This window comes from Typopeltis vanoorti, chromosome 20 (genome assembly GCF_054136105.1).
Source record: "Typopeltis vanoorti isolate ZY-2024b chromosome 20, IOZ_Tvanoo_1.0, whole genome shotgun sequence".
NCBI lineage: Eukaryota > Metazoa > Arthropoda > Arachnida > Uropygi > Thelyphonidae > Typopeltis > Typopeltis vanoorti.
Genome location: NC_143568.1, coordinates 11,342,879 through 11,472,399, shown reverse-complemented (window position 1 = coordinate 11,472,399; position 129,521 = coordinate 11,342,879). Strand labels below are relative to the sequence as shown.

At 34.9% G+C, this 129,521-nt stretch overlaps 1 protein-coding gene across 1 annotated transcript; it reads left to right on the top strand.

Annotated features, from left to right (window-relative positions):
* The first annotated feature begins 58,692 nt into the window (after positions 1–58,692).
* RpS21 (ribosomal protein S21) lies at positions 58,693–106,172 on the top strand. Its single transcript, XM_090410509.1, has 5 exons — positions 58,693–58,769; positions 58,882–58,939; positions 73,886–73,949; positions 80,879–80,950; positions 106,112–106,172. The coding sequence occupies exons 2-5, from the start codon at positions 58,890–58,892 to the stop codon at positions 106,169–106,171; spliced, it is 246 nt and encodes an 81-aa protein (XP_090266635.1). The 5' UTR covers positions 58,693–58,769; positions 58,882–58,889; the 3' UTR covers position 106,172.
* The last annotated feature ends 23,349 nt before the right edge of the window (positions 106,173–129,521 follow it).

The window sequence follows — 129,521 nt, the reverse complement described above, 5'->3', positions numbered from 1 at the left end:
GAAAGAATAAGCCAGTTTTCATTATTAACTGGAAAAATTGTGAGAATTAATGAGAATTGGCTTAACAAGAACATTTTGATATCAAAGTGCATAGTGGCAATTATATCATCAGAGCAGACCCAGTAGGAAAAGAGTAGGAGAAGTATTGATGCTTATCAAGAAAATTTAGACTGTGAGATCCATAATAATACATTGAGTTTGCAATAGTGCATTGCAAATCTTATTTATCAGTTAATACTTGATAAATAGAATAATTCCATGTAATTTTCCACTTTAATCAATGGGGAATTATAGACTGGTGACTCATATAATGTTATTGACAGAGTGATAGAAATATTAATTAGCTGTCACATCCAGGATATTCTTGGAATCACCTAGTGAATAGGCATAGTATGAATTCATTTCAGGGAGATCTATTATTACAACACTTGCTTCTTTATGAGGAAAATAGACCAGATTTGTTTTTTCACTATTATTAAAGTTGAAAATGTGGTGCAGCCTTCAACAGCAGGTTATAAAAGAAGAATTTATGTAACTTTAAGGAATACAGTTGTGGCTGGAAGATTAATGATTGTCTAATTTATTATATTCAGCTATCATTCTTGTTATATTTGTAAATATGTAAAAAATATAAAAGCATAATAAACATTTACAAAAAAATAGGATGTAAAAGAATCAAGAGTTATGAGTGAATATACATGGTCTAACCTTTATGTGAGTGGTGCTTTTCATGAATGCATATGTTTAATCGCAGTGATGGTTACTTGTTATATGGTTCACTTGCTTTTTTTTCCCCAGCATTCAGTTATGTGGACTGTGTCTGTAGGATGTAGGTTTCTCCAGATGCTCTGGTTTTCACCTCATTAAAATAAACTTCAAAAGCATTGATAGTAGTTACATACACAGTTCAGGCATAAATATTAATTTAGGTATTTTGTAGAGCTCATTCCATTGCAATCCTATATGGACTTAAACCTCCTGGTGGAAAGCCAATAATAGTCATAATAATAATTAACTTTAGTGAAATACATAATAAATCAGCCATTTGTGTATAGCAAAACTGTTTGGCAAAGCAATAGTTTGATTGTTGCTGCATGAGATTTGTAATTATGCTGTTACTATACCATATTAGTCTTTGGGAGAAGATTAGATGGAAATCACAACAGGATTAATTACTACGGTGGTCTGAAAAGTTCTTGGCCTCGACCATAGATGGCAACACTATCGGCAAGATTTTTTTTTCTAAGTTGGTACATCTGTCATAAGCATCCATGTGAAATTGCAAGTCATTCTATCAATTCTTTTATACAGCTGTCTAAAGCAAAAGTGTTGTCTGTATCCCTTGAAATGGATAAAATTGAGTATCATGTGGTTATAAAATTCTTTGCAGAAGGTTTAACACCAAAAGAAATTTATTTTGAAGTTCTTTAAAGTTTATGGCACTCTTCTTTTTCGTTTTCGACTATTAAGAAATGGATTGCTGAATTTAAACGTGGATGATCCACGTGAAGGATGTCCAAAAAGTGTAACAACACCAGAAATCAATAATTAAGTGCACAATATGGTATTGGATGACCGGCAAGTCAAAGTGCGTGAAATTGCTAAGACGATAGGCATTTCAAAAGAACGTGTAGGATATCTTTTGCATGAAGAATTGCATATGAAAAAGCTTGGTGCAAGATGTATGCCTCTTGCTCGCAGCAGATAAAAAACACACTCACATGAAATCTCTGAACAGTGCTTAGAGTGTTTTAAAAAGAATAAAACTGATTTTGTGCATCGATTTATTACTGTGGATGAGACTTGGATTCACCATTACCCACTAGAATCCAAACATCAGTCAAAACAGTGGACAGAAGCCGGTTGTTCAGCACAATGTTGGTTCCATCAGCAGAAAAGGTCATGGCATCGGTGTTTTGGGATACTAAAGGCATTTTGTTTGTTAATCATCCTGAAAAGGGTAAAGCAATAACCAGGGAATATTATCCAATCTTTTAACCAGACAAAAAAATTCGTGAGAAAAGACCCATTTACAGAAGAAAAAAATAATCTTTCATCAGGACAATTCACCTACTGCAAAGGTGTTTTGGCAATGGGAAAATTAAGGGATCTGCACTATGAATTGTTGGAACATCCACCCTATTCCCCAGATATGGCTCTTTCTGACTTCTATCTCTTCCCAAAACTAAAACTCTTCCTCACTGGTCAGCATTTTTCTTTGAATCAAAGGGTGATTGCAGCTGTAGAGGGGTATTTTTCAGTTCTTACTGAGAACCGCTACAGCGACGGGATAATGGAGATTATGGTGAAAAATAAAAATAATTTTGAAATTATAATTTGTTTTTTCATTGTTAGGCCATGAACTTTTCAGACTACCATCGTAGATTTAAGACTATTTCAAGAACTTAATACATGAAAGAAATAAAGTCTCGCTGACTATGTTACAGCTGATAGCAATGCTTTTCCACTGGTTCAGGACACATGAGTATACGGAGGATTTGAAATAGAAAGTGATCACTGTTTAGTTTTGAGCAGGATAAAATTGAAAATCATATTGAAAAGAAGAGTGTATAAGAAAGTTTTAAAACTGATCAAGTTTCAGCAGCTTTCAGAGGTGAACTGTAGACTCAAATGCACAAACATCATTGAAGAAAAAATGAAAGAATTTGAAAGCAAGAATGAAACCTTGGAGATTCATTGGTAAATCATGAAGGAAACATTGATCAATTCAGCCAGAGAGGCATGTGGTGATAAGGATAGAAAAATCAGAATTCCATGATTGACTCAGTAGGTTAAAGATGTAATGAAGGAAAAGAAGAATGCATATTGAAAGTTCCTGGTAAAGTAAGTCAGCTTGTGCTCTTAGAGAATACAAAAAAAAAAAAAATGTAAGAAAGCAAAGCACTGTGTAAAGCTAGCTAAACAAAAGTAATCGAAAGAGTTTGGTAAGAACACAGGAAATAAACATCAGGAAGATGACAAAATATTTTGGAGGCTATTGAAAAAGCTTAGAAATGGAGGGAAAAGGACTAAAATGAATCAGAGATGATAAAGGTGACATGAAAATAAGATATTCTAGAGGTTTGGAGTAATTACTTTGAAAGACTGTAAATGAAACATGCTGTGTTAGCATGATTGTAGAAAATTCTCAACAGGAATACAGTCAGCAATACATATTCATACTTGAAGTAGAAAAGTCATGAAAACCTTGAAATGTGGAAAGGCAGCAGGAGTAGATGAAATTTGGGCAGAAATTCTCAAATGTGACAGTATAAAAGTTTTACAGTGCCTGCATTGCATAATTGAGAAGGCCTGGTCAGAGAGTTGAATTCTGGATGATTGGAGTAAAGCTCCCATAGAATTATCTATAAAAAGGGAAATAGAAATGAAAGACAAGTATTGCCCTACCGAGTATTCCTGGTAAGATTTATAAAAGTATACTTGAGAAATGGCTAAGAAAAATTGTGGAAGGGAAGCTTGGTGAAGAACACGCTGGATTCCGACCAAATAGAGGTTGTCGGGATCAGATTTTCACTTTAAGACAAATAGTTGGAAAGGCAGCTGGAGTAGATGATGTTTGACCAGAAATGCTAAGCATGGAGGTATAAAAGTCTTGCAGTGGCTGCCCTGCATAGTTGAAGGCCTAGCCAGAGGGACGAATTCCAGGTGATTGGAGTAGAGCTCTCATAGTACCCATACATAGAAAGAGAAATAAAACTAAATGTGAGAATTACAGATATTTCCCTACTGAGTGTTCCTTGTGAGATTTATGCAAGTATACTTGAGAAACAGTTTAGAAAGGATTGTGGAAGGGAAGCTTGGTTAAGAACAAACTGGATTCAGACCAAATAGAGGCTATCAGGATCAGATTTTAACTTCATGACAAATAGTTGAGAAATTGTGGGAATATGGCAAAGATGTGTGTATTTAAGTTTTGCAGACCTGCAAAAGGCATATGACAAGGTGCCAAGAGAAAAGCTATTCAAAATGCTACAATTATATGGTATCAATGGTGCATTATATCAAGCAATACGTAGTCTTTATTTGAGTTGTAAGTCAGCAGTTAGAATTGACATAAGTGCAGGAAGATGGTTTGATGTTAAATCTCGTGTCAGACAAGCATGTACATTATTCCTCTCTGTTATTCATCATCTACATCAGTAGTCGCCAAAGTGGTCGATATCGACCCCCAGGGGTCGATATAACATTGTTAGGGGTCGATAGAAAAATATAAGACATCATTGTATGGGTAATATTTAATTCGGTTAACTTGGATTTCCTCCATCCTGAATGACAATGCAATTAAGAGTGAATCGTGGGAACAGTGACATGAATAGGACTCGTAAGATGGAGCAAGGTCATGAAAATAATTACGGAGGCCAATCAAGTAGGCCAAATTGACATATTTACCAATAAACGGATGTCTGTGGTTCCCACCCAGCCAGTGCGTACATGGTTGAAGCTGGTTTCAGTCATGTTAATTCCATTTTAACAAAACAAAGAAATAAGCTAGATATAGAATTTCGTGGCGATTTAAGGCTGAAACTTACTAATTTTGAACTCTAACATTTCTAATCTTGTCAAGAGTCACGAAGCACACCCTTCACATTGAAAACGTTAGTAAATTGTATACTAAGTTAATAAAAGTCTTATTTTCATTATTTAAATGAAGAGGATATTAAATCCCACATTAATTCAAAGCCGAATGAGAAACTCAAAGATCGGAATCAAAGAGTTTCATGCCGAATCTGGGATTTAATATCCCCTTCATTTAAATAATGTTACATTGCCAAAGTGAAGCCCATTGACTCTTTCATTTAAGTCTTATTTTCATATATATAAGGAAGATTGTATTATTGTTATTTTGTTATCTAAATTAAATTTTATATTTTACGTATTATTTATCCCTCCTATCAAATATGCAATGTTAAGAAGGACGTCAAAAACGTATCCCTTTGACGTCAAGCCAATATAATAATATATACTATATTATACATACAATAAACACTGTAACTATAAAATAAACAATCTGAAAACTCGCATAAATAAGCGTATTTATTTGCTTGTCCTATTATAATTACGTAATAGTAAAATAAAGGTGGGTTGATGAAAAGTCGAGAAATTCTTGAAGGGGTCGATGGTCAAAGAAGTTTGGCGACCCCTGATCTATATTTGGACCACTGCTGTTTAATCTGTTCATTAACGATATAGGGAAGGATCTAAGTGGAACAGTTCATTTGTTCGCTGGTGATGCAAAGGTGGGTAGGGCGATAGTGAATACAGAAGATGTCAAAGTCTTGCAGGATGACTTAGATAGATTGGAGTTCTGGGCTAAGGAGAATGGATGTCAATTTAATGTGACAAAATGTAAGGTTATGCATTTTGGGGTGAAAAGATTGGCAGCAGTATACCACATTGGTGGAACTGTACTCCAAGAGATTGATGTTGCTAGGGACTTGGCAGTGTTGGTGGACAGGGAGATGAAGTTTAGGGGGTACATTGCAAAAGTAGCTAAATCAGCTCATCAACTCACTTGGTTGTTGAAAAATACCTTGATGAGCAGAGACAAGTTATTGTACCTCTGTACAAAGCCCTGATAAGACCTCATCTCGACTACTGTGCCCAGATTTGGTCACCTCGGTTCCTTCTTGATGGGGAGGAGGTGGAGAGGATCCAGAGGAGAGTGACTAAGATGATGACAGGTCTATGGAATGAACCATATGAGAACAGGTTGAAGATTTGTGGGTTGCAGAAACTAGTTGATAGGCGGAAAAGGGGAGATATGATTGAGACATTCAAATTGCTAAAAGAATTCTATAGGATTAATTCAGAGGATATTTTTGAGATCAGGACTGGTGGTAGGAAAACTAGGGGACACCTATGGAAGCTGGGCAAGAGTGTGGTTAGCAGTGGTGTTAGAGCTGGGTTCTTTACTGGTAAATGAATGGAATAAGCTGCCAAAGTCTGTTGTGGTTGCTATGACAGTGAGCGAGTTCAAGACAAGGTATGATAGATACTGTGAGAACGTCGAATAGTTGTGTGGACATGATTTTTAGAGGCTCCCTCGATGAGTCTTAGGACTCCCTGGAGTAGCCGGAAATAATAATAATATAGATCACATTGTGAAGGAAAGCAGTATTAAACCTGATATCAAAATTGGAGATGTTGATCTCTTCTCTTTACTTTATGCAGATGATGTTATGCTCTTAAATAAAGCCAGTACAAGCCTGCAAGATTCCCTGACTAAATTGAATAACTTTTGTAATAAATTTGGTATGAAAATCAGCAATAACAAGACAAAGACAATGAAAATAGGCAGAAACATTGAAAATATCAACTGCATCATGAATGGGAAACCTATAGAACAAGTAAACCATTTCAGCTACTTAGGCACAATTTTTAGTGAATCTTGACAGATAGATTAATTTGTAGGAAAATTGTTGATCAGAACTAAAAAAAAAAACGCACGTACTAACCATAGTGATAAGTTTTAATACATAAATATTTCATCCCAAGTATCTTAGGATATCCTCAGTACAGTAATTCAAACAATACTAGGAATAACTTAGAGTTAGGGCTTATGATTACAATGGAATCCCAATATGCGTGCTGTAGCATGTTACAGAATTTAATTTAAATATAACTGAAAAAAAAATAAATAACATATATAAAGAGATTATTTAACGCAATTTTGTATGACAATTTCCCATATTTTAGGAATAGCAAAAATGTCATTACGGTTTAAATTTGGTCTGTGTAGGGCAGGGGTCGGGAACCTTTTTGAACCATAATAAATTTAGTTTACTCCTTTATCCAAGTGTGAGCAAACAAAGTTTGCACCTGAAAATATCTTCAGGACTGGGGTAACAAGTATGTACATTATTCCCCTCTGTTATTCATTATCTATATGCCTCAGTCCTGAAGATATTTTCAGGCACAAACTTTGTTTGCTCACACTTGGATAAAGGATTAAACTAAATTTATTATAGTCTTCTTCTTATTGCGCTATCTTCTATCGAAGGTCAGCGACCATCTTGGCAAACAAACTGCACTCTTGTGCTAATCTGAGAAGTTGTGCACTGCTCTTTCCTTTCCACGTCTTGATGTTGTCAAACCATGATATTCTTTTTCTTCCTCTAGTTCCTTTGCCATCAATTCTTCCTACCAAAATAGTTTGTAGAAGTTGGCATTTGCTGTTTCTCATGATGTGGCCAAGATATGATGTTTTTCATTTCTTGATTATTTGTACAAGATGTTTAGCTTTGCCAATGGATTTTAAGACATCTACATTGGTAATTTTTTCTGTCCATGATATCTTTAGCATTCTTCTGTATAGCCACATCTCAAAGGCTTCGATTTTCTGGATGGTTGTCGCCTTCAACGTCCATGTTTCAACCCCATAGAGCAGAATAGACCACACGTAGCATTTCAGCATTCGGCATCTGACTTCCATGTTTAGATCTTTATTGCAGAATAGTGTTCTCATTTTCATGAAGGACTGCCGTGCAACTTCAATCCTTGTCTATATATCTATTTCTGGATCCCACCGTTCATTAAGCCAGCAACCAAGATATTTATATCTTGACACTTGATCGATATTTTTCCCATTGAGTGATTTCATTGATGAGGCTGATGATCATGTATTTTGTCTTGTTGATGTTTATATTTATTCCCATTCTTTGGCTTTCTATGTGTACTCTGTCAATGAGTTTTTGGAGATCCATAATATTATCTACAATTAGCACAGTGTCATCTGCATATCGTAGGTTGTTAACAATCTTTCCATTTATTGTAATTCCCTCTGGACATTCTTACAATGCTTTTTTAAAGATTACCTCTGCGTATATGTTGAACAGGAGTGGTGAGAGAGCACACATCCTTGTCTCACTCCTCTTTTGATGTTAATATCACTGGTGGTAATGTTGTCTAATTGAACGATTGAATAATTCGATTTTTCCTGGTGACTCAAAGTTGCAGTTAGTTCAGACTTATGTAAATTTGTTTTTAATTCAGTACTTCCCGATATCAAATACCACTTTTATGTTTACATATAAATTGTTTATATGTTCAATAAATAAAGCAACATTAAGTTTGATTAAGTTTTTAATCACAAAACATGTTTAAGTAAGTATAATATTGCAAAAAAGTCAGAATTTGTATTGCAAAAAGAATTAGTCCGAACAAAAATACAATATTATGTATTTTAATAGATATTTGATTGTTTTAATTTAAAATTCACTGATGAGATTTTTGATTTTGCATCTTCTCAGCCAATTTTCTTAAATCTGGATTGTATGTCGTGCACTTTAATAGTAATTCGGCTTTCAAACTTTCATCAGTCAATTTGTTCCTATACTTATTTTTAATGTAATTCATTGAAGAGAAAAATTGTTCGCAATTGTACATTGAACCAAAACCCCAAAAGCAAGTCGCCTGGCATTTGAATAATTAGTTGGGAAAGAATTCCAACATTTAAATGTAATTTCCTATGGTGTTTCTTCCAGAGTTTCCCAATTTCTTCAATTTGTGCTACCATTTCCTGAAGTTTTTGTAGCCAGATGCTTTTATTCTTTATTTCCAGAAGCTCCATTTGTAGTTCTGCAATGTCTATTAATTTTAAATTGCAATTTAACGGATGTAATATAAATTTCATCATCTCCTGATTTTTTTTTAAATCCTGAAATCTGCTTGTAAATGAATCTAAAATTATAGTAATCATTTCAGTGAATATGTTGCAATCAACTTTTTCTTGATTTAAATTTAATCTATAATTTTTTAGATTTTCAAAATATATAAATTTTTCTTCAGTAACATTTTCGAAAAACGCTCTTAGTTTCTGTTCAAAAGTAAGGACTTCCTCTAGTAATTATAAGGTGTATTTCCTTTCCCTTACAACTTCAAATTTAGCTTATTAAAATGTTCTGTCATATTAAGCAAAAAACAAAAATTTTGTGTCCATTCAGGATTACTGAGAAGTTCCAAATGATTTACGTTATAATTTTTAGTGATTAAGAAAACTGTTACTGCTTTTAAGCACCGAAAAAAAACATTTTAATGCTTTTCCTCTTGATAACCATCGTGCAGATGTAAATGTCACTAAATCTTTATGTTGACTACCTAGTTCCTCAAAAAATGTGTCAAAAAGTCTGTGATTCAACGCCTGAAATCGGATGAAATTGATCATTGGCACAGCATCCATCACTCTTTTTAGTTGTGGTAAAAATCCCAAAGAATTTGCAACTAAAGCTTCTTGATGCAAAATGCAATGAAATGAAATAACTCCATGTGGAATATGAGTGGAGAATAATTTAACAAACCCCTTATTTTTCGCAATCATAGAAGGCATGCCATCGGTCGCAATGTATACTATATTATTAATATTTATATTTTTATTCTGTAAATTTTTTAGGTTTTCTGAAATATCTTGACCATCAAGATATTTCAGAAAACTTAAAGGACACACTACAGGTCAAGACTTGACCTGTAGTGTGTCCTTTAAGTGTTAGCAGATCAATAAATTCTTCTCAAATACCAGAAGATGTGATATATTTAACCATCATGCAGCATTGTGCCATATCGGAAATATCATTTGATTCATCAACTGCAATAGATTTAAAATCGGCAGAATTAATATCCATAATTTGCATATTTGAAACTTCTGCAGAAATTGTTACAATCCGTTCCTTGACAGTTCTAGCCGAAAGAGGTAAATCTTTAATTTTTTTACGTATCTCGTCCTTATTTTTCATATCCTTAAATAGTATTTCAGAGACATTATACATGCAATTTTTTAGAAATTCACCATCGGTAAAAGGTTTTTCTGCTTTTGCTATTTCAAGGGATAACAAAAAACTTGCTTCAGTAGTATTCGACGAAGATTTCATCCAAGTTGACAAATTTCTTTGCTGAAGCAATGTTTTCTTTTGTAATTCTTCAATAGCTTTTTTCTGTTATCACCCTCAGGATATTTTTTATGAAGTCTAAATGTTTTCCTCGGAAGTGTCGTTCGCTATTACTATTTTGAATTTATTTATTACTATTTTGAACTATTTGTTATTTTGAAGTCGTAGATGGCAAAATAAGCATTGCAGATTTCCATTTACTTCTATAAATGCAAATTTCTCTATCCACATTTTATTGAATCCTCTGTTTTCTTCGATTATTTTCTTTTTCTTGACCTCATATTAGGAGAGTTATTATCACAAATTTACCTGCAAGTAGAAACACAAATTCAACATAATAACATAATAAAAATTAATTTGTGCAAAACATTAATTTGTGCATAATATTTTGGCAGTTAAAATCCGTACGTATCTAAAAGCTGTGGTGTTTGACAGGACAGCTGATCAATTAGTTCAAATTTTCGCCGTGCCGCTAGTTACCTTAGGCATGTGTAACACACGTCACATGCATAGTATCTAGCGCCACGAACAGGCCGTATCAAAAAACAATATTTAGTTGTTTGTATTATGTATCTTTTAATTCAATATAAAAGAGCCACACTTTGTTCAGCCAAGAGCCGCATGCGGCTCTGGAGCTGCCAGTTGCCGACCCCTGGTGTAGGGCTTCAGCACTTTCTTTATATAAATGTTCGTGTTTATATAAAGATCTATGTAAAAGTTTTGTCTTTTCCCAATGGATCCTATGGTTTGGGTTGAGCGAGGTCAGATTTCTGCAGTTTGAAAAGACGAATGTGGTCCTGATGTTCCGAAATGCATTTCTGAACAGATCTACCTGTCTGTCCATAGTAAGACAACTTGCATAAACATGGTATCTCATGCATGCCAGGTAACATCAGAGGTGAGAGTTTGTCATTAGGAAAAGGTAATAAGTTATAGATTCAGTTGATGGGTTTATAGGTAGTGGCAAGATTGTATTTCTTCATAATTTTTGAGAGATGTTCAGAGATGCCTTTCACATAAGGTATGGGAATCCTATGGGCTTCTTCTTGTCTAGGTTGATGTGTGGGGAAGTGACTGATGATTTTTTGAGTTGTTTTAAGATTGTACCCATTTAGTATGGCTGTATTTTTGATTATTTCTAATTCTTGGTTTAGAGATTCTTCAGAGGAGCAGAATCTGTGTGCTTTAGTAACTAATGACGAGATGGATGATGAGCGATAGAATTGTGAATGTAGCGTCCTGAAAATGTAGGCTTGCGGTAGACAGACGTGGCCATGGAACCATCTTCTTTTCTTTGAATGTGTAAATCCAGAAAGGAGATACCCTGTGGAGATTCTTTTTCTAGTAAATTTGATGCAAGGTTGAAGAATGTTTATTTTATCTAGAAACAGGTGTAATTCTTGTTCAGAATGATCCCAGACTGCAAAGGTGTCATCGGCATATCATAGCCAAACTTTTGGTTTGAGTTCAGATGTGAAAATTTTTTCTTCAAGGTATTCTAAAAATACAGGTTTGCTAAGTTTGGCAATAAGGGAGACACCATTGCTGTGCCTTCCTCTTGCTTGTAAATGTTTCCTTTCCAAGTGAAGTAACCGGACGTAATAACAAATTTGAATAATTCAACAATATGAGACAGAAATTTTTGAGTTAATAATTCTACTGTTTCTTTATGGGGAATGTTTGTGAAGAGGGAGACAATATCAACGCTAATTAAAATGTCAGTTTTTAACAGTTGAATGTCTTTTATTTTTGCATGAAACTGGAATTTTTAATTGATGAGGCTGAGTGGCCTGTGTGAGGACAGAGAATGTTAGATAAAAATCTTGATAACTTGTAAGTCGTGCTGCTAATGTAATCTACAACTGGTCTGAGTGGAATGTTATTCTTGTGGAGCTTAGGTAAGCCATATATTCTAGGAGGTTTAGCATGGTATGTCCTGAGTTTTTTAATTGTTTCTTCATCTAAGGAAGAGGTTTCATCAAGTAACTTATTTAGTTTCTTGTGTTGGCTTTTTGTAGGCTCATAATCTAGTTTGGCATAAGTATTTCGTTCTCGGAGTAGTAAATTCATTTTTTGATATTTATTTATGTGGAATATTTACGTATTAATTTAGATTTAATCAGAAAATTTGATCTCCAAATTTTCAAATATATAGCTTTCAGAGTTTCATATTTAATCATTGTACTTTTGTTTAAATTTGCTGATGTGTACTTTAAAATGTATAAAGTTTTTCCCCACCTACATTCACATATGGAAACAAATACAGTTGACTTTTGCTATAGCAAACTACAGAGACTTCCAGAATAATTTATTTAGCAGATAGTTTGCTTTAGTGAATTTCCTTTAGTATAGCATTTGTTTTTTTGTGAATTTGGTTGGGAATTATTCAGCAGTTAGTTATTTTGATCGAGTTTTTTTACTTATAACAGTATTCTGCCCGCTGATTATAACCAGAGCTTGATAAATATGTTCTCCCACTAAGTAGATTTTTTCTGCTAGTGAGTAGCTGCAGACTGTACATAATAGAATTTTTTTTAATTAAAAAAAAATAAACTTTCTAAACAGATTTTTTAACTTTAACAATAAACAGAAGAATACTCATCATATAAAAAACAGTAACAAAAATTAATATAATAATTACATTTTCCATAAAATTAACATTGTTTTTACTGTTCTACCTTTCTTATGTGTTTTCAGTTTTCCATCTTTGAATGATTCTCATAAGAAGGTAGAAATCTCCAGCCACAGTAGAATACCGCCAGTCACTTTATTAGTGCTGTAATCTCGTGTTTTTGCTATAATTAATGTTATAGTAATGTTTGCTATAGTTAAAATTGATTGTATAGCCTATCATTTTATCACAAGGAAAATATTCTAAATGGAGAAAAAAAAAGCTTGGTGGAATTTTTTTAAGTAGTCAAAAATTTATTATTACTTATATGCAATATCATATTTTATCACATTTGTTATTCAAGGTACTTCACAATAAATAGTTTCTTTATTAGTTTTAAACGATTACACTTAACTCAGTTTGAATACAGACACCTATAGTGAGAGCAGTTTTCTATAGAATAGCAGAGGCTTCTGTGCAAAATTTTTGGTACATGTAGTGTGTTATTGTCAGTGAGCACTATATTTTTAGTGATGTGTGATGTAACTTGTTACATCACACTATATTCTTGTGTGATGTAACACAAGAAACAGATGTGATCTAGAATTTGATTAGCTGTCTAATGTTAGTATTACATGAAGTTAATCTAATCATTTACTAAACAACTTGATTTTCAGTAAAATAGTCTAAAAACTGATCACATCACAAATTCTGGTTGCTGTTGCAATTCTCAGATAAATTTTGGTTAACAATCATTGTTTCAGAAGGTATGGAATCTTTCCTGTAGATTTGATTTTCGAAGGAAAAAAAAAATGGAGTACTTACATTTGTGTTTCAATACAGTTTATCAGGTGATAAACTGTATTGCAAAAAAAAATAGTATATGAACAAAAATTGTATATTGACTGATACAAATCTTCCATTTAGTTTGGTATAAAAATTTTAAAAATAACTTAAACAGCTTTTCCACTATCATTGTATTGAAATACAATACTCTGACATACATATTATTAATATTTGACTTCCATGGAATCAGACTCATTGTGGGATGAGTCATTCAAAAAGAAAAAAAAAAAAAAAAAAGGAAAGGCAGCATAATTTGTGTAGAAATTTTTTAAATAAGAACCATAGTGGCATGATGTTCAGTATTTCTCGGATTTTGAACTGTTTAAAATTACTATAATTTGGTGCTTCAGTTTTTATTTTAATTGTTATTTTTTATTGAAAATTAATAAGAAAACTAAAAGTATGTTCTGAATTATGTATCATAAGCAGACACTCTAGATTTAATGTTTAACTATAGGTATAGCTTTAGAATGCTTATAATTTTTGATTAATCAGAAATTAGAGTCCTATGGATGTCAAAAGGCTTGTTGTGGAAAATCCTGTTATTAAACAGTGTTGATGATATTGCACTTTAAATTCATTTTCTCTTTTCTTGTTAGTCTCGAGCAGAATGCATACTCTACTTTTGTGCCTCTGTAACACAGTTGCAAGGATGTTGCAATATTTGTGTATCGTGTCTGATATGAGGTATCTTTATAAAAACTTTTCCAACGAATGTAACCAGTTGTATACAGAGGTAGCAAGATTTTAACTCTTGGAAATTTGAAGTTTTCATTCTTCAAAACAGACAAAGTAGTTATAGAATGCACTGACATTATCAGTTGAGTCAGCCACAGGAGCATACAGAACAGGAGATCGTTTCATTATTATTACATGACACTTCCAGGGAGTTCAGAGACTCATTGAGGGAGGGCACCCAACTTCATGGCCCTTGTTCTGTAAGTTCTTATGAAATTATTGTGTACAAGAGGTGAAAAAAAATAATGTAATAGATTTAAGTGCACTTATGAACAAACAGTATGAAAATGACTATAGTAAAATTAAATTATTTTATTGAATTGAATCATTGTTTCTTGTCACCACACACACACACTGCATTTTGTCATAAGATTTCAACTAGGTTCAGAAGAAATGCAAATTATGTTAACAACTTTAATCTCAACAAAATCTTATCTCTACATCACTTTGTGTGTGTGTGTGTTTTGCCCACAGAAAAATCATTAGCCTGAGCCATATATTAGTATTTCAGCAGGCTAAAATTTGAACTGTAAACCTGTTGCAAGCCACTTCATGTTTCCATTATGCAGACTGGTGTCTTATCTTACACCAGTTTATTAAATTTATCTACCACCTGAATACTGATATTGGAGATACCTTACACATGTGTACATGAAAATACAACTTTTCTTGCTTTCATAGTTTCTAGCCCTCGTTGAGTATACAAATATGAATGAAGTCTTAGAACTGGAGAATGTATCCATTGATAGATATAACACAGTAATTCCTCATACCCATTAGTTCCCTAAGTAGTGATTCATTAATAACCAACCTGCTTGATTCAGGTAAGTTGCACTAACTGGAACATGTCAATGTTTCAGTAATAGGTACAGATGTGGTCAATTTTCCAGTGTTCCTGTTCTCTCAAAATATTAACAAGTACAAATGTGGTAATTTAAAAAAAAAAAGCATATTCCTTGATATCAGTGGAGGTATCAAGTTATCTGAGAATGCCAGGTTGTCCTAGATGTTGACAGAATCGCTACTACATTTCATTATGATCAAACATGATAGGTCCATGGTTTTTTTGGTGTTGCTATACTCTTGTTCTTTCATCTTCATGAAAAAATATGAAGCAGGATTTATTATTACGTGCAACTTTTAGGATGCTGCTAATATTTTGTCAAGTAAGTGTATATGCAAATGTTACTATCAGAAACCTCCAGGAAGTCAGTGACTCATCAAGGACGGCCATATATATTACCCACATCAGCTGTCATATGTTTTCTTGGATTCATTTACACTGCCTGCACTTGCAAGCAAAGTCATGAAAGTCATGTAAAGGGACTTCCTTAGCCTCACATGTCACTTAATTTCAGCATTATTACAATTATTATCTGAGTTGCATTTACAATCTTTTCTATATGTCCCTGAACTCTCTGTTTGCTAAACCTCCAAGATCCCTAGCCTGATAAGTTTATTTTAACACATAATCCCACCAATATAATATGACATTGAATAACTCATTACACCCAAGTATCTAACTTTACATTCAATATCATTGAACTGATTTCACATGCCCACAATTCCACCCTATTCAAATCATTCTATAAGAGGTGTATGTTATTTGTATTGCTGATTAGCCTACCTAATTTTATATCATCAGCAATATAAAATTTCTATTTCAATAAAAAAGCTGTATATTTCTTGGTTATGTACAGGGTGTTCGGGATAAATTTGACATATTTATAATTAATTATATTTTTCCGTAAGTCACATGTATTAACACACACTTCTCTTCATTTAAAAGTTTGGACCCTTCTTCATTCATATACAAGATGTCAGAAAGGATGGATAGCTGGAACCCACCTGAATCATGGAAGAGAATAACTTATATCATGATGATTCGTGCCCGCCATCAAAATAAGGATATTACGACTGCTGCCCAATGCTCCCTGAATACAGTATAAACAATCAGGCATGAACTAGAGACTTGCAATGGTGACTACGAGGATGTAGCAAGAAGAAAGATCCCTAGCAGACGATCTGATTGCGTTCGTACAGCAGAATTCCTCGCAAATCTGCAGGAACAGGTGTTGAAGAACCCTGGCATTGGAATTCGGGCTTTGTTCGTGGAGTTGCTAACTGTAGTCAAGCCCTGGATAACAAGGGTAGCCAATGGTAGGCCGTATGTATGGCAGCAGGATTCGGCCCCTTGCCACACCTCTGGGAAAAGTCAAAAATGGTTGTCTGAAAATTTCTACGACTTCACCAGTCCAAATGTTTGGCCTCCAAACTCCCCAGACCTTAACCCCATGGATTATTTTGTATGGGGTGCAGTTGAAAAAGACACCAATCGCACTTCCAGTAATACAAAAGCCCATTTAATGGATAAAATTAAAACAGTTTTTGCGGCCCTTCCCAGGGAGACTGTAGCATCAGCTTGTTCGAGGTTCCGAAGCAGAATTGAAGCTGTGATCGATGCTAATGGTGGTTATTTTGAGTAAATCTTGTTGATAGTATTGTAATTAACTCTGCCTGTAATGTTTTTTTGTCAATTCATTAAATTTAATAGATACAAAGAAGATTTTCTTTTTCCTTACGAAACTGTCAAATTTATCCCGAACACCCTGTATGTGGTTAGCATATTCGCTCTCCAGCCGAAAGGCTGCAGATTCAAATCCTGCCATGGGCATGGATGTTTGTGATTGTGAAAATACTAGTGGAGATGGACAGTTGTAGAGTAGGTGCCTTCCTTGGAATTGTCTTTGCACTCCTTGGAGGTGTCACCTAATAATATATTATTATTACTCTGGCATACATTATTATATATGCTAGCCTGGTGGCGGTTAGCATATCCAATCTCTAGCCAAAAGGCTGTGGGTTCGAATCCTGCCATGGGCAAGGATGTTTGTGGAAATACCAATGGTGATGTTCGGCAGTAGATGGTGGTGGGGTTGCGGTCAGTTGGTGGATTGAGCAGCAGAGACAGAGTTGTGGAGCAGGTGCCCTCCCTCGATGAGTCTTTAGACTCCCTGGAGGTGTCTAATAATAATATTTCCCATCATATCATTGATATAAAGATCGAATATCAATAGACCAAATACTGATCTTTGGGGTACACCACTGGTCACCTTAAATCTTTCAAATTCATGCTCCCTTTCACCATTTTTTTTGTGTCTGTCATTCAGGCTCTTATTCAAGCTATGTATTCCAACTAATAGAACAGCAGTCTTCCATATTTATACTCTAATCGCACATCCTTCCATTTGTGTAACAACCTTCTGTGCTATATCCTATCAAAAGTCCAAATTATCTTGGCATTGTCCATTCCACAAATCTAACATCACTGTGACTAACTCAAACAAGACCTTCTCATAACTGATACTGTTCATTGTATAGTATAATTTTTTGTCAATCCATTTCTGTAAGCAAGCTCTTCCCAATTTTTCTAAAATCTCTACCACCGCTATTAAGAGATATGACAGATATTTCAGGCAGTCTAGGTCTAAGAATATTATTATTATTGTACAGGCACCTCCATGGAGTCCAAAGATTCATTGCCCAACTATCCACACAGTCTGTCATACCTCTCCTTGAACCCATTAACAGACGAAGCTCTCACTACCGACCCTGGCAACCTGTTTCCAAGTAAGTCTGTCACAGCATTAACCTCCTTGGATAACATACACCTTTACAAAGTGGTCACCCAGTAACTCAACTATTTTATCTGCTGCTGTCACCATTAACACATTAAGGATATTCTTCCATAGTCATCTTCCTCATGCTTGTCATGTAACAAAGGACCTCTTCACGGTTTCCTTTGTCCAGCTCATCTAGTTATCTCTTGTAATGTGATTTTTCTTTCCTTACCATGCTGGTCTTTTTTCTTGCTGGCACCTAGTACTGTTCATGAATTTTCTGGTTACCTTTCTCCTTATATATATCCTCCACTGCATTTTCTTTTTCTCCAGCTCATGCTTAATAATATTATTCATCCATCTAACTTCTACCTGATTAACCCCTCCTTACTTTAGCTATACAAATTCAAGATGCCCCTTAACTATCTAAACTGCACTACTCATATTCTTTCCTTGCAGAGTTATATGCCATAGTACAGCTTGAAGCTATGGCATGGCATACAACATTCTTGACAGAATACCCCAAGTTTTACAATCTCTTAAGTCAAACTATGGTTAATTTTCCCAATTGGAGGCAGTCTGGCCACCTTGGTTATAGATAGCTCTTCTGATCTTATAACAAGGTCAAATACACAAATATAAACACTGTTTTCATATCTACAGAACAACCCAATTTTAATATTATTATGTAAATAAGCTCCTCCGTAGCGCCATTAGAAGAACAATGTAACATTTTACCCTCAATTGGAAAAGACCTACGTTCGATTCTTGAGATAAGAGATTAAACTGCTTGAAAAGAAGTCAATGGACATCCCCAAGGGCAAGATGCATTGTGCCATGTAACATGTCACGTGTTTGTAGCAGTCATAAATTGGAGGGATATGATGCTCCCAAGTCAGTGCAACTGCGTCCAGGTAAAATGGCTGCGAGAAGAGAAATGACGGACTTTGAAAGAGGTGTTGTGATAGAATACCATGGTGCAGGTCTATCCATTCAGCAAACTATGTACGAAATGGGCCAATCCAGGTCAACAATCAATGATACCATACCATCTCAGTATGGCATCAATGATACCATACTGAGATGGAAGCACAGGGAGTCAACTTCAAGTGCTATCTACAGTGGACGACCCACAATACTCGCCGAACGTGACCATAGGGTGATACGAAGGATAATATGTAAAAAAAAAAAAAAAAAAAAAAAAAAAAGCCATTCGTCAGCCGATACGTTGAATGCAGTGTTACGGGCATCGACTGGAACACGAATCTGCGCAAAAGCATTCAGAACTAAGGCTTAGAACATGGACTTCCATGGTAGGACCTCAATATACAAACCTCACATTACCTGAACCAACACAGTGCCATCTTCAGTGGTGCAAAGAGCATGTACAGTGGAAAGAGGAAGCTCGGAACGCTTATGGAGCAACAAATCGCTCTACACCATCTATAAACCAGGTGGAAGGGTGTGGCATGTGCCCATTGAACATCTCTTACCAGGTGGTGGTGTGATGGTATGGTCTTTTTTTTTCCTAGTTTGGCCTCGGACCTCTGTGTGCCACGACCATTGAACTCTGAGAGGTATCTGAATATTCTGGACGATGTAATGCTTCCTACTTTGTGGTGCTTCTACCAAACTGGCCATTGTCTCTTTCAGGAAGACAGTGCACCACGTCATAAGGTTGCTGCTGTAACTGCTTGGTTTGTGGACATGAACGTCACCATACTTGACTGCGCTACACAGAGCCCTGATCTCAACCCTATTGAACATCTGTAGAATAAACTGAAGCATCGGGTGAGATGAAGGGATGTAAGCCCCATAACAGTTTAGGATGTCCTTACATGCCTACAAGAAGAATCATCCAAAATTCCCATTGATTGCCATTGTACGCTAGGTGGAGAGTATGCCCCATAGGATTGCTGCAGTCGTCTCAGCGAAAAGCGGTTCTACATTTTATTAAGGTAGGTGCCATGGCTGTTTGTCTCTTTGCCTATGACTTATTTTCAAGCAGTGTATGTGTGCAAAATGCCCGATCTTATGGAGCTTGCAGGGATTATTCTTCCCGAAAGTGTAGTTTTTACCCCCCATACAGGCAAATCGGCCATGAGAACACATGGGATTGACAGAAAAAAATACTATTGTTGGTGGTCAGTAGTAGATGGCGTTGATGGTGGTAGTGTCGTCATGCAATTGAAGAATGAAGTGATAGGATAGACAGTGAGATTTATGTAAGAGGAATACAGTAGATTGCCCTTCAGTGAAAAGTCCTGGCAGTGCTATGTTGTAATTTTACTAATTACATAATGTACTCACTCTTGATTTAAAAAACAACTGTTCCAATAGTAATTAGTTATTAGTTAATTTGTTTATTGTTTTTGGAAAAACAATAAGCTAACTTTTGGAATTTGTTGGCCAACTAAGCTTCGCCTTTATTTATTGAATGTAGTTGAGTTCAATGCTACTGACAATTTTCAGACTCCGAAAGGAGAACATGGCAGGCAATCAATACTATCTCATATACCATCGCCAGCAAAGGTTGGTCGATTGGTAGGGCCTCTGCTACTAATGGCTCATGCAAAAAGTTAGCAAGTTTGAGCGTGGTTAGTAGTTGGAAGGGGATCAGTTGTTCGATGCTGTTGGCACACTCTCCCTCAATGAGTCTTTGGACTCCCTGGAAGTGTCGCAGAATAATAATAATTCTGAACCATAACACGTATTAAAGTACTATTATCGTCTTTTTGAGATGCAGAGTTAATGAAGTTTGTCATTTCATTTGCATAAGTTTTTTTTAAAAAAAAAAAAAAAACTGCTTGTCCAAAAGGTTGTCTAACAGGAACCAAGAAAGCTATGGACATGAAAGCTCTCTTCAATGATATATTCCATTAAAAGTGAGGCGGGAAAAGTTTCGATACCCAAGTTTTCTTAACATATATCATCGCGTAGACTGAAAGATATGAGATAAGAATAATATTTGAATTTATATTTATTATTAGATGCTATCCAACAGCTACAGAAATTATAAAATTAACATAACGGCTCTTATTTCCTGTAGACAGTAGGCCAGGCCTTTTTTGTCCTACTTATTTTTTCAGACACAGGGGAAAGTTTAAATTTTTTTTTAAAAATGAAATAAAATAAAAAATAAATTGAATGTTTACAAAATTAAATGAATGCTGTTTAATATAACTTGTAGTTTGGGCCAGTTATCTCTGGTTAGCTATTGGTGGAAGCTGAACTGTCCACTCAGTCCCCAAAATTTAGATAATGCTGAAAGAGCCTTGCCTACTCCCTATAAAGGAACAAAATGCATTAGCAGATTATTTTTTTCAGATTATTATTATTATTACTATAAGAGCATCCGTAATTCAGTCTGTATAGACAAAGCCTTTTGGTCGAAAAGACCAGTTCGATTCCCGTCCATGACATGAGGAACCTTTTTCTCCTCGACTAAAGGTGAATTATCCGATCTCATACAGGGGTGTGGGAATTTTCTACTGGAGTTTTTCGTCCATCAGAACAGGCAAACTGGCCACATGAACACACTTCTACACATAAAACACCTTTTCTCCCCAAAGTCAGGCTCCGCGCCACGTTGGTTGGGATCGCACGCGTAAAGGTTGCATCATGTAGAAAGGGCTGACTCTAAATAGATGGGATAAGGCACAAGAGGAGGAAAATTACTATTATTACTATAAATCTTCTGGTGCTTATTATTCCCAGATGGTGTAGACAGTAATGTGTTGTGGGAAAGGAGGATGTGGCGTAAGGAAATGAAGCTGAGACACTACTGTGTCTGCGATGTTGGTGTTAATTACTGATGAGGTATATGTATTAATGGGAGCCCTTATGTTGATATGGTCAATGCTGCTAGTGAATTCTTGAGTATTTCTGCTCTTGTTGGGGAGTTTATGGTAGGGTTTATGTTGTACTGACTTCGTATATCAAGGTATGTGTTAGTGGTTGAAGAAGCATGGTCTAGAGCAGTGGTGGCGAACCTTTTTATGGGAGCTTCCAGCTACCAACCGTGCTCAAACTTGCTTAACTTTTTGCGTGAGCCATTAGTAGCAGAGGCTTTATCAATTGACCAGCCTTTGCTGGCAAGCATCATACATGTATCATAATGCATAGCATCATTCATGTCTGCAAGGAGATGTGCTTTGCATTATGGGAGATACTAAGGAAAGGATTTACCACGAGTTGCCTCAGACCTGCAAATACTTCAGGTGCAAACTTTACTTACCTGCTTGTTTGCTTACTTGGGAAAGAGGATTAAAACCAAGTTTATAAAATTGCTTGGTATCTTTAACACACACACACACATTATATATATGTGTGTTAAATGCGTACTGCATTTACTCGAATATAACTTGCCCTCGCGTATAACTTGCACCACTGATTTTACTTTACGAAAAATTACATTAAAAAGTTTATTATTATTATTATAACGGTGCCTCCATGGAGTCCAAAGACTCATTGCAGGAGACCCAACATTGAAACACTAATCATTATTTACACAATACCTATCATACTTCTCCTTAAATTCATTCACAGACGAAGCACTGACAACTACCTCTGGCAACGCCTTACACCCATTTACAACCCTCCAAGCAAAAAATCTAGTCCTAACACTCTTGCATAATCTCCAGGGATGGCCCGTCATTCTCTACCTTCCTGCACTGGTCTTAAAAATGTCGTCAGTATCAATCCTATAAAATCCCTTTAATAATTTATGTGCCTCTATCATATCTCCTCTCTTACGTCTGTCAGCTAGATTTTCGAGCCCAGATCTTCAATTTATCCTCGTAGGGAAATTCCACAGACCTGTAACAATCTTTGTAACTCGCTTCTAAAATCCTCTCCACCATTTCTTCAACAAGAAGTCCAGGCGATCAGATCTGTGTGCAATAGTCCAAATGTGGTCTTATTAATGCCTTATAAAGTGGAACAATAACTTACTTATCCCTGCTTGTTTGTTCTTCAACAACCATGTAATTTGATGTGATGTTTTGGCAATCTTTGCAGTGCCCTTTAAAATTAAGTTCTCTGTCCACAGTAACTCTCAAGTTCTTTGCCTCGTCAACTTCTTGCAGTTCAGTTCCATCAATATAGTTAACAGCATGTGATCTCACCCTCCCGAAGTGCATCACCTTACACTTAGCCACGTTAAACTGACAAACCTTAGTCCATACCGTCAGCCTATTTAAGTCATCCCACAAGATATCTACATCATCTGAATTGAGTATCGCTCTTCCTAATTTTGCATAATCATCAAACAAGTGGATATTTCCTTTCAAAGTATTCCCAATATCATTGATGTACAAATTAAACAATAGAGAACAAGCACTGAGCCCTGAAGTACACCACTAGTCACCTGCCTTCTCGTGGGCTCAGCTCCTCCATAAACCACACTTTGATATCTATCCACCAGCTACCCTCTAATCCATACCTATTTGCTCTAATTTATGCAACAGAGTTCCGTGTGGAATCCTGTCAGATTCCTTTGCAAAGTCCAGCAGTATCACTGAGTAAGGATTTCCTTTATCCAACTTCACTGTTACTTTATTATAGAAAGTAAGCAATTTACTGAGGCAAGACCTACCCTTCACAAAACCATGTTGCCCCTTATAAAGTATCATATTGCTGTCCACCCAGTCCTGAATTCTAATTGTTACCAATTTCTCCAAAACCTTAACCACCACTCCAGATATATTGATTAGTCTATAATTTGCAATCTCTGTCTTGGAGCCTCTCTTGTGCAGTGGAATTATTTTCCCTTCTTTCCGCTCTATTGCTGCTTTCCCAGAACTGAGGCTTAACTTAAACAGCCTGGTTAGAGGAGGTGCTAATTCTCTTGTACATTCTCATAACACATGGGCCGATATTTCATCTAACCCAATGGCAGTGTTAGCATTAAGGTTCTGTAATATATTAAGCACCTCTATTGCGTCTATCTCTAGACTATCATCAGTCAATGACACATTCAACACTGCAATATCACAACCAAGATGGTACACTTTTGCAAAATGATCACTAAGCAACTCAGCTATTTGATTTGCTTCTGTAATTTCCCTACCATCAACACTTTTTAAAGTAATCTTTCCATGGTTATTCTAACTTTTACTTGTCATATAGTGGAAAAACTCCTCAGGGTTTCTTTTGGATTCATCAGATATATCTCCATCTCATAATTAGCTTTGGCTTTCCTTACCATACAGGTTACTCTCTTTGCCTGTACCTTGTACTGCTCGTGAGAACGCTCATCTCCTTTTTCTTTATACTTTCTCCACAAACTTTTCTTTATCTGCAACTCCTGCTTAATAATATTATTCATCCATCTTATCCTACTTGATTTCTCCTTCTGATACAGCTTTCTTTAAATACTCCTTGACAATCTCTCATGCCCCATCAACACCTCTCCCCTTCAAATTCTCATGCCATAGCACTGCTGAAAGCTGACTTCTCAGCTTGTCATAATCACCAGCCTTATAATTCCACATATACCCCTTTTTAACGAATATTCAGCACATCTTCCAGGTCAAGACCACGTGATCGCTTTCTCCAAGTGGAGACAGTGTAACTAAATTACTTATTGATATGTTCTCCGATGTTATAACCAGATCTAACACTTTCAAATCTCTTGTCCCTTCCATTACATGCTGTCTCAGGTAGTTATCTCTTAACAAATGTATAAACTCCATTTCCTTTGTTCCTTGTGACCATTTCTTCTCTCAATCTATGTCCCGAAAGTTAAAATCCCCTATAATGATTACTCGACCTTCACTCATCGTGCTAATTTGCCAATATATACTATCTACATTCTCCCTTATACCTCTTGGATTATAGCAAGGCTACCACTGCTCTGTAATTGCTTTAAAACCGAAGGTAAGTTAGCTGCTCTCGTACAAAGTTGGTATCGCGTTATCTCCTGGAAAAGGCAAATTTGCCTGAAGAATGCTTGCAATTTATACCATAATACACTACTTTCATAGTTTTAATTTCCTTTTGCGTAATCCCATATAACATTAGTAAGGTTTGTTTTAACAATTTACGATGCTCATCATATCACGATCAGTATAATTCTCTTCGTATGACCATGGAATTCTGCAACTTCTTATGGAAGAGATGAAAACTATTATTTCCTACAGTAGCTTTTCTTTAAACTTTTCATAGATGGGAACAGTTTTTTTTTTTTTAGTGTAGTTTTCTGCAATCTATCACATATTCATCCAAATATACCTGAAGCTTGTACCATTAAAAAATCAGAAATATTACTTTTTTTCTGAAATCGTTAGGCATTCCATTCAAAATAAGTTGATTTTGTGTGCGTGTGTGTGTGTCTGCGCGTTGTTGGAGAAGCTTGTGAGAACTAGGATCCAGACTTGGGTTGACAACAATGGTATTATCTTTGATGGACAGCATGGATTTGCTAAAGGGAGGTCATGTTTTAGTAATCTACTTACTTATTACAATAAAGTGACTGCTTCCTTGGACAGAGGAGAAGGATACACAGTAATATACTTGGATTTCGCAAAGGCTTTTGATAGAGTACCTCATGATAAGTTGACAGTCAAACTAGAGCAGATGGGGTTGGATATTAGATCAGTGCATTGGATCGGAGACTGGCTATCTTATGTTAAAAAATTATTTTCTGCAGAAAAATGATGGTATGAATGAACAAAAAATTGTGTTTGTTCATACCCTGATTTTTTTTCTCTTTTTGACTACTTAGTTGCCATAATGAAATTTTTATATTTTCTGATATCTGTTAATGTTTTAGGGAGTGGTAAGAGGCTGTAGACTATAATTTGGTATCACTGCCTTACAACTATCATGTCTTTATTAAATTTATGGAATACGAATGCATTTAGGCATCAATTTATTTAAAATGTTACACCTGATTAACTTCTGCTCTCTATGAAAAAAAAATCTCTTCTTTTTCTGTGTATCCTATAGGAAATGTGAACATACGAGTATTTTTCCCTTATTATCATGCTCTTACTAATTCATGTGCCCATCATTCCTTCAAGTTTTTTTTTAAATAAATAACTACAAATTATAATTTTGAATTATCTTTCACTTTTCCTCTTCTCATCCTAACCATCATGGCTGAGATGTTTGTCTGAAACTTGTTCACTCTCGTACCAAATGCGTGTTCAAATTCTGCCTTAGACAATCATCTCAGCCATGTTGGTTAGGATGAGAAGAGGAAAAGTAAAAGATAAGTAGAAAATGAGATAGTGTGGAATCTCTACCCTACTTATCAGAGAAGAACTGAAGTAGCTTCATAAGTGATTTATATTTTGTCTCTAGAGCAGAGTTTTCATATTATATAAAACTAAAATAAAAATGTGCTCTAGGTTGGCAAACTTTCGTTGGAGAGTTCTGAACTTTCATAGTTCAGCAACTTTTGCACATAGTCCATTATTTCACCACATTCGAGAAATCCAGGTGACAGTAGTAGGGTAGGCAATAGTGACCAGAGCAAGATAAGGAATCGTGACGTCATTGGTTATTCATTTGATGACATCACGAGTTGGGAATGTTTGGAATTTCACTGGGGGCATATGTGTCAATGGGTTCAGTTCTTGTGTTTTGGTTTGCGTATGGAATTATGGGTGATGGTTGAGATAAGGATTCGTGTTGTGATCAGTGGGGTTCTAGTGACCAGATCAAGATAAGATAAGGAATCGTGTCGTGGGTGTGTGTTGTTTTCAGATGTAGATAAGTGACGTCATTTGTTGTTGTCAATAAGTTACGTAATTTGTTAGTTGTAAATAAGTGACGTTATTGTTTTGAATGGAAGATATATTAGTAGATAAGGATTCGTGTTGTGATTGGTGGGACACTTCTGACCAGATGAAGATAAGAAGGAATCGTGATGTGAATGTTTGTTATTATCAGATGTAGATAAGTGACGTCATTTGTTAGTTGTAAATAAGTGATGTTATTGTTTTGAATGGAAAAGGAAGATATTAGTGGATACGGATTCTGTCGTGATTAGTGGGATACTATGAACAAAATTGGGATAGGGTGAATGGGGGGAAGCGACATCAGTGTCTTGGATCTATTGTTATGAGTTGTAGATAAATAAATGGTTTGCATATGGCATTATGGGTGATGGATAGTGATAAGATAAATTTTGGAATGTTTGGAATTTCACTGGGATGTCCCTTCTGTCAGGAATATCACGTGGTGTGTTGGGTTCGTGTTCAGCATTGTGGGTGCTGTTTAGAGATAAGCAATCGTGACGTTGTGTTTGGAAGTTTCTGGGGAAATATGTCTCTGTGATATCACATGGTGTTTTGCTTTGCCTATGGAATTGTGGGTGATGTTTTTGAGATAAGATATCTTGGAATTTTTCCAGGGTGACACACATCTGTCATTGTCATGTTTTGTCTTTGGTTGTCTATAGATGGCTGTACTAATTTTCCAATACAGTTTGGGATATTTCTTTCCTGTTAACTGGCCAGGACGTCTATAGACGTCCAGCTAAATCTGGATATGATGCATGCTATTTGTTGAAAGAACATGGATAAGAAGTGCAATTCAGCCAGCATGTCCATTAGAAGGTGTGATAATCCCTCACGCTGAAGAGAGCACTTAATCAGATTTTCTCAGGCTCATAGCTGTGATTCAGTTACCTATAACAAGAAATGCAGTTCCTTGATCTATGCTAGGTAACTGAATTTTAGTTATATTGGATAAACTAAAAATATAGAAATTATTTTATTTTCTCTTTTTATTGTACAATACAATTTTAATGCCTGGACAAAATAAAGATCCTTGCCTAATTTCTTCACTTAAATATTGCGTTACCTTCCAGAACCAATTTAATTTTTAATTTTTTTGCTAATTTTTTCTAATCGCTTACTCCACAAAACATTTTCTTTGTTCTCGAAGAAATTAATTCACGATAATTATTTGAAATATTTAAAAAAACCGGCTGCCGATGTTCGAGATTATGTTATATTTTTGTTCAAAATCATGATTTCAAGAATACTTCACAGATTTCCTGAAGGACCTGCTTGAGCGACTTTGCTTTATAGAGAATAATGAAATTCTTTAAACATATCACTAAATTTTTTTTCTTTATATTGTAATCTACTGTTCTTTGCACTTTCACCTTCTTAGTTTCCCTGTATAATTGGTCATTACAAAATAAAATAACGGTTATGATTTAAATTGATACGTATATATTTTCTGCTAGTTCAGATATTATGCTCCAATTTTATAATAAGCAATACTTTTGCTTATTTAAATTACAAAGTTTTGTATTAAAAATTTTTCCACTACAAAAGTTCGACAGAATCAACAATATTATTGTCATATTTCTTTTTTCGTGTGGGAGGAAAACGGTAAAATGCCACTCTTGTAATTGTATCAAATGTTATAATGGCAAAAATAGTAAAAAAAAAATCATTTGTACTTTTTTTTCAAAACACAAAGAGTAAACATTGTAAATTCACCCAATGAAAAAGAAAATACAGTCAACCCTCCTATAACGCGATTAATTCGTACCGCGTTATATGGAAACCGTGTTATAAGAAACTCGGATTTAACGTGCAAACCAGGTTAGTTCGTGCCGCGTTATATGGAAACCGTATACCGCGTTATATGGAAACCGCGCTATATGAAACTCAGAATTAGTACGAATCAGATTGATTCGTACCGCGTGGAGTGAAACTCGGAAGTAAGTAAAATCACTTGTTAATCAGTTTGATTCGTTCTGCGTAAGATTTGATAAGATTTCCACTCATTGGAATCTTTTTGGCTATACAGTCTTCCAACCAGATCATCAATGCTCGTTCCATTTTAACCATATTAATGTTTCGCGCGGGGGTGACACGTTTCGCACCTAACGGACAGCCATCTGCCATAGTTTTTCTTATCTTTTCCGCATTTTTCTTTAAGGTTCGAATTGTAGATTCATTCAAATTTATCGATTTTGCAACAGACGATATTTTTTCTCCACCCTTTAAACGATTTAAAATTTGGATTTTGTCCTCAAGAGATATAAACTTTCTTTTTAACTGTTTTCTTGTTTCTTTTGTGTCTGACATTATGCAAACCTGGGGTTAACAATTATTTTACAACAAATAAAAAAATATTACCTACAGTATTGTGTAATGTTGTCCAATTACGATAACACAGATTAAGCGAGCAAAAGGCACTTTATTGAACACTAATCGTGATATGTACGTCTGCACGGATTTACAGACAGTTTCCTACTAAGTTGCACTTAAGATTGATGACAAAGTGGGTGGCTGCAACAGCGAAAGTTCGGCAGGGCTATTGGATTTGCGTAAAAAAATTCACGCAAATACGCAACAGCCAATCATACGGTTTATTTTAAGCATTAAAACAGAGCACTGTGAACAATCTCGCATCGTTTCTTCGCTTATAGGGGAATTCCCTGATAACTGAAATTGGAAAATGGTGATGTACCTTCACCAAAAAGAAGGGAATTCCCCGTTAATTTCAACTGTAAAAATTTAACACATAGATAAATTCATGCTATAGAGAATCTTCTTAAACCAATTAAGTTGATGGAATGTTGTTGAATGGAAACCGCGTTATAAGAGTACCACGTTATAGGAGGGCTGTCGCAATTTTGGCTCCGCGTTATAGGAGGGTTTACTGTACTTTTATTTTTCTTGTGTTATCTGATTTTTTTCTTGTAGTACAAAGAAGAAATCACTGCGCATTAGATGGTAGAATACAAGAGGGCAAAAATCTGTAGATTGATTAAATTATAGCTGATAGAGAATTCATGCCAGAAAAATTATTTATCTAAGAGTTCTAACATCAGCAGATATAATGACATTTTCTTCTAGTTTAGATACGTGGCATTATTTAGCTAAACTTTTGCTACTATTTACACTAAAATGAATGGGCATGTTCCCCAAGTGATTTACGTTAATAACAGTTGTCTTGCGAGCGATTTATAAAATAAATTCTCTGAAATATCTGCAAATTGAAGAAGTCTTCAATATAACCTTCCTGCCCTCCCAAAAAAATAAGATTATGTGAAATATATGCTCCTTTTCTTTTAAAATAATTCAAGTCCTCTTTTTCAAAATAATTATATGAAATAATTTATAATTTTTTGATAATAAAAATGAAACTGATCATTATAAATTAAGAACTCATTTCAGCATAAATACTGTATCAGCCTGTAAAAGAAATGTCTATTTTTTTCTGTTAGGATGTCTACTAATCAACAATTGAAAACGAAACACGACATTCTTGAAGTATCTCACACTATAGCTTGAGGCGGTTTAGTGTCCCTTCTAGCTAAGCGTTCTCAATTTTCTTCCTCAATAGCACTGAGAGTAATCTAAGCCTTTACCTTTCCCTCCAGCTAATTGGATTACTACAAGTAATTCTAAGACGTAGATTACTTCAGAAATATCAACCAGAAGCATAAGTAGAAGTAAAAATATTTAGATTATTTTAAGAAAAAGAAACTAAAATAATACTACTGAACTTTTTTTTGTGTGGTATGCATATAAACAATTTTATGTGGTGAAAATATAGCATAGTTCTCAAATTTCAAATCATTTCAGCAGACAGTAGAACAACTGGTTTTAGATTGCAAACAAATAGTACAGAATTAGAAGCTTCAGGGTACAACAATATTATTGTCTTATATCTTTTGTCGAAACGGTAAAATGAAGTAATCGATTTTGAATACTGTCTGGAAACGTTTTCGAACCTGTAGAAATTTAGAGTGGTTATGTAATTGAATTCTAGGAGAGGATAAGGATGGCGGGTAAGCATTAGCAAATCTTCCAAATGAGCATAAATTTGAATTATTCTGTATATGATAGATAGCCTTCATATTATATTTTCAACATATCTACAGTGGTTACGCACTGGATATTATGGTAATGTGCATCCTACAAAAAAAAAAAAAAAAAGAAAAAGAAAAGGCGAAGAATCCCTGCTTAAAACATCATTGGATATAAATTTTCGATACTAAAAAGATTCACAATCGGAAACCGAGTTATGCAATATAACATTTGTTGTTCATAAAACAAAAAACATTTCGTTTCTAGAACTGAAATGTGATAATCCATATGACGGTATTTTGCTAGGAAAGAAAGCAAAAGGTCATATTTATTTCAATAAATATTATTAAAAAATATAAATATGTTCAATGCAAACATCTGAAAATTCGCAAAAAAAGTTGTTTCTATATTGGAACAACCAGTGCAACTGTTCCATTGCATTGATTTGAAGAATAAATTTATAATACAGCAAATTTGCCACTACTAAATAGATTCATTGCAAAGGCTGATCGATGGTCATTTCAGGATTGATTATTTTCGCACATGCGAAATTCGTTTCAATTTTGGAAAGAAACTAAATCATTTTAGAGGCAAAAAAGTCAAATATTTTGGACAGTAAAGAAAATTCCAAGCAAAACTGTTTGTAAAGACAGGTGACACAAACTATTAGTCAGGCAGTAACAGTTAATCCACAAATGGCTTTAAATAACCGTAAAGGGATTAACGGCAGAGGGAGGTAATGGCATGATGAAAGGTACAATGCCAATGAAGTTTTTATCCATGGAGAATGCTATGTGGGCTGAATATTTCATCTACCTCAGCTTTAGGAAGGTTAAAGGTGGTAATTCTTAGAGTAGAGTCATAATGGGTGCAGTGATTATGCTTTTCTGAATAATTTATTTATATGCTGATATCCCTCAAACACACTTCTTTTTCCAAAACTCATACATATATTCATATTCTAAAGACTGGGAATTCTTAGAGTATAGTAGAGTCTAGTGACTGTAGCATTTAGGCTTTTCTGAATAATTTAATTATATGTTGATGTCCCTCAAACACACTTTTTTCCATAGCTCATACATATTTTATTCTATATTCATATTCTAAAGACTATGGGAATTCTTTCTAGAAATTCTAATGATAGTTTAAATTACTTGGTCTCTCCAGAATGACTCTTCAAAATGCGAATATTCCAACTTTTTTTTTTCCATAGCTCATACATATTTTATTCTATATTCATATACTAAAGCCTATGGGAATTCTTTCTAGAAATTCTAATGTTAATTTGTATTTTTCTTAGTCTTTCCAGAATGGCTGTTCTAAATGTGAATATTCCAAAAAAGATATTCCAAAATAGTTGAATTTTAAATCCACAGCACAACACAAATGCTCACACAGAACAATATTTCTGTAAATAACCAGAAAATATAGTTGACTACATCGTTTAGATTTCCACCCGTTTGGTTCTGTTTGTTTTCTTGGATATGACTAATTATTTTCCGATCTTAGTTTTCAGTCGTCTTTTCAGACTATGGAACTATAGTTAGTCATTTTGTATACAACTCATCACATCCTGTATTAGATGACTTGCGGTATTGTTCAAAAGGTATAATTTTCTGCGCTTCTGGAGCTTCTTTGATTACTGACATCTTGGAAGAAAAGGAAACTCAGTGCTTGCCTTTCTATTAATCTACTTTATTTCCAGTCTTAGTTTTCGATCTGTATCACACTGTGGAGCTGTAGTTTAGTCTGTTTGTATTAATCACATCCTGTAATATATGAGTTGCTGTATTGTTCTAAAGGTATCATTTTCCCACAGTTGGATGTTTCTCAAACACTTACATATGACTAAGTGATTAGCTTTCACATGATTGTGATGACACATATCCTAAACTTATTCATTCCTGATTAAGGATTTTATATACTTATTGTTTTCAAGTAGATGGGTTGTTTGTTTACATTTTGTGTAGCTAGGAAACTAATTTATTTCAAATGAATATTAGCTCTGTAATATATACTTTGTTAATTTCTATGTTACCATTTATTTCACTGTAATATTATTAACAAATTGTATTTACTGAATCTGACACAGAAATTAAATTAAGTGAAAAAGACGGTATTTTCTTTTATTCTTCTGATTTAACATTTGCGCCGATGTTCATAGTGTATGATTTGCCACTAGTGCTTACGTGTAATTCACGCGATTTTTCTCCATGCAACATTTCAAAACAAGTTGAACTATGGTTTTTACATATTTTAGCTATAGCTATGTAAAACTCAGTTCCGTTAGTCACAATTGACTATTGTCCTCTCAGCCTGATGTTTATTTCACAGTAGGGATAATTATATATATATATATTTTTTAACACAATTATTATATTAGATATTCTTTCCAATACAAATAAATAATTATTCTTATTTCAAATGAAAATTAGCTCAGAAAGAAAGAAAGAAAGAAAATTTGTAAAGAAAAAAATGTTTACCCTCAAATAAATATTTATGATCACAGCAAACAAGAAATTCATCAACTTTTTCAAAGTTTTGAAATTCATGCACATATTGTTTTCATCATTTGGTATCATTTAAATGAAGAATGGGTCTGGCTATCAAGTTCGTTAATGTTTTTTTTTTTTTTTTGAGTTTACTCTTCCAATGACTAGTATTATTTGATATATGCATGTTGATTCACTAGATTTTATCTACATGCTACGATACCTTTTTTTAAACAGCAATCTTTTTAAGTTTTAGTAATGTATTGGGTTAAAATATCTAATGTCTCTTACGACTGTTTTTTCTAGTCTGTTGGAGGTATCTACAGATATAAAAACAAAATTGTGACTTTTCTGGTGAAATCTTCCCCACTAAAATTCTGGCCATTAATTAAATACCCGATTCCTTTTGCATCGAAGAGTTAACAGTTTCTTGAAATATTTGAGAGCTTGCATGAACAAATAAAACTTAATTCACTGAGTGGATTTTCAAAAAAAAGACTTACTTAAATTTGTATAACATATCAACAACCAATTTGTTCATTCTAATTTACACATTTTATTTGAGTGAAAGATTACTTACAATTGTATTTACTGAATATAACATACAGAAAATAAAGTGAAAAATGCAATCTTATTTTTTGGTTGTTAATCTGATTGTTAATTTTGCGTTGTTGTTCAAAGGTTCTTTCCATGATTGAGGAATTGCCATCATGTGGTTTTCGAAAATGTGCCTCTCATCTGAAAGTTTCTTCATTTGTGATCGTTGGGAATTTATTACTGTTGTGAAATTATGGGTCACATTTTTATTATTTTGAAACCAATACATATATTTTTGAGCATTATTAAAACCATGGAAATGTTCGCTGCATTTCCAAAAGCATTTAAAAGTACACGTTTCACGTTTTGGGCATCCAATTTCATTTAAATCAAGAACAGGTCTCTCTAACAACCTTGTTAATGATTTTGATTTTTCTCTTCCTTTGGCAAGGAATATTTGATTTTTGCATGTTGATTCTATCATCCAATTTCTTAGTTTGTCCAGAGATAGTGAACCAATTTCCCACTTCAGCTGATGGTTATATTTTATTAACCAAGAATTCTGATTTTTAGCTCTTTCAGGTAATTCATTCCAACTACAAGGTGATTTCATCAATGCATATCTTAAAATAATGCCATCAGAAATAAAAATTTCTTTAGAGAGCCTGTGTAGCTCAGTGGATGTGGCGTTTGCATACCACGGCGCTTGACCGCATGAAGGAAGACTTCATTTTGAGTCTAGTCGGCGACTAGAGGAAATTTTTCAAAGCCTTTTTTTCGACTGGTTCCTGAGTTAGTCGATCTCTGGCACAGGCAAGCGGGTTTTTCTTCCTGTAAACTCAAAATCGACCATAGAACCCACATTATTTCAGACATTAAATATATTGTGTTAGGGACCACGAGATGGCAGCACATTTGAGCCATCTCTCTTCACTGTGTACTGCTTAATTAGTGATAGCCTTGGGCCATCTATATCTTATTGTACCAGTGGAGACTGAACTGCCCACTCGGTCTCCAAAAGTTAGGGCTAAATGGCCTCGCCTATTCCCTGTATATGGGAATAAAAAGGCATTAGCTGGGTTTTTTTTTTTTTGATTAGGAAATAAATTTGAAGTCTTATTGAAAAGAAATTGAACATCATTTATACCAATGATAACTGAAAATTCGTATTTTTCACCTCTCTGTCTCTGTCCACAAAAGCCACAAAAACAACGTTTTTGATGTTAGACCATGTGACTAGTTCTGTCACTCATGTCCGAAATTGTTGGGATGGGGAAAAACAATGCATTTATTCCCTCCAAAGTTATCAGTATCAGTTGGAGGTGACATCACTAAAAGATATGTCACTAGTCTTAGCAGACATCTTCTGGAGGAGAGTGGGTTAGGGGATGGGGTGGGGGAGCATTGCAGAGAAGACCTCTGTCACCCTCTTGACTACCCTGTCACTTCCACCACATAATGTTATTTTTTTTCCCATCCCAATTTCAGACATGAGTAAGAGAACTAGTCACATGGTCTAACATCAAAAACGTTGTTTTAGGATAAAATACTTCACATAATAAGGACAAATAATATAGAATACCCTTCTACCCACAAAGATAAGGTTTGCCCTATGTGTCACAAAGTAAGATAATCTCCCATCATCATCATATCCACTACCATGTCCATGAATCATCTGTGCAACAGTTTCATTTTGGAAGGAACGGTCAGGGTAATAGTCAGATAAACAGTATTATAAGGAAAAACAAACGAGTCAAGTGTCTTTGAAGTTACGGCATTTCGTTCATCCATTGCAGCTATCATATTGTGTTGTGGTGTTTTGTGTTCAGTAAAGTAAAGTAAAATAATGGGTGAGCCACAAAAGTCATTGAAATTTTCTTTCTTCAGAAAAATAGTACGAGACAAAACTTCACATAGCTCTAAAGGGATGGAAACCGATTAATATTTTAGAAGACATGTACATCGTGATGTATTTATCCAGGACCACTTGGGAAAAGTTACACAGGAAGTGGTCTGATATCCTCAGCTACTTGTAAAGAAGATTTGACTATGAAATGGACCTTGGTGAGTGTTATATTCTGAAATGCCAAGATGGGGAATTAATGCTTGATGATTCAGGAGTTCATGGATGTAAAGTTTTCTCTATTAGTTGTGAAGAAGATGAGAGATTTTCACCAAAAATGTATGACATTGATAATCATTTGCTATTTTTGGAAACTGAATTACCAGCAATTCGTATCATGGGGAAAATTATCGCTAATCATCTAAATTCATCAATGGTAAAATTAGACCTTCAAGATTTTATTCAATTCGATAAAGATTATTTTGGGACATTTATGAACATTTTACAAAAACTGCTTGTGTATATCTGGTGACAAATGAATACACAGAAACCTTAACAAGGCATGGTGTCATTTCCAGACTGACTCAATATCAAATGTATGGAGCAGTACTAACTGTAGTACGTGACCTAAAAACTTTTGCGTGACCAACTATTTTGATGTAATGTAACCAAGAAACAGTGAGTAATTTCTTTATTGAAATCTTTGGAAAATGTTATGAATGTAAACTAAATATTGTGAAATATTTTTAGGTAATTGCAAGTTTCGAATTTTTCTTTGTAAATAATAATATTTCAGCAAAATAAAATATGCATTTGTAAAACTTAAACGAACAAAGATGTGTGTTGTGTTTTCCGCAGTGAAATCTTTACTCAGTTATTCAGTTTAGAATTTGATATTTAAATCCATAACTTTATACCTTAAGGAAATTCTGTTTATTATTGTAAAAAAATGACTACTGTGAAATTAATGCCAGGAATGGAGGAAAAAAGTGATGAAAACTAATATCCATGCAATTCATTATTTTAGAAATTGTCTAATGCTACTTATTGACATTGTTTGAGTTATCTGAAAACATTTCGTTCACATAATCGATAATCCAAACTTAGAATTTGGTGGTTTTACAGAGAGACAGCAGATAATTTAACCCAAAAACATGACAAACTCTTAAAGTTTGGTACAGAAAATATTTGTACTCTCCAGATAACACAAATTTTACCTTTCTCCACACAAAATAAGATAAAAACACATGAACAGTATATCCAACAGCATGCGAAAACATACTGTTGAGTCATCTGCAAAAAAGGTTCATTTTTGAAGGAACGGTCAGGCTAGGATATAGTAAGGGTAAATAGTACTATAAGAAAAAACCATAGAGTTGAGTGACTTTAGACAAGGTAATCGTTCATCCACTGCAGCTGCTGTATTGTGTTGTCGTGTTTTGTGTTCGGTAATGTAAAAATAATGGGTTAGCCACAAAATTCTTTGAAAGTTTCTTTCTGAAAAGTTCTAATCATTTAGAATTTTGTAACAGAAAGCTAACATAAAATATAAGATCAGAGCTAATAATCAGTGAAATAATATTAATTAAATAACTATTTATTTGTGGTGCCATATGAAGTAATCTAAGAAGAATGAAGGAAAACGAATATGAGAAATCGACAATGGGTGAAAAATACGAATTTTCAGTTCATACAAACCAATTATACCAATTATCATTGGTATAATTGATGTTCAATTTCTTTTGAAAAAGACTACAAATTTATTTCCTAAAGAAATTTTTATTTCTGATGGCATTATTTTAAGATATGCATTGACGAAATCACCTTGTAGTTGGAATGAATTACCTGAAAGAGCTAAAAATCAGAATTCTTGGTTAATAAAATATAACCATCAGCTGAAGTGGGAAATTGGTTCACTATCTCTGGACAAACTAAGAAATTGGATGATAGAATCAACATGCAAAAATCAAATATTGCTTGCCAAAGGAAGAGAAAAATCAAAATCATTAACAAGGTTGTTAGAGAGACCTGTTCTTGATTTAAATGAAACTGGATGCCCAAAACGCGAAAATATAACGTGTACTTTTAAATGCTTTTGGAAACGCAGCGAACATTTCCGTGGTTTTAATAATGCTCAAAAATATATGTATTGGTTTCAAAATAATAAAAATGTGACCCTTAATTTTACAACAGTAATAAATTCCCAACGATCACAAATGAAGAAACTTTCAGATGATAGGCACATTGTTGAAAACCACATGATGACAATTCCTCAACCATGGAAAGAACCTTTGAACAACAACGCAAAATTAACAATAAGCAGATTAATGACCAAAAATTAAGATTGCATTTTTCACTTTATTTATTTTCTGTATTTTATATTCAGTAAATACAATTGTAAGTAATATTTCACTCAAATAAAATGTGTAAATTAGAATGAACAAATTGGGTGTTGTTGATGTGTTATACAAATTTAAGTAAGACTTTTTTTTTGAAAATCCACTCAGTGAATTAAAAGTTTTATTTGTTCGTGCAAACTCTCAAATATTTCAAGAAACTCAACTCTTGGAAGCAAAAGGAATTGGGTATTTAATTAATAGCCAGAATTTTAATGGAGATCTCACCTGAAAAGTCACAATTTTGTTTTTATATCTGTAGATACCTCCAACAGACTAGAAAAAACAGTCTTACTGAAAGTATGACTGTTAGGATTTGGTTATTTTATAGAGAGACATTAGATATTTTAACCCAATACATTACTAAAACTCTTAAAAAGATTGCTGTTGAAAAAAGGTATCATAGTGTGTAAATAAAATTAAGTGAATCAACATGCATATATCAAATAATACTCATCATTGGAAGAGAAAACTCAAAAAAAAAAAAAAACAACGAACTTGATAGCCAGACCCATTCTTCATTTAAATGATACCAAATGATGAAAACAATATGTGCATGAATTTTTAAAACTTTCAAAAAGTTGATGAATTTCTTGTTTGCTGTGATCATAAATATTTATTCGAGGGTAAACATTTTTTTTACAATTTTTCTTTCTTTTTGAGCTAATTTTCATTTGAAATAAGAATAAATAATTATTTATTTGTATTGGAAAGAATATCTAATATAACAATTGTGTTAAAATATATATATATAATTATCCCTACTATGAAATAAATGTCGGTCTGAGAGGATAATAGCCAATTGGGACTAACGGAAATGAGTTTTACATAGTTGAAATATGTAAAAACCATAGTTCAACTTGTTTTGAAATGTCGCATGGAGAAAAATCGGGTGAATTACAAGTACACACCAATGGCAAATCATACACTATGAACATCAGCGCAAATGTTAAATCAGAAGAATAAAAAAAAATACAAAATACTGTCTTTTTCACTTAATTTAATTTCTGTGTCAGATTCAGTAAATACAATTTGTTAATAATATTACAGTGAAATAAATGGTAACATAGAAATTAACAAAGTATATATTACAGAACTAATATTCATTTGAAATAAATTAGTTTCCTGGCTACACAATGTAAACAAACAACCCATCTACTTGAAAACAATAAGTATATAAAATCCTTAATCAGGAATGAATAAGTTTAGGATATGTGTCATCACAATCATGTGAAAGCTAATCACTTAGTCATATGTAAGTGTTTGAGAAACATCCAACTGTGGGAAAATGATACCTTTAGAACAATACAGCAACTCATATATTACAGGATGTGATTAATACAAACAGATTAAACTACAGTTCCACAGTGTGATACAAATCGAAAACTAAGACCGGAAATAAATAAGATTACTCCCACGATGTCGGTAATCAGAGAAGCTCCAGAAGCGCGGGAAGAAAACATAGCAAATTATACCTTTCGAACAATACTACATTGTTTAAAATAATCATCTAATACAGAATGTGATTAGTTGTATACAAAATGACTAACTATAGTTCCTTAGTACGAAAAGATGACTGGAAATTAATAAGTTATCTCCAAGAAAATGAACAGATCCAAACTGGTTGAAATCTAAACGATGTAGTCAACTATATTTTCTGGTTATATTTACAGAAATATTGTTCTGTGTGAGCGTTTGTGTTGTGCTATGGATATAAAATTCACTCTTTTGGAATATTCGCATTTAGAAGAGCCATTCTGGAAAGACTATGTAATTTAAATTAACATTAGAATTTCTAGAAAGAATTCCCATAGTCTTTAGAATATGAATATAGAATAAAATATGTATGAGCTATGGGAAAAAAGTGTGTTTGAGGGAAACTAGCATATAATTAAATTATTCAGGAAAGCCTAAATGCTACAGCCACTAGACTACTATACTCTAAGAATTTCCATAGTCTAGAATATAACATGTATGGGTTTTGTGGAAAAAAAAGTGTGTTTGTTGGACACCAACATATAATTAAATTATTCAGAAAAGCCTAATCACTACCGCTATTATGACTCTACTCTAAGAATTCTTATCTTTAACAGGAAAGAAATACCCCAAACTGTATTGGAAAATTAGTACAGCCATCTATAGACAACCAAAGACAAAACATGATAATGACAGATGTGTGTCACCCTGGGAAAATTCCAAGATATCTTATCTCAAAAACATCACCCAATTCCATAGGCAAAGCAAAACACCATGTGATATCACAGAGAAACATATTTTCCCCAGAAACTTCCAAACACATACCGTCACGATTGCTTATCTCTAAACATAACCCACAATGCTATACGCGAACCCAACACACCAACAGAAGGAAGCCCAGCGAAATTCCAAACATTCCAAAATGTATCATCACTATCCATCACCAATAATGCCATATGCAAACCATTTACTTATCTATAACTCATAACAATACACATCCAAGACACTGACGTCGCTTCCCCCCATTCACCCTATCCCTATTTTGTTCATAGTATCCCACAAATCACGACACGAATCCTTATCCACTAATATCTTCCTTTTCCTTTCCAAACAATAACGTCACTTATTTACAACTAACAAACGACGTCACTTATCTACATCTGATAATAACAAACATTCACATCACGATTTCTTATCTTCATCTGGTCAGAAGTGTCCCATCCATCACAACACGAATCCTTATCTACCAATATATCTTCCTTTTCTATTCAAAACAAAGTCACTTATTTACAACTAAGAAATTACATCACTTATTGACAAGAACAAATGACGTCACTTATCTATATCTGAAAACACATCCATGACACGATTCCTTATCTTATCTTGATCTGGTCACTAGATCCCCACTGATCACAACACGAATCCTTATATCAACCATCACCCATAATTCCATACGCAAACCAAAACACAAGAACTGAACCCATTGACACATATGTCCCCAGGGAAATTCCAAACTTATGACGTCATCAAATGAACAACCAATCACATCACGATTCCTTATCTTGGTCTGGTCACTAGTGCCTACCCTACTACTGGTGACATGATTCATAAAATAATCCAAATATGGTTCAAGTGACTGGAATGTATATTCATAGTGCTAGACCTTAATTCTACTTACCAAGTAAAGGAACGTTTCCTTAAGCTTTTCTTTCAGTGGTTTCTCCTAGTTAGTCCATCTTTAGCATGACCAAGTACGGTTTCTTCCTGAAATTTATGTTAATCAGTCCTGCATATCAGCGATAATACAATCAAAACAATAGAGAAGGAAAGAGTGGTCTGGTTTTGCACATTCTAGCAGAATATCACACTGTAAATTGGCTATTTGAATCAATTCAACTGAAGGAGAAACATTTTCGCTAGAATGTTCACAGAACTTCTTAGGTAATTAGTTTACACAGCACATTATACAGAAATCAAGAAATTAAATTCATGATATCCGATAGTCCATAATTCGTGCATGTAACATGCCAGAAGGAATATTACATGTACGAATTTTGAGGCCCACAAAATAAAATAAAAAAGAGAGAGAGACGCTAGCAATCACCGCTCGTTTTACCAGCAGAAGTCTGAGAGACCATTCTTGCAGCAACCAAGAAAACAAGACCGACAACATCGATCATAACTGACGAGAATCTCCCAACACCAATCTATATAACTGAACACTGGACTCCATACTTATAAATCTTTTATACCAAGCTAGGAAGACAAAAACAGAGAAAAACTACAAGTTCCAGTGGACTAATGATTCACAGACATTTACGAGAAAGAATGAAAACACTCGAGTTTATACAATTGCAAGAGAATCCGACCTACACAGCCTACTAATATAAAACACTAACTCTTTACATCCTTAATAACAAGATTAGAAATCACTTAAAAACTACATAATGGACATCTCAAATATAGGCGAACATATCCAGTCAGACAATATAAACTACAAGGTCTTTGACTCTTTGAAGAAATGGTCAGACAACATTTCCACCAATACCGATTTCACTATCGTACACATAAACAGAAGTATATATAAAAAAAAAAACACTGGCTTACGTTGATAACACTGCTCAGCTACACCATGACAAACATAGATGCACTAATATTGGCCGAAGTTGCAATAAACGACACAGAAATCAACGTATACAACATTAATAATCATCAAAGCTACAACTTATGTGGACCATACAAAACAGGGCGTGTCATCGTAGCATTTATCAAAGAAAAATACAATGTGACTGAAAAACAAACTCATTTCGAACATGCCGAAACACTAATTTTGGAAATCACAATAGTATCAAATACACAAACATAATATACAGACCCCCAGATAATAATCCACTCAGCTGTCTTCATGATTTAGAAGCATGGAAAAGCGGCATCGAACCCCGTATAACACGTAGGCTCATCCTAATGGAGACATTCATATAAATACTCTTGGCCACGCTTCTTCAACCACTAACACATACCTTGATATACTAAGTCAGTGCAACATAAACCCTACCATTAACTCACCAACAAGAGAAGAAATACTCAACAATTCACTAACATAATCATGCCTTGATCATATCAACATAGGGGCTCCCATCCATACATATACATCATCAGTAATTAACGTAAAAAATGCCGATCACTACTTTGTCTCAACTTCGTTTTATCACGTTACCTAATCCCCCCCCCCTCCCACGACCACAAAAGTCGACAAAACTTGATCATAGTAAAGAGCATTGTTGATAACCATGTAAAAAATACAGACTGGAATTGCCTACTTAAAATAAATGTTCCTCTAACATTATAATAGAATTTTCAACTAAAGTTCACAGAAATATACAAAAAAGCAGCAATGCCTACACAAACGAGGCGACAAACAGACAACAATCCATGGAAAAATGACAACATACTAAAGGGTATTACTGTAAAAGAAAATCTATGGAAAAAAACTAAAAAAAGTTACCCAGTAACACACATTTACAAACCTTATACAAAAGCACGAGAAATCAACTAACAAAAAAATTCGTAGAGCAAAAAGACACTACTACCAAAAATTCATGGAATATATCGACAACATAAAGCAAACATGGGCTACACTGAACGAATTAGTAACACGAAAAAAGAAAACTTCACAAGATTTTATTGCAAAAAGCTTCAGTCAGGACACAAACCAAGAAGAACTAGCAAACTCATTCAACAATGCCTTCACAAACAACATCACACAACTCAAAAAAGACAATCTAAACGATCAACAAAAAACAACCGACACCAAGTCAACAGCAAACTATGTATTTTCCACTAGTAACAAAACAGGAACTGAAAGAAGCACTCTTACAGCTAACAACAAAGACCACTCAAGGACACTTTGAACAATTAAATCCAATACTTTTGAGACTCGTGAACATAATATTCGACACTAGCATTATTCCACAACTAAAAACTGCAATCGTCTTATTGTGCTATCTTCTATCGAAGGTCAGCGACCATCTTGGGGAACAAACTGCACTCTTGTGCTAATCTGAGCAGTTGTGCACTGCTCTTTCCTGTCCATGTCTTGATGTTGTCAAACCATGATATTCTTTTTCTTCCTCTAGTTCCTTTGCCATCAATTCTTCCTACCAAAATAGCTTGTAGAAGTTGGTATTTGCTGTTTCTCATGATGTGGCCAAGATATGTTTTTCGTTTCTTGATTATTTGTACAAGATGTTTAGCTTTGCCAATGGATTTTAAGATATCTTCATTGGTAATTTTTTCTGTCCATGATATCTTTAGCATTCTTCTGTATAGCCACATCTCAAAGGCTTCGATTTTCTTGATGGTTGTCGCCTTCAATGTCCATGTTTCAACTCCATAGAGCAGAATAGACCACACGTAGCATTTTAGCATTCGGCATCTGACTTCCATGTTTAGGTCTTTATTGCAGAATAGTGTTCTCATTTTCATGAAGGACTGCCGTGCAACTTCAATCCTTGTCTTTATATCTATTTCTGGATCCCACCGTTCATTAAGCCAGCAACCAAGATATTTATATCTTGACACTTGATCGATATTTTTCCCATTGAGTGTCAGTTTCATTGATGAGGCTGGATGTTTGCTGATGATCATGTATTTTGTCTTGTTGATGTTTATATTTATTCCCATTCTTTGGCTTTCTATGTATACTCTGTCAACGAGTTTTTGGAGATCCATAATGTTATACATAATTATGCCAATTTACAAACATGGTAAAAGAAACGATACTCAGAACTTCAGACCAATAGCTACCCTACCAGTCAATAATTCTAGAAAAAATAACACAAACCAGACTACAGAACTACTTACAGAAGTACAACATCTCGCAAAACCAATACGGCTTTCAGAAAACAAAAAAAAACAATTACTTTATTAGAAGTCATCGCCGACGCAATGAACAAAGCTCTCGACAAAAACAAGCACGCCGTCCTTATACTGCTTGACTTAACCGAAGTATTTGATACACTTGAACATGACATACTACTCACTAAACTATACTCAACAGGTATAAGAGGAACACTGCATACTCAGTTCAAGAACTACCTCTCAAAACGAACACAAGTAACAAAAATAGGTACATGTCACAGTGGGTATAGAAAAAAAAAAAACCAGGGTGTTCCTCAAGGCGCCATATTATCACCACTCTGTTCAACATATACATTAACAAAGTTCATAACCTGGCCGTAAGAAGTCAAATATTTCAGTACGCTGATGACACCTCACTACTAGCAATCCAGAAAGACATCAACACGGCTTTCTCCAAAGCACAACAGGACCTAAATGAAATCACAACATACTTCTACCAAAACGCAATTGTAATCAACCGTACCAAAACGCAGATGCTGATAATACACAACCCAAGAATCTTACGCCACGCATCACTGTCGATACACTGTCAGACATACCGCTGCATTAAAAACAAACTACCTGCCAATGTCCCAAAATCAAACCTCTAACACATGCGAAATCTTTTTTTTTGGGGGGGGGGGGGCATACACAGGAGGTTGATTCGTCAACCTATAGTACATTAGTACCGTGTATGGGTAAATAGTAGGTTGGGAAAGAAGGAATTTGTTTACATTTGATTTGAATGACTTTAAATTGTATTCGTTGGGAAACACAGCAGGGTTGGAGACTGTTCCATAGTGCAGCAGTTGCAGAGATGAAGGAAGAGGAAAAGAAATTTGTTTCTAGGTGTACTGTGAAGGGATGTTGTGCAGCAGCTGCACGTGTTCCAATGAGCTTAGTACTGAGCGGGTGAATTATTGATGTTTCGGATGAGCATTTCCCATGGAAATATTTGTAGAATATACATACTGCAAAGACCAAACGTCTGTGTGAAAGTGGGGGAAGAGAGTTGGTAAGGGATGGATCATTGATAAGTCTAATTGCCCTCGTCTGTATTGAGTCGAGCATTTTGAGAGAGCTTTTAGGGGCCCCACCCCATATGTGGGAGCAGTATTCAATAGTTGGACGGATTTGTGATTTGTATAATATTAGTAGCTGTTCGGGGTGAAGTAACGTCTTGAGCGGAAGAGAAATCCTAGTTTTTTTGAGGCTGGGGATGCAGTGTTTGAGATGTGTTTATGCCAGGAGAGGTATGATGTGAGGGTGATTCCGAGGAGCGAGATCTCAGGCTGTCTGGAAATTTGGGTATCGTAGAAAACGATACAGGGAAAAAGTTGTTCTTTTATATGGGAAATAGTATACAGAACTGGGTTTTGCTGGCATTGAAATTTATGAGGTTATCCGAACTCCGTTGTAGGATGGCTTGGAGATCGGAGTTGAGGGTGATGGTGGTTTATGTTCTGTAGGTTGGGATGAGTTGTGTAGGGTAAGGTTTATCGAATGCAAGCGAGGAGTGTAGTATGCTGTCATCTTCAAAACTGTGTATTGGATTGGAGGTCAATTGCAGTAGGTCGTTGATGTACAGCAGGAACAGGGTTGGTGAGAGGACAAAACCTTGTGGGACCCCAGCATTAATTGAGTGGTGCGAGGATAGGGAGCCATCCACCATCACACACAGTGTGCGTCCAGACAGAAAACTGGCAATCCACCTACAGAAATCCTGGTTAGACCGAATGATGGTAGTTTGCCTAGTAGGCCTTTGTACCAGACATGGTCAAAGGCTTTGGAAATATCTAGTGCAACCACTTGAGATTCGCCAAACCTCTCCATAGCATTTGTCCAGAGATGGGTGACGTATGTGAGTAGATCTCCTCTTGATCGGCAGTGGCGGAATCCATATTGGCGGTCATTTATTTGGTGAGTGTCTTCAAGATAGTGTAGGAGGTGGGAATTGATGATTTTTTCCATTACATTTGACAGGACCGAGGTAAGCGAGATAGGGAGGTAATTGGATGGCAGTGACTTGTCACCCTTCTTGGGAATGGGCTGCATATAGGCCAATTTCCAGTTTGTGGGATAGATTCCAGTGGAGTAGGAGAGTATATATATAGGTGACATAGGATAGGGGTCAGTTCTGGAGCACAATTTTTCAGAATAATTGGGGGAATGCCATCGGGGCCAGGAGACTTCTTTGTGTCTAGTTGGGACAGTATTTTTCGGATTTCATCCTGGCAAAAGGATATAGGGGCGTTGTATGTTGGGTGTCTGGAATGGTTGGGGACATTTACCATCATCAGTTATGCATGCATTTGAAGCAAAGTATGAGGCCAGAAGATTGGCTTTTTCTATGGGTGATGAGGCAGTAGAGCTATCAGGGTGGGAATAGTGTAGGACAGACGTTACGGCCAATTGCTTTGGTAAGAGAGCAAAAGGTTCGGCTGCCATTTGGACAGGCTGCTAGTTTCTTGCTTTTTGCTCTTTCGAACTCTGTTTTGGAAGCGTTGATTGTTTTTTTTGCATCTATTATGGGCTTCGGTGTAAGCTTTGAAGGAAGATGAGGTTCTTGATTTCCGCCAGTTGTGGTGTGTCTGGTGTTTCATCTCTACAGCCTTGGCACATATTTTGGAAAACCAGAGTTTCATTAGGGAATGGCAGTTCAGAGTGTTTTGTGGAATGTACGTATTCATGCCGGTGAGGATTACTTTGGTAATTAGCTCGGTGCATATGTTTGGGTGAAAGCGGAAGCAATAGTCCAACCACGGGAATGTGGCATAGAAGTTGCGGAGGCTGTCCCACCTTGATCTGTACATATATTGCCACCTTAAATGGACAAAGCATATAGAATACCTACACACCAAACACCGGATCATCGCAGCAAAACTCTTCCAAGTAAAAGACATTATTGCATCTAACATAAGAAAACTCCTATATCACGGTATCTGTGAATCCCTACTCAGATACGGTATAACAGTCTATGCGAACGCATCAAATAGCCACCTAACAAAATTAGAAATATTACATAGGAAAATTGTGTCAACAGTGATTTGGACACCTTATACGCAACAACCAATATCCGACCAGCACATGGCGACACACAGAATCCTGAGCATTAAAAACCTGAAACGCTACACAACACATTAAAAAGGAATTACTTCAGCATCAGTTATCGAAACAACAGAGACGTATCGTATAGCACGACCCACAACAACTCTACATCCCTACACCCTTCAACAACTCATATGGTTCTTTTGTGAGATCACATTAGATACCCACGCAACTCAACAACCTACCAAGAAAGTTAAAACACGTAGATAACTACAGAACATTAAAAAACGAACTCTGGAAAATATACCAACAAAGTTAATATACCATTAACACTAATATACACATCATAAATCACCAGCATCCAATGGCTACATCCCATACATAAACCGTAAAAACAACAAATAGTGAAGGCTAATCCCACTTTCTTCATAAAAGCTAATCCATGCTTCGAAGTAGTTGGGATTAATTCGCCTTGCATATCTACACGTAATGCTCATAATCAAAGAATGCAGATTATGTAGCAAAACAGTCAGTAAGGTGTATAACAATAATAAAGATACTGATATTAAAAAAATTGTGTATATATAAATAGGCTGTATAATAATAAACTATGATATTCATATTGAAAAAGAAAATTATGTACATTTATATTTTAAAAAAATCACATACTCTACATTTTGTACTGAACAGAAAATGTAGTAGTATACTTTATTATATATATGTAAATACTCTGTATGATGATAAATAAAATGTTATTACAATGTTAATATATATTATTATTATTATTATTAATACAAAAAAAATTATTATTATTATTATTAATAATACAAAAAAATTATTATTATTATTAATTCTATGTAATGATTTCACCATCCAACAACTAATAAACTCCAGATAGACAATTTCTATCTTGATTAGGAAAATTACTTTTATATTTCGGCCACTCTTCACCCTCATGATACTATAAAATTAAATACATTTCATACTATTATGTAAAATGAAATAATGTGTGTGAAAATGGTAATGCCGGTAGTGAAAAAAAAAGAGGTGAATGACTAATTTTATGATCTGGATGCTTTAAAAAAGAATATTTAGTTTGCTGTCAACAGCGTAACAGTATTTTTTTTTTATTATTAACAAAGGAAGATAAATCAGTTATATGCGAAGGTTGCTGTGGTTTATCAGTTCATAAGAAAGATTCCGGTAATTGGACCACATGTTTATTACGATAAAAAACAATAAATCAGTTAACGGATAATATACTTTTAAATACCACAATTATGACATCTGTAGATATGTAAGGTTGGCAATAATGAACTCAAAATTCAGCTGATTTTAACTCAAAAATTTTTAAAGATAAACAATACGATTTCATTATTTGCATTGTTATCTAGATATTTTATTACTAGGTTACTGAGGCTTGGTGGATTGCTTAATTGGTGACACCTAAATTCCCTTCCATCTGTCTTTTAGAAAACCAAAGAAGCTTGAAGAACGCAAAAGATATATATCAATTGATTTTTGCTTTAAACAGTTTACTGTAAAATTAGTTGCAATGTCATCGCTCTTAGAAAAGCTAAAAGAAATGCGTCCATGGTCGACATTTTGGGATCCAGAAATGTTTGCTTTTCCCACTTCCTTATCGCAGGTCGAGAAGAGGATTGAAAAAAACTTGACATACTTCAGAGTAAATTATTTCGTGGTTGTGTTGCTCTTCTTCGTGTACTTTGCTATTAAGTTTCCGAGGTTAGTGAAAGCAATCGCTTCCTTTCTGCTTACCTTTTTGATTGTGAAATTGATCCTTGCAGACGGTCCTATTGACACTGATGATGACGACTTGACTTCGAAAAGACAGTTTGCATTAGCTTCGCTTATGTACTTTGTGATGTTTTACGACAAGAAGGTAGCATACATCTTCTTCCAGTTGTTGGTAGAATCTCATTTCTTTGTCGTTCTACATTGCATGTTTTATGCTTCGGTAAACTAGAGAAAATGATGAACCTTTGATTTCACATTAGGAACCATTTTATCATGCAGATATGCAAGCAAAATTTAATTAATCGAATAATATTTATATATTTTCTAGTAATATTTCGACTTATCTGTGTACATGTAAGGCTTAATACATTAATAAATTATCATTGACGTAGAAAAATGAAAAAATTTGAATTTTCAAAAATACAATAAATCACTTCGTATCAGTTAAAAAAAAATTAAGGCCTGTTTATCTCAGTGGAAGTGGCGACTGCGTCCCCTGCGCTTGATCACTCGAAGTCATACTTATGTTCAAGCCTAGTCACCGACTGGAGGAGCTTTTTCTAAGCCTTTCTTCGACCGATTCCCGAGTTAGTCGATCTCTGCCATGGGCAAGCGGATTTTTCCTCTAGGAAACTGTTTTTTTTTTTATCCCGTAAACTCCAGAAAATCGACCGTAGTACCCACAAGTTTTCAGACAGTAAAATATATTGTTAAGGTTAGGTACCAAGAAATGGCAACACTTCTTTGCCAGCCTCTTCATCGGTGGCTGCTGTAATTTGCGATAGACATGGATCAGCTATCTCTGATTGGCTGCTGGTGGAGATTGAACTACCCACTCACTCTCCGAAACCTACATAGGGTATAAAGGCCTCGCCTACTCCCTTATAATGGAATAAAAGATGTTAGCTGGTTTATTTTATTATTCTAATTATTATTGTTGTTATTAATAATAATAATAATTATAATAATAAAGAACCTGTGTAGCTCAGTGGATATGGCATTTGCACACCACAGTGCTTAACTGCATGAAGGAAGACTTGCTTTCAATTCTAGTCGGCGACTAGAGGAAATTTTTCTAAGCTTTTTTCGACCGGTTCCCGAGTTATTCGATCTCTGGCACGGGCAATCGGGTTTTTCCTCCCAAAACTTGGGTTTTTTTGTCCTGTTAACTCAAGAAAATCGACCATAGAACCCACATTATTTCAGACATTAAATATATTGTGTTAGGGACCACGAGATGGCGGCACATGTTGAGCCGTCTGTCTTCACTGCGTGCCGCTTAGTTAGTGATAGCCTTGGGCCAGCTATCTCTAATTGGGTACCAGTGGAGATTGAACTGCCCACTCAGTCTCCAAAAGTTATATAGGGCTAAATGGCCTCGCCTACTCTTCATATACGGGAATAAAAAGGCGTTAGCTGATTTATTATTATTATTATTATTATTATTATTATTATTATTATTATTATTATACATACATCTTTAAGGTCCACCTTTCCTAATTGGGTTGGTGGACAGCAGCTGCAAGAGGAACTTCCAATGGTCACGATCATCCACCACCAAGCTCAGGTGTTCTGGTGGGACTCCCGCATGTGTGTGTACACCCAAGATTTTGGATATAATCTATCCAGCGAATCCCTGGCCTTCCACGTGGCCTCCCATCCTCTGTCTTGACAAAGAGGGCCTGCTGGGGGAGCTTTTCTTGTGGCATTCTGGCCAGGTGTCTGTACCAATGTAACTGTGATCTGTCAAAACGGAGAAGCAATGGTTGAGTATTGAGGGATTCCCGAATTGCAGAGTTTCTGACTCTGTCGAGCCTTGCAAGCCCCACAATCCCTCGAAGGAACCTCATTTTAGCCACTTGGATTCGTGTCCGATTTCTTTCGGTCATTACCCTACTCTCCTGTCCATAGATGAAGATTGGGACATAGACTGTATTGAAGACAGCCAGCTTTACCTTCTGGCTTAACTCCCATTTCAATACTACCAAACGGCCAAGCTCCCTCAATATTGTGCTTGCTGAGCCAATCCAAGTATCTAGTTATACGTCCCACTTTCCATGACTCGTGAATATGGATCCAAGGTATTTAAACTTCTCCACCTGCCTCAGTGGTACTCCACTCACATGTAGAGTGCACTGGGATGGTTGTCTTGAGACCACAAATGTTTCAGTTATGACCACATTGATCTTCATTCCAGATTCTGCACAAACAGCTACAAACCTATCCAGCATCTGCTGGAGGTCATCTGTGGAAGACCTAAGCAGAACCAGGTCATCTGCAAAAAGCAGATGTCCAATGCTCCATCTTCCAATTATGACACACTCACTGCCTCGGCCGTGCCTATCAATCCACTCCATAAATATTATGAAAAGGAGGGGTGAGAGCACACACCCTTGGTGGAGGCCAGTGGAGACAGTGAAAAGTTCAGACTTTGTGCTGTTTACCCTGACAAAAAACTCCAGGAATTCATAGAGGGACTTGATGGCAGCTAATAGTTGGTCATTCACTCCTGTACTACTTGCCAAAGCTTATCCCGAGGAACCCGGTCATATGCCTTCTCCAAGTCCACAAAACATGTGTAGACATTCTTGGCATATTCCCAAGATTTCTCAAAGAGTTGCCTTAAAGTGAAGATTTGGTCAGTTGTGCTTCTACCAGGACGAAATCCACATTCTTCTTCCTGGAACTTGGACTCAACTATGCTCCTGCACCTTCTTTCCAAGCACCTAGCATATACTTTCCCAGGCAAGTCGAGCAGAGAGATGCCACGATAGTTGCTGTAATCTCGCTGGTCTCCCTTCTTGAAGATTGGTATTATTATGCCTGGCTGTCATTGCTTTGGTGCTTGACCAGATAACTAAGCAGCCTGATACACTCGAGTCAGCCAAAGAACGCCGTTTCGATTTAAAGCTTTTAGCATTTCGGGCCGAATTTCGTTGTCACCAGCAACCTTGCCCGATTTTTGCTGTGAGACTAGTCATCTCCCCGATCTGCACCTCTCGAATGTCCCCAACTGCTAGGCCACCTGTGTTAAGAAGGCTCTCAAAGTATTCCCTCCATATGTGGAGGATATTCTTCTCGGTTGTTAAAAGTGCACCATCAGAGGCCTTAATTGCCTTGCTGTGCTCGATTTTCTCCCTCCAAGGCGGCGGATGGTCTGCAAGAATACTTTGTTTGGATTTGCATAGGATAAGTCTAATCTTTCTCCAAAGGATTCCCAAGCATGCCTTCTGCTTTGCTGTCCTTACTGCCTCAACAGTAGCTTTTCATGTCATGTTAGGTAGGCCTCCTTTTTTGCCTGGACAGCATTTTGGACCTCTGGGTTCCACCAATGTGTCTTTTTCTCACTGCTCGTCGCCACGCCGAGCCGCTTCCTACCACAGCGTTAGAGTGCAGAAGCAGTATCAGCTGTTCTGAACCGCTCCCACTCTTCCTCAATATCTGCAGTATGCTTGGGAATATCTTTGTACCTCTAGGAAATGTCATCTGCAAAATTCTTCCTCACAGCCTCATTTTCCAATGCCTCCCATTTCATTCGGTATAGCTGCTTAGGTCTACCAGTGTTGATAGTAGCATCTTGTTTCTGAAGCCTTAGAGTGCAGACAACAAGGTGGTGGTCGTTTGACAGTTCTGCACCTCTCCTCACACGAATGTCCAGCACTGAGGAAAATAGATCTGCTGAGACTATAAAGAAGTCAATCAGAGACCTTCCTCCAATTGTATCCCTGTACCAAGTATACTTATGGACTTCTCAGTGCTGGAAGAAGGTATTATTATTATTATTACGTGACAACTCCAGGGACTCATCATAGGTGGGCACAATACTCTACTTCGCTAAATACATCTCATCCTCTCCAATACTACTTAATTCTCCACAACTTCCATCCATGCCATCTATCGCCCATTTTCTGGATTCACTTCCATAGTTTCCCTAATTAAAGTTAAGACATCAATCCATTAATTTTGAGATTGTGTTAGGAAATCTATTTGCCATATTTTAACTGAAGGTACATGTAACTGAATGTAACTGTGTAGCTACAAAGTGCTGTCCTAGTAGTTTCATGACATACTGAATAATTCTAAAGAGCCTGTGTAACTCAGTGGAAGTGGTGCTTTTACTTTTCAGCGCTAGACCGTCCGAAGAAACCGAATCGTGAGTTCGACTCTAGTTAGTGATTAGAGTAACTTTTTCTAAGCCTTTTCCCGACCAATTCCGAGTTATTCTATCTCTGGCAGGACCAAGCGGTTTTTTTCTCATTGAAATTCGGGTTTTTCGTCCAGTAAACTCAAGAAAATCGACCGAAAAACATACACTATTTTAGACATTAAAAATATTGTATTAGGGTTAGAGACCACGAAATAGAGGCACTCGTTAACTGTGTCTCACTGCGTGCCGCTTAATTAGTGATAGCCTTGGGCCAGCTATCTCTGATTGGGTACCAGTGGGGATTAAACTGCCAACTCAGTCTCCAAAAGTTAGATAGCGCTAAATACCCTTGCCTACTTCCTAAAAGGAAATAAAATGCGTTAGCTTATTATTTTTTTAAACAGATTCATTCTAGAATTAGTTATCTCGAATATCTGATAACTGAGGGATATATGAAATATAAATTTCAAACCATAGTACTCATTTTGCATTATACTCATTACATAATAGAAGGACACTCTAAAATTTCCTGTGGATTGGTTTGTTAGGGTTCTTTTAAATTCATTTTTGTTTTTGGGATTTTTCCCTTAAAAGGATTTCCCAATCCCTATAAAGGGAATAAAAGGAGTAGCTGATTTACTCATTTTTTATATTTGTTTCTCAATATCTTTTGCCACTTCAGGTTTCAGTATAATCATGAGAATATCGTTTGCTTCCAGCGTTAGTCCACCATGCAAAAGACCATTGTAGTCGATTATCTTTGCGAGAGAACTTTTTTCTAGGCATCTCTTCGGCAAGCCCCAGAATTACCAATCATTGGCAGATTACGATTTAAACTCAGATTTTTCCCTCATCATCTGGAAAATATTATCCTTACTACTCATACTGTCCCATTTTCTCTGTTAGGCTCAATGGCCTCTTAGTGCCAAATAACTAGGCTCCTCTGAAACTTGTTTACTTCTCTGATAATGTCGAATATCTTATCCAGAAAAAATTCCAGAAAAACACCACCGCGACCGTATGAGACCGGCTAACTCACATCATCCAATCCCAGGTATTCCCAAAGGGCATCGTTGATACTCACTTAGCTATTGATGTTTTGCACTGACTATTATGACAACAGTATGAATGTTAGAGTTTCAGTGCGACATGAAAGGAACGTTCTGTGTTAATCTCCTAACGAAGGTCTTTGTTCACTGATAGCTTTATTTTACTATCAGTGAAGGCTACAGGATGGAGACTAATTTTTTTCTTGTGTTCAAAAATTAATCTGTGGTGAGAAGTTCTCTTTTGGAAATAAAAAGCATCGAAGAGCATGTGTATGCTTTGCTGTTATTATTATTATTATTATTATTATTATTATTCGTGACACCTCCAAGGAATCCGAAGACTCATTGTGGGAGGACACCTACTGTACAACTCTCCTTCTCCACTACTACCGAACTATTATTAAAAAATATTTAATTAAACTCATATCATCATAATCACGAACCATGGGCTCGCTGCCCGTTGATGTCTGATGCCTCCTTCACTATCTTCTTCCACCTTTCTTTGTTCGGTACACAGTGTCGCAGTTCCTATAAAAGGCTCGTGGGGACACGCGCAAACCCTTTGTTAAATTTTTCTCAAATTTGGGAGTCCCTTGTTCTTGTATAATCTTGTAGAACTGGAAAATACCACCGTGGAATGTATACATGCTACTATGATTGCTACTTTAAATCATATAGATTTTCTGATAACTATATAAAAATCATTTCATTGCAATTTGTTCTGATGGAGCTAGTGTAATGTTAGAAAATAAATCAGGTGTTGCAATCCAACTTCTACAAAAATTTCAAAACGTTGTTATTTGGCATTGCGCTCATCGTTTACACTTAGCATTAGACGATTCGATAAAAAACATTAAAGAAATAAATCATTTTGAAACATTTATGGATAAATTATATGCTTTTTACCATCAATCACCAAAAAATCAACGAGAATTAAATACGATTGCAAAAGACCTTGGTGTAGAAATTTTAACGATCCGCTGTGTTTGGAACACGATGGGAAGCTTTACGAACGGCTCTTGATTTGTGGAGAAATTACACAGCTTTATGCAAGCATTTTGCATCGAACAATAAATATAAGAGCTTTATATTCCAACTTCTCAATTTGGAATTTTTAAAAGATCTAGCATTAATGATTAATATCCTACAGGAATTATTATATCTGTCAGAAGCTCTACAAAATCGCTATATAAGTATTATAAGGGTTAAGTTAGGCCTTTTTTTAATGCGAGCCCTTTGATAAAATTTCCCTAGCTCACCACTACACAGTACCACTCCATTATGTCGTCTATCCATTCTCTGTATGGTCTGCCTCTTCTGTTTACACCACCCATAATACCAAACATAAATCTCTTTATCTTCCGGTCCTCACTCACTCATTCTGCAGATGTGTCCAAATAATTGCAGCTTTCGTTTTATAATCTTCTACATTAGATTGTCCTTTGGTTGTATCTTCCGATAGAGCTCTTCATTTGCGATTTTCTGTAACTGTCCTATTCTTAAAATCTTGCTGAAACAAGTTCTTTCAAATGACAAAATTCTTTTTCTTGATCCCTTATTTATTACCCACGCTACTGATACATACAGTACACCACTAAAGATACATGTTTCCAGTACTCTTAGTTTGGTTTGCAGGCTGATCACTTTACTTTTCCAGTTGTTACCCATGGCCTTCAGATGTGTTCTTTCCTTTGCAAGCCTGATCTTTATTTCTTTTTTACAGCCCAAATCATATGTCATTTTACTTCCCAAATATATGAATTGTTCTACATTTTCTATATGAATTCCATCCACTTATATCTTCCGATAGAGCTCTTCATTTGCGATTTTCTGTAACTGTCCTATTCTTAAAATCTTGCTGAAACAAGTTCTTTCAAATGACAAAATTCTTTTTCTTGATCCCTTATTTATTACCCACGCTACTGATACATACAGTACACCACTAAAGATACATGTTTCCAGTACTCTTAGTTTGGTTTGCAGGCTGATCACTTTACTTTTCCAGTTGTTACCCATGGCCTTCAGATATGTTCTTTCCTTTGCAAGCCTGATCTTTATTTCTTTTTTACAGCCCAAATCATATGTCATTTTACTTCCCAAATATATGAATTGTTCTACATTTTCTATATGAATTCCATCCACTTATATCTTTTGTTTCATGTTCTTCTCACCAAATACCATTTTCTTTGTTTTTCCCAAGTCCAAATATTTTCCGCTTCCTCATTTAATAGTTTCAATGTTTTTTGTAGTTCTCTTTCGCCTTCTTCAATAATAACAATGTCGTCTGCAAACTACAGATTGTTAATTCTTATCCCATGCACTGATGTTCCTTTTGCATCTTCATTTTATCCATTGTTCTTTCTAAATGTGCGATGAAAATGCTTGGTGATATTGGGTCCCCCTGTCTAGTACCTCTGCATGTTTTAAACCATTTCCCTAAATCAACCTATTCTAACTGCCTGCAACTGCATTCTTATAAACATCTTTTAATATAGCTATTAATCTTCTGTCAATTCCATAGGATTCTATCACTGCTAATGTTCACTTCCTGGTCAATACTGTCAAATGCCTTCTCAAAATCAACAAAACAAGTATATATGTTTTGTTTTTCTCTTAGATTTCTCTGCTATTAACCATATTGTCAAAATCTGTTGAACTCTATTTCTATGCTTCCTAAATCCTGTTTGCTCGTCTGCAAGGCATGCTTCCAATTGTGTTCTCAATCTTTCTGTCAATATCATCATCACCTTACCAAGATGACTTGTGTAGGCAATTGTTCTATAATTTTTACATTCTTCTAGCTTGTTTCTTTTCTTGTATAATGTCACTTTTATCGATTTCACCCACTCCTCCGGCATTTTCCCTTCTTTCCATACCATAGTTGGTGCATTTATGTAACCATACTTTTGCAACCATATTTAATCATTTCTCCAGTGATGTTATCATTACCAGAACTCTTGTGTTTTAACCATCCTATTGCTTTTTCTACTTCTCTTAAAATGTCCATATCATACTCACCATGGTGGTGATATCTGCTTCAATTCTTCAGTCAGTTTCCTAACGCTATCTAAATCCAGTTTTTCTTCATATAACTCACTACAGTATCTTGTCCACCGCTGCACAATGTTATCTTTACTCATCAATACTTTGACGTTTTCATCTTTAACTGTCGTCAGTTTTGATTGCCACCTTCTATTAATTGTTCTAATCAGTGCTTTTTTTCTGGAAACAAAGGTGCCGGTAGTGCTCACTATTAAGATGTTATTACAGCAACTTCCACACTTTTAATATATCCTCCGATGTATCCTAGTAGACTCTGGGTCGCTTCTTGCTTTTGGTATCAACTGCAGAATGACGACTTGGAGCAGCCATGAGACCATATATTTGCTAGGGTTGAACTGAGTGAGAGGCGGTCCTACTATCCTGATGAACATCAGTGAAGAAGTTGTACATACAAGCAGAGATGATCTAGATGCAGTTACTATAAGATTCCTCTGAGAGAAACCCTTTTCACATTCATTGGAAGATATTGCAATTGTGCACAAAGTGTGCTTTAGAGGAAGTAGTATGTCCGGGACTTTATTTTCTTGAAGATATTCACAGAAACCACGAACTGTTTCTCTTTCATTTAAGCGAAATTTGCGTGCTAACTTTTTAATTTCAGCTGCACCAAATGTCAGATGCTTCCCAGGATTTTCTGGCCAATACTTGGAATCAAAAATCTTAGCACATTCAGGCAAATCAGCATCATCTCCTTCAAGCAGACGCTTTCCAACAGCTTCTTTCAGACTTTTATAGAAAGCAGATGAACTTATTGCTAGTTCTCTGTTTTTCATGATTACAAGTAGATCCAACAATTTCTACTTCTTCAGCCTTCCTTTTTTTTACTCATAGGCATAAAGTACCTACTTATTTTACTCATTTTGAACAGTGATTGCTGTGATTTAACTTAGATTAATTCAAAATTCATGTGAAGCAGAGTGAATATAGAACTGATAAACTGATATTGGAAGCAATCGGAAGTGAACACAACTTCCAGTTTCCGTTTTCGTACCAACCTATGAAACAGGAAAGCTGGGTAACAACTTATGACTAATGAAAACTGAAAATTCTATTCCTGAACACAGTACCATCTACCGGAATATTTATAATACATTTTGCTGTCAATAAGTCGCAAATTTTTAAAAACTTAAGGAAAAGAGGCGCCGGTACTGCGTATCGTTGCGTACCGCCAGAAAAAAAGCACTAGTTCTAATCATTTTGTACACCTCCCTAGTTTTATGCTCTCCATAATAAATTCACACACACTGGTAATTTATTTTTATCGTAATTTTGCTTTATGAAATATATGATTAATGTGGAGATATTTACTTTATGTTATGTTTCATGAACTATGGTTTCATCAAAATTCTGTAAAATCATTCTTTTTTTTATTTTTTTTATAATAAATATATTCGCACTCAGCACTCAAGATAATTACTGTCTGCTTCTTTTAAAAATAATAATGACCGTGTTTTTGAGATTTTCTGACACAAGGGGGACAAATTATTCAATTTGACACGTGCCATATTAAGGCTTAGTCTTTTCACTTTATTATCTTGGACTCTCTTGTTGTTACGGTAGGTATAAAATGTATGACATCAAATTTGAGCGATCGATTAGGATTAATATAATTAGTTTAGCCAGAAGTCGATGCATATAATTGATATCTATTCTGAAATTTTCGAATAGGCATAAACATGCAAAATGAAACCGGAGAATACGTTGATCTATACATCCCAAGGAAATGGTAAGTTCCCATTTTATGGCTGTTTATGAAATAATTCATTATACGCTAAAATTATATTTATTGCTTAAAATGCACACCTAAAACAAAGTTTGAGTTTAATTACATTTTTAATTTTTAAGCGTTCCAGATCTAAATTTTAAGCGCAATAGCTTATAAAAATGGAGAAGTAGTCTAATTTTCCCCTCTTTGGTTTTCGAATTGCCAAGCGCATTGTTCGCAAGTTTCAAAATGAGGATTTAAAAATTGTATTTTATTTATTCTTACATTTATTCATTTTTTTTTTTGATGTTCATATAATAGTCTTTATTTATTTATTTATTTTGTCCTTTAAAATAACTTTATATACTTCCTTTGTGAAATTAAGGGTTAACTGTAGATTACTGGTCATCTTCAAACCTGCCATTTAATTGGCTATATTTTGGTATGCACTTAAGTAATTATATACTCTGGTAGTCCAACACAGTTAACATGTTACTTTAAGATGACCAAGAAATAAATAGTTTTTGTTACTTATTTATCTTAGTGAATATCATAATCACTAAAGTAGATGCCATAGTAATACCTGATTGCTCTGAATATGAATGAAAAATAGTGATCTTAATCAGAGATTGATTTGCTTATCCTATCTCCCCCCCCCCCAAAAAAAACATTTAAAACTATTAGAAAAAGTTACATCCTGGTCTCCAAAACTATCAAATACAATCACCCTAGATTATTATTGTGGGCAACTCTAGGGAGTCCTTGGACTCATTGAGAGCGGCTCTGAACATTATGTCAAGAGCTATCCAACATTTGTGCAATATATATATATCATACTTTGCTTTGAACTCATTCACAGTCATGGCAGCCTATTCTACTCATTCACTATTCTCCAAGCACACTCAGTTTCTATGGTTGAGATCCTAGTTCTCGCACTAGAGGACCTATTCTGAAAACTTTCCTCTGAATTAATCTTGTAAAAAAAACCCCAGTAATTTGTATTTCTCAATCATATCACTGCTTTTCCCCTATCAACCAGTTTATGTAACCCACAAATCTTCAACCTGTTCTCATAAGGTTCATTCCATAGACCTGTTACCATCTCAGTCACTTGCCTCTGGGTCTTCTTCACCTCCTCATCACCAAGAAACCCTGGTGCCCAGATCTGCATGCGATAGTCAAGATGGGTGTCTTATGAAGGCTTGATAAAGAGGAACAATAACCTGCTTGTCTCTGCTTGTGAAAGTATTTGTAAGTAACCAAGAACTTTGGCTGTCTCATTTTTTTCTTAATGTGGTGGTGGAGGATTATGATCTTCTAGAGTCTAGTCCAAGTCTAGAACTTAAGCTAGTTTCCACTGCACCCATAGAGGGCACCAGTTAAGACAGACTGTAAGACGATCCTGCACTTTACGCTCAGTCTGCATTAGCCTTCCTGCTAGTGTAACTGTATGCATGTGTTTAGGTGTATGTATTTCTTTGAGCCCACAAAGATGCCAATGAATTAGTAATTATTCTCTCTAGATATGTTTTTGCCACTAAACATTGATATAAGATCATAGAGTTAGTAAGGTTTAATTTAGACTTAATTAAAAAAACAAAAACCATTAAGTTAGAGGCACTGCTTTTGAACTGTAACTTTCAAATAAGAAGTTGGAGCCAAGTTCCAGTGCAAAAGAAATATGGTATTAACTTCATCCTGATCATATGACAGGATGTGGAACCATACCATGACATTTAGTAGTAGTTTCTTGGTTTTTTTTTAATTAATTATTACACATGAGTCCGTTGACTCCATGGAGGTCTGTTGATAATAACATACTCTGACATATTTTTAATTTTCTATGTAAATACCTGGTATAGGTTTTGAATGGAGGATAGAAAGAAGTGATTTAACAGACTGAATGTGATATGATTGATGGTAGTACTATAAACAGATTGATGGATGGATGGGAATTTGTGAGTAGTACTATCAAGTGTACTAAGAATTGTGATGTCCAAAAAAAATGTCATTGTGGTCTAAACAACATCTACATACTACACTGAGATCTAGATGTTATTTAGGCTGCAGTGTACATGCATGATATGTGGAATAGTTTTCTTTGTAATAAGAGGAAAGCATTGTGTGTGTTCTCCTCTTAGCACAAAGAAATGCTATATCTACTGTAAAAATATAGTATTTTTATTTATTCTTTAATTATTTTTATACCTTTTAGAGATGTCTTCAAAATTTTTTCTTGCACTTATCTTATCAAATTCTTGATTTCTTCTCAGTCGTAACTCCGAGTAGTAATCATTGCTTGAGCTAGTCTTTTCACCTTTAATCTTTCGGTCTACAATTTCACCCCCCCCCCTTTCAAGGTCGTAACTATGCTACTTTCACGTGTGTGTAGTTAGATTCAGGAATTGCCTCTCGCTGGAACCAATTCTTTTGTCTAACTAGCTGACTTTCTATTACACTGATGTTTAAAAATTTATTTGTATAATGACTGCACCATTATAGATCACTCATAGGAATTGTTTGCCTTTCCTATACGTGTAAGAGTAATGTTCAACGGAACACTGAATTATCTTCTAATATTAAATTCTAATGCAAGCAACGTTAGATACTTAAATTTAGTCAGTTGTGGCTATCTTTAACTTTAAGGACACAGGTTCTATCTTTTTATGAGAAGTGCATTGGTAAGTTGAAATCAGGCAAGTTACTTAACAAACAACAATTTTAAAACACTTAAGGAATAGAACAACGTAGTTAAGAATATAAATTAAATTAAACTTTAATAAATATTTTCCGATATTTCGGCAATGTCACATTGCCATTTTCTAAAGGAACTTACAAAAAAGTTACGTGCACGTAGGCACTACACAATAACTATTTGCCGAAATATCGGAAAATATTTATTAAAGTTTAATTTAATTTATATTCTTACTACATTTCCTTAAGTGTTTTAATAATGCATAACCAACGTATAAGCCTGTCTATGAGAATAAACAACAATTTATTCATACTAAGACATGGTAATTACAAATTATAAGAGAAAAGATTTCACACATCAAATTTTTTAGGCTCTTATCAATTCTGTTAAGTAACAAAGTAATGCACGTGTCTGGTTCTCAACTTACTTAAATCGATACTTCTAGCCTTTAGCTTAGAGACTGACAAATATTTACGTTCACATATACGTCAGACACGTGGTTAGTTTCATACACACTTTAAAACAATTTAACTTAGATCAATATCAAAATTATGCTTAAGCTTCACAGTTAATCTCCCTTCAAACATTAATTCTTAACAATAACCTTTTAACATTAACAAATTACTCAGAATTCTTTATGCAATTATTTCACAATATTTAAAAAGTGCAGTTTTCCAACTTCAAAACCTTACAATATGCTAGCAACTATATAATCAACAATCCCTGCTGTAAGGTTCCCGATTCATAACAGTTCTACATTAATCTTATGTCATACATTTCTCAGCCAGTTCAGCATTCATGATCCTAAAGATCACGAATATAAACTTTTTTTTCCCGTTAGAACTGCAAACAGACATTATTCCAATGCAATGCCAATACAGCATTCTTGGAGATCGCTTAAGGAACTTCGCGATAGGACTTTCTGGAACAGGCTGACGGTGCTGTTACATATCTCCTATCATCGTCGAAACACTGCTAGCGGGATATCCTTCCCCAACCTTGAAATGGCTGGATATAGAAATCTTCCTCGAAGTGACACCGGAACAAGTCAGGAACGGAGAGCCAATGCCAAGCAGGAACCAAAAAAGCCAGGAGCAGAGCACCTGTCTCCTGTTTATTCTCCCTTGACAGCCTTGGAACTTCTTTAGATCAAGTTCCCCAGATGTTCTACTAGGGCAGTGTTTCTCAACCTTTTTTGGATCATGCCACACCTCAACGTCTCAAAGATTTTGATGTCCCCCCCCCAGCATAATAGTCAGCCAAGTTCTGGAAAAGTATAATATAAATATGTACATGTACATTAATTAAATAAAGGGGATATTAGATCCCACATTGTTTTAAAACCGAATAAAAAAACTCAAAGATTTATGTACATGTACATTTTCTAATCCCCCCCCCCTGTGGGGCATACGTCCCACGTTGAGAAACATTGCGTAGTATCTTCCCCCTACGAAAATCGCTGAGTCATGGTGGGAAAACCCTGTAACTCGACCTTTGCACCTGGCGATAGCCTCAGGTCTACATTTTAATCCTGTCTGGGCTATCTTTGTTTGTACAATATTGGCAGTCAAATAACTTAGCAATTCATTCTAATATTTTTATAGGTTACATATTGGTGATTAAATAATTTAGCAATTCATTCTAATACTCATGAAAAATTGTTAATTTAACTACAAGTATTTTGCACTGACTTTCTTTCTCAAGTAAAATCGGTATATAAGAATTTTATTCAAAATTCTTTCTATACAAGATTTTACACTACATTTATTATGATTACATGGGAATCTATGCAGTCTTGAAGACTCATGGGAAGCCAAGGCTATCCACACTATCTCCTTGAATACTTTCACCAGTTGAGCACTCACCATGGCAAATGAGTGGAATGGATTGTCAATGTCAGGGTTAAAGGCTTCAGTGCAAAGTTAGCCCTGAAGCCTTTACTAACTACTCTGTTTCCAGAGATTACTCCTTGTTCTCTCCCCTCTAGTCCAAGTGCTAAAAATTTCCTTGGTATTTATTCTATTAAACCCTTCTAGTAACTTAAAAGTTTCTATCGCCTCCCTTCTTTTCTGGTTGTCAATCAACTTTAGTAATTCACAAACTGAATCTGATCTTGGAAAGAGCATTCCACAGACTGTTTGTCATCTTGGTCATTTGCCTCTGGATTCTTTCCTCAACCAACCACTTCATCTCCAAGAAACACGTGACCAGACCAGTGCAGTAATTCAGATGTGGCTGCATTGAATTCTTATTAAAGGTGAGTGATACTTCCTCCTGCATTTGTTGTATTCTTCAGCATTACCAAATAATCCAATCAGCTGTCTTAATCACTTTTGCAGCATAGCCTTTGAAACTCCCTATCTACCAACATCTCCAAATCTCTGATTTTAGATTAGACCTATAGCACATTTAGTATCATGGATGGAGTTGAGTATTAAATGGATTAGGTAATCCAGGAGCTCTACACAAGAGATAAAATATTGTAATTTTTCAAGAAACTTGCAGATCATAATAAATAGCCTCATGATATATAATGATAGCCTCATGCTAAGCAATGAAAATCATACTGCCTAAAGGCATTCATAAGACATCTCTGACAAATAATAATAAAAAAGACAAATAATAAGGTGTGACACCTTTTGGCTACTCGTATATGAAAATATGACTTCTGCATTACTTCAGCCTTAGTATCACCTGGGTCTGGCTCCCACTGATGAGAATGAGACCTCAGTAAAGGTTGAAACTGGTCTGGTTAGTGACCCTTCCCATAATATTTAGCATTATACATGTCTACGAGGAGATGAGGCAAGTGGTGTGAAGTCATTAGCTTCTTTATACAAGTTGCCCCAGTCCTGAAAATAGTTCAGGCACAAACATGTTTGCTTAGACTTGGATAAAGGATTAAACCAAGTATATAATTTCTTGGTATCTTTAATTCATAAACATCTCTGAGCGAGATTCAAACCATCTAGCCTGCAGGTCAGAGAACAGAGATGCTATCCACTTGGCCAATCAATCTGACATCCAGTTTGCAATTGACTGTAAACATAATCCACAGTTTTACTGATGAGACTATATTACATGCTTTTTTTCCCGTATTTTGTAATTATTGTTTTATTCACATTAGCAGAAATGTTGCTTTACTTTTGCAGTCCTGCAATCTGATTGGGGTCTGGCTCAAGATTTCCTCACTTCACCTTGTTATGGTTTTCATTTACTGCCTCTACTGCACTTTTAATTCAGACATCTGCATGTCCTCTTTGACTTGTTGTCTCCTAAAAGTTGATTTCATACAGTCTAATTACACAAACCATGAAATTATTTTGTAGGAAACTTTAATTAACATTTCTCTTTTGTATTTCTTAAACTCTTTAAACACGCTACCGGCCAAGATGTCAAGGTTATCATGGATGTGAAATGCGTATTAAAATTGTAATACCATTGATATTACATTGAAATATAGACACGAAGCATATGAGGATGCGTATTTGATCCATAATGGCCGGTAAGGTGGTTAATATAGTTTACTGGTTAAACACAGGATGTTTAAATGCACAATAGAAAATAATAAATGAAATGAAATGTTCATAACATAAACTGCCTCTGCTTTAACTTCACAGATCAAGGCAGAGGGGAGGCAGAATCGTTTGCTATTAGTCATGATCTAATGTAGCTTGTTAACTTGCCAACCAGAATACCAGATAATCCTCATGATTCTTCCAACACTGGACCTTTCTTAACAGTACCCCCTTTGCAACTGTGACCGTTTCTACAGATAGATTTCTTCCCAGTCAATTTTAGCCTTATACCATATTGCACTGTTATACAGTCCTCAACATTCCATCTACATCTGTTCTTTGGAACAGCCTCCTCCACTTCAGTTTAGTCAGTTTCAAGATAGACTGTAAAAGTTACTTAAATATAAAGAGCCAATAGACTTCATTTCAATGTGGCCTTCATTTCAAAATTTAATATCCCCTTAATTTAAATAAAAGACGGTAAAAGTTTTGGTGTTAGCAGTGGCTCTTGTTCAAATGATTTTGAAGCGGAATTGGAGGAATAATAGTGGCCAATTTAGCAGATCTTCTTGCATAGGTTTCAAAATGTAGCTATTTCAAAAAGTAAAGCTTTACCATTTTTTTTTTATTTCCATGTCACCAGGTTTTCTTGGAAGTAAGTACATTAATATGGACACCATATGTATGAAATTCCATTTACTGCTGCAATAAAACTTGTTTTGGTAGCATGCATGCAGCATTGTATGTCCAGAGTGTGTGTGTGGGGAGGGAATACAAGAAATGGAAATGAAAATTTGAGAGTAAGTAACATTAATGATACTAGAAATGAATTTTATCAGGGTTATAGGATTAATAAAAAAAAAAAAAAACCCAGAAAATATGAATAGGGAAACACTAGTGAAAGTGGTATACTGTGTCTATCCATCCATAGCTATACTGACTAAAAATATAACTGAAGTCACATTGCAGAAAGATACCTGCATGCTTGATATTTGCACAATGCATAAGCCATACAATCTTCTGTAGCTCAGTCAATATTGACAATACCCTATGGGTGAAAAGACCTATGTTCAAATCTAGTAGGCAAAGAATACTGGGCATTTCAGCAGAAGGCAAGTTGTCTGGGTCTATGGAGCCGGCAGTTTTTTCTCCTCCTGGAAACTGGTTTTTCACCCTACACAATAGGCAAACTATCCAGAAGTACATTAACGATTATTTAATTTTACATTTTGTAAAACATCAGCGTGGGTGGATGAACGATAATAGAAATTTAAATACAAAAAGAACAGTGAATGTGATGTTTCATTGGAACCCTTTTAGACATGCAATCACCATATAGTAGCTAGGATATAAACTACTGGGATATATATATATATATATATATATATATATATATATATATATATATATATATAATCCCAAACTTTGGGAAAAGAAAAGCAGTTGTTATGAATTAAGTTAGGCTGATGTTTAATTTATTCAACACTTTTCGAATAAATGTTCTGCGCAGCTGTAATTATAAATTTGGTGTTTGGTATTATCCCATTGAATTGTGTGGCTAACATTGTCAACCCCATGTTGAGCCAAACTAGGTTAATGAGGTTTGTTGACATGTATATAGCTCTGGTATTTTCAAATAACTTTTTTTTTTTTTAAATTGATCTTCCCAATTGATTCAAATAAACAAGTTACAGGAAAATGGAAGTTTTCCTTCTGGAGAAGTATTAGCCTTATTGCTAGAAAGATGACCAGTTTTATTTTCTGCATTGTAGAATATATAAATCATTTTGGAAAAATAGTAACTTGTGGCTCTGGGATAGAGCATTCAGTTTTCTTTTGAATAGTTTAGACAACATAGGAAGTTTAGTAAATTTTCTGAGAACATTCCAACAATGTGAAATATTTTTAGACCAAGACACTTTTTTTTTTTTTTTCAAAGGCTTAGTGCCTGCATTTTATGATATATTGATCACTGCATTTATTATTAATCTACTTAGGTAGTGTTGTAGCATATTGGAAAGTTTAGCTTTGAACTTGGCTGTCTTAGTGATAAGATATTTGAAGTCATGTTGGAGGTTTAATGGAGTATTGGCAGCATTAAGAAGGGATTAAAAACTAACTTTAATACTTCCAAATTTTTGTCTCTGTAACTGAGACATCTTCAGGAAGTACAAATAACACCTCTCTCTCTCACACACACACACTATTCACTGAAACACGACTCTAAAGCCCTATCTAGGTGATAGGCATTTGTAGGTAGCCTAGGATGTAAATTGGGATCTCTGACAATTAATGTTTTCCATATTTTTGGAGTTTTTTGTACCCATCTTTTATTTAAATTTGATTGATGACTGAGTGCCACTGCAACTGCAGATTCCAAAAATAGCTTTCTTTTCTAAATTTAGTGTGATAGAGCATGGTGTTTTCTTCCAGAAGATCCTGTGAGTGGTCTGCAAGACCAGATTGACCATAGTCTTAACACATGGATAATAAAAGTCAGTTTGGTCACTATGAAAAAGAGTATTTCTGATCATTTTTCACATAGAGCCATACAGAGCATGTCCCACATCATGGCAGTTACTATGAAACTTTCATACTTGTATTTAAAATGCAAGCAAACAATATTTAGTCTCATGGGTCCTTTTCTAATGCATAATCTAGGGTTAAAATTTTTTTCATTTGGCAGTTTATAGCTACTTGTAACTAAATGTTCATGATTTTTGAAGTATTCTTTAGGTGCTAGCAGCAAGTTTCCACAGTGCAATTATATACAGGAAAATTTAGTGTTGTTTCTTCCAAATGGCATTATACTTTATAGATTAATAAATATTTTTATTAATAGTTTCTGTACTGCTAAAATTATTACTATTATTACGGGCAACTCCAGGGAGTCATTAGACTCATCGAGGGAGGCCCCAAATCATATTCATCACAACTATTTGACATTCATACAGTATCTATCATACCTCGCCTTAAACTCATTCACTGTCACAGCATCCACCACAGACTCAGGGAGCGCATTCCACTCATTCACTACTCTAAAAGTAAAGAACCCAGCTCTAACACCTTTACTAACCACACTTTTGCCCAGTTTCCATGGATGTCCCCTAGTCCTCCCACAACCAACCCTGTTCTCAAAAATATCTTCTGAATTAATTTTATAGAAACCCTTCAGTAATTTGAATGTCTCAATCATATCTCCCCTCCTCCGCCTATCAACCAATTTTTGCAACCCACAAATCCTCAATCTGTTCTCATACGGTTCATTCCACAGACTTGCTATCATCTTGGTCACTCGCCTCTGGATCCTCTCCACCTCCTCCCCATCAAGAAGAAACCTAGGTGACCAAATCTGAGCACAGTAGTCTAGATGGGGTCTTATCAAGGCTCGATACAGAGGAACAATAGCCTGCTTGTCTCTGCTTGTCAACGTATTCTTCAGCAACCAAGTGATTTGATGAGCTGATTTGGCCACTTTTGCAATGTGTCCCCTAAATTTCAATTCCTTATCTACCAACACTCCTAAATCTCGTGCCTCATCAATTTCCTGGAGCACGGTTCCACCAATGCAGTAAACTGCCGCCAATCTTTTCACCCCAAAATGTATAACCTTACATTTTGCCACATTAAACTGACATCCATTCTCCTTAGCCCAGACCTCCAATCTATCCAAATCATCCTGCAAAATTTTGACGTCATCAGCATTCACTATTGCCCTACCCAACTTCGCATCATCCGCAAACAAATGAACTGTTCCTCTCAGATCCTTTCCTATATCATTTATGAACAAATTAAACAGCAGTGGTCCAAGAACAGATCCTTGTGGCACACCACTAGTCACAGGCCGTCTTGTGGACTCTACTCCTGAGTAAACCACTCTCTGATATCTCTCCGTCAACCACCCTCCTATCCATCTCACCAACCCTATGTCCATCCCCATATGCCCCAATTTACTGATTAGAATTCCATGTGGTATCCTGTCAAAGGCCTTGGCAAGGTCCAGTAGAATCACCGTAAACCCATTACCCTTATCCAGTTCAGCCGTCACTGTGTTATAATACGTGAGCAAGTTACTGAGGCATGACCTATCCTTCACAAAACCATGCTGTCCCCGATACAGTATCCCATTTTCTTCTATCCAATCTTGTATTTTCCTCTTGACTATTTTCTCTAAGACCTTGATAATGATTCCTGTTATGCTGATTGGCCGGTAATTTTCAACAGCAGCCTTGGAACCACCTTTGTGCAGTGGAACTATTTTCCCCTCTTTCCACCCCCTTGGGACTGACCCAGTCCTGAGGCTCAAATTAAACAAAATGGTCAAGGGCACTGACAATTCTTTGGCCGCTTCACGTACGACACGAGCTGGTATACCATCCAATCCCACAGATGTATTGACATTGAGGTTCTGTAATAGACTAGTTACCTCTACTTCATTCATCACAATTCCAGTATAAGCTGTTGGTTCTTCCATTCCTGCAAAGTCACCACCTGGATGATATACTCTTGCAAAGTGCTCGCTCAGTAATTCCACAATATCAACTGATTCGGTTACCTCCCTACCCTCAGCATTTTTTAAGATCATTCTACCATCAGCATTTTTCCTTTTACTTGCAACATATTGAAAAAACTGTTTGGGATTCTCTTTAGCCTGCGTGGCCAATTTCCTTTCGTAATCTGCTTTTGCTTTTCTTACCACCCTTGTTACCATCCTGGCCTGAGCTTTATACTGTTCCTGCGCCTGATGGTCACCCTTCTCCTTAAATTTCCTCCACAATTGTTTCTTTTTTTGCAGCTCAAGCTTAATAGTGTTATTCATCCATTTAACCCCTAATTGATTTATTATTCGGACTCTTGGTATACAGTCAACCATTGCCTCCTGCAAACAGTTCTTAACCACCTCCCATGCACTATCAACATCCAGCCCTTGCAGTTTTACATGCCATGGCATTGAGCCAAGCACACACCTAAGCTTGTCATACTTACCAGCCCGGTAATTCCACATGTACCCTGTCTTAATTGTAAATTCGACTCCTTTAGCCACCTCCCAAGTCATGACTTTATGGTCACTCTCACCAATTGGTGGCAACATGGTCATGTTCATTACAGCCACATTCTCGGTTGCAATTACTAGGTCCAGCACTCTCTGCCCCCTGGTATTTTCCAATACATGTTGCCGTAGATAGTTGTCCCTTAATAACCGCATAAAATCCAATTCCTTCCTCCCATGTGCCCTCTCCTCTTTCCAGTCAATGTTACCATAATTGAAATCACCCATAATGATTACCCTCCTTCCACTCATTTCTTCTATTTGCTTATGCATACTATCCCCACCATCCACTCCATCACCCGGTCTATAGCAGCACCCAATTGTATATTTTGTTCTGCTGGATTGTATCTCACACCAAACAGCCTCAAATGTGCTTTTTTCCCCATCATGCAGTTCAACTTCTATACTCCTTGGCTGAAGATCATCAGCTATCATCAATAACACTCCTCCCCCCTTTTTATTCACCCTGTCACTCCTGAAGATGCTATACCCGTCGCATTCAATCCCACTAGCTTTATCATCTTCTGTCAGCCATGTTTCACTAATACCGACAACCTCTGGCCTGGAAGTGCCAACCATGGCCAAAAACTCTTCCTTCTTGTTCCTAATACTCCTGGCATTAGTGTACATGAATCGCAGAAGCCCATTTGTCCCATCCTTACTTTGATGCCTTATACTAACTATCCCATTCTGATTTGTTGTCCGTCGTACTCGCTCGGGCATAATATACTCATTCGTACACTTAACTGCCCCCCTAAAGTCAGCATATCTACTCCCCCCCCCTCTTAATAAATCTAGTTTCCCTGAGTCTGTACATCCACTTCCACATCATTCATCAACACTCTTTCAAGTCTCCGTACACCAACTCCATTCAAATGCAATCCATCCATCTTATATAAGTCCTTTCGCCCATCGAACTCATTCCAACGATCATGGCAGTCATCAGTGATATGTGCAGATAAATTAGAAATGGCTATAGCTTTGATTGTTCTATTTGCAATTCTTATCATTGCTAAGAGAATTGGTTTCATTTGTTGTGCATATTGCTCCATTCTGTGTTCTGAAAGTGTGGATAGCTGAATGAATTTTTATTCTGGACTGAATAAAAGATAGAAAAGTTCAGGTATGAATTTTTCCATCTTTTATAAGAAAGTTTATGAAAACCATCTGCTAATAAAATTGAGGGAGATGTTTCATGTGTAATGGCAGAGAAGATAGATTACAACCAAAGAGCATATTATGCTCTTTTAGAAATATTCTCTGGTTGGTTTACCTGATTGTGGGATGAAAAACCTTGCCTAGTCTGTATGAAACTGTTACCTGCCTTTAGTTGAAGTCCTTATTAAAATTAAAGGTTCCTTTTACTTTATTCAAACTCATACTTAGGTCTTTACAACCAGAGAACAAATATTTCAATAGCCTTTGTGATGAAAAAAATCTTATATGGGAAGTAATATTGTGAATGCTTTTGCATGAAGAAAACAAAAGTGCAAATAGAGTGTTATAGATGTTCTCCATACCACACAGGTGGCCATTGGGATGATATAATAATTTTTATATATATGTTAACTATAAGTAAAAACTGAGCAAAAATATTGTACACTTATTTTTTGTTTTTGGGCTTTTTGTTCAACAAAATATGACTCAAATGGATAAGGAACATGACTCAAGTTGGATATTGCACAGTGACTAACAGCGTGATGCCATGTTTCATGTGGAGTCTGATCTTATGGGAAAAATATGAATGGTAAACCGATCCTTCCCCACCCATATGCTTTCTCCTGAAGTGACTCACCTTGTTAAACATGAAAAAAAAAAACAAATTGTTGATCACAAGACATAATCCAAAATGGGTAGCAGTGATGAAGCAGAATGGAGATGTCCCCCATCTTCATTGTATTATATTTAGGCCTGTAATGTATTTTGTTAAATAAACATTTGTTTTAACAGCAGCTATCGAGGGAAAACTTGAAATAGTCTCCTGAATTAAAAAACATATCTTAAAAAAAGTTCATGTTCTTCTCATGTTTACAAAAATAAGCATAAGAAGAAATGACTTTCCCCACCTTCGCAACGAGTTGCCCGTGTTTGTACTACATTTGAGGACTACTTGCATTCAGCTCACGCTAGTATTCACCGATACTTTATAGTTTTTTATACTATATTCGGCATGGGATTTCTGTTCCCTCATACATCTCATAAGGAGATGTATGAGGGAACAGAAACTCAGGTCAGGTCTAGTGTCGGCATGACAGAAGGGTTCCCTTTTGTCGTAGGGCTACACCAAGGGTCAGCTCTGAGCCCCTACCTCTTTGACCTGGTCATGGATGTACTAGTGGAGGATGTCAATAAGGAGGCACCATGGAGCATGCTGTTTGCCGATGACATTGTTCTATGCGAATCATCCCGAGAGAAGCTTGAAATACTCTGGAAGAGTGGAGAAAGGCATTGGAGAAGAGCGGCATGAGAATTATCCGGGTGAAGACTGAATATATGTCAATGGGGAGTTACGAGGATATCGTCATATGACTCCAGGGTGAAAGGCTAATTTCAGGGAAGAAATTCAAGTACCTTGGGTCGGTTGTCGAGAGGAATGGTGACCTGGATGAGGAAATACAGCACCGAATAACATGCGGTTGGATGAATTGGAGGAAGATGAGCGGGGTCCTGTGCGACAAGAGAGTGAGTTGTAAGAGGAAAGGAAAGCTCTATAAGATGGTGGTGAGGCTGGCGATGCTCCATGGTGCGGAGACGTGGCCTATAACCAAGGCACAGGAGAGGAAGATGGAGGCAGCGGAGATGCGGATGTTGAGATGGATGAGTGGTGTGACAAAGAAGGACAGGATAAGGAATGACTACATCAGAGGGACGGTTAAGGTGGGACCAGTTGGCAAGAAGATACAAGAAAGTAGGCTGAGGTGGTTTGGACATGCTGAGAGGAAGGGTGAGGAGTATGTTGGTAAACAAGTGGAGTATATGGAGTTGGAGGGAAGGAAGAAAAGAGGCAGGCCCAAGCTCAGGGGTGGAGGGATAAGATGACAGAGGATCTTAGGGAGAAAGGATGGAGTCCGAAGGATGCTCTTGACCGGAGAACTTGGAAGAGGAAGGTTAAAGATTGGTGCGCCAACCCCGTTTAACATGGGATAAGGCAGAGTGAAAGAAGAAGATTCTGCATGAAACTCTCTGATTCCAATCCTTGAGTTTCTTATTCAGTTTTCAAACAATGTGGGATCTAATATCCCCTTAATTTAATTAATAGAAGAAATGACATTTTTTCCTATGCTAGTTTGAGAGTGGTACTTGAATACAATACTTTGTTGAAATAACATTGTAAAGAAACTTATTTATGCTAGCCATGTCTGTTGATCTTTGCTAAAAATTGTTAGTTGCAACTTGTGATTGTTTTATGGTCACAGGTGTTAGATCCATTATGAACCTTCATAGGACTTTCATTTGAATCGCAAGTCTCATGTAGGTGTAGCCCAGTTCTTTAAATGCTATGTAATTATTGCAGTCTTTTGTAAACTGGCATTTTAAGGTATTTAGTTATAAATTGTAGCCGTTTTTTTTTTCTAGTGAGACATTTTTATTTATAAAAATGTTCTTTAATAATTAATTTTTAATAATTAAAATAAAATATTTTTTTTTTAATAAGGTAATTTTTGATTGATTGATTTTGTGCCTTGAATGTTTTTATTCAATAGCTCTGCAAGTAACAGGATTATCCGGGCAAAGGATTATGCATCAATCCAGTTGGATCTTGCTGAGGTATTTATTGCATGGTTAAATTAAACATTTTATTAATTATTATAGCAGTTTTTCTTTGTTACCTCATAATAGGCTGTTCGTCATTTGCTAGTTGTGATTTGCAAAAGATTGGATATCACAAAATGGAAGAAAAATATTAAAATTAGCATCATCAAGCAAATATAAAATGCAAAGAATATTATTTCTTTTTCGTTCAGCAGTTGTGTTTTACATTTTGTTCCACAAGGCTTGTTAATTTGAGTGATATACTTGGAAACAATACCTTGTAAAAATAACATTGTTTATTTTACAAGGTATTGTAAAATTAATTGTAATTTTACAATACCTTGTAAAATTACAATTAATAATTGTATGGTTATGTGTAATTCAAAAGGGGTATATTGCTTTGAGGAAGTTAGTCAAATTAGTTTTGTTATTTCTATATCAAGAAATTACATAAGTTTTCATTTTTGTAATTACTTCTTTTTTTTTCTTCTTTTTTTTTATCAAGAAAGCTTTATTTTGCTTGCATAAATAACCGTTTTTTTAGTTTAGCAAACATCTAACATTGCTATATAAAGACTTCAGAATTCCTTTAAATAAAGGAATTCTTCAAGTGAAGAAAATTATACTGCAATGAAAATTGTTCTAATGAAAAAAATTTAAACTGCATGCGATTATATATATCTCCACATTTTTGCAAAACATTTCTGTCTTGTGTTCATTTCCTACTCTGGAGATCTAAGCATCATGAGAAGTGAGTACCAGATATGTTTATTGAAAAATTGGAGAAAATTGCAAAGCTAATAGCAATGATAAATACCTGGTGGATTTCTGTTTAGGACATGGAGACTAGTCGTTACTAATACCATTGATCATTATTTATACCATTACTAATACCAATTCTAGCATGGAGAGAAGATGCAATAAGTCTCATTTGCTGCATTATGTGGTCACACTGGTTCAATACACTAGAGTAATCAGTTTTGATCAGGATAAAAACAAACATCGTATTTAAAAGAAAAACATGTTGAAGAGTATTAAAAAGAATTAGTGAAGCAGCTGTCAGAGGTATATTGGTGACCAAATATACAAATATTATACAAGGAAAAATGAAAAAGGTAGAAAACAAGAGGCATGTACTGAAGTTATTTGCGGGATTGGAAAACAAAACTGGGATTCTGTAGTAGACACAGGAACTTATACAGTCATGGAAAAGAAGCATATTAAAAGTTCCTAGCATAATATACTGGTGTCTAAAAGCAGGATAAACTACATTTTTATCTGTACATGAAAAAAAATTTTCATTACCACAGCCAAATGTGGATAAATTTATTGCCAACATACTAACAAATTATATTACACAAAAAATTTGTTGTAAATTCTTACAAATTAAATTGCAATATGTTTTTGGCAAAAGTTACAAATTTCCTAACTATGTAGTTAAGGAATTAATGTATAGTGCTTACAAAAAACTATGTAGAGAGACGCTTCAGTATGTAATATGTCCACCCCGAACTGCGATGCAGCTCTCATGTCTTACCATGCTTAGCACCAAGTGATTCAAACTGAAGCAAACTAGCCGACTCCTCCCACTGAGCCATGATAAGGCCGTTTTTTGTTTTTTCTGGAGGGGAATTTTGAGCAGCAATGGATTTCCCTATTGCATCCCAAACACGTGTGCTATGAAGTTGGAATCTGGGAATCGTGCTGGTCACTCAATTCGATTAATATCCTTGGTCTCCAGAAGTATCTCCACTGCTCGTGTATCATATGGTGTGGCACATATCATCCATAAAAATGAATTCTTTGCCTACAGCACTATGGAACAGTCGAACATGACGTTGAAAAACTTCATTGCAATATTGTTCACTAGTCATAGTCTCTTTTTCCAGCACATGTTACTTGGTGCATCCATTAAGGATAACCCCCCCCCCCCCCCCCCCACACACACACCATGACCCCAGTACTGTTGTGTATATCCCTTTCAAGAACATTCTCTCTCACAATGGTAAGCAGTGCCACTTTCACGTCAGGTCAGTTGTCTAGAATCAGAGGAAAGATTAAAACAACTCATCTGTAAAGAGTACATTAGCCCATTGACTTTACACTGACAGTAGAAATGATGTCCTTACATGGTGCTCTCTGTGGGTCAGATAACAATAAAGTTACTTTAGAGAAGTAAGACTATCAGATCTTAAAATGATAGTCTCCCAAATCTTTGGTAAGTTAATGCAACCGTACCTGTTGAAGTTTGGAGAGTACTTCTTAGCTGATACTGATTTTAAAAATAGTCTCTCAGACCTGTAATAACTTGTATGTAATAAAGATGTTTTCTCCACTGATCCTATGTGAAGGAGTATGCAGAGCATGGTTTGATAATCCCTACTTGCTATATAGGTGATTGCAGATGTAATTTTTGTATTCTTCAAGGCAGATGTTAAATGATCTACAAGTGTAGATCATTTAACATCTGCCTTATTTGACATTTGCCTAAAGTAGGTCAAAACTGCAGGCAAGGAACTTTATACACTCCAGGATGTTCAAGAGGATGAAGTTGATTTTTAGGCGAATGTATGAAAGTAGCCAGTTGAATGAAAGGTTTGAAAGTGGCATGGAGATTTTTGCAGAGGCAATTTTTTTCTGATGTACCCTTAACATATGGGATGGAAGAATGGGGGTAGTACACACAATATTTTATCTATTTTATATATCAAGCACTTACAAAATAATTTGATTAGGCTAGGAAATTGGGCAAAAAAATGACTGTCAATTTAATGTTAACAAGTGTAAAGTTATGCACTTTGGCCTGATGAGATTTCCAATGGCATATTTATTATATTAGCAGGGTTATGCTACAAGAAACTGAAGCTAGGTATCTTGGCATAATGGTAGATAGGAATTTGAAATTCAAAGGTTCTAAATACAACTCAGAGGTTAATTGTAATGTTAATTAAAGAGAATCTTGACATGCAAGGATGAGGAAATAATTTTTTGCTTCTTTATAAGGTCTCCTAGGTTCCAAGGGAATAAAGAAGCTGTGGAAAAGGTGCATAGTAGAGTTACAAATATTATATCTGGATTATTGGATCTATGTTATGAGGACATTGTGAGTGTGTATTACTGACTCTGGTTAACAGGAGAAAGAGGGGTGATATATTCAAGGTCTAAGAACTTCTGAATGAGTGTTATAGGATATCGTCTGATGAAATTTTTTGTTATGTGAAAGGTCGGGAGAGAACATGTGGGAATCCATGGATGTAAATTTGTTCACAGTCAAGAAAGGGATAGATTTTTCTCTCACAGAGCAATGAGCGAGTGGAATTGTTAGCCTTTAGGGATAGTGAGTGCATCTAGTGCGAATGAATTTTAAGGAAAGGTATGGCAACTGGTTTGGGTGATGTATGGCTTCCTGGAGATCTCAGGTAATAATAATAATATATGGGCTGTAGCAATTGCTAAAAAGGTGTTACAAAGGTCTCTAAGCTCTGTTTCAAGACCATTTCAATAAATTGTCCTGGCTCATTTGAGGATGTGATATTGTTGGGAAGGGTGGTAGTGTGATTGTTTGTCAATACATTCCAGTATAAATGAGTTTCCTGTAAATGGAAGGTGAGTCATTAGGCATGTCGCTGTGTATCTAAAAAGAGGAGACAATTGTTACTTTTTCTATGGTGAAGTTTATTTACAGTGTTGGCTGTTAAGATGTGCTAAAAATACATCTAATGTATCTGGACCATGAGATCAACCAGCAAACACATCTTCAACGTAGTGCAGCCCAACTATTGGCTTAAGTGTGACTGTGTTGATTGCTTGGTTTTCAAAATTTGCATATAGCAGTTAGCTGGGGGAAGAGAGAAACCCATAGCAGTCCTGTTCTATCCAGTTGTTTGTATATTTTTCCTTTCCATAGAAAATAATCTGCATACATGGTGAATCTAAATTATTCACTTATGTCAGGATGGAAATGTGGCTAAATGAGATTAAGGGTCTCTGTCAAAGGTACATTAATGAATAGTGAGGTAATGTCAAAACTGACCATGATGTCAGAATTTGTCAGTTAGATTTTATTTTTTTAAGTGCAGAGAATTTTTTAATAGATAAGGGAGTTGCCTTTAAGGGAGGAAAGTCATCAAATTCCTGATACATACCCTCAAGGGGTGTACAGGATATGATAGTACTACATGAAAAACTTACAGCATTACTAACTTTCTATCTACAATTTTCCTCCACATCAATTTGTTACTTGTCAAGATGTCAACATTAGGTGTTATATTTCTATCTTCTAAGGCACTTTACCCTTTCCACCTGTATCTTGGTCTTCCTCTGGGTCTTTTTTCCGCCAACCTGGCAAAGAACACTTGTTTTGCTAATCTTTTCTCTCTCTTTCTGTTTAAGTGACCATACTACCTGAGATTAGCTCTGCTAACAAGTTCCTGGATGCCATCAATATTAAGTTCTTTCCAAATATCCTCATTTTTAATATATTGCCACTGATGCCATCTGTTTACCCCTTTAATCTTTCTCACGACTCATATCTGTGGTCTCTAGTCTTTGGTAAAGTGTTTTATTTCTAACCCAGCTCTCACATCCATAAGTTAAAATTGGTTTGAACACTGTCTTGTATACAGTTAATTTAGTGTTTTGACTAATTTATATTATTCCATATAAATATATTCAGTTGACTTCCTACAATATCAGCTTTGATTCTGTTGTCTATTTCCATATTTAATTTACAGTCTTCACTAAAAATCATGCCTAAGTAGCTGAAATGATTTACTTGTTCTACAGGGTCTCCATTCACAATACAGTTGATATTTTCATTGTTTTTGTCTTGTTATTTCTGACCTTCATACCATATTATTGCAAGAGTTATTCAATTTAGTCAGGGAATCTTGCAGACTTGCAGCAGATTTCTATAGAAGTGTAACATCAGCATAGAGTAAAGAGCTGAAATTAACATCTCCAATTTTGATATCAGGTTTAATACCACTTTCTTTCATAATAAATAATCAAGGGGATAATGTACATTCTTTGTCTGACACGATTTAACATAAAACCATCTTCCTTTACTTCCTTCAATTCTAACTACTGACTTACAACTCAAATAAAGACTAAGTATTGCTTGATATAATGCTCCATTGACACCATACAACTGTAGCACTTTGAACAGCTTCTCTTTGGCATCCTGTCATACGCCTTTTGTAGGTCTACAAAACTTAAATACAAATCTTTGTTATATTCTCACGATTTCTCGACTATTGTCGTAACATGAAAATTTGATCCTGACAGCCTCTATTTGGCCTGAATCCAGCTTGTTCTTCACCAAGCTTCCCTTCCACAATCCTTCTTAGGAGTTTCTGAAGTATACTTGAATAAATCTTACCAGGAACACTCAGTAGGGAAATACCTTTGTAATTCTCACATTCAGTTTTATATCCCTTTTTATATATGGGTAGTATGAGAGCCCTACTCCAATCATTTGGAATTCTTCCCTCTGTCCAGACCTTTTGAACTATGCAGTGCAGCCACTGTGAGACTTTTATACCACCATACTTGAGCATTTCTGGTCGAATATCATCGAACAGCTTCTGTTCGATGATATTCGACTGCTGCCTTTCCACATTTCAGGCTTTTGATGGCTTTTTTCTACTTCAAGTGTGGATATGCTTTGTTCCTGATTGTATGTCTGAGTGTTTTTTTACTGCTGTGCTGTCATCACTGCTTGTTTCATTTAGCAATTTTTCAAATTAATTACTCTATACATCAAGGCTATCTTTTTCTGCACACACTGCAAGAAAGAAATCGTGTAACTCAAAACAGAGAAAATTTCCAGAAATGAAAGTAATAAAAACTGAGTATTGCTGTATAAGACGCACCCTGTTTTTCAGACCTATTTCCAAAGAAAAAAGTGTGTCTTATACACCGGCAAATACGGTAATTCATTTTTATTTTGGAATCTGCTTGGTTCATAACATAGCATCTCCCTTATTGGCTTTAGTTATAATAATTTGTTTATTTCTATATCTTTAAGTGTTGATTGGAATCCTGACAAATAAACCAATTTTGAGAAAAATTGTTTGCAAGTTAGTGACATAAGTTTGCATTATTACTATCCTATTATCCCGTACAACCCTTGAGGATACTTTTTCACACACACAAAGGGGTTTCAAGATAAGCACAGCAGTGCTGTGTGGATAAGTGATTGGGGAAAACACATTTGGAATTTCATGATGAATTTATTGAACCATAAAGAATCCATCTGCATAAAGTGAAAAGCTGAGTTGAATACCTCCAGTTCCATTATTTGGTTTAATAAGAATTCATGTGATCTATAGATGATGAATAATATAATAGTGGCAATAACATTCACTCTTGTTTTACACCTGATTTTTACATAGACTGTCTTCCTGTGTACTTTCTTTCAGTTGTAACTGTTGACTTAACAAAAATATAGACTGTATGTAGCTTAGAACACACACCATTTATACTAAGCTTATAATTTTTCTCTTTACAAAAGCTTTTCTCTTGGCACTTTATCCCTTTTTCCAGATATGTAAAACTACTTTCCTTAATGTTGGTACATATAACTTATAAAGTGGAGATAGTGTTCAATCCTTCTTTACATAAGATTAAACCATTTTCTTGTATATCAGCTTGTTTCTGCCTGCTGAAACCAATATGCAGCTTATACCTTTGGCATAAGTTGTCTATGAAATACAGATTTAGAGTTAAGTTAAATTTTTCTCCCATGGTATATTTATTAAACTGATTTAAATGTTTGTTTTATTAATGGAAGTCTATATGTATGTATGAGTAATTCCTGATACATGTGCCCAATAGCCAGTTCAATATTAAAATATGATTAAAATAACAGTATGCTTGTTTAACTTTGGTACAAGTGAAGTTGTATTCCATTAAAACCTAAAATCATTTTATTCACTACATAGATTGATGAAGCCAGTGGTCGATTCACTGGAAACACCATCAAGTATGCAATCTGTGGGGACATTCGTAGAATGGTAAGTTTTAATTGGTCTGCCTGAATTTTTTTCATGATTTATAAATAAATATTACATATTTCTGTGACTTTAATCTTAATCCCACCCACACAAGATTGTAAATATATTGTACATTAGTGTCATGAGTGAAGTCAAATGTTAGCCAGTGGCATTAACTTTGTTTGAGTTAACCATTCTCATGATATATTTACTATAAATATTAAAAAGATAGGATAATAGTACACAACTCGGCTGCACCTCTTTTTTCCACTCAAGTGCCTGTTTCTCCAAAGACATTGAAGCTTCTTGGTTGTCATAGATGCAGGTATTCTCATTGATCTCATTACATTTTGGTCTTGCAATTCACATAATCAGTAAAACAGATGAATACTTCTGAAATGCTCTTATTCTATCCATAATCCATCTCATGGATTATGGAGGGAATGAACCATAGAGGCACCCTCTATCTGTTTATAAATTTTATTCTCTGAAGAGACATATCCAGAATAGATAACAGAGGGCACTCTGTTTTCTTGAGTTTCATGTAGTTTCTTGAGGGCACTGAGCTGGCAAGATGATAGATTTCTTTTAAGAGGTGAAGATTGAGAAAGAATGCTGGTGATGTCAAGCTTGACATCACTAGCATTCTTTCTATGTTAGCTATTTCTGGAGCCAAATTACAGATACCTCATTCGATGTTGAACTTTAGGTATAGGGCTGGTACAGTTTTTATAGTATCAATAAAATAATCAATCCTTAATCCTCAGCCTTCTTTTCAGAAAGAGTAATAATGCTATCAGTCCTTGTTTGGGATCTAAATAGCAGAGTAGGAAATGATTGTGAGACATACAAAAATATTTTGAGAAAATTTGGAGAAAAGAGCAAAGCTAATAATAATGGCAAATATCTGTTGGATTTCTGCTCAGGACATGGACTGGTTATTACTAACACCATGTTTCAACATAAAAATGTGCACAAATTCACATGGAGAGAAGAGGCAAGGAATAAGAAAAGTCTCATTGACTATGTTATTGTTGATAGTGATGTTTTCTCCCTGGTGCAGGACACTAGACTGTACAGAGGATTTGAAATTGGAAATGATTACTATTTAGTCTTGAGCAGGATAAAATTGAATTTCATATTGAAAAGAATACACCTAAGAAAGTTTTAAAGCGAATAAAAGTTGAGCAGCTCCCAGATGTGAATTGTAGACTAAAATACACAAAGATTATTGAAGAAAAAATGAAAGAGTTTGAGAACAGGAATCAAACCTTGGAGATTCAGTGGCAAACTCTGAAGGAAACATTGATTGATTCTGCCAGAGAGGCATGTGGTGAGGTTGTCTGCAAGGATAAAAAAAATCAGAACTCCCTGGTGGACACAGGAAGTTAAAGACACAGTGAAGGAAAAGAAGAAAGCATATCAAAAGTTCCTGTCAAATAAGTCAGCTTGTTCTCTTAGAGAATACAGAGACAAATGCAAGAATGCTAAACACTGTGTAAAACTAGCTAAACAAAAGTCATGGGAGGACTTTGGCAAGAATATAGAAAATAAATATCAAGAAGGTGGCAAAATATTCTGGAGGTTGTTGAAGAAGCTTAGGAATGGAGGAAAGAGTGCTGTAAAAGGAGTTAGAGATGATAAAGGTGACATGAAAACAGGAGAAAAAGACATCCTTGAAGTATGGAGTAATTACTTTGAAAAATTGCTAAATGAAACAAGCAGTGATGACAGCGCAGTGGTAAAAAACACTGACCAGGCATGCAGTCAGGAATACATATCCATACTTGAAGTAGAAAAAGCCATCAAAGGCTTGAAATGTGGAAAGGCAGCAGGAGTAGATGATATTCGACCAGAAATGCTGAAGTATGGTAGTATAAGAGTGTTACAGTGCCTACACTGCATAGTTCAGAAAGCCTGGACAGAGGGACGAATTCCCGATGATTGGAGTAGAGCTCTCATAGTACCCATATATAAAAAGGGAAATAAAACTGAATGTGAGAATTACAGAGGTATTTCCCTACTGAGTGTTCCTGGCAAGATTTATGCAAGTATACTTGAGAAACGGTTGAGAAGAATTGTGGAAGAAAAGCTTGGTGAAGAACAAGCTGGATTCAAGCCAAATAGAGGATGTCAGGATCAGATTTTCACTTTACGACAAATAGTCGAGAAAGCATGGGAATATAACAGAGATCTGTATTTAAGTTTTGTCGATTTAGAAAATGCATATGACAAGGTGCCAAGAGAGAAGCTATTCAATACGCTACAGTTATATGGTGTCAATGGGGCATTATATCAAGCAATACGGAGTCTTTATTTGAGTTGTAAGTCAGCAGTTAGAATTGAAGGAAGTACAGGAAGATTGTTTAATGTTAAATCTGGTGTGAGACAAGGATGTACGTTATCCCCTCTGTTATTCATTATCTGTATGGATCACATTATGAAGGAAAGTGGTATTAAACCTGATATCAAAATTGGAGATGTTAATGTCAGCTCTTTGCTTTATGCGGATGATGTTATACTTCTAAATAAATCCGCTACAAGTCTGCAAGATTCTCTGACTAAATTGAATAGCTGTTGTAATAGATATGGTATGAAGGTCAGCAATAAAAAGACAAAGACAATGAAAATAGGCAGAATCATTGAAAATGTCAACTGTGTTGTGAATGGAGAACCTGTGGAACCAGTGAAACATTTCAGCTACTTAGGCTCGATTTTTACTGAAGAATGTAAATTGAATATAGAAATAGACAACAGAATCAGCAAAGCTGGTATGATAGGAAGTCAATTGAATAAATTCATATGGAATAAGAGAGAAATTAGTCAAAACACTAAATTAGCTGTGTACAAGACAGTGTTCAAACTAGTTCTAACTTAATGATCTGAGAGCTGGGTCAGAAGTAAAACACTTGACCAAAGACTAGAGACCGCAGATATGAGAGTCCTGAGAAAGATTATAGGCATGAACAGATGGCATCAATGGCAATATCATATTAAAAACAAGGATATTAGGAAAGAACTTGATATTGTCAACATCCAGGAATGCGTTAGCAGAGCTAATCTCAGGTGATAAGGCCACTTAAACAGAATGGGCGAGGAAAGATTAGCAAAACAAGTGTTCTCTGCCAGGTTGGCAGCAAAACGACCCAGAGGAAGACCAAAATATAGGTGGATTGATCGGTACAAAGTGCTTTAGACGATAGAAATGTAAGATCCGATAATGTTGAAGCCTTGACAAGTAACAGACCGATTTGGAGAAAAATTGTAGATAGGAAGTTAGTAATGATGTAATTTTTTTCATGTAGTACTATCATATCCTGTACACCCCTTGAGGGTACATGGCAGGAATTTGATGATGATAATAATGCTATCATCATCCCTGTGTGAGAAGTACTTCAAAAAAAGTAGCCAATCTTAAAGAAATACAATCGCTGCATAGCTTTTAAGCCACCAAAAGATTGCTACCCTTATGTATTTTCTTCCATTGCAGTAAATTTAGAAGAGAAAGATTATTTTTGGAATCTGCAGCTGCTCTCAGAAATCAGCTTAATTTAAATAAATATGGTTGCATTAAACTTCCCAAAATATGGGAAATACTAATACTTCAAGATCCCAGTCTACATCCTAGGTCACCAACCGGTGCCAACAGAGGATGTCCCACTTAGGACTACTTTTTCATCCATGTACATCACTTAGTTTTGTGCTGTCTTTATGTGTGTGTATGTGTGTTACAAGTCTCATGTTGTTCTCCTTGATGATGTCTCAGTGATAGACAAAATGTCATATTTTTATTCCTTTCTCAGTGCTGTTTCACTCATTAATTGTCTAACATGAATTGTACAGTCCATATAGACTCATCTAGCTGGGCAAGGATCTGATTGTTGATGACTTTTTCCATAGCTGGCTTTTATCTCCTTTGCAATTAGTTGGATATAGGCTCATTTTCCTTCTGAAGGGGGTAGATGCTATAATGCCAGCACTCTGGTAGAAAACACTCAACAGGAATACATATCCATACAGGAATACAACTACCATAAGTGGAAAAAGCCATCAAAAACCTGATATGTGAAAATACAGCTGGAGTAGATGATATTCAGTCAGAAATGCTCCAATATGGAGGTGTAAAAGTTATTTACAGTGGCTGCACTGCATAATTCTGAAGTCCTAATCAGATGATTGGAGTAGAGCTCATATAGTACCATCTATAAAAAGAGAAATAAAAAGCTGAATGTGAGAATTCATTCAGTTTTTTATTTCTCCACTGAGTGTTTCTGTTAAGACTTATACAGTATATATGAGACAGCTAAGAACAAGTATAAATTGTGGAAAGGTAGCTTGATGACATCTTAACTTCTGAGTTTAAAAATTAAGGTAGTGAACAGATGTCATCGCTGGCCATATTATATTAAAATTGAGGATATTAGGAGACAGCTTGACATTGCTAATTCAGGAATGTGTTATGGTATGGTCACATAAATGGAATGGGAGAGGAAGGATTAGCAAAACATGTTCTTTGCCAGGTTAAGCAGGAAAAAGACTAAGATGTAGATGGATTGATGCAGTAAAAAAAATGCCTTATAAGACCGAAATATAAGATCTGATAATGTTGGCGTCTTGACAGATAACCAATTAATTTGGAGGACAATTTTCGATGAGAAGTTAGGAAGGATGTAACTTTTGTGTAGTATTACAGTACTATTACATCTTGTACACAACCTCAGAGTACATATCAGGAAGGGTGGTGTTTTACCATCCTTCCTATATTATGCTCACATTTATACCATACTGTGCAGGTGTCCAAAAACAGACCTGACAGAATAGGGTGGTTAATTCTTATTTCCATAGTCTCCTTGTATGTTGCATTTATTCTTTTGGCCAGTTTGTCTGTTTCACAAGATGAAAAGCCAAGTTTTCAGAAGAAAAAAAATCCTACCTCCATATGAGACTGGCTAACTCACCTTCAGATGGAAATCCCTGATAAAGATTTTTCACATCCTAGACAAGATTTGAAATGATTAAAATACTCTAGATGAGAGAGTTGTAACGAGTTTTGGTTATAAAGTAAATTATACTTAACAAATTCTTGTTTTATCCTATATTCAAACATGAGCAAATTTTTATGAAGCAGCTGCTTATATATGGAAGCAGATGGCCATATCAAGTTGCCTAACTGATGTTACATCATGTGCAAACTTTGTTTGCTCATGCTTGTATCAACAATAAAACAAGAATATAATTTCTTGTGAAGTGTAATTTATGCCCACATGTTTCTCTAGAAGTTATGTATAGCTTGTATCTAAAGGTGGATAAGATTGGATAAGAGATCTTCTGAATAGGAGTGGCAGAATCCATATTTGATCCTGAATCATTTTTGATTAATTAAAGTATATAACAACTGCATGTTATAAATAGGAAGTTTTTGTTCATAATGTCTTGGCCATGAAGTATTCTGATGCTGAGAAACAACATTGAAGTTGCCAGGAGGTTATATTGTTTAATTCTTTATTCAAGTATAAGCAAACAAAATTTGCACGTGAAGTATTTTCATGGCTAGGCTACTTGTATATAGAAGCTAATGATTTCACATTATTTGCATTACTACCTCACAATGCAAAGTTGCCAAGGAATTTTATTCTTGTTTAATCCTTTATCCAAGTGTAAACAGATAAGTTAGCATGTGAAGTATCTTCATAATCAGGTTAGTTGTTTATACTTCTGCATTAACTTGGTATCTCTTCTGGGTCTGACTCCTACTGATTAGACCTGACTAACGGTCTAATCAGGTCTTGGTAGTGACCCCTTTCCATAATGTTACACTTCTGAAAGGAAGTGTGCTTTGCATTGTAGAATACTAAGGCAATTTATGTGGTCATCAACATCTATATGCTAGTAGCCTAGTTGTGAAGATACTTACCATTGTTGGATCCTACTTCGTCTTAATCTGTACCTTGGATCCGACATGTTATTTACTATGATGTTCTTAACCTAAAAATAGTTGCTAGTTGGTTTCTAATTCAAATATAGAGAAAATTTATATTTAATGACTGCGCCACTCTATATCTGAATTAGTTCAAGAATTGAAGAAAAATCAACCCTCAACTATTTCTCCTTAATATATATACTGGCCGAGTATATTTGACTTACTTAATTTACCCTCTTTGGTTCGAATATTTTATGAATGGTGCAGTAAAAGAGATTCAGGCAAAATACAACTTTTGATTAACAAAAACAAACATTTAATATAAGCTATATAACACATACATTAATTCTACTTCTAATTTAAAGAATAAAAACAAGTCAAACATTAAGCCAAGTCAATCCCATTAGTTCAACCTTCCAAGCCTTCACATACACTTTCTCAGCTTCTGAGTTACAAAGTTCCTACACATATATAAATATAATAGAACTTCCTATCTAATCAATTTTCACACACTTCTCAGTCATGCTATAAGTTCAAAATATCACAGGCACTAATAGTTGAAAATATCTCTCTAACAATTCTTAACTTCAACTCTCAATCACGAAGAGTTTCCACAGTTGAGGTTAGGTTAAGCGTAGCGTAATTAACACTCAATTCTTCAAGCATTGAAATAATACACTAAGATAGTCCTTACCGTAAATAGTTCCTAGTACATCAAATACGTTGTGAGCAAACTTTTAAATTATTTTTATTTCACTTAAGAACACATCTACAAGACTTATCCACAGTTATAATTAAAACACTATCAATCGCGCTTCAGAAATCCAGACATCGACTGCAGGGTACTTCAACTATCCTTGTTACCACTCATAAACTAATTAAAACACTGTGCGGTTCTCCTTAGGGTAAATCGGAAATAAGCCGCAATTCTAGACCAACTGGGCTTATTCAGAATTCTTCCTTGAACGTCCAGCTTTTTATATTATCCGATTACAGCATCAATTTCCCTTTTATTATTACTGCTGGCTTCACTTTCAGCTAATTATAAAATTCACTTCATCCTTGCTCACTTATAAAAATTATCCTCTTAACTCCTGCCCTTAAGAACCTTTCATTTACTTCTACTTCTCTAGTTTATGCCCTTGCTTCCTTTCACTTCCAAGTTTCTGTCCCAACTCTCTCTTGTTACCTCTTATATTTTTTTATTATTCTTTTTCCTAGCTCACGCTCGCTTCTTCATGCGTCTCCATGACAACAAATAAAATATAATAAAATTGAGCTATTGCATAACTCTAAACTTCTATAACAGAAATAAATAGAGAATATTTATATTTCAATTAATACGCAGTTAAAATTATCAAGTACAAATTCTATAATATTAACATAGCAAATAAAATAACTTAATAATATTTAATACAGTTTTCATTATTAATACATATATCTTTGATTAATTAATTTAATATTAGACAAAATTAAGGTAGTTATATGAATATTTAATTGTAAAATAAGTGATTTACATTAAATAATATTTACAAGTTTTGCCTATGTGATGGAAGATCATGTTGGATTCTGAAACAAATAATAATTACTTCAATCTCTATATAATCAGAATCCAACACCATGTCAACTTTGCTAACAATTGGATAAAGGTTTAAACAAGAATGAAATTTCTTGGCAACTTTAATTTCTAATCATGTGAGAAAAACTTTCTACAATTGAGAAAGAAATTGGAGCTATTTATGGAATATTCTTAAGTTTTTTTATGGAACGTCCTCATAGTTTTGTTCTATCTTTGATTTTTTTTTTTCTTTTCTGTTCATCATCATCAAATTCCTTACATGTACTCTCAAGGGGTGTACAGGATATTATGATAGTACTACATGAAGAACTTACATCATTACTAACTTCCTATCAACAATTTTCCTCCAAATCAATCTGTTATGCGTCAAGACTCCAACACTTATCAGATCTTATATTTCTGTCTTCTAAGGCAAATTTTACTGTATCAATCCACCTATAATCCTCTGGGTCTTTTTCCTGCCAGCCTGGCAGAGAACACTCGTTTTGCTAATCTTTCCTCGCTCTCAGATTCTATAAGTTAAAATTGGTTTGAACACTGTCTTGTATACAGCTACTTAATGTATTGACTAATTTCTCTCTTATTCCATATAAATTGAGTCATTTGACTTCCTACCATACTGGCTTTGTTGATTCTGTTGTCTATTTCCATATTTAATTTACTATCTTCGCTAAAAATTGTGCCTAAGTAGCTGAAATGTTTTACTGCATCATGAATGGAGACCTATACATGATGTAGTTGATATTTACAATGGTTCTGCCTGTTCATTGTCTTTGTCTTGTTGTTGTTGTTGCTGATTTTCATACCAAATTTATTACAATAGTTGTTCAATTTAAAAGTAAGACATCATCTGCAGTGGTATGGTTTAATACCACTTTCTTTCATAATGCTATCCATATAGATAATGAATAGCAGAGGGGATAATGCACATCCTTGTCTGACACCAGATTTAATATCAAACCATCTTCCTGTACTTCAATTCTAACTGCTGACTTACAACTCAAAAACTAAGTATTGCTTTATATAATGCCCCATTGACATTATATAACTTAGTGTTTTGAATAGCTTTTCTCTTGGCACCTTGTCATGCTCTGTTATATTTCCACAATTTCTCAACAATTTGTTGTAAATTGAAAATCTGATCCTGACAGCTCTATTTGGCCTGAATCCAGCTTGTTTTCTTCACTGAGCTTCCTTTCTACAATCCTTCTTGTTTCTCAAGGTATATACTTGCATAAATCTTACCAGGAACACTCATTCATTTCTGTAATTCTCACATTCAGTTTTATTTCCTTTTTTTTATATATGGATACTATGAAAGCTCTACTCCAATCATTTGGAATTCATCCCTCTGTCCAGGCCTTAACTATGCAGAGCAGCCACTGCAAGACTTCTACTCCTACTGCCTTTCCACGTTTCAGTCTTTTGATGGGTTTTTCTACTTCAAGTATAGATATGTGTTCCTGTTTGCATGCCTGTTGAGTGTTTTTTTTTTTTTTTTTTTTTTACCACTGTGCTGTCACTGCTTGTTTCATTTAGCAAGTTTTCGAAGTAATTGCTCCGTTCTTCAAGGATATCTTTTTTTCTCCTGTTTTCATGTCACCTTTATCATCTCTAATTTCTTTTATAGCACATTTTCCTCCATTTCTGAGCTTTTTCAGCAGCCTCCAGAATATTTTTGTCACCTTCTTGATATTTATTTTTTATGTTCTTGCTAAAGTCTTCCCATGACATTTGTTTAGCTAGTTTTATACAGTGTTTAACTTTCTTACATTTGTCTCTGTATTCTCTAAGAGCACAAGCTGACTTATTTGCCAGGAACTTTTGATATGCTTTCTTCTTTTCCTTCACTGCCCCTTTAACTTCCAGTGTCCACCATTGGAGTTCTGATTTTTCTATTCTTGCAGACAAACTTACCACATGCCTCTCTGGCTGAATCAATCAAGGTTTTCTTTAGTGTTGCCACTGAATCTCCAAGATTTGTTCCTGTTCTCAAACTCTTTCATTTTTTCTTAAATAATGTTTGTGTATTTTAGTCTACAGTTCACATCTGAAAGCTGCTCAACTTTTATTTGCTTTAAAACTTTCTTACATGTTCTTCTTTTCAATATGAAATTCAATTTTATCCTGCTCAAGACTAAATTATTTCTTCCAATTTCAAATCCCTATTAACAAAAACATAGTCAATGAAATTTCTTATTCCTTGTGTCTTCTCACCATGTGAATTTATGCACAATTTTATGTTGGAAAATTGTGTTAGTAATAAATAGTCTATGTCCTGAGCAGAAATTCAAGAGGTATTTTTCAGGTATTATTAGCTTTGCTCTTTTCTCCAGATTTTTCCAAAATATTTTTGTGTCAGAAAATCATTTCTTACTCTACTATTTAGATCCCCAACAGGGATCAACTTTTCATTTTTCATTGTGTCAGTTGCTTTCTCTAAAGCCAAAAAATTCCTCCACTTTTCCCTTAGTAGAACCTTCTATGGGATCATAAGCACAAATTAGTCTCAATATCTAGTTCACCATTCTGATATTTGCCCACATCACTCTGCTTGCTATTGCCTGCCATTCAAGAAGATTAGCCCCGTATTTAGTGTGGAATATTATAGCTTCTCCTTTTCCCTGATTGTTATTGCTGAATATAACTTCTTCTTTTTTTTTTTTTTTTTTTTGTTGGAAGTTTTTCATCTTGGTTATATTACAAATTAAAGATACCAAGAAATTATATACTTGGTTTAATCCTTTATCCAAGTGTAAACAAGCAAAGTTTGCACCTGAACTATTTTCAGGACTAGGGCAACTCATATATAGAAACTAATTACTTTGCATCACTTGCCTTAGTATCCCATAATCCAGAGCACATATCCTTACAGGTATGTATAATGCTATGCATTATGGGAAGGATTACTACCCAGACCTGTTTCAACCTTTATTGAGGTCTCATCAGTGGAAGCCAGATCCAGATGTGTTAAGTAATATGATTGTAAATTTCATTGACAAATCTCTTAAATGATTTCATAGAATCTTCATAATCATATTTCTCCTTTATGCACCATAAATACTCCTTAAGAATGATTATATTCTTAAGAAATGCCCTTGGTGCAACAACAAAAAAAAATTGTATTGCACTTGTCCACAATCGTTTGTTGTGGACACTTATTATGCAATGAACAGTTATATTGTGATATAACTTTAAGACTTATTTCTATAAATTACTTTCTAGAAGTAGTTTTTAAATTGACAACATTTAATAAATGAGTGAACAGATGATATCAGTGTCACAATCGTAATAAAAATTGCATTAGAAAGGAATTTGACATTAATAGCATTCAGGAATGTGTGAGCAGGACTAATCTGAGTGGTATGAACAGTTAAACTTAATCATATTTCTCCTTTTTGCACCATAAATACTCCTTAAGAATGATTATATTCTTAAGAAATGCCCTTGGTGCAACAAAAAAAAATTGTATTGCACTTGTCCACAATCTTTTGTTGTGGACATTTATTATGCAATGGACAGTTATATTGTGATATAACTTTAAGGCTTATTTCAATAAATTACTTTTTGAAATTAGGGGATAATTTTTCTAGAAGTAGTTTTTAAATTGATAACGTTTAATAAATGAGTGAACAGATGATATCAATGACACGGGTCAAAGCTGTATAACTGAGAGACCTCCACATAGCCTTTAAAGGAATGTGGAGAACCGACCAGGGCTTCAGACCTAATGTCCAATCCTCACCTTCTCATGGTGCAGCCTTTTAGATATAGTATGCACACAGATTCGAGACCCTTCGACACTTCTGCACATGTCAACAGGAGGAGAATCCATTCCGATAATAAGGTAATCAGTCCGTATTGTGGAATGAGTTGTTTATTATTACACATCAGAAAATTAACTTCTCTTTTATGATCATTGTAGTTAACTATGTTGCTTGTATAACAGTTGGAAAATTTTACCTATAAAGCACGTGATTTCATGCGTTGGTGACCAATTCGTATGTCCTTCATTTCTTTCTCCCCTTCAGCATGAATCGACTATTCTTGGCAAGTTGCCAAGCAGAGATCTACAAACTGGGTGAACTATATCTACCTGGATACTGAACAAATGAGGATGGGCTGGCAGTTTGGGATTTAGCCGACCAAATTATATTCTTATTGGCTTAAACCAATATACAAAATCATGGTACAACATGACAAAATTTCATGCCGACTGGGGCGTTGCCCGGTTACAAGGCCCCTGTTGTTTTCGCCATGGAATCAGGGAGAACAATGAAAGTCAGCTACTGGAACAAATCTGAACGCACACCCCCAACTTAACATCAACAGAGTCAAAGATCGGTACTATCAACATAAGAAGCCTGAATGGCAAAGAAATGGAACTAGCTGAGGAATTAGATAAGTACGAGATCGACATAATAGGGGTGACTGAAACAAAAAAGACAAAAACTGGTGAGATCTTTCTGAGCAATAGATACAAAATGTTATACTCAGGCAATGACAATCAAGGAAAAGAAGGAGTAGCCTTAGTATTCAACACAAAATATGAGGCTAATCTTCTTGAATGGCAGGCAGTCTGAAGTGAGTGATGTGGGAAAATATGAGAATGGGGAATTGGACAATGAGACTTATCTGTGCCTATGGTCCCACAGTATGTTTTCTACTAAGGTAGAAGTGGAGGAATTTTTTTGATGCTTTAGAAAAAGAAACTGACAATGAAAAAGGAAAAGCTGGTCCTTGTTGGAGATCTAGATAGCAGAGTAGGAAATGATTGTGAGACATACAAAAATATTTTGAGAAAATTTGAAGAAAAGAACAAATCTGTTGGATTTCTGCTCAGGACATGGACTGGTTATTACTAACACCATGTTTCAACATAAAAATGTGCACAAATTCACATGGAGAGAAGAGGCAAGGAATGAGAAAAGTCTCATTGACTATGTTATTGTTGATAGTGATGTTTTCTCTCTGGTGCAGGACACTAGAGTGTACAGAGGATTTGAAATTGAAAATGATCACTATTTAGTCTTGAGCAGGATAAAATTGAATTTCATATCGAAAAGAATAACATGTAAGAAAGCTTTAAAGCAAATAAAAGTTGAGCAGCTCTCAGATGTGAATTGTAGACTAAAATACACAAAGATTATTGAAGAAAAAATGAAAGAGTTTGAGAACAGGAACCAAACCTTGGAGATTCATTGGCAAGCCTTGAAGAAAACCCTGATTGATTCAGCCAGAGAGGCATATGGTGAGGTTGTCTGCAAGGTTAGAAAAATCAGAACTCCATGGTGGACACAGGAAGTTAAAGAGGCAGTGAAGGAAAAGAAGAAAGCATATGAAAAGTTTCTGGCAAATAAGTCAGGTCGGTTTGTGCTCTTAGAGAATACAGAGACAAATGTAAGAAAGCTAAACAAAAGTAATGGGGGGCTTTGGCAAGAACATAGAAAATAAATATCAAGAAGGTGGCAAAATATTCTGGAGGTTGTTGGAGAAGCTTAGAAATGGAGGAAAGAGTGCTGTAAAAGCAGTTAGAGATGATAAAGGTGACATGAAAATGGGAGAAAAAGATAGCCTTGAAGTATGGAGTAATTACTTTGAAAATTGCTAAATGAAACAAGCAGTGATAGCATCATCAAATTCCTGCCATGTACCCTCAAGGGGTGTACAGGATATGACAGTACTACATGAAAAAATTACATCATTACTAACTTCCTGTCTACAATTTTCCTCCAAATCAGTGTGTTACTTGTCAACACTCCAACGTTATCAGATCTTATATTTCTATTGTCTAAGGCACTTTGTACCGTATCAATCCACCTATGTCTTGGTCTTCCTCTGGGTCCTTTTCCTGCCAACCTGGCAGAGAACACTTGTTTTGCTAATCTTTCCTCTCCCATTCTATTTAAATGACATACCACCTGAGTTAGCTCTGCTAACGCATTCCTGGATGCTGACAATGTCAAGTTCTTTCCTAATATCCTCATTTTTAATATGATATTGCCATTGGTGCCATCTGTTCACGCCTCAAATCATTCTCAGGACTCTCATATCTGCGGTCTCTAGTCTTTGGTCAAGTGTTTTACTGCTGACCCAGCTCTCAGATCCATAAATTAAAACTGGTTTGAACACTGTCTTGTATACAGCTAATTTAGAGTTCCGACTAATTTCTCTCTTACTCCATATGAATTTATTCAGTTGACTTCCCACCATACCAGCTTTGCTGATTCTGTTGTCTATTTCTATATTTAATTTACCATCTTCAGTAAAAATCGTGCCTAAGTAGCTGAAATGTTTTACTTGTTCCACAGGTTCTCCATTCACAACACAGTTGACATTTTCAATGATTCTGCCTATTTTCATTGTCTTTGTCTTTTTATTGCTGACCTTCATACCATATCTATTACAACAGCTATTCAATTTAGTCAGAGAATCTTGCAGACTTGTAGCGGATTTATTTAGAAGTATAACATCATCCGCATAAAGCAAAGAGCTGACATTAACATCTCCAATTTTGATATCAGATTTAATACCACTTTCCTTCATAATGTGATCCATATAGATAATGAATAACAGAGGGGATAATGTACATCCTTGTCTCACACCAGATTAACATTAAACCATCTTCCTGTACTTCCATCAATTCTAACTGCTGATTTACAACTCAAATAAAGACTACGTATTGCTTGATATAATGCCCCATTGACACCATATAACTGCAGCGTATTGAATAGTTTCTCTCTTGGCACCTTGTCATGCCTTTTCTAAATCGACAAAACTTAAATACAGATCTTTGTTATATTCCCAGGCTTTCTCGACTATTTGTCGTAAAGTGAAGATTTGAACCTCACAGCCTCTATTTGGCCTGAATCCAGCTTGTTCTTCACCAAGCTTTTCTTCCACAATTCTTCTCAACCGTTTCTCAAGTATACTTGCATAGATCTTGCCAGGAACACTCAGTAGGGAAATTCTCTGTAATTCTCACATTCAGTTTTATTTCCCTTTTTATATATGGGTACTATGAGAGCTCTACTCCAATCATTGGGAATTCGTCCCTCTGTCCATTTTGAGTCCCTCTGTCCAAAATGAGATGAAATGTTAGAAAAACAGGCATTTGATGCTGGGATGGTTGGAAAATGATATTAAGACCAGGAATCCAGCAGATTGATGTAGTTGGTAATGCCTTAAAAGACATGAAGTATGAGATCTGACAGTATTAGAGTTCTGGCAGATTTGTTTAGAGGAAGATGTTGATAGGAAAGTTGATAATAATGTACTCTTTGTATGTAGTACTGTGACAGTATTCTCTGTTCCACTATCAGGAAAGGATAATCTAAGCACTGAACTAAATGAGGCTTATTTTAGAAATATGCATTCTGAAATATGCTGATATGTTTTTTTAATGTTTTATGTGAATAATTTACAGTATTAAGAATACATAGTAACCACTATTTCAGTTAGAAATCACTTTTGTAATGTAACATTCAGGGAATAGGCAACAAACTACCACCCATCTTCAATAATCATTATCCAGTGTAGAGAAAACATTCCAATTTATTACTTTTGGTTGTTTTTATTTAATTATCATGTGTTTTGTTATTACCTATGACCAAAAGTTTTAGTTCAATATTTCAGAATAGTATTATGCTATGTTGCTTCATTATCAAATCCCTGATAAATACTTTCAGGTATGCAGGATACTATGATAGTGCTACATGAATATATTTACATATTACTAGCTTCCCATCAAATTATCTCCATATTAGTCTCTTACTCGTGAGCGCTCCAGTATTTTTTTATATTTTTGTCTTCCAAAGTACTTCTAATTGCATTGTTCCACCTAATCTTAGTCTTCCTCTGGGTCTTTTTCCTGAAATGGTTGCTTTGCTAAAACAGGTGGAATAAAGTCTATAACATGTGGTTGAAATAAGCTGTTGTAATGTGCATCTTCATTTATTGCTAGTTCCTTTAAATGTCCAGATCTTAAGAGAAAAAGTGAAAGGAATAATATTAGAAGAGGAAACATGAAATTTTATGCCTTCATAAATCTGGACTATAATGGAACTTTACTTCGTTTTAGTTGTCTCATTATAAATAATTCAAATATTTCAGGAATATAACTCCAATTCATGACAGCTTATCAGAAATTAAAGTTTTGATTTATGATGGTTTCCTGGAACTACTTCTGGAAAACTGGTTGTAAAAAGCAGGAGTCTACTATACTTCCACATTAAGCATATCTGGTTGATTATCATCTATCCCCTTTGAATGTTTTCTGCTGTTCTGTCACTCATTTTCTTTAACAATCCTTCACATTAATAACCCCAGACATCTAGAATATACTCATTTTCATGTTTCCTTTATCATCTGATTCCTTTTACAGCACTCTTTCCTTTCATTTTGCCATGTTTATCTTCTATATTCTTTCCAAAAACTTTGACTTTTGTTCAGCAATTTTTATAAATAACTTTCCATTTTTCTCTGTATTCTCTGGGATAACTTGTGTTCTTTAAGATTGCTCCTTTGCTGCCATGATATTCTGATTTTTCTGTCCTTGCAAACTACTTTATTACATGCCTCCTTAGCTGAATGTTCAACTTCTCTCTTCAAATCCAAATGTTGCTATTATTTTCAGGATTGTTTAGCTAGTTTCCAAACGTGCCTTCCTCGAATAATAGTTGTATACATACAAGTTTGCAGTTTACCTTTGGTAGCTGCTGGACTTTTGATTCTTTTTTAAAACTTGTATATATATTTTTCCAATATGCTATTCATTTTTATCTTTCTCAAAAGTAATGAACACCTCCTATTTCCTTTGTTTACTCATCCTGAATGAATTTAATATCACTGTCAGCAGTAATATAGTCAAAAGTTCTTGTTTCTTGTCTTCTCTTTTATTGGACTTTTCAACTAAATGTGATTTAGCTCATCTCAAACAGATAGCAGGACACATGTGAATTTGTGCACATCACCACCAACATAATATCATATTGAAATGTGATGTTAGTATTAACTAGCCCATATCATGAACAGAAATCCATCAGATACTTACATTATTATTACTAGCTTTCCTTTTTCTCCAAATTTTCCAAAAATATTTTGTATTCATTTATTTTTTACTCTGCTGTTTAGATCTTCAAAAAGGACTAATTTTTTCTCCCTTCCTCCTGTAAGTAAAACCTGTGAATTAATTGTAAAAATAATGGGTACACATTAAGACGTTCATATTATCTGTTCTTTTGCTTTATATTAGTTGCAGATGTTTTTGTCTTTTTGTTACTAATTAATGGGAAGGATGAATAGCAAACTGAAAAAGTTCACTTACTGTATGGTCTTTTGTTTTCAGCTTTCAAGAACACTTTTTATGGTAATATTTATATTGGACACTTTAAAAAAAAGGAAAAATTGTTGATTTTGATATTTGGAATTTGAGAAAAAGAATTGTCTGTCTGAAAAATATTAATCAAGTGAGGTGAAGGGATCAAATTGAATTAGAACTTGAAGTGCTAAGATTTTGTGATTCATTTAGTATGCAGGTTTTGTAATTATTTCATGTCAGGTTGGTATACACCCTCTGTCCAAAAAGAAACCAAACTTTTCGAAATTAGAAGAAACTAGTTCCTCCACCTGTTGTATCTTTTTGTTGTCGAAAGCAGCAACCTTCATTAGTGTTGTGTGAACTGTTTATGACATTTGTTTCATTAGAAGCCGAGTTATAGTGCCAAGAGTGATGGTGTGTTTTGATAACGGTCGGAAAATGAGTTTCAAATAGAGATCTGTGATTGACTTTTGTGTTAAACATGGTAAAAGCTTCATTTTTATTTTAAGAACACTTTTTTATCAAATCAAATTCTTCAAAAAGCATACAGTGATGAATGCTTATTCCGTACTCAAGTTTACGAGTGGTTTAAGCGATTTCAGAGTGGTGAGACACTTGAGGACGACAAAAAGTCAGGCTGTCCAAAAACTGGACTGAGCGAAGTTAACATCCAAAAAGTGCGTGATTTCATCCGTGAGATTATTTGAAGAAGAATGGGGATTCCAAAATCAACCGTGCACAACATTTTGGCAGAGAGTTTGGGCCTTCGTAAATTGAATTTGCGATTTGTTCCCCACAAGTTGACCGACGACCAAAAAATGTATCGAATTGAACACTGCAAGGACCTCATTAAAACTGCTCATAAGGACTCATTCCTTGAAACGATAATCACTGGTGACGAAATGTGGTGTTTTGAGTATGAGCCTGAATGAGGAGGAACCACATTATCAGAGCTTCAGCAATAACATTTAAATGATTTGATAAAGTGTGTGCAGCTCCATTCTGATAGTTATTTTACTATGTTTATGCTAGGCAGGGCAAATTGTTCTATGTATTATAGTTGCTTATAGGTTCTTATATCTCATGATATAAGAACTTTTCTGGGTTAGCATGCCATGAATTATTGTATATCATTTGGTGGAGCATTCTGTTTGGATTACCTTTCTTTTTAAAAAAAAAAACTTATAAAGAAGAAAGGATATGAAGCAAATTTCAGAAGTATAGAGTAAATTAATTGCATGTGAAAAAATAAATTAGAGACAAACAAGAATTATGAAAAGCAAGAGACTTAATAAGGAAAAATATCTAATAATGTAAAAAATTTCTCTATATAGTGGATTCATTAAACTGTGGGCTGGAATTAATTTTGGCCAGTAATGAAATACAGATTTATGACCTCAAGGGAACAGAAAATGTTTATACAAGAATCATTTCAGCTGTTGTTGATTATGTGTTGTTATAAAACTAAGAGTAATTATCTCTAAGAAGCTCAAGGAATTCATTCTTCTCATTCATACATGTTTTTAACACTTTTAACATTCGAGTTTTAAATGTACTTCAGTTTTCACAGAAGAATTTATTTCAGATTTTTACTTGTATTATAATTTCAGAAAATATAGATTTTGTTTTTGTTATACAACAATATTTATTCACTCATTTCACTCAAAAGTGTCCACACTTTTGTGAGGACAATACTAATGCATGGGAAAGTGGTTATTGCATGTATACACTGCTTGGAAAGAAGTCAGCAGACATCCTCTATGAGCATCGTGCCATGTAATGAGTTACATGTTTGTAAGTGGTATAAATTGAAGGAATATGATGCTCCCTTCTTCAGCCATTTCACCTGGATACAGTTGCACTGACTTGGGAGCATCATTCCTTCAAGTTTGAAAGAGGTGTTGGGATAGGATGCCATTTGCAGGCCTGTTGGCAAATTGTTCACAAATTGGGTCATCCTAGGTCAACAATCTGAGATACCATACTGAGATGGAATTGCAAAGCACCAACAGCAAATGCTGCCTGCAGTGGGATGTCCCACCACACTCACTGAACCATAGACTGCTACGAAGGATAATATGTAAACACCATTTGTTGTCTGACATGTTGAATGCAGAGTTCTGGGCATTGCCTGGAACTTGAATCTGCATAAAAACATTCAGACAGATGCTCACAACATGGGTTTCCATTGTAGGACTGCAACAAGCATCACAATACTTGAACCAACATTCAGCATTGTCTTCAGTAGTCTCTTACCAGAGTGCATAATCCCAACTATGAAATTAAGAGGTGGTCCTGTTTTTCCTAGTTTGGCCTCAGACCTCTGTTTGTGGTGCCAAGAATATTGAAGCATCTGAACAATGCACTTCTTTGTACTTTGTAGGACTTCTATGGAACTGACTCTTGTCTCTTTTTGCAAAACAATGTGCTGCGTGATAAGATTGCGTCTGTAACTGCATGGTTTGTGGACATCAATGTCACCACACTTGACTGACCTCCACAGAGCCCTGATCTCAACCCTATTGAACATGTGTGTGGATGTACTGGAGCATCAGGTGAGGTCAAGGGATGTTTGTCCTTGACTTCAACATATATAACAGTCCAGGTCCTCATTACATGCCTGCAGGAATGGTCCAAAATTTCCATTGATTGCTATTGTATGCTTGTGGAAAGTATGCCCTGTAGGACTGCTGCAATCATTGCAGTGAAAGAAGGCTACATCTTATTAAGGTGGGTGCCAAGGCTATTCATATCCATGTGTATATATATATACAGGGTGTTCGGGATAAATTTGACATATTTATAATTAATTATATTTTTCCGTAAGTTACATGTATTAACACACACTTCTCTTCATTTAAAAGTTTGGACCCTTCTTCATTCATATACAAGATGTCAGAAAGGATGGATAGCTGGAACCCACCTGAATCATGGAAGAGAATAACTTGTATCATGATGATTCGTGCCCGCCATCAAAATAAGGATATTACGACTGCTGCCCAATGCTCCCTGAATACAGTAAAAACAATCAGGCATGAACTAGAGACTTGCAATGGTGACTATGAGGATGTAGCAAGAAGAAAGATCCCTAGCAGACGATCTGATTGCGTTCGTACAGCAGAATTCCTCGTAAATCTGCAGGAACAGGTGTTGAAGAACCCTGGCATTGGAATTCGGGCTTTGTTCGTGGAGTTGCTAACTGTAGTCAAGCCCTGGATAACAAGGGTAGCCAATGGTAGGCCGTATGTATGGCAGCAGGATTCGGCCCCTTGCCACACCTCTGGGAAAAGTCAAAAATGGTTGTCTGAAAATTTCTATGACTTCACCAGTCCAAATGTTTGGCCTCCAAACTCCCCAGACCTTAACCCCATGGATTATTTTGTATGGGGCGCAGTTGAAAAAGACACCAATCGCACTTCCAGTAATACAAAAGCCCAGTTAATGGATAAAATTAAAACAGTTTTTGCGGCCCTTCCCAGGGAGACTGTAGCATCAGCTTGTTCGAGGTTCCGAAGCAGAATTGAAGCTGTGATCGATGCTAATGGTGGTTATTTTGAGTAAATCTTGTTGATAGTATTGTAATTAACTCTGCCTGTAATGTTTTTTTGTCAATTCATTAAATTTAATAGATACAAAGAAGATTTTCTTTTTCCTTACGAAACTGTCAAATTTATCCCGAACACCCTGTATATATATATATATGAATATTTCAAATACGTGATGGACAAGTTGAAATTGGATCATCGGTTAATGACATGGGATCTTGTTTCGAATATGAATGTGATTTAGCTTTCATAATTTAAATAGAAATCACAGAGGTGTTTGGAGTATATTGGATCTGGTATAAATTTAGGAAAATGTTTATTATTATAAGAATAGGCTTGGCCATTATTTTGGTAAAGTTTTTTTAAAGTCCATTGCTTTAAAAAATAATCCTTAATCTTTTGGATTCAAGAAAAGGATTTCCCCCAGCTTGTGGCTTTTAAAGCCTTTCTTTTTAACCATGTACTTGTGGATTTTTGCCAGTTACTGAAAATTACATAAGAAAAATAGTTAACTTCGAGTAAATTGGGCATTTCAAGAAAGTTTTTCACTGATATTCTGATCTAGAATTATGATTATATTTTCAGCTTAATGTAGATCACTGTATTTGGAGAGTGACAGGATTATCTAGGTAAATATTTTTGTCTGAAATTGTGTGATAGCAAAAAAAAACCTATCTAGGCATTTGAAGTTACAAACATTAAAATAACCAAGGAAGATAAATTCACTATTATTGTGAGCAGAAAATTCGCGGAGGGGGGTGTCTAAGAAATTAAAATTAATCATAAATGCTATCTGCCTGGTTGACTGAGTGGATAGCGTTCCTACTCTCCAACAAACTAGTCATGGGTTTTACTTTTATGAGAACTTGCCCATCGGTGATGATTCATGGGAGTCTGTTACAGTGAGGGTTATGGTTTGTTTCCTGATTGATAATAACAGTTCTATGAATATTAAATATGTTTTGTCTCTGTGCTGTGTATTGCTGATTTTGACTGTTTAGGACATTTTTATTCTTTTAGAGAGTATCTATGGAGCAAAAATGTTGGCCTTTTAATCAGCAATTAAACAGTAGCATGTCTTCAGATATATGATTGTTCAAATGTAAAAACATGCCAAATTGAGAATGGGTTTGCTATGCGTTATTTGTCGAAGCATAAAACCACCTTCAAATTCATCTGTAATAGGAAAAACCTAATTTTTAGACATGCCAAGTTATCTTATACTGCAAGACAACAGAAGTTTTTATCACATGAAACAAGTACATTGATGTATGAATTATTTAATCAATAGATTTAACAAATATATTGCACAGTGAACCTTGACTAATGGGTATAGAATGACTGAGTTGCTGAAATATTATTGCTGTGTGTAAGCAGGAAATTGTTTAAAAACTGAATAATTGGGAACAAAGGAGATACAAATCATTTTAACAGAATCTACTCTGATTTCAATAGGGCATTGAAAAGCATGGCTTGCCTTTGGGCATATGGCAAGGAAACTTATTACATTTACGAAATGAAATATTGATTTGTTTCTAATTTGCTAGTAGCATTTGCAAGCTTATAGGTGAAGAAGGCAATTGAACTAGAAGGTGCAAAAATGTGTATTGATTTATAAATGTTATTGCCTTTTCTGACATCTTCTGACTTACTTAGAGATTTTGTTTCATGAGTTGCCATATTCTTTATTTTAATTTCTAATTGCCTGGACGTTTAGTTGGAAAATGAATTTTTAGCTTATGAATAGACTTTGATACAGAATGATTAATGTAGTTTTTCACATTTGGTCTTCTAATAATTCCAAACAGTGGTAGGAGTAGTATTCCATGCAATCATTCAGATTTTGAGATAAGTTAATTAGAAAAGCTAACATGCTCAGCAGGTGCATAAGGAAAATGGATATTGTGTTAGAAAAGTGACTATCTTATATTTAATGGACAAATTCAGAATTTTGGATAATTACTTTGAAAACAAAAGCTTTGGTGTTTCTACCAGCTCATACTGTGAGAAATGATTGCATCAGTTCATGAGATTAGACATTGTAAAAAAATCAGAAAATCAGCTCATATCTAAAGCAATGTGTGATAGAAATAGCAAATGAATTTAATGGAATCTAGAAGGATAATTTTGAGGTGGGTTCATGCAGATAATTCAGTTGTCATTCGCCATTGTGAAATGACATTAATCCATATTTATACTAACTTTAAGAGAAAATCATGTTATGACAAAACTGTACACCCCTTGAGGGTACATGACAGGAATTTGATGATGATGATGATGACAAAAGAAGAGCAATGCCAAGTCTTAACAGTAGTGTTATGTCGTATATATTTGCTATTATTATATCGATGCTCTATATTTAATTATATCCTTTCTTACTTCAACCTCTTCTATCAAAATCCTACCGCTTGCACCTTTTATTATGTTGGCTGTGCCATTGTTATGTGGCCTTCTCTTTGTTTTATTATTATCGTTATGTTTCCTTTTTATTCTTTTATTTTCTTATTCTTATTTTAATTTTAACTTTTATCACGTCTTAGTGTTAATGTTATCAAATCTTTCTTTTATTCTATGCTTATCATTGGGTCTGAGCCTTTGTTTTATAATACTATTCTTTATTCATTTTTATTTTATTCCTTATGTAATTTAACTTTCTAAGGGCTGCATGAAATACCTGTTCCCTGAATACTATGAGCTATCCTATTCACTCAGGGAGTAAATAAATTTACTGCGCCAGCCTGGGCCTTAAGGGTAGAGCTAAACTCAACCTTAAGAATAGTCATAGGATATCTGGTGCTACTAATAATCTTAGCTAAAATTCAGAAGCCTTAGGTTTTCTAATTTATTGCAGTCGTGCCCTACTACTCTTAATTTGTGATATCCCCGCGCACACATACAATCACAGGTTCATGTTTTTTGAAGGGTCAGTCAGCATGATCAGAAATACAGACATGTAAAGTATCAAATAAATTTAATGAACTCATTATGCAATGCAATACAAAATAAAACAATTATTAATTCTAATTTAAACTTCTACTTTTCTCTCACTCTCTCGTTCTTAAAATTATTAAGCATTGATTTCTAAATGTTAGCAAATTAAATATTTTAACATATTTTACATTCTGATCTACAACTCAATTGGTCGTTTAGGCATTTAGCACATTGATAAGCTCTCTCGAATGAATCGCGACAAAATCTCTAACAGTGAAAGTTCTTAATTCATTTTAAGAGGCATAGAGTAATTTACATAAATCTCAGTCCTTCACACTTCCTTCTATTACAAGTTTAAGATACTCTCTTTTCGCACTGTTAGTCAATTCTCAAAAAGGACTAGAAAGTACTTATCTATTCTTTCCATCCTTCCTTCTTTGTTACGATTCTGGCTGTCTCGATTTTTTTCGCCACGTGGGATACACGTGCTCTCCTGAGCCAGGCGCTATTTCTCTGCTAAGGGTTTACACCAACGATCCTTCTCATTGATGGCCTACGTTCGATCTTGCCGAACTCTGCTGCGGGTGCCATGCCGGAAGTTCTCGAAAGTCAGCTCTTAAAAACGCAGGAACAAACAAATGGGGGGGGGGGGGAATTCAATTCAGTGCCGTGGGTTTTATATGCTCCCCAAGAGTGCCACCTTTCCAAGTTTGAATTTCTCTTATCGTTCCGCCTATTGGTCTCCGACTGGGTGACTTCACCGATCAACATACGGGACTTTTTATTTCCGAGAATGCATGCGTCACGATATCTTCTCAGATGTGATGCCCGCGGTTGCTTACGCTGCTCTTGTAGCGTTAGGGCGATCTTTGCCCTATGTTGCTGAATAACTTGCATTCTTTCACTTGTAGAAAATCATTAATAATTTCTCTTATAACTGCCCCCTTTTGCTGACTTACATTTATACTTGACACACAGATACATTGATTTCAATTCACATAATTCAAAGTTTAATATACAAGATGTTGTTTACAAAAAAAAAAACATAGTTATACTGTGCTAAAAGATAAGTATGCATATTTATTTTATGTTTATTGTTAGATTCTAGAATGGTGACATGTAAAATGAGGTCGCCTATTTTAGATCTAACAGTAGTCTTAGGAAAAGTAGGTTGAACACATAAACTGAACTAACAATTTGTACTGACTCAGTCTTTCAAAAGAACATACATCAGTTACTGTAAATGTAATTTAAAATTACATGACAGTTGTGTAAATATTTGTAGTGTCTTTATTTGGGACCTGCTATTTTCAGCATTATACAGAGCAATTCATGATGGTGTTTTTAGCAGATCTCTATGATGGCACGAATCAACATTCTTATTAGCATTATTTCTTTGCATATCATTCCACAGGTAAAAGAAATGTTAGAAATATCCAGATTTATTTCATATGATATTTGTAATATCTAATTGTGGTGGTGAGAGAACTTAAATCTTTATATAGGATATATATGATGAACAGCCTATTTTTCTACCCACTGAAGGATTTAAGGTCTCTCCCATTGAGGGAGGTTTTGGATCTACTACCCCCATGGTGACCCAGTCCATATTGGGAGAGTGTATCTATACTTGGGTGAATGAATGTACGAGGGTGGAAGACTATCACAAACATTCATGCCTATGCGGGAATCTAACCCACAGCCTCTTTGCCAAAGAGTGGATATGATAATCACTTGGCCAACCAGCCCAGCATATATATATATATATATATTTTTTTTTTTTTTTTTTTTAAGAAGTATTTCATATTTGTGGAAAATGAACTTTTGAATTTATGCAAAACATAATGAGGAAATAAATAAATATTAACAAATGCATTTACATATTTAGGGAGAATCAGATGATTGCATAACTAGACTAGCAAAGAGAGACAGAATTATTCAGGAATGAGGTAAGTTTTTAGAATTGTTTAAAATTCATATTAAATTTAAAACTAGTTCTTAGAATCATGCAGATGAAAGTAATTTAAAATTTGAAGAACTGTTCAATTATATACATATTTTTTATCAAATTTCATGCAGAATATCAAAATGTTTTTTAGTTTAAAATGATTAATGATATTTATTAACCAAACAGCATTATTCATCACAAGATAAATGATCTTTTTTGATATCTTTCTCTTTCCCACATTTAGTATTATGCTTTGCATTATATTATTGTTATTCTTGGAAGACAAATCTTTTCTTGGAGATATGGGCAGTATGAAAAGTAAGAGATGGGTGGATACTTTTTTTTTTTTTTTGTGAGAAATGAAGCAGAATTTGGTTTTTAAGAAACTGAATTTAAGTATGCTATCTTCATTATTGAATAGTATTTTGCTTGCTGCATATTGCTGGATTTCTAATTGAACAGTACAGATTGTCATATTCATTGCTATGAATGGTGCCTGCAGATATTGAAAGAAGATTGTTGATGTCCAGCAGGAAGTGCAGACAAAAGTACAGAGCTTTATAGTACTTTGGTATTGTGAACTAGTTTTGAGGAGATTAAAAATCTCTCTCATAGAGTGCAAGAAGACCAAAGAACAGTAGCTTGCTTGGGAGGCCTTTGTTGATGCCAGTACCTTTTAGAGATTCCTACCTGGATATTTACAGATTTTTGATTAAAGAAAAAAAAAAATATATATATATATATATGTATGTGTGTGGGTGTTCAGAGGTGTATGATGTGCAGTGTTTCCTATGGAACTTTACCTATATCGGAATTCATATGAGTTATGTATTGAGACATGAAGTGGTATAGAAGTTGGCTGTTGAATTTTTCCATCAATTTGAAAGAAACTGTGAGGATAGTATGTCTGTGGGTAGCATAGATTTGTTTTTGGATTTTGTGATGGGTTGGATTTCTAGTCTAATATCCAACTTTAAGAAAATTTCATTTAAATTAGAATAGGAATCAGTTAGATGCCTATTCAAAGATCTGGTTATCTGTTTAGCATATAAAGCTTAGTTTTAAAATCTAGTCCCCCCACCTAAACTCCTGGATCTTAAGAAATGAACCTGGATGTTTTTGGCTGAAAGTTATCAGACAGAATATGCATGAGACAAAAATAAGTAGGATAGTCTTGAAAAACTAATTTGAATCATGAAAATTTCGAAAAATTATAAATCGTTAAATTTAAAAAATTTAACGATTTTGAAAAAATCATTTTGAAAACATTTGGCATTATTAGTATCATATAGCTGTGTCTATATTTTTTGTTTCCATGAAAAATAACGAGAATAAATGGTTGATCTGAATAATACAAATATGTCAGATTAGAAATGTAGCTTAATAAGGTCAAGAGTGTCAGAGGAGTGGTAAACAATGATAGACATAATGTCAGAGCTAACTATGATGTCAAGAATCTGTCAGGATTTTATTTTTTATTTTTTTTTATTAATGTTTTAAACAGACAGTTTTGACTGATCTGAGAGCTGGGTTAGAAATTAAACACTAGATGAACAACTGGAGATTATTACAGACATAGTGCTGAGCAAAATTAGGAAGTGAACAGTCATATCAAAGCAGAATCATATTAAACACAAGGATATTCGAAAGAACCTAGAGATTGTTAGCATTCAGGAATATGTGAATATGATCAATCTCAGGTGGTATGGTCATTTAAATAGTTTAAATAGGTTTTTTTCCTGTTTTTTCAGGAAAAATACTTAGCAAGACCAAGATCTAGGTAGATGGATACAATAAGCACCTTGGATGACCAAAAGATAAGCTCTGAGAATATTGATAGATAACAGAATAATATTGAGGAAAATTATTAATATCAATAAATGATGCAACCTTTTTTTTATGTAGGACCAGTAGTTTTTTTGGGTATGCAATGGTATGATATAACAGCACCTTTATTAACGGTGACACATGACATGCAGATGTGGTATGGTTGTAATTTTCAACTTTTCCTGCTTCATACTGGTTTAAGATAAACCAGTATGAAGATACTAAAATGAACAATAATATATAGGTGGTAAAATTTATTTCCTTGTCTTCTCCCCATGTGAATTTTTGCACATCTTTGTTTGAACATGATTGATTTTGACTAGTCATGGGCAGAAATTGTGAAGTTACTGATCTTTAAATTTTAAAAAATATTTCTGTCTATTCATTTCTTACTCAGCTGTTTAAATCTCCAAGATCAGCCAGTTTTTACTTTATTTTTTCTTTGTCAGCTTTCTTCTCTAATGACCCTGAAAAATGTTTCCACTTCCTTGCTAGTGTTGGATCCTACTTCTTAATTTATACTTTGGATCCGACATGTTAGTCACTATGATGTTCTTAAACAAAATTATAAGTTGCTAGTTGATTTCTAATTCAATATAGAGAAAATTTATATTTATAGACTGCGCCACTCTATATCTGAATTAGTTCAAGAATTGAAGAAAAATCAACTCGCAACAAATCCTCTTTTATATGATGTTATTATATATACTGGCCGAGTATATTTAACTTACTTAATTTTCCTGCTTTGGTTCGAATATTTTATGAATGGTGCAGTAAAAGAGATTCAGGCAAAATACAACTTTTCATTAACAAAAACAAACATTTAATTTTAAAATCATAAATTTTACACTTAAATTCAAATCAGTAATTAAGATATCACAAACATTTTTACTCCTCAGATAAATTCAATCATACAACTCATGCAATGGTAACTCTGTTATCTCTATTACAGTCTTCTCACAGTTCCTTAAGTTCCAAACACAATAAAAATTGCAGTAATACTTCTTCATAAACAGACATTTTTAATTTTACGCTTCTTTTAATTCTCCGCGATAGTTACTGTTAACATCAGGGAATTCTAAGATGAAACTCACACACTTCTCTGAACAGAAATATTAAGTTGGAATAATCTTACCGTTAATCTTCTTCCTTCATCAACATACACACAAACACTTTTAACAATAACAGCACTCATTAAAATAAATCTTCTAGCATTAACTGAATTAATTTACGGGCACAATACATATAATCAGATGTTCTTCTATGAAGCGCTACTGATTACTCTTGAATTAGGGCAATACACAATAATTCTTTAACTTGGGGTTTATGTGTACAGATGTTCATTCCTCCGGCATTCAAATAATTCCTTAGGCACTATAATTCTAAACACCGCTATCATTAAACACAATCCTGTTGCCTCTATTTATTCTCTAGTTACTTCTTACTATGCTTCACGTTTCAGTGTGTCCTTGAAAGGTCGGCCCTGAAAATTCGGCAATCTCAACTAAAGTATCGCTAGTCATTCAGTAGTCACTCAGCTATCTTCCGTTGCTTTATATGTTATTCAGAAACTTATTAGCTAACTGCTTCTCAACTTGTAGACTTTATTTAGTTGCTCGAGTGACTTGCCGACTCTCTATTATCGCACTGTGATTCTAACTAAGAAGTTAGGAGATTAGAGACTTATAAGAGAGAGATTAATACCAATCTCTCTCTTATAAGTCTCTAATCTCCTAACTTCTTCATAATTCCAGCGTGCTCATGTCATTTCTTTCTAAAACTCTTTTCAATAAACCTCACGTGGTGTTCCAAAACATGTTCGCTCACTTACATACGTTTCCATGACAACAAAACAAAATATAATAAAATTGAGCCACAAACAGGAATAAATCAAGAATATTTATATTTCAATTAATGCGCAGTTAATTTATCAGATATTCCTATAATATTGACATAGTAATAATTAAAATAGCTTAATAATATTTAATACAGTCTTATCACTATTAATACATATATCTTTGATTCTTTGATTAAATAATTAGATATTAGACAAAATTAAAGTAGTTATATGAATATTAAAATGTAAAATAAGTTGTTTACATTAAATAATATTTACAAGTCTAGCCTATGTGATGGGAGATCATGTTGGATTCTGAAACAAATAATAATTACTCCAATCTCTATATATTCAGAATCCAACACTAGAATCATATATGGGACCATAGGCACAACAGTACATTACTCATATCCCCATTTTGAGATTTGCCTACACACACTTTGACATTTGTCTTTGATGCAAGAAACTACTTTTGCTTCCATGATCAGTATTTTTAAAATATAACAACCAATGATTATTATTTTGTGGAATCTTATGTATTCTTTGTTTCAGCAATATCGATAAGTGGCAATTCTTTTGTCAGTTCTACTTCTTTTCCATTAATACTCTTTACCGATGTTTCCTGTCATTGCTGTTAATATAGTTTTTTTTTTAATATGAGCCACATCAACACTGTGGCTTTACACTGATCAACTGGTTCAATGGTGAAAACATTGGATATTTTATTGATGTCCCAGCCAACATAAGTTGTTTTGTTTTCACTTTAAGTTAATACAAAATATAATTTGGTTGGTTAAGCCTCATATTGCCAGCCCATCCTCATTTTTTCATTATCTTTGTAGATAAAATATTGCGGGATAGAAAAGTTTAGCAAAACAGGTATTTGATGGTAGGAAAGAATCCCAGAGAAATATTGATCTAGGTGAAGTAGAAGACTGAAGACCTTTAGAAGTCTGAAATATAAGATAGTATAATATTGGATTCCTGATAAATAACAGGCTAATTTGACTGAAAATTGGTGATAGAAATTTAGTGCTACACGGTTAAGATTATATTATTGCTATATAGTATCTTGTACATCCATTGAAAGTATATATTATGACTTTTAATTTTGATGATTAACTTTAATTATATATATATATATATATATTAGACATCCCTTATAATTTTCTTTTTTTACCATTTTCAGAAGAAAAAAAGATGGAACCATGTTCTTTTGTAATAATTTGCATCTGTGTATGTACATTACTATGAATAAATCTGTTAAGTGAATGTTTTGTTGTTTTCATGTTGCATTAGTTTGAATTGCATGTGTAATGTGATATCAGCTTGAACAAAAACTCTTTCCTAAATGGTAAGAACTAGGACCACCAAATTTTGTTAGTTTTTTTTTCTTTAATCCTAACCTTCTCCCATTCAAACATAAGAATTCAATTTGTCCTCCAAGTCCTTTGGAACTGCATTGCAGAACTGTTGATATAAATGGATTATCCTCGAATTTCAGTGTAAGTTAGTTTTGCCATAATAAAAGTGCAGGATCATATTTTTCAAAATTGTAGGTGTGAATCTGTAAAATGATTGCTTTGAATATGGACATTTCTATATTTGCCATCAAATGATTTTATTAATATAAGCCTATTTTGTTTTTTAATTTAATGAAATACCATGGTACTTTGCCTCTTCCATTTGTACTCTTCCCCTGAGATCTGAAGCAGTTTGATCCCTATTATTTATTCAAAACCAGGAAGAGAGTTGCATTTCTTAATGATTAAACTATTGGTGATCAAGAAATACATGTAATGAATACTTCAGGGGAAAAAAGTGAGACAGTAACTTTAAGCACATATTTTGTGCTTAAGGTAAAGGTTATTACACTATATAACATTATTTCACATATTCATTTGTTTGGATTAAAATTAACTGTAATATATATAAGTAAAATGACATAGTTGTACTGTTTTGCCAACATAAGGATTTATGTAGATATACAATTAGCTTAAAACAGTTCTGTTCTTTAACTGGATGCATAAGACTTTTTTGGATGGGGGTCCATAGAAATTTGAGGATTTGTAGAATGGCAGGTCAGTATTTCAAATTTAATATGTTATAACGATGATGCATTTTTTCCCTCATATTGGAAGGTCTGAGAAGTTTATCTTGTTGGTTCTCTCTTTTTCTTGGTTTTGTTGGTTTTCTTTTTCAGCTTAGCTAAGGTTCTATGGACTTTGCTGTGGATGTTATATAGGCTTCGGTAATTAGCTTTACACTGATCGAACTGTTCAGTGATGAAAACATGGGTATTTTCCTATGTGAAAAACTGAATGTGTTGAGCATTGGATCTTTAATAGAATTTAAATTCTGGTGTATCATGAAAATGTTAGTGGTCATGGGTGACATTTTAATGCAAGTTTGCCATCCTACAGGAGTAATCTTTTAGTTTATCTAATATAAGTATCAGTGTTCTGTGGAAGATAAACACCTGATAAAAGATAAAAATAGAGATAAAATATAAATATAAATAATATAAATTATGTAATATAAAAGTTATGTAATGTAATATAAAAGTGTCACAGGCTGTACCTAACACTCCACCTGCTGTTATAAATCTTATCTTACTCCGCCTTCCCAAAAGGCGGAGTAAGATAAGATAATCTCGTGAGGATTCATAGCTCACGAGAGTTAAGACTGAGATTTCTTATATTTTTGTAGCTTTAAGATGTGCGATGTTTCACTGCTCTGTTCTGTTCTGTCCTGAGAACTAGTGAAAACCTAATTAAAGCGTTCTATAAATATAAATATTTATATTTATATTACATAACATATATTACATAATTTTATATTACATAACTACCTTGTGAAATTGCCTAACATATTGGCATGTTTAACATGAATTATGTGAGAAGGAGATCTGAAATCTTGTCCTGTGTAACGCAACTTTTGTCCATTGTTTTAGAATATCTGCTATAGTAATATAGTTAATTTTAGGGAACAAAGTCTCCAATACTGGTCTAGAGGGAATACTTGTGAAAGCTATAAATCAAAGTACCTTGCAAATATTTTGTATAACACCATCTAGTGGTAGGAAAAACTTAATTATGAAAGAATGCCAAACTTTAAAATTGCAACTTCTGCTGAATTGAATTTGTTAAAATGTGGTTATTGTTTACATTCTGAGTTCATTATCCCACATGTGGGTAATCTAATTTTACTTGATTCATGGGCAACAATGAAATCAGCAATCTGTAATCTACTCTATAATATAAAATAAGCCTTTTTTTTGTAACGTTTTTCTGTCACTTTCTTTTTTGTCAAGTTATTTGAAACGTTTTGAAACTCAGGGGCTATCCTGAGTGTCGAGACTTCAAAATTCGAGTCATCAGAATTCAAGGAGAACCGGCCTACCAGTTCGGAACTCGGGAGTTGGGTGCCTGGGGGGGGCAGAACCCCCTTTCGAATCGTAAGAATTGAAGGAGAACCAGCCTACCAGTCCAGAACTCGGGTTGGGCACCGTAGGGTCAGGGGGCGGAACCTCCCCTTTCGAGTCATCAGAATTGAAGGAAAAACCAGCCTACCAGTACGGAACTCGGGGGTTGGGTGCCGTAGCCACCGGGGGGGGGGGGGTGCTCTAGCAGTAGTTAACTACTGCTAGAGCACAAAACTTGCTACATTGTCAGAAATATATTGCCTGATGCCAGCTTTCTGAACTGTGAGATCCTTTTGGAATCCAGATACACTGATCTAACTATTCTTGTAGAGGATATGTTCATAGCCAAATATGCTGAAATTAATATTAGAAATTTACCATAAAAGTTGCTGCATTCATCACAGCAAAAGTAGGTCCTGCATCTTATTAATGTGGGTGCCATGGCTGTTCCTCACACTGTGGAGTCCATTGACTTCTTTCCAAGCATCTTGAGAATAAGCATGGAAATTTCTTCTCAGGTTGCAGAAGCTTGTTTTGATCCGATGAAAAATTTTTTCACCAGAAAGCATTACTATTTGGATACAATGCAAAGTGCCTGCTTATAGTCCTTCCACACTCAAATAATAGTTCTTTTTGGAAGAGCATTATGTATAAATGTTTGGATCAGATGAATGAAAAGTAATGTAACTGAAGATGGACTGGACAAGTCAACTAGAGAAAGGATAAGAATATAGAACAGCTCATTGCTTTAGGAGAGTTGAAGAGATTTTTAAGCAGTATTAGATGAACAGGAGTTTTGTAAATCATTCTCTGAAATGCTATATTGGGGCGAACACGAACAAATATGAGCTTTCAGGTGCTTGGGGTCTTTGTATTTTTTTTTTTTTTTTTTTTTTAAATGTATTTTTGTATTTTAAATGTGATCAGTAAAACTAAGAAACAAAATATGAAAAAGCAGATGTGATTGCAAATTGGAAATGGATAATAGCATCTTTGAATTTGTAACTAAACATGTATCTGTTAATTTTGAAGGCTTTGGGATATTTGCCTTAAATGTTTTTTTATCTAATTTGCCTTAAATTAGAATGCAGTCTACGGTTGACTTTTCACAGTTGCCATTTAAGATGAGTTGGAATTAGAAGAGCAGCAGAATATATAATAATGGATTATCCCCTCTGTTATTCATGATCTATATAGATCACATTATGAAGGAAAGTGGTATTAAACATGATATCAGAATTGGAGTGTTAATGTCAGCTCTTTGTTTTATGCAGACGATGTTATACTTCTAAATAAATCTGCTACAAGTTTGCAAGATTCCCTGACTAAATTGAATTTGAATAACTGTTGTAATAGATATGGTATGAATGTCAGCATTAAAAAGACAAAGACAACGAAAATAGGTAGAATTGTTGAAAATGTCAACTGTGTTGTGAACGGGGAACCTGTAGAACAAGTAAAACATTTCAGCTACTTAGGCACGATTTTTACTGAAGATGGTAAATTAAATATGGAAATAGACAACAGAATCAACAAAGCTGGCATGGTAGGCAGTCAATTGAATAAATTCATATGGAATAAGAAAGAAATTAGTCAGAACACTAAATTAGTATACAAGACAGTGTTCAAACCAGTTTTAACTTATGGATCTGAGAGCTGGGTCAGAAGTAAAACACTTGACCAAAGACTAGAGACCGCAGATATGAGAATCTTGAGAAAGATTATAGGCGTGAACAGATGGCATCAATGGCAATATCATATTAAAAACGAGGATATTAGGAAAGAACTTGACATTGTCAGCATCCAGGAATGCGTTAGCAGAGCTAATCTCAGTTGGTATAGTCACTTAAACAGAATGGGCGAGGAAAGATTAACAAAACAAGTGTTCTCTGCCAGGTTGGCAGGAAAACGACCTAGAGGAAGACCAAGATATAGGTGGATTGATACGGTATAATGTGCCTTAGATGATAGAAATATAAGATCTGATAATGATAATATTGGAGTCTTGACAAGTAATAGACTGAAGAAAATTTGGAAGAAAATTGTTGATAGGAAGTTAGTAATGGTATAAATTTTTCATGTAGTACTATCATATCCTGTACACCCCTTGAGGGTACAAGCCAGGAATTTGATGATGATTGATGAGGATTCATTAACAGGCTTGGACTTGGCAAAATTCACCTAACTTCTCTTCAAGTTGTGGTTTCAGCAGTTCCTCATATCTCACTTATGTGAATTCTCTCTAGGCATAATTTACAAAATAGCGCTTGCCAGATTCATAAGATATTTCATCAATCTAGCTGCTGCTCTGCAGAATAAATTTTAAAACTGAACCCTTGGGGGAGGGAGGGGAATTCTGATTTATCTAACATCACTCATACTGTAATGGGAAGAAATGGGAAATCGAATTTCGGATTTTGAGTCCAAACATGTTTATCTGTTTCAATCCTCCAGTAAGCAGAGTGGTAGTATTCAACCAATTGATCAAACACACATCTAATTTTAAATATGATGTTCCTTCTCATAAATTGAAATTTTTTTAGAGTTTAGTGGGTTATTATCTCATGAATGAGCTCATGTTCAGAACAGACATTTCTCGAATTAAATCATTTTGCAGTCTATGGTTTAGAAATCACTAGTAGTTCTTTTGGATTCATACTTGCTGCCACAATATTTCAGCATTGTGTTGACAAGATTCAAAAATGGACATGGATTTTGTAGCTAATAGGCATGCAGCAGCTTTTCCCTTCAACGTTTGTCTCGACTCTCAACAATCCACCATACTCTGACTTGCATCTATCTTACTTCTACTGGCTCTTGAAATTCAATGCAGCAGTTAGTGTTGACGAAGTCCCTAACAAGATGTTTTTCTGTTCAAAAGCTTGTTTATGAAACTACCCTATCACTTCGAAGTTTGCAACCGCAGTAGTGATTATTCTTTATCCTTAAAGAATAAAATTTAAGGAATTTACAGTTTTTGTTTTGATGAAATATCTATTCCCATTCCTGTGGTGGTGGGGATTCTCTCAGCACACCCTTATACATTCTTCTACCATCATATGCAACCAAGGTCACATGCAAAATGACTCCATCTCATTACCATTTGCATTGTAGGCTTTGTCTTAAATGCTTTTTTATTTTATTTTAAATTCTTAGTGAGGAATGATAAGAATTAGTTTTAAACTAGTTATTTTTGTCATTTTTTTTTATTTATTGATATTCATTTATTTATGATGATGATTTAACCATTCAACTATGCATGACTCATGGTAACTTTGTAGGCAAGTATTCTTGCCACAAAGTGTTTGTGGTGAGACTTTTAGGGTAGTTCACCATTGCTTTCCCCCACATTTTATCTGAGCTTGGGACCAGTATATAGCTAACGAATCAGGCCTATAGCTGCAAATCTGTGTATGTAATCACAGGTCCGGTTTGCCTATTCTAGGGAATGAAAAACCCAAGTTTCCAGGTAAAAAAAGTCCCATATTTCCATATGAGCATGTCTAACTCGCCTTTAGTCTAAAGAGACGACCAGATAAAGGTTCCTCAGTCATGGATGGGAATTGAGCCCAGGTCTTCCAGACCAAAGAACTTTGTCAATACTGACTGAACTAAGGAGGCTGTCATTTATTTATACAAACTAATAAAAAAAAATCAGCTATGTTTTCACTTTTATTCACAATTGCATTATGTAGTGAAATATGATTGAAGCGTTGGTAATGATTAGAGTTACTGTTGAAACAGCTGTGAGAACAGTATAATGTATCTGTTAACAGCATGTATTCTTTGGCTGGTTTTTCTGTTTTATATGAGGTAGCCCTGTTATTTTTATTAGGATAAATTACTTTCAATTCAAAAGCCTTTGTAAAATTCCTTGCATCCTAGGCCGTATTCAAACTTGCCTTATTCTTTCCTTCTACAGGATAAATGTTATCAGCAAGTGAATTGTCTTTAGACATTTAATGTCATTAGAGAAAACTACAAGTAGAGGAACGAAGCATTACAGCAGTTACTGACAACTCTTATTACAAGAATAATTAAATAAAAATTTGACAACGTAACTCCTCTTCTAAGTAGAATATTGTTAATATCTCGCATTTCTTCACCAGAGATATTCAACAAAGCATATCCTGCCAAATTTGAAGCACTGAAACTGCTGGGGAAAATAAATAAAATAGTTCCCTCCAAAAGAAAAAAAAAAAAAAAAGCAATAACTAGTTATTTCTTATTCCAAAATAAGAACTATGATCAGATCTTCACTTTACGACAAATAGTCGAGAAAGCATGGGAATACAACAAAGATCTGTATTTAAGTTTTGTCGATTTGGAAAAGGCATATGACAAGGTGCCAAGAGAGAAGCTATTCAATACGCTGCAGTTATATGGTGTCAATGGGACATTATATCAAGCAATACTTAGTCTTTATTTGAGTTGTGAGTCAGCAGTTAGAATTGAAGGAAGTACAGGAAGATGGTTTAATGTTAAATCTGGTGTGAGACAAGGATGTACATTATCCCCTCTGTTATTCATTATCTATTTGGATAATGGATATCTATATCTATATGGATCACATTATGAAGGAATGTGGTATTAAACCTGATATCAAAATTGGAGATGTTAATGTCAGCTCTTTGCTTTATGCGGATGATGTTATACTTCTAAATAAATCCACTACAAGTCTGCAAGATTCTCTGACTAAATTGAATAGCTGTTGTAATAGATATGGTATGAAGGTCAGCAATAAAAAGACAAAGACAATGAAAATAGGCAGAATCATTGAAAATGTCAACTGTGTTGTGAATGGAGAACCTGTGGAACAAGTAAAACATTTCAGCTACTTAGGCACAATTTTTACTGAAGATGGTAAACTAAATATAGAAATAGACAACAGAATCAGCAAAGCTGGTATCGTGGGAAGTCAATTGAATAAGTTCATATGGAATAAGAAAGAAATTAGTCGGAACACTAAATTAGCTGTATACAAGACTGTGTTCAAACCAATTTTAACTTATGGATGTGAGAGCTGGGTCAGAAGTAAAACACTTGACCAAAGACTAGAGACCGCAGATATGAGAGTCCTGAGAAAGATTAGAGGCGTGAACAGATGGCATCAATGGCAATATCATATTAAAAATGAGGATATTAGGAAAGAACTTGACATTGTCAGCATCCAGGAATGTGTTAGCAGAGCTAATCTCAGATGGTATGGTCACTTAAATAGAATGGGAGAGGAAAGATTAGCAAAACAAGTGTTCTCTGCCAGGTTGACAGGAAAACGACCCAGAGGAAGACCAAGATATAGGTGGATTGATACGGTACAAAGTGCCTTAGACGATAGAAATATAAGATCTGATAATGTTGGAGTCTTGACAAGTAACAGACTGATTTGGAGGAAAATTGTTGATAGGAAGTTAGTAATGATGTAATTTTTTCATGTAGTACTGTCATATCCTGTACACCCCTTGAGGGTACATGGCAGGAATTTGATGATGATGATGATGAAATAAGAACTAGTACAAAATCTAATCACTATCATTCCACTGCTATTTTGATCTAAGTGACTTTTAGACTAAATAAATGAGTAAATCCTTAAAAACATTATCTTATAGGAAGTCTGTGTTGTTTTAGTCCTAATGTTTTTGATAAGTATGGTATGAATTGCCACCCTCAACCTTCACTGATAAACATACAATGAGAGTGGGGAAATATGGCATGTAACTGCCTCCATATTATATATACAGTATATATTGGTGGAAATAGTGTAAGTTCTATAAGAGATTTTCCTGAGTTGCATGGTTAGCACTTAAGTTAGTGAAATAAATTCTACCTCCATCTCCAATAGTTAGGATTAAAACAGCCTTGCCTACTTCCTATAGGTAGTGACCATATAATTTATCATCCAAACTGGGATATTTTTGAGAATGAGGGGGAATACAAATAATTAAATTTATATAATTTGAAATATTTATTGACATGTTGGTTTTATTATATTGGTAGATCTAAAATAGTTATATTATAAAAACTATCACAAAATTCTTTCCATAGAAAATTTAACAAAATTTATTTTCTACAAAAAACAAATGAAAAAAAGAACTTTTTTCAATAAGATCTTATTTTTAATTTTTTTTCATAAAATTGCCTGCACTCTTATTCAAATTTACATTTTATGGTTAATAAATGTGAAATTGTTGACACTTGGAAGTGACTTCTGTGGACCATAATATAATTTATTATTATGTGACACCTACAAATATTGCAAGGGCTCATCGCCTGAGGATACTCTGCTGTACTCTATTATGCATATCAGCTTCTCTCCAACTATCTGTGATATTTGATTCCTCAACTACATACAATACCATCCCAACACCAACAATGATAGTATTTTGTGTCTGTAAATTGCATGTGTGTGTGTGCGCGATGAAAAACTCGTATATATAGGAGAAACCCTGCTATCTCCATATGAGATCGGTTAATTCACCTTCAGCTGAAGAAACCCATGTAAAGATTCTTGTCACATTGGGAATCGAACTCGGGTTTTTGCCAATCGTAGTCCAATATTCTATTCCTCCAATTGTACTATGGTGGCCTTGGCAGCTTTGTGTCTCTTGCAGGCTGTGACACTATCAACCAATAATTGTCTGGACACCTGTTATTTGAAGTTGTGGAACATTTGAGGCTTGTTAATAAAAACCAGTGTACAAGATAGTAGGAAGGAGTATTTTATCATAGCAATTGAATACAGATAGTATGGCAACACTATTTGAACTCAGTGACTTGTCATTGTGGACCATCACATTTGTGGCATGTCCATATGCCAATGCTGCTCAGCTGAAACATGCAAAATCAATGGTTGGCAATTGATCAACAAATTGAGATGTTCAGGCATCACTAGTGCAGGAAAACACACGACAGCTGCCGAAAATGACTGATAGGGACAGGAGAGTGTTACAACGTGCCATGCAAAAACCAGCTACAATCTGCACAGGTCATCCATGATGAGCTGTAGAGCAGTTAATACCATGCTGAGCACCAATACTGTGAGAAAAGAACTCTGTTTACTGGGTTTTTCCACGAGAGCAGTGGCACACAAGCCGAATATCACAACGAACAAGGTGGCTTGTCTGTCCTGGTGCAAAGAATGTGTGAACTGGATATTTGATCAGCGGAAAACTACTCTGAAGGGATGAATCAAGGCTCACCTATTTCTGGGCTGATGGTAGGTGTCGGTGTAGAGGCAGGTGAATGCTTGTTACCAGTGTTGTACACACAGACGTCTGGTTGTGGAGGAGTAATGGTGTGGGATGCATTCATCTGGTTTGAAGTGGGACCACAGGTTGTTCGTGGTTCCATGAAGGCAGCTCAGTACCTTGATATTCTGGATAATTGTGCTGTATGCTGTGGAGTTTTTATGGATTGGACCTGTGTTACTATCAAGATGACAGTGCCCCTTCCACAAAGCTGCATCTGTTATGGAATGATATGAAGAGATGGGTGTTAAAGGACTGCCATGGCCTGCATAGAGTGCTAACCTCAACCCCACTGAATCGAACACCAGTGGCACGAATTGGAGTGACAATTGAGGTCAGAGCAGTTGAATCAGAGCAGCACGTCTTCCATTTGTCGCCGAACTCAGTGTTGTTTGATGGAATGAAGACAAATCTACCTGATGTCTGCTGCACATTGGTGAAAAGTCTCAAGGGATGCAGGAGGTGATCAAAGCCAAAGGTGGACATACCTGATATTAGGGTTTCCTACTAGTATCAATTGTAAATTGCTAGTGTCCAGATAATTATTGGTAGATCATGTGCATGTGTGTGTGTGTATATATATATAATAGATTAAAAAATTGGGGAGAAAATTCTTAGAATTAAATTTATAACATTCTTTCTTCTTGTGGAAGTATATTATGTATTATGGAAAGTTTAGGTGAGCAGCAGTTGTAGAGGATGCCACTTGACGTTTGGTGCTGAATAAGAAATCGGATTTGGATCGGATGTCTAAGTGATGTTGCACATTGTTCATATTCATATTGGTATTAAAGGATTTCATTCTTTAATGAGAAAAATCCATTCTCATTAAAGATAAATTATTTTCATTCTTCGGATGTATTAGCAACCTGAACTTAAGGAGTTAATACACATTCTAACTTCTGTATTGCATGGTTTCTTCATAGGAATATTTGTTTTGTAAACCATGGTTTTTTTTTTGTTGTTGTTGCAAAAATTATAGGGATATTGGCACCTTTGATAAATCCTTTCCATACAACATTCACGCCTTTGATTGCAGCTGCCATTTTAGATGAACACGAGTATTTCGCTTATCATCTAAAACGACATAGATTTTCTGCTGAACTTTTTAAGTTTTCCGAAGGTAATGTAATGTTTAGGTTTAGTTGAATTTAAACTGTAACGTTTAAGTTGAGAATGTGCCAGACATTCCCACCTCAGCAGTTCAGTGGCATGATTGGCTACTTTATCCTGCTTTTCTTTTCTTTTCTTTTTAACAGCATAGTCTTCAATCATGTTGGATCCTGTACCAATGATTCGTTTATGATGTTCATTTAATTTAATTTTACATAACTACGAAAGAAAGGAAACAGAATGGTCCAGAATATAAATATAATGCTCAGTGTTAATTTTTCTCGGCTTTACGACAAGGGACCCTAGCCGAAACAGAATTGTTTGGCTCTATCCCACTTTTTTCTTTTAAGTCTGCTCTTCACTCACGATGGACTCTGCGCCAAGCAACTCGAACATATGCACTGCCACTATACTTTGGTTTGTCAGCTGTAACCCAGCCATCGAGACTGAGGCTCTAAAACTCCAAATTGCTGAAATTACTTTTAGTTATTCTCCATGCCGAAACTCTACAGCTGATTTGATTCTTCTTTTATTTTCATTTTAATTTAAAAATTGCAATATGTTCATAATCCTCATGATTTTTAAACCAACCACTTATATTTCGTTATTTTTCATTATGTTTTTATGACGACCACGTACTCCATTTTGGGATTTTTTTAAAATTAATTTGCTTATTTAGTATTGCATATTTTATGGAAGTTTTTTTTTTTAATCATTCTTTTCGGCTCTGTTCTCTTTCTTTACCCCCCCCCCCACACACAAGGTGTGAGCACGTGCGAATTCGAACTTGGTTTGCATTTCATGCACATGCAGGCATGAAAGCTGTTTAAACCTTCAAGGAAAGCAGTAGCGTTATTTATATATTTATTTATCATATCTAAGAATTGTACTTCCATCAAGGATTGACAAAAAAAAAATTTTTTCTTTCTCCTCTTTCGCATGTGACTCAATGACTTGTTACTGATAAGTAACAAGTCATAATTTTTTTATAATGAAAAAAAAAACAAAAAAACAAAGATTCCTAGCATTCTGGATGGAATTGAAATCCCCAAGTTTTTTCCAAGCCAAAGGACATCGTCGTTAAAGAAGCTCCCTTCATAGCCCAGTTTTTTTTTTTTTTTAAATAGTTATGGCTTAGGCATGTGCCAGAGAAACTTGCAAACAATTTTTTTCGGTCAGTTCCAGAGTTAATCGAACTTTGTCGCTGGTAACGAGAATTTTCTTCCCAGGAGAAACTTTTAAACCCCAACTCAGTAGAATATCCACGAGTGAGTAAAAATAAATATATTTAGTCATACGAACAAGCATTGCAATCTAGCACTGTAAAAATGCATTAAACTTTTCCGATGAGGAATGGTAGAGACAGCTGCCTATAAATTCCAAAAAAAAAATTGCATCTACAGAGTTACCATTTTACCCTACGGTGAATAAAACGCGTTAAAGAATTTTTAACATTATATTTTACAGTGAAAATGTGTGTCATGTATATTCTACTTTATAGTAGACACTACTATAAAGTAGAATATACATGACATAGAGTAGACACTACTTAAAAATGCTAAAAGCCAGAAGGCTATTTTTCTGGCAACCTTAATAATAATGAAGGGGATACAAAACCTTTGATGTTTATCTGCCAGTAAGCGAAACTCTAAGAACTAGGACTAAGATCTATGAGTTTCATACCGAAAAACTATCGGCAAATCCAAGTGTAAGTAACCACTTGGTAGTACAACACCAAGGCAACTCGTATCAAAGGTGGAGCAAGCTCCTTCACTATCGTTGATATTTTCTCATAATGCAAAAACACAGCCCCTAGGGGATGTAATACTGTAATTACATTATGAGGAAAGGTCACTACCCAGACCGGTTTCAATCTTTTTTGAGGTCTCATCAGTGAGTTGGTAGACCTGGAAGATAAGGTTTAAGTGAAAAGAACTTACATACCTTCACTGTACGAATGGTGAAGGTATGTAAGTTTATTCTATGTTATAATACACAGGCACACCTGTATGGCATTTGTATAGTGAAGGTATGTAAGTTCTTTTCACTTAAACCTTGTTATCTTCCAGGTCTACCTACTCACTGATGAGACCTCAAAAAAGGTTGAAACCGGTCTGGGTAGTGACCTTTCCTCATAATGTAATTACAGTATTACATCCCCTAGGGGCTGTGTTTTTGCATTATGAGAAAATATCAAGGATAGTGAGGGAGCTTGCTCCACCTTTGATACGAGTTGCCTTGGTGTTGTACTACCAAGTGGTTACTTACACTTGGATTTGCCGATAGTTTTTCGGTATGAAACTTATAGATCTTAGTCCTAGTTCTTAAAGTTTCGCTTACTGACAGATAAACATCAAAGGATTTGTATCCCCCTTCATTACTTAAAAATGCTGTTTTATGAGTTCACTAACAGGTGCTTGTAATTATATTTTTGTGGTAGATGACAGTTTTCACACACTTCCCTCGGAACAATTTATTATAATAATAAAAGTCTGTCACAAGTCGATTTTCAATTAATATCTCACATTTTTATCTATGTAAGAGGGCGCTTTTTGCTATTTGATGATTACCAAACGATATGAGTTGTAAGCGCCATTTTTTTTAAATTTTCAGTTGTGTGATGAATTGTATTTTGTGTTCTGAATTTTATAATGCAATTAAATAGTTAATAAGTTGCGTAAAGTAATATAAACTTGGGCGCTCTAATATCTGTTATCGTGAAAAAGAAAATATCCAGAAAGTAAGTTTATTTTTTTGAGAAATTAGCATGAATTTAATTGCGAAAGTCAAATCAAAAATATCGAACAATGACGAATTTGTTATCATTATCAGGACAGTGGGTTCTATTTATATTTATTTTAGAGCAAATATTGAACGCTTTTTTCCTCTCTCTCTTTCTCTCCAGTATGTCAGAATCATTTCTTCTAAGTATGTCGATGCACCTGGCTAAATATTGTGCAATGAGTAAAAAAAAAAATTAAAAAAAAAATTATGAGATCAATATAAACAGCCAGAATTCAAGTACAGTAGTTACCTATTTTACTATGCTTATAGTAAGTAGACGAATAAAAATTTGTCAAAAATACCCTCAAAATACACATATTTAAAAGTGCTTATGAGTAGTTTGTTTGTCTGTTTTCTTTGAAAAAACTAATTGTAGTGTTACATGTAGTGTTACATCATAGTATATAGATTATATACACATATTTTTTATAGATTCCATTTTCCAGTTGCTATTATTGCTCCGTTATTATGATGGAACTGTTCATGCGTTGTTCTACTATCTTATAAGTACAAAAATTAGCAGTGCTTGGTTAATTCTTCTTACCTATTCAGAGGTAATGCATTTATTTTTAAATATCGCCGAAACAATTTTACGGGTAGTCCTAGTATAGTCCTAGTATCTTAATATACTTCTATCAACCACAGTCGTGAAGATAGTGGTTTTCCTCTTGGTTGAGAAGATGATCTCGATACGAATTTTACCGATGATACAAGGAAGTTCTAAGGCGATTTCTGGTTTTATCTTCCAGAAATTTGTACCATTCCAAATGGCCAGAAACTGCACGCATTTAGCAGACATAATACTCTGGAATTAAAGCATTAGTTACTTCGATTGTAACCAAGAAATAAGCAAACAAAATTCTCACCAGCTTTGATATATTTGCATGTCTTTTTAATGGGTACCTCTGTGTGTGTGTGGGGGGGGGGGATATGGAATGCTTCTCGTTATTATGCATCAACACTACTTTTATGCATGCTTTGAAACAGTTCACAAATAAATTTCAGCCTTTCGACTCATGAACTTATTAAAAAGTCCGGTTTGCACCATAGTAGTAGTGAATTCCGGCATTTTTCTGAAAACATTCTGAAGATAATAGCTTTGCAATATCTTTCGTTTGGTTGCGATGATTTCTTATTCACACTGGAGGTGTAAGATGGATATGCAATAATTTGCTGCGATGGAGGATCTAAATAGTGAGGTACTAGTTTTATGGTAGATTCTAAGTTTGGGTGTGATATCAAATGTTTTTTGTTTTGTTTTTTTAATAGGAAATCCAAATACAGTCGGGTCTCTTTTTATGCGGTAGATACGTTCCACAGAAAACCGCATATAAAAAATCGCACAAAAAAAGACTAACTTACGTTGAAAAATTAGAGATGCCTTCCATAATTTTCTAAAACCACATAAAACCGAAGCAATGAATTAAAATAAACCTAAAATCGCATTAAAAAAGTTTATGAAAATTCAGGAAAATAAGAATGCCTGAGTTTGTTTTAAAGCTTTATTCATTTAATTTTATTGAAAAGTAACTTTTTTTTTTTTTTCATCAGAATTATCATCGCTATTAGACAATATTGAGCAACGTTTGCGAACTGGTGCAAAATCACTTTCATCACCAGAAAAGATAGCGCATTAGCTTCACCCTCGTTCTGTGCTGATTTTTTTCTTCTGACAATGTAATCAGTGATTAAACTTTGAGATGATGATTTCACTAATTTTTTATACAGCTCGCGATATCCAGACATACAGTTCTTCAGCTCACGTTGGAATTTAAAGGCTCGTTCAGAATTTGTGTCAACAAGAAAATGATTTTCCAATTTATTGCAGAGTTCAAGACCTCCTCGAATTATATTTGCAGTGAGGGGGAGAGGTTTTTCTTCAGCACTATCGTTTACTGGATCTTCTACGATATCTCAAGTTAATCGATATCCAATAATATAATCGTCACTTAAGGCATTAACATGCTTGTTTCGAAACCGTAGTGCCGTGATTTTTTAAAAGTAATAGGCCTACAGATTTAAATTTTAATATGAATAAGAGACAAGGGACTTTAATTTTGGTGTTAAGAAATTTCGTATTGAAGGTGTTTGTGACGCAACAGATAGTGATTCATCCACCTCCGGCCTACAAAGCAATCCAGGATGTACAACGGGAGGGGGAAACTATCAGTACACAGGAGAAAACGTCTGCATTCACTCGTAAGTACTTATAATACTTATATAAATTTTTGGTGATCAGAATGGGATATGTTCGGCGTTTCTCAACCTGTGGTCCGCGCCAATGGGACAGGTGGTCCGCAGGCAGACAAATTAATTAAATAACTATATATATTTTTTAATTATCCAAAGAAAACATTAAAATTGAATAAGTAAAAATTATTGAAATCAAATGGTGACTTAAAAAAACAACAACTAGGGTCAGAATGTTCAAAGGCAGAAGCAATAAAACTATTCTGCTGCTACAAATTTAGCGGCAGAATGACGAATAATAAAAGAGGGGTGAAGTGAACAACAATATAATTTTATTGCATCCGCCTTCCCTTGCTGTTTTGTCAGATTTGAAGTGAACATGTGTTACCCACATTTCAACCAATGGCTTGTTTATTGATTTTTATTATTGAAGGTTTCTCTCCTTCAACTAAGGCTAAGTATAAGTATATCATCAGAAGTGCTAAGTGATACTTGGAAAAAGTGTGTCGTGAGTTAACCCTAGCATTATATATTGTATATTTTTCGGAAACGTTTTTTAATAATGGAAACGTGGCTTAGAACTAGGGCTTTGAAAAGAAGGGCAAATGAAACATGATGCTAACCCTAATTGTGATATACGTGTTGTAACGGGAAGTAAATCTGATACTATTAAAGAAGAAGAAACAAGCAGTTCAAAATAAAAATACAGTAGGAAATATAACAGTTCATATTTGGAATTCCGGTTTACTTGGTGTGGAGATGAAAGTGAACAGAAACCTCAATGTGTTTTGTGTTATGAAGTGTTGTCGAACGAGTGCATGAAACCTGTGAAACTCCGACGACATTTAGAAACTTAACATTGTGATGTGAAAAATGATCCATTTGAATTTTTTCAGCGACGTTTAGGGACATTAAATCATGGAAAAGATGTAGTTTTGGCCATGGGTTCCATTAATAGCAAGGCTCTGGAAGCATCCTATCTCTTAAGTTTGTGCATAGCGAAAACAGGGAAACTTTGCTATATCCAGCTATAAAATATGTGATAAAAACTATGTTTGGCAACAAGTTACTAAAATATGTTGATTTGATTCTTCTTTCAAATGACCATCTCGGTCGCAGAATTAATGATATTGCAGGGGACGCAGAATATCAGTTAATCGAAAGAGTTAAGAAGAGCCCTTATTATGCGTTACAAATAGAGACTACTGATGTTACAAATGATACACAGTTAATATGATACGTAAGATATGTGTATGATGACAACATTCATGATGATATTCTGTTTTGTAGAACTTTGCCATCCCGAACAACAGGAGAAGAAATATTTCACTCTCTCAATAATTACATAAATACACAAAGGGATCCAGTGGGAAAAATGTATAGGCTTCTGTTCGGATGAGCGCGCCCTTACAGGCAGGCATAGTGGGGTTGTTTTTATGGTCAAGTAAGTAGCTCCAGATATGAATTGGGTACATTGTTTCATACATAGAGAAGCTTTAGTCTCCAAAGGAATGCCACCAGAATTTAAACCTGTGCTGTAAAGCTTTGTATAGTTTTATTAAAGCTTGACTATTAAATAACAGGTTATTTTCAGTACTCTGCGATGAAATGGGTAGTGAATATATACAACTTTTGCTTCATTCTGAAATTTGCTGGCTTTCCAGGGGAAAAGTTATTGAAATAACAAGGTTATTTCAATTAAGGCACGAAGTTTTATTATTTGTAAATGAACGTAATTCTGATTTTGCATCACTCCTTGTTAACGAAGCATGGTTCTCAACACTATCCTATCTTTCAGACTTTTTTTCAAAATTAAATGAACTAAATCTCTCCCTTCAGAGAAATTCTTTAACTGTTCTTCGATGCCTACGACAAAATAAAGGTATTCGAGAAAACACTGGTTTTATGGATTAATTATGTAAAAGAAAGACAATTTGCATCTTTTCAAAAATTCTTTTTAGTGGAAAATGATATTATTTTTGTTGATTTTGAGTTTCTGGAAAGGGTTTGTGACCACCTCAAAAATCTGAAACGGAATTTTGAAACATATTTTCCTAATAAATTTTATAAGAAATTTCTGTGGGTTCGCGATCCATTTCAGGCTTGTAGTCAAGAAAACGACCTTTCGTTATAGAAAAAAGAACAGTTAATTGAGCTTTCAGGTGACAGTGGACTTAAAATGCAATTCAGTGATCTTGGTTTGGCTCGATTTTGGATCTCGCCTTCAATGAGAAGTTAATTTTCCGAATTATCTGAAGAAGCACTGAAAATCGTCATGCAGTTTTCTGCAACCTATCTTTGTGAGAAAGGATTTTCATCGCTCCTTCAAATAATAACAAAATACAGAAATCGTCTTAGTGTGTGTGTGTGCGTGCGTCTGAAGTTGACCAATATTGAGCCAGATATCCAGTAACTCTGAAAGGGCCGAGAAGGCTCAACCATCTCATTAAAAGTAAGTAATAATATAATTATATTATTTATTTGTTTAATAAAAATTAAAACTTTCTTCAGTGATGATACATTTTTAATGGTTTACTTACAATTTAATTATGTTTCCATATGTATTCAAAACATGCTTTTAGATTTATTATTATTATGTTATAAATGGCACAGTTTTTCCGAAATGTTCGTAATGTAATTCGTACATAGGTTTAAAAAAAAATTACAAAAAGTCAAAATGACGTATAGGGAAATAAATTAAAAACACTGTTTATTTTTGAAGTAAATCTTTAATTCCAACATTCTAAAATGTTAATTTTCTTGCTTTTCTGTTCGCAAAATCGTCAATGACATTGTCGATGTCTATTTATTCACTCAGTTGATGTTTTATAGACAGTATTGCAAGATTTCTTAAACGCCAAAAAAGTGCCATCCTGGGCGGATCAACCCCCCTCCCCACCCCAGTTACGCCTCTGTAACTTAGTGGTC

Bases quoted from the DNA above. Each gene is read 5' to 3' on its own strand.
- RpS21 (XM_090410509.1), top strand. From the start codon at position 58,890: ATGCAAAATGAAACCGGAGAATACGTTGATCTATACATCCCAAGGAAA. The intron at 58,940-73,885 runs GTAAGTTCCCAT...TTTATTCAATAG, and splicing joins CTATACATCCCAAGGAAATG to CTCTGCAAGTAACAGGATTA. The intron at 80,951-106,111 runs GTAAGTTTTAAT...TTACATATTTAG, and splicing joins GTGGGGACATTCGTAGAATG to GGAGAATCAGATGATTGCAT.